Below are 144,179 nucleotides of genomic sequence, written 5' to 3'. Positions count from 1 at the left end.
ACATTGGGAATTAATATACTTATTCCAATCATACTATCATCACGAAAGGCACTGTGAAATTTGTTTTTTGGAATTGCCTTCAGAACAGCTTATGAGCCATGTAAGAAAACTCTCCCTATCTTATGGTCATACCCTCATTTTTGAGTCAAGATGGTATTACTTAGTTTGACCCAACCCACCTTATTTACTAGACTTGGCTTCAAAGGACTTTGACTATTTCCAAAAATTAAATTACCATCAAATGATAAAGATTTGCCACCATTGAAAATACTCAAAAGACTATGTCATGGGCTCTGAAGAAAGTACCAAAAGAGGAAGCCCAAAACATATTTTGAGCAATCATAAATCATTGGAATAAGTATAGTTTCTCCTAATTTGACTCCTTTGAAGGGGAAAATACTCATTTGGATGTACAAATTCTGGTAGGTGTGTTTTTAAAATCATTGATGTTACTTCCTTGTCACAACTTATACACCATAAACTTTAAATTTTTCATGTGAATATAAAGGGTGGGGATATGGATATGGAATAGAAGATAACCACCAAATCTTTTGTACATGACTTTGAAATGTGTCATCATGTTTTTTCTTCAGATTTAGCTTCCTGTTTGTTTTCTTTGGTTAACATTATTTTTATTTCTCTGTATTCTTTTAATATGTACTGGCCAGGCAACAGAATGAGATAGCCCAGGAAAATAATTGATATCAAGTATGAAGATGAGGAGATGGGAATTTAAAATTTTCCAAAGATAACCTGCATATAGATAATCAAAGTTTGGCTGTATAAGGAAGGCATCTATTGGCCAAGTAGAGAGAGTGCAGCATTTGGACTCAGGAGAACCTAAATTTGAATCCCCGCTGGATGACTTATTAGTTTTCTGACCTTGGGCAAGTCTTTCTGCTTAAGTTTCCTCATTTTTCAAATGGGGATAATAATGACACCTACTTCACAGGGTTATTGTTAGGATAAATGGGAGAACATATTTAAAGTGCTGTATAAATGATTGTTATTTTCTTAAGACAGTAGCTTTTCCTACTCCCTTTTGCTTCCTGACTTTTGAAGTTTTCATCAGAAGGAGAACTTGCCAAACAGGAGAAAACACCAAATTAGTCAATCTTGTAAAATATTGTATATTGGGAAAGGGCTCTGATTTGTCAAAGTAAGTTTTTAGGACAATAGAAGATTTCAGTTTTCAAGAATCTTTATGCCTCTCAGCCTTTGCCACAGTTTGAGATTTGACTGTTTAATTGTTAGATATTAATAACTATTTAAAATATAGCATCATGATTATTTTTACGTCTTCTGTTTCTTTTGTCTCATTTTAGTTCACCAATAAGTTACTTTGATGTATTTAAAGAATCAAAAGACCAGAATTTCTTTGAATCACTGGAAGCTATTAAGTCTTTATGTAATTACCTACAAGAGTTAAAAAAAAGGATTGAAAACCTAGATGAAAATCAACTGAAAGATGAGTTTTTTAAACTCTTGCAGGTATATGTTAAAATATTCTCTCTTCTCTCTCTCTCTCTCTGTCTTTTTGTCTTTGTGTGTGTGTGTGTGTGTGTGTGTGTGTGTAATACTATATTTATAAAAAATTAATGATTTTTTACATATATTTCTTTAAATTTGCCAAGTCATTTAAGGCTAATCTTACATATTTGTGGTGTATTTTTTTTTATAATGACATTATTCAAGGAATAAAATTCATTTTATTGCTTGGAAATGAATTTTTAGGTCAACTTAGGTTTTTTTTTTTCATTTAGCTAGAGATCCTTTCTAGTAGCACAGGAAACTATCTGCCTTATTACTTTAAATATAAGTAAATCTTGAGCAGTCAGCCAACTCATTAGATGTTTACTTGACTCTGCGAAGCACTATACCTTTTTTATATTTCTTTGCTTATCTTCTTCCTTTTTCTCACTTAAAACACTCTTAAATATTATTAGTATTGTTATTTTGAGAACTTCTTGGAACTATGTTCTGGTCCATCTGATTAGAGAATGGGTTTAGGGGTCAAGGAATCAAAAAATTGAAAGCTCAGAATATTTGAAGGAGAAACCAGATAATTGGAGGCAAAATATAAAAGACATGAATATGAAGCAGAGGGCTTTTTCAAGTCACAATTTATTGAGTATTTTCCTTGTCCAAGACATTGAAGTAGACATTCTGAGGAGATACACTGAACTGTTGGACTTATCTCAGTCTTATATCTCAATATATTGGACTTATCTCAGTCCTTATGTTAAGGAGCTCATAATCTAGTTTGGGAAAAAAGACATTAGCACATGAAAAGTAAATAAGAGATTAAAGTAACAGTTCAAGATGACAATAGGAAATATTTTGAGGTACTGTCTAATATTGATAAATGAATTTTGTAGGCATTGACTTAAGAATATCAGTCTTGCATCCAAAAAAGGGAAAAGGATCTACTTGTACAAAAATATTTATAGCAGCTCTTTTTGTGGTGGCTAACAATTGGAAATTGAAGGGATGCTCATCAGTTGGGGAATGGCTAAACAAGCTGGGGTATATAATAGTGATGGAATATTATTGTGCTATAAGAAATGACAAGCAGGATGATTTCAGAAAAACCTGGAAAGACTTACATGGACTGATGCAAAGTGAAGCGAACAGAACCAGGAGAACATTGTACATCGTAACAGCAATATTGTTCAGTGAAGAACTGTGAATAACTTAGCTATTCTCAGTAATACAGTGATCCAAGACAATCCCAGAGGACTAATGATTGAAGTGTACTAGCCATCTATAGAGAAAGAACTGATGTTTGAATACAGATTGAAGCATGCAATTTTCTACTTTCATTCTTTTTCTTTTATTTGAGTCTTGTACAAAATGACCAAGATGGAAATGTTTTACATGATTGTGCGTGTGTAACCTATATCTGATTGCTTACTGTCTTGGGGGGAGAGTGGAAAGAGATGGGAGGAAGAGATAGAATATGGAACTCAAAACTTTATAAGAAAAACAAATATTAAAAAAAAATTATTGTAGGGGCAGTTAGGTGGTGCAGTGGATAGAGTAGTGGCCCTGGAGTCAGGAGGACCTGAATTCAAATCCCACCTCAGACATTTGATGCTTATTAGCTGTGTGACCCTGGGCAAGTCACTTAATGCTCATTGCCTTGCCCCTCTCTTCTCCCCCCCCCAATTGTTTTAACATGTATTTGGGGAGGGGGAATAAAATATATATTAAAAAAAAGATTATCAGTCTTGGAAGAATACATTTTACATTTATCATGGAGTTCATTTTCTGTTTCTACCTTCTCAGATTAATGTGCATGTATATATATGTAAATATGTATGTAGATACACAGTTTCTTCAGTGGATCTGTGATCTCAGCATGGGTATTTTTCCATCAGTGCAGATTATAACCTAGCTATATATTGTTATCACATGTAATTCATACTCTTATCTTCCCATAACTCCTCTGTAGAACAGGCTTCTACCCCTTTTCTTATCCTTTTGTATATTTTATCCATACTCTTGTTGTACTTGGGCTTGTTTTTTTATCCTTCACTTTTGTTACATGGATTTTTTTTCCCTTTTGAGTCACTTAAAAATGATTTATTCAAAAGTAAAAAATTCCATCACACTGAAATATTATCTATGGGATAGCGAAGTGATTTTTCACGTAAAGCTTATTTAATATCACCTGTGAGTTGTAAAGGGAAACAGTTTTAAATGGAAATTGCATATGACTTTTGCCACTAAAGATGTAGCCTTTGAAGTATTTCAGTTGTTTATAGATAATGAACAATGTTTATTTTGTACTTTCTTTCAGATTGTATTATGGGGAAATAAGTGTGATCTGGCACTTTCACCTGATGAGAGTATCCCTGAGACATCTAGTCCAGTAGTCACTTTGGAAGACCTGCAGCTTTTCATTTTAGTGGATAATATGGACCACGTTTGGTCACTACTTATAAACAGAAAGAAAATGAGGCAGGAGACATTTCCTGTTACTAGAGTGGATTTTATCATGGATAATGCAGGGTTTGAACTTGTTGCAGATTTGGTAATGGCAGACTTCCTGTTAGCATCTAAATTGGCTACTGAGATCCACTTCCATGGAAAAAGTATTCCCTGGTTTGTTTCAAATACTATTAAAAAGGACATGGATTGGGTGATTGAACAATTAAAAGCTGCTAATACCAAATGTATGTCTGATTGTGGGATTAACTGGGAGCACTATCTTAAACATACATGGATTTACCAAGATCATATGTTTTGGACTCTACCTCATGAATATTGTACTATGTCTCAAGTTTCTCCTGACTTGTATGCTGAACTACAGAAATCGAATTTAATTCTTTTCAAGGGTGATTTGAACTATAGGAAGTTAGTAGGAGACAGAAAATGGAAGCTTACAGTTCCATTTCATCAGGCTTTGAATGGCTTCCATCCTGCACCTCTCTGTAGCATAAGAACAGTAAAAACTGAAGCTCTGGTAGGGCTGGCACATGGGCAAGGGCGACATGTTGCAGGTATTGATCCTCAGTGGAGGACCAGTGGAAAATTTGGTGTATTTCAGTTTGATGGGTCACTTTGATTTGGCTTTTTAAATCTTTAAAGAGAAGCTCTAACATAGCTCATTTCCTCCACAGAAAAGTAATTTTTAAATTTAATTTAATTACTTTGAGGGTTTGGATTACCTTTTGAAAGCCTACCCTTTTATATCAGTTGTCCTTAATCATGTACTGATGTTGCTGATTAAGGGTCATTAGCTTCAGCTGCTTTGGAAGTCTTAAAGACCTTTCGTTTTGAATTATTTATTGAAGTTTTATGTCTATCATCCAACATTTCAAGGTTCAAAGAAGCTGCTCAGATAAGTGTAAAAAGTGTATTTATGATTAATTATACTTATATCTATTTAATTTTTTGCCATTTAAAAGTATAGTAAGCTACATGATATAGTATTTCGGGAAATAATAAAATTATTTTAATTTTGTACTGCTGCAACCCAAATCTTAAGGTGGTATAAATTCTAATTTATCTACCCTTAGGTTGAATTTCTTAAAACTGTGGTATTTGAACCATAGGGAAATAGAAAATTAACTTGATAAGTGTTAACAATTCAGGAATTGCCTTTTGTACTTGAATTTCTTTTCTTAATGATAGTAGCCTGCATTCATAGGCATTCTGCATTCCTGTATATACATTTACTTTTTTGAATGGTTTATTAAATTGCAAAAAGACAAGAAAAATAAACAGAATTGAAGGATTATCGAAGAATGAGATATCTCTTTCATGCTTGTGAATTCTGTCCATATAAAATAAAAGATACTGTGATCAAATTGTCTTTAGAAATGAACAAATTCCTTTTCTGAAATTTTAAGTACTACCTGGTTGAGAGAATTTAGGTTATAATAGACTTTTAGCCCTTGACTGAAAAGCACTTATTTTCATACTTTGAATTTGGAAGTATGTCTTTCCACCATGGATCAGCTTTGAACCTGAGTTGTTTTAGAAAGTGTAACTACTTTGCCACTGTGGTTTGAAAAAATATATATAACTGAATATGTTTTCTGGGGCTTTGCTAAAAAAATAAAGTGTGTTAAACTTCCATTTGGTTTTTGTTTTCCATCCCAGAGTTAAAAATTGACAATTAAAAGACCAGTCAGTACAATTAACTAATGCATCAGTAACACAAAAGCAATTTACAATGAGATTATTTAAGCTTCCTTTCTTCCTACTTAGCTGAAAAAAAGTTCAGTAGTAACAATGTACATGTAAAATACCAGCTAATTTATTTCTATGTATAGTTATATTCATGGGTGATTCTTTGCAAAGATAAATTATTGTGCTATCAAAACAAGTAGGAGGTCATTCACAGCACAGTGTAGTGGGATAAAAGCATTTGTATGGACTGCTCAAGTATAGTGCAGCCTCTTGTGTAGATAGTACATTTTGTTACAGAATAAACAAAACAATAGGTATTAACAGTTCTGTTAAATAAAGTACAACACTCGCAAAGAACTTGAAAACTGTGAAGTTATTTTTTCACTCACAAACTTTTCAGTTCAAGTTTTCTAAGTTTTCCAGTTTTTAAATTATATGTGGTTAAATTACTGTAGTAAAATTTGCATTTGAAAAAAATTTTGAGCATTTTTCTTGTTCCTAAATTACGTAGCATTTGACTCTTAGTTCTTTTTAAAAAATATTTCATTGATGCTCTTTTCCTTTTTTCACAACATTGTCTTTTCCCACTAATTCTTCTACCCTGCTTCAGTTGGCACCTGTTTTTGCCAGTATAGTCTAGCAAAACAAATCAATACATTGGGTATATCTGTATATATACCTTATTCTGTATCTCTCTTTTTATCAGAGGCATGCTTCACCATCAATCTTCTGAAGTCATGATTTGACACTTGTTTTAAAAATGATGTAAAACTTGACAAACATGAGTTTTCGCATTTAAAAAAAAGATTCTATGTCAATCTGTGACTATTAATACAGTTTTGGGTTGTATCAACACTGTCTTGCTTATCTCTTTACCTTCTGAATTTCTTGCTTTTGTGTATGTTTTATTGACAACCTTTCACATCATTATCACCAGCCTTCCCCATATTATCTCTGAAACACCCTTCCTTGCCCCCCCAAAAACCCCTCTCTTAACAAATAAGTTTAATGAAGCAAAACAAATATGTACCTTGGCCAAAGTCTGAAAATTGACATTTTATTCTATGCCACTAGTCCAGCGAAATGTAAAATTTTTGAGCATGTATCCTTGATATGCATATGTTTGCTTAAAAATTATATACATATACCATTATAATAATTGTGTGAACAAATGAGATGATGAAACTATTTGATCTTAACGTAGGCAGCGATAAGTTTATTGAGTAGGGAATGTATTTTAGGAAATTCACCTGCAGCTTAGTGGGGAGTAGATTAGAGTGGGGAAGAATAGAAGACTTGCAGGTGAAAAGTCAGAAGGGGCTAACCTGGAGTAGTGGCTTTTTTGGGGGATTTTCAGAATCCTTTTTGAGCTCTTCCATGGCTTGAGACCAATTCATATTTTTCTTGGGAGCTTTGGATGTAGGAGCCCTGAATTTTTTGTCTTTCTCTAGTTGTATGTCTTGTTCTTCCTTGTCACCAAAGTAAGATTATATGATCTGAGTTTTTACCTCTGTTTGCTAATCTTCCCAGCCAGTCACTTGACTTTTTAACTCTTTGTTAAGGCAGGCTCTGCTTCCAGTGTAAAGGGTGTACTGTCCCAAGCTTCAGGGGTTTTGTGCATCTGTTTTCAGAGATACTTCTAGGGACCTATGACTTCAGTTCTTCCAAGGTGGTTCGATCTAAGATGTTTACTCCTCTCCTAGCCTGTGCTGTGGTCCATGAGTAACCGCAAGAACTCTTTTCTGCTCTGGAAGTGAGAGGATTCCCTCTCCACTGTTGCCACAAGCTCTGCTTTGTCAGTCTCTTCCTCACCCCAGGACTGCCTCCCAGGGATGGGTGGGAAGAGAAATGAGAGTGATGCAAGAAAATTATGAAAAATGAGTCAACAGCTTGCTAAAGGAGACTCAAAAAAATGCTGAAGAAAATAACACCTTAAAAAAAGACTAGACCAAATGGCAAAAGAGGTCCAAAAAGCCAATGAGGAGAAGAATGCCTTAAAAAGCAAAATTGGCCAAATGGAAAAGGAACTCCAAAAGCTTATGGAAGAAAATGCTTCCTTAAAAATTAGAATGGAGTAAATGAAAGCTAGTGACTCTATAAGAAATCAAGAAATTATAAAACAAAACCAAAAGAATGAAAAAATAGAAGACAATATGAAAATCTTATTGGAAAAACAACTGACTTGGAAAATAGATCCAGGAGAGATAACTTAAAAATTATTGGACTACTTGAAAGCCATGATCAAAGAAAGAGCCTAGACATCATCTTTCAAGAAATTATCAGGGAAAACTGCCCTGATATTCTGGAATCAAAGGGTAAAATAAAAATGGAAACAATCTACCAATCACCTCCTGAAAGAGATCCCAAAAAGAAAACTCCCAGGAATATTATAGCCAAATTCCAGAGTTCCCAGGTCAAGGAGAAAATATTGCAAGCAGCCAGAAAGAAACAATTTAAGTATTGTGGAAACACAATCAGGCTAAGACAAGATTGAGCAGCTTCTACATTAAGGGATCAGAGGGCTTGGAATATGATATTCCAAAGGTCAGAGGAGCTAGGATTAAAACCAAGAATCACCTACTGAGCAAAACTGAGTGTAATCAATGAGGGGAAAAAATGATATTTAATGACTTAGAAGAATTTAATGCATTCTTGAGAAGCCAGAGCTAAATAGAAAAATTGACTTTCAAATACAAGACTCAAGAGAAGCATGAAAAGGTAAACAGGAAAGAGAAATCATAAGGAACTTATTAAAGTTGAAGTGTTTACATTCCTACATGGAAAGATGATATTTGTAACTCATGAGACCTTTCTCAGTATTAGGGTAGTTGGAGGGAATATACATAGACAGATGGCACAAGGTGAGCTGAATATGAAGACATGACATCTAAAAAAAAAAGGTGAGATAGGAGTGTACTAGGAGAAGGAGAAAGAGAGGTAGGATGACTAAATTATCTCACATAAAAGAGGCAAGAAAAAGCTTTTACAGTGGAGGAGAAGAGGGGGGAGGTGAGAAGGAATGACTGAACTTGACTGTCATTGGATTTGGCTTAAGGAAGGAATAACATACACACCCAATTGTGTATGGAAATTTATGTTACCCTACAGAAAATTAGAGGGGAAGGGGATAAGAGAGGGAGGGGTGATAGAAGGGAGGGCAGATTGGGGGAGGGGTCAGTCAGAAGCAAACATTTTTGAGGAGGGATAGATCAAAGAAGAGAATAGAATAAATAGGGGCCAGGATACGATGGGGGGAAATATAGTTACTCTAACAACATGACTATTATGGAAGTGTTTTGCATGACTGAGCATGTATAGCCTATGTAGAATTGCTTGCCTTCTCAATGAGGGTGGGTGCGGAGGGAAGAGGGGAGAGGATTTGGAACTCAAAGTTTTAGAAATGAATGTTAGAAATTGTTTTTACATGCAACTGGGAAATAAGAAACACAGGCAAAGGAGTATAGAACTCTATCTGACCCTACAGGAAAATAGAAGGGGAAGAGGATAAGAGAAGGGGGAAGGGGCGGTAATAGAAGGGAAAACAGATTGAGTGAAGGGGGGATCAATGCAGGCCATCATTGGATGCCCATCATGGGATGGGGAGAAATTTTGGTACTGAAAATCTTGTGGAAATGAATGTTGAAAACTAAAAATAAATAAGAAAAAAAATTATTTTCCTTTATAGTGTTATAGTCATTGTCTAAATTGGTCTAGTTGTGTCATTTCACTTTGTATCAGTTCATACAAATCTCAGGTTTTTCTGAAACTATATCTATCATTTTTATGGTATTATTCTACTGTATTAATATACCATAATTTGTAAAGCCATTTTCCAATCAATGAGCAATTAATTCCTCTTTCTTTCCTTTTCTTTGTTACAACAAAAGTATTGTCTTTTGTATGAATGGATCATTTTTGTCTTTGATCTCTTTGAGTTATGTGACTAGTAATGGGGTTGATGGATCAACAAATAATACATATATTTAGTAACTTTTGGGGTACATTTCCAAATTACCTTTTGGAATGGTTGAATCAGTTCACTGCTCCACCAATACTACATTAGTATGCCTATCTTCCTATAGTCTCTCCAACAACTGTCATTTATGTTTTTTATCATCTTCCCCAATTTGGTAAGTTTGAGGTGAACATTGCCTCATACTTCACCGAAAAAATTGTGAGCTCACATTGGTCTGATCAGTCAGAATTGGACAAATTGTGCCTTGACCCTGACATAGTGATGCCATTTTGGTCCTCTTCAAGCATAAAGGACAATAATCACAAAGGACAACAACCAGGCTTATGATCCTGGCTCCATGCCTCCCTGCACAGTGACCTACAGGGGATCATTCTATTTCCTGATGGTACTCTTGTCAGGCCAGGGCCAAGATACCACTGACTTCAGGCCAGAGTTGCCAGAGCTTTAGTTGGTTTCTACCTTTTTTGGTGTGTACTCCCTTAAAAGCAGTATCTTCCATGTCCCCACCTATATGTTTCAGGCCCTTTGAGATCAGAAGGCCCTGGCTTTATGTAGGTTCAGGCCTCCTGACAAATCTCTGCTTAGGGCACCTGCAGGTTTCCTGCAGGTTGCTGGAGCTCATGCCTCCTTTTGCTTCCCCTGCCACATCTGCTGTCCAAGAGATCTTGGTCTTTCAGCAATCATCATCATCATCATCACATCATCATCATCATCATCTCTTCTTCTTCTTCTAGAAATATTTTATTAATTTATTTTTGGTTTTCAACAATCACCTCCATATGCTTCTGAGTTTTACATTTTTCTCCCTTTCTCTTCCCATCTCCCTCCCCAAGATGGCGTGCAATCTGATATAGGTTCTACACATACATTCCTATTAAACATATTTTCACATTAGTCATGTTGTAAAGAATTACAACCAATAGGAGGACCCACAAGAAAGAGGAAACAAAACAAAACAGAGGGGAAAAAAAAGAGCAAAGAGTATGCCTGATCTGCATTCAAACTCCATAGCTCTTTCTCTGGATGTGGATAGCATTTTCCATCATGAGATTTTTGGAGATGTCTAAGATACTTTCATTGCTGAAAAGGGGTAAGTCTATCAAAGTTAGTCATCACATAATGTGACTGTTACTGTATACAACATTCTCCTGGTTCTGCTCACTTCACTCAGCATCAATCCATATGAGTCTTTCCCGGTTTTTGTGGTCTGCTTGCTCATCATTTCTTATAGCACAATAGTATTCTATTACATTCATATACCACAACTTGTTCAGCCATTCTTCAATTGATGGGCATCCCTCAATTTCCATTTCTTTGCCACCACAGAAAGGGCTGCCATAAATATTTTTGTACATGTGGGTCCTTTTCCCATTTTTATGATCTCTTTGGGATACAGACCTAGAAGGGCTATTGCTGGGTCAAAGGGCATACACATTTTTTATAGCCCTTTGGGCATAGTTCCAAATTGCCCTCCAAAATGGTTGAATCATTTCTCAACCCCACTAACAATGCATTAGTGTTCTAATTTTCCTACATCTTCTCCAATATTTATCATTTTCCTGTTTTGTCATGTTAGCCAATCTAATAGGTGTGATGTAGTACCTCAGAGTTGTTTTGATTTACATTTCTCTAATCAATGGTGATTTAGAGCATTTTTTTATATGACTATATAGATGGCTTTAATTCTTCATTTCCAGCAATCTTCTTATGAAATCTTAGACTAGATGGAGGAGCTTCTTGCTGTTTCTCTTTGGTTGTCATGGCCATTTCTTGCCCTTTTCGATATTTAGTGAAGGACTGGGCTCCTTTACAACCTCTGCCATTATTACCTTAACCAGAGTCCCTGATCCTTGATTTTTTATGGCTATGCCGACAGATTATAAATGCTGGTAGATTTTGCTGAGCTGGAAAGACTTTGAATAGTCTCAATATCTTTCTGAACTCTTCACTTTCACTCATCCCATGCATCCAGTCAGATCCAATCACATCGGGTTGTTTCTACCTCCCTAGCATCACTCACATACATCCTTTTGCTCTCCATTCACACCATCACTATGAGTTCAGGCCCTTACCCAGACGATTTCAACATCCTTGTGATTGGTTTTCTTACTGCAAGTGTCTCCCCACTCCAATCCATTTTCTACCAAGCTGCTAAAATGATTTTCCTGAAGTGTGCATCTGATGACAATTTCATTTCCTCTATTCAATACACTCCAGTGACTCCCTATGACATCTAGAATCAAATGTAAACTTCTCTGACTTAAATTTAAAGGTCTTTAAAACCTGTATCTGCTGTCTGGGGACCAGGCTGGTTCAAGTGCAAAGAGACTGGCCAGAAGGTTTGACCTAGGTTACCCATGCAATAAAAACCTATATTTCTACCTGTAAATGTACATTTATAAAGAGTTTCTTCATTTCATGTCTATAATGAATGCTGTTTATAGATTTGGTGTCGTACACTTTTGTAAGATGGATGGATATAATTCTCTCTGCAGAAAGGAAGGGGGCTTGACCATAGGATCATAGATTTAGGGCTAGAAGAGACCTCACCAGTCATCGAATCCAACCCCCTTATTTTGCAGATAAGGAACTTAAGACTCTGACATGGTAAACAACTTGTGGAAGGTCACCCAGATAGTGTCTGAGGCAGGATTTGATTCCAAATTGATCATTCTATCCACAAAACCATGTTCCCTTTTAAAGACAAAAGGAAGAGGTTATGGGAGGGGTAGATGATTTAACACAGTGGCAGTGATGTTATATAGCTGACACTGAAGAAACAGTGCTAAATAGATCAGGTTAATTGAGCTTCAGTTTTTTCCTAGAGTTTTGAATCAATTATTTGGGTCAGATAAAATGCCTTTGTAGATATTTATTTCAGCATCCTTTGTTTTTGTCTTACTTATCATAACTATTCCCTAACTTCTTTTTACTAACTTAACATTCTCACTGTTATTTTCCAAATATTGTCCAAATATGTATTTTCTTTGCCTTTTTTAAAATTAAAAGTAAAAAACAAAAATTGGAGATATTTGTATATATTAGAGGAATGATGTATTAAATAATTAAGTGATATATTTTGTACTAAAGAGCATTGCAATAATATAAAGAATATAATGTTATTGTAATAATCTAAAGAAGTGACAGATTATATTTGTTAAATTCTATGACTTAACATAATAACATTTAGGCATATAGGAAGAGAAATGCTTTAGGAGAAACCTATTTGATGAGTATCTAAAATTAAAATGAGTGCTATATGATGCTAATTACTAAATCATAAAATGAAAGCTTTAGAGCTGGAAAGAATATTAGAGGTCATCTAGTCACCTTCACTTTACAAATGATGAAACTGAGGCCCTGACAAGTTAAATGACTAATGCCACACAGGAAGTAAGCTGTAAGTAGCAGAATATGATTCTTACCCAAATTCTTTGACTCTAAATCTAGTGTGCTTTCTATCATGCTATGCTGTCTTTCTCAGTTGTGGCAGAAGAATAAACAAAGAAAAGTTCTACCTTCAACTTAAGACCTCTGGATTACCTTTCATTTTAATTTTGTAAACCTTTATTCTAGCCTTCTAGTCAGTACCTACTGAAATGTATATTTGGACATGGTTAATTTTTGTTGTTCAATCGTTTCCAACTCTTTGTGACCCCGTTTGGGGTTTTCTTGGTAAAGATACTGGAGTAGTTTGCCATTTCCTTCTCCAGCTCATTGTACAGATGAGGAAACTGAGGCAAACAGGGTTAAGTGACTTGACCAGGATCACACAGCTAGTAAGTGTCAGACTATATTTGAATTCAGGTCTTCCAGATTCCAGACCTGGCACTCTATTCACTGTGCCACCCGACTGCCTTGCATACTTATTCCTATTTCTAGTTCTCTTATTAACTGTGGCTTTATAAGTCCTTTTTTCTTAATTTTACTGGAAATCAGAAAGTTATTTCTGATATACTTGAAAACTATTTGATCCCTCGTCTTGAAAACCCTTGGGAGGCTGGGTTTGTTCCAAAAAGCATTTGACATTCCAGCATCCCTTAGGGGACTCCAGAATATCCTCCTATTTACCCAAATTGTTTAATGATGGGAAAGTATTGAGCTGTTTATATAGGTCTCTCTAGGAATGTGGATTTGAACTGAGTAGGCTTAGGGAAACTGTTCTGGTCTGGATTTAATATGAATATTTTTCCAGAGATGTTCGAAGAGGCACATGAGATCCCAAATGAACCATGTGAGACCACTTCTTGAAGTTCTGTTGAGAAAGTAGTCTCAGAGAAGGACCTATACTATTGAATCAGTCTCCTTTTAGGTCTCTTTTTAACTGGGATCTTTGATAAGGTTCTTTGTCCCCATTTTGGAGTAGGACTCCTAGATCCCGAATTATTTTAGATATTACACTTTCTAGAAGTGAACTAGAGGACTCCTAATCTTTCTGTGATTTGAGGGAAATATAATCTACTACTACCAATGACCATTCCTATCTAGCTGAAAGTAGAATATCATCCATTGCATTTTCCATTTGGTTTGACCATTTTGAAAAAAAAATAGAGCAGTTTTATCAGGGCGTTCTCCTCATGTATCTGTATTCCTCTGAGCTGTTGAGATTGCCTTTTTTGGTTGATTTAATATTGCTTCATCCTATTTTCAGGCACTTGGGGAAACAGCAAAAAGAAAAAGTAGTTGATGTGAAGGAAATGTGTTCAGATTTGTATCCTATTATTTGTAATGTGTCCTTTTATTTTGTATGTTTAAGGCATTATTCTGATTTCACAGAACATCTGGGGAAGAGTATATTGTGAATTAGAGAATGGTGCAAAAGAATACTATAAATTTTTTTTATTATTTATATTGAATTTTGTGTTTACAGAGTCATTAGTAATTAGAGATTGCCCGTGGAGGACGGTAATGGCCTCCGAAATGGCCCATCATGAGTCTTGTCTTCAATGCAACCACATCTAACCTTTACCCATTACTCCTAAAATTCCTCCCTTCCACAATTCCAATCTGTAGCCTACTGCTCTGGGTGTTGGCCCCTCGAGGCAGTTATAACCTAACTCTGACCTGGGCACCCCAGCAGCCGTTATGCATATACCCAATTTGTACCCACTTCTCCCAGATCACCTGGTGACCTGAGCATGTTCCTCTTAGAGAGTGACCTTTATACTCCAAATGAATAACAGTGAGCATGAATTTCATAATCTCTCTTTTCATTTTGGATGGGACAGAGCAAATCACATAGGATGAGCAGGCCTCTATGGGCTGCAATCTGCACCAAAGTTATTGCATTCTCTTTTCTCCCAAACCCACTCCTTTTCCAAACCTCCTCATTTTCGTCCAGGATGCCATCATCCTTCCAATCACCCTCCATGTCATTCTAGACTCCTCACTTTACCTCACTCCACAGATCTAAACAGTTCCCAAATCTTGCCTTTTTTATCTCCACCAAATTTCTTGCATATGTCCTATTCTTCCCACAAAACCACTTTGAACCTAAAACATTTTGGTTCAGGCTCTCATCACAACTTGCCTGGACTACTGCAGTGATCTACTAATGACATCTGCTGAAAAGCTATGCTCACTGACTGTCATGACCTATTATCTGATTGTTGTATTGTGCCTCTTTCAATGCAAAAAGTATCTAAAATAAGAAATTTACCTGCTTGGCTAGGTACATTGCTCAAACTAACTAAATAATTATTGATAATTATTACTTACAAGTCTACTCTACCTCCCAGGATGTAAAATGGTATTTTCCCCATATGATGAAGCATATGCAGCACATTACTCTCAAAAGCAAAAAGGTTTTTTGTACCATTCCAAATTAAAAGTTTAAAATATTACTAATTTCTTCTTTATCTAATCCTTGAATTTTTATGTTTTATAATGTACATAAGAGAATAGTATAATAATGATAATATATACATAATTATAAAAAATATAGATACATTGGAGGTAAAACTAGCTTAAATTTTTTTATTGATAAGGTTGCATGATTAAAAAATTTTTGAAATAGACTAGCATAGGTTGTAGCATTTTAAATTTGAAGTTAGGGAAGCAGTCTAAGTAGTTGAGCTGAAATCTCAAGTCTTTTAGGCCTAAGGGTTATGACATATTTAGAGACCTAATGCCAAGTAAGAGATTCAACTTTTCAGATGTTGATGATAATGCAAATAAGGGATAGAGACTTTGCTAGCCTAAAGTCTCCTGGGTTATCATTTGTGTATTATAGTCATTGAATTTCCAGAATTAAGGGCTTAATTCTCTCAAAAAGTATTCGGGAAACAAACTTATTCTTTTTGTCTTTTTCCTCTTTACCTCTAGGTCCTCTATCATTGTAAAACAAACAAAACAAAACCTTGCTATCCTACTTGGGTTTAATACAGTTAATTGTTTTGTTTTTGTTTTGAGAAAGGAAATATCACATCTACAGCATTATCTTTGGACACTATAGGATAAATTTGGGGCTCAGGAGAGAAAGACTGGAGGTAGAGAAACCAGTTAGGTTATTGCAATAATTCAGGCAAAATTGATAAGGGCTGGAACTAGACTGGTCGCAGTAGGAATAAAAAGAAAGGGACAGATGCATTGAGATATTAATAAAGGAGACTAAAACTCATCGGATGAAAAAATAATAAGGCCTAAAATGTGTTTAAATCGAATTGTGGCTGCTAGACTCATAAGTTATTAGTGGAAACTAAAGATGTTTGGGAGTAATACTCCTAAGATTTTAAAATTGTTATCCAGTAAGACATGAGGTATTGAAATATGGCTTGGATGTATATATGAGGAGGAATGAAGGAGTGGATAATGAATGAACAAGAATATCCATACCTTTCCACAAAATGACTCTTGGATCTGTTGTCAAAAATGGAATATTGGCTTGGGTGGACTACAGGTCTGACCTAATATGGCGGTTTTGTTGTTTAATCCTTGAGGTTCTGTCCTTAAAAGTTCTGTTTAGGATTCACCTCCTCCAAGAAATTTTCAGTGACTAATCCCATTTGGCTTTAATCACCCTGTCTATTTTAGTAATCTTTTATCAATTTTTATACATTTTTATTTTGTTGTAACTGGTTTTGTGTATTTTATGTTGTGATTCCTATGTTCACTTATATTTGTCAATTTCCCTCCATAAATTCTATGCCCTTTGAAGATAAAGACTATGTCTTTTGCCATCTTTTTTTTTTTTAACCAATAAGCATAATTTGAGCAAAAACTCTTCCCAAACTTTCCATGTCTAAAAATGTATGTCCTATTGCATACCTTGAGTCTATCATTTCTCTGTCAGGATGTGGGGACTATATTTATTCTTCAGTCCTCAGAGTCATAGAATGATGGAGCGTAGAAGAGATTTAGAAGTCATGTAGTCCTTCACCTCCTTATTTTACAATTGAGGGAACTGAGGCACAGGGAAGTTAAATTACCTATCCAAGATCATACAACAGATTAGTGAAAAGACTTGTGCTGGACTTGGGACTTTTGATTTGCATGCCAGCTTTCTCTTTGTGCCTCTTACAGCATCTTGCCTAACAAAAGTGCATAATAAGTGCAGAGAGATAAAATAGCTATAAAACCAAACTACAAAGCTAATTTATTCATACATTGTACCATTTCAAAATTTTCAGGAAAGATATCATGAACGACACTTTTCACCATAAAGTGAAGGAAAAGAATGAGCTATTGGTTGCTCTGCTTTCTATTTATTACCTTCTTTGAAAAAAAATGGCAGAGAGTGGGGGAGGAGGGAAACTGTCACTGAATGGTTTTTTGGCCATTAATACAAGCTTATAAACAGTTTATTTTATTTGAGGCCAAATTTGTGAATCACCAGAAGATAAAAATCTCTTTCCCAAAAAAAACCTAATGAGATGAATTTATTTTTATGATGTTGCTAGAAGAATTAGATGGGGATCATTCCTTATATAGTGTTGGATGCACCTCGATTTGTAATAAAATCTACCCTGGTCTGAATTTGAAAAATCATCAAAAGTGTTCTAATGTTTTTTCCCCAAAACCTCAGCAAGATGTTACAATCAACATTAAGATGTCAGAGCAATACATGGGAGGAACAAAAACTTTTCCCTCAACACCTCTTTTAATTTTTTATTAACAAGAATTATTGCTGCCATTTGAAAGGAAGTTGGCATGCTTTTAAAAGAAGCCTAAAGCATGTCTAGGAGAGGGTCAGGCAAATCCCACACTCCCCACTTGTCCTTCTCTGTACTACCCCCTCCAACCCTGAAGGATTGAAAATAAATTAAGAGAATATCTGTTCATTCAAATGGAGTGGGTTTCCTCCCTATTTTAAAAACAGAAATCTCCTTTTGAACATGATGGTAAATTATAATTTTCAAATGAAGATTTTGGCAAATTGTCCTATGTTTTTTGAGAAGTTTTAACATTGGTCCTTGAGGACCTGGGACACAATTACTGATGAAATAATCTGGAAGCAATATTAATTTCTTACAGCTGTTTTTAAATTTAAACCTGCTTTGTGTTGGGATGGTTGAGAAATTGGAATCTTCCATTCTGTAATTCCTTCTTTTCCTGGTTCTTCCTTCTGAAATTTTCTTTTGAGTGGTTAAAGAAATAAATGATCTTCTCTTTTTAGTAATTTAAAATTGATTAGGTGCCTATAATATTTTCTATTTCAGCATAAGGTAAAAACAAAAATGAAGCTAGTTCTTCCAATACTTTTCTCAAGAATATTGATTGATGCTTTGTACTAAGTTTAGCCAATATATTTGCTTCAATTTACATGTAAAGAATACACTTAAGAAAACTTGATAATAGTTGTAAGTATACACATACATACATATTGTAGCTCTTGTAGTGGCAAAGAACTAAAAATTAAGGGGAATGGCTAAACAAATTATGCTATATAAATGTAATGGAACGCTACTATGTTGTAAGAAATAATGAAAGAGGTAGTTTCAGAAAATCCTGGAAATTTTTAAAGATGTGATACAGAGTCAAGTTAGCAGAACCAGAAGAATAATTTATGTGATAAAATATTGTAAAGGCAAACAACTTTGAATTACTGAAGAACTCTGATTAATGTATGTCCAGTCATGATTCCAAAGGGCTGATGATGAACCCACTTCCTGACAAAGAAGAGATGATTCAAGATGCAGAATGAGACATACATTTGTGGACATGACCAATGTAGGAATTTGTTTTGTTTCATTATGCATATTTGTTACAATGGCTTTTTTTCATTTTAAATTAGTAGAGGGGAGGGAAGGAGAAAAAAAATACCTGTAATTGAAAAATAAAAGGAAAGGGGAAAAAAAGAAAGATAAGAAAAAACCAAGTTCCTCATCAACTTGATGGAATTATAGGGCCTTGGCCATTGGGTGAAGTCAGCTGAGTCACATTCAGCACCTCCAATGATAAACTGAGAACGTCAGTCACAGTGTTTGTGGCTTAGAGAAAAAGCAAGCTTACCTTACTGTAAAGTGAGCACTAAGGAAATATTTTATTCTTCACCTTTTCACTTCTGTCCATTGAAGAGTGTAGCCATGAAGGAAAGGATTTCTTCCTTCATTCTTCCTCCCTCCCCAGGATATAGTACAGCAGCCACCCCTGTTGGCATCCAGTGGAGGGGAGTCCAGCTGTGGAGTTGAGTCAAGGTGATTGGAGGAGCTAAGAGTAGGATCCTATACAGTAGATGTCAGGCCCTAGAGCAGAGATTCCTGCTGCTCTTAGCAGGTAAGCTTAAATTCTTTTCACAAGTGTTTAGCAGTGGCCTAAGATAGGATGTCAGCTGAGCCCCAAACTAAAGTCAGGGATGACTAGAGTGAGTGATGACTATGAGGCAGATACTAATAGCGCAGTATGTGGCAAGACTTAGAAAGCAAGGTCAGTGGGAGCAGGGAAGCATGTGCTTCCTCTCACTTTGGCCATGTGTGTTCATCACATGTGTGCTTGCCCACTTCTGAACTCTGTGTCTGCTCTTCTCACTGATACTTTGTGTATTTATGGAAAAATGTACCTCGAGTTTATCAGGGGGATGTTCTTTGCTTCCGTTTTAACTATGCTGTTTCAGGAAGTGAAACAGCCATGAAAATTGAAATGCAAATGAAAAATTTAGAAATTTTCAAATGAAAATTGCTTTCAGCAAATTATATCTTTTGGCTGACTACGGGCAGATTTAACATGCCAGTGGGGGCTTATGACTATAGTTTTACAGAGCACTCTCAAAACTAGATTAATCTTCCCCCAGGTGACTTAGCCTGTATCTTTTATTAGGGGCAAGGTTACCCTGGAAAGGGTTCTGCCAATAATAGTTTCAGGGAGAATAATTTCAAGATATTATATCAGAGCCATATCTGAGAGCTACACTTGTTTTAAAATGTGTGTGTGTGTGTGTGTGTGTGTGTGTGTGTGTGTGTGTGTGTGTGTATAAGATCTCTCATGCAGGAATATGCTTTCTAAGTGGTTTTTCCCTCCCTTTTCTGTATGTTACTCAAAGTATATGACGGTGGAGGTTAGTTTAGATATGGAGTACTCCCCACTTCCCCTTCAGGGAATAGCTCAATCTGGGGCAAGGGTCCCAAGCTCCTTGTGTTATTTTTTCAACAAAGTTAGAAAATTTAAAAATACAGATTATTAATAAAATTTATATAGTTCTGAACCCCTAGTGATTCTTCTGATCATTAAGTTGGAAGGGAGATTTCCCAGCCAGTTGAATTTGTTGTAATTAATTATCTATAGATTTTGCCTCAGTCCCACTCTCTCTCTATGCCAAAACAAATGAACAATTCCTCTCTCCCAGCCCCAACTCAGGATGCATTAAAAAGATCTTATTCATCAAGAATGTTCGAAAGTCTTCTATTTCATTAAATATCCATTTCCCTATCTTGTGGAATTATAGTCAGTTTTGCTGGGTAGGCTATTCTTTTGTTGGTTTGTTTGTTTTTTTTTTTTTGGCTAGGCAGTGGGGTTAAGTGACTTGCCCAGGGTCACACAGCTAGAAAGTGTTATGTGTCTGAGGCCGGATTTGAACTTAAGTCATCCTGACTCCAAGGCTGGTGCTCTATCTACTGTGCCATCTAGCTGCCCCCAGGCTAGGCTATTCTTGATGGTCCATCCTAGCCTTTTTGCTTTCCAGAAGATTATATTCCAAGTCCTCCACTTCTTTTGAGTGGTAGCTGCTAAATCTTGTGTGATCCTGACTGTAGCTCCACAGAGCTAATGCCTTTGTTCTCTCTTCTCCCCCTACTAGCCTGAAAGCAAGGCCTTGTGAGGTTTTATGAGTAAATCGCCTATGAGCTCTGCAAAGTCTTTTTCTTTGAGGGAAACTTCTACTTCTTGAGGTGTTCCCTGACAGTACCTTTGATATTTTCTATATGACACTGGGTAAGTAGCTTCTGAGCCCAAATAGAACAAGTGAACTTATGGGGGGACATTGATTCAGAGTCACCTAGAACAGACAGGTATGTTCAGGTTGGTATCTGCTTCTTTCAAGGAAATGCCCACATGTATGAGATCACAGATTCTTTGAAGAATGAGTATTAAATACTCAAAAAGTTAAAAAAAATCATCGGCATTGTATGAAATAAAATAAGACTATGTCCATTTATAATCTGTGCGAAACCATCTAGGTAGAGGCAGTTAGGTGGTACAGAGGACAAAGCACTGAGCCTGGATTCAGGAAGACCTGAGTTAAAATCTGGCCTCAGACATTTACTAGTTGTGTGAACCTGGACAAGTCACTTAATCCACTGAAAAAGGAAATGGTGAACCACTGTATTATCTTTGCCAAAAACACCTCATGGACAGTATTGGTGTACTATGGTCCACAGGGTCATGAAGAGTGGTACACAACTGAACAAGTAAACAACAACAACAACAACAACAACATGAGATAGTCCTCAAAAAGTAGATGAAGAACAGAAGATATTCCACTGAGTATTCAATTGTGTTATATTAAGTTAACATTTATTAGCTATATCTGTCAAACTTTCCCTTATCCCCCAAAAGAAGGACAAATAAATCAAGTCGTTAATGCATCAAATCCAATACTATTCTTTTCTTTCCACCCAGATTTTTCCATCTAACCAGTCACTTCCTGGTAGTATAGAAAGAAATATTTTCTCAGAGTGTGTTGTGGTACCAAGCAGAATTGCCTTGTGCAAACCTGCTACATTTACATTGTAGGCTGGAGAGTTAGACCAAGGGATCGTTTTTTTTTTTTCCCGTCACCTTCACAGAAAGTAATAAATCACTGTTGAAAGTGTTATTTTCATAATACATCATTTCTAGCTTTACAATATCATACTCTCTCTACCCAACCTCCCAAAATAGGTAGAAGGAGAAGAGCTGGAATCAACAACTCTTTCTCCCCCAAAACATCATGCGGAGATAAATAGATCTTTTCTGTATTGTGACACAAAAGGATGAATGTTGAAGATAACTTACTACAAATTCGTAATTCCAGGCTGGGACCCTGGAGAACATTCTTTTGACATACTGTGCTTGATGACTAATGGACTTATACAGTTGAGGATGGTACATTAAAATGACTCAGAATGCTGGTGCCTTTTTTATTGCTCCAAGAAATTTGCTAGGTTAATCCAGTCATTGACAATGTTGAAGGGGTTTTACTGAGAGTTGCCATCTTGATCAATTAGGCCCCAGAAAGATAATTTCTCCAGTGTATGTAGCTGACTGACTGAGAAAGTGGAACCTGACCCAATATTCCTTGTTGATTCCAGGTCTGTGAACAGATAATTTTTTTTAGAAGAGTTCAATAAAGTTACTATATTGCAATCTAGGTATATCCAGACTTGGCCTTTGGAGGTATTGCAGCCAACTGATTGGTAGGATTTTTACCTTCCTTGAGGGTTGATGGGGATAAGGGACATGGCAGCAATAGGGGGAACTGGCAGAGCAGGTGTGGCAGGCTCCAATTTATTGGAAGCAGTGAGGACAGAGGGCTCTAGGGGTGATGAAGTACCAAATCTGGCTGTGACTTCAGTTACTATGATGACTATGAAGTTCTTATCTGCCCATCAAAAGGGAAGGCCTCACAGACCCTCTTTGATTCAGTCTTTTCCTTTAGCACCTTCACCAGCTCTCTGGGCTCCATATAGACTTCAAATATTTGTTACAATATTTTCAAGGTTGTAGTGATCACTCTGGTGGGGCCCCATGGGCAGCAACAATCCATTCTTCAGTCCTTCCTCTGCGGTGGTCCAGGGCAGTAGACACATGGAAACATGCAACCCAAATTGCTGCCATCTTAGTGTGTTGAGTCATCTATTTCCATCTTTTTATAAGTTAGTCTTAAAGAGTTGAGGTTAAGTGACATGTGGTCCCACAGCTACTATGTGCCGGTGGCAGGTCTTGAGCTGATGTCTTCCTGACTTCAAGAATAGCTCTCTAATTACCGTACCATGTTATAGGCATAGGAACTCACCTTACTATTTCATTGGTGTAGGGAGTTCCCAGTGAGGGACATCTCATACCAATGTACCTACTTTCTCTGCAACTTATAGTCTTAGAGAGTTGACTTGGGTTTATTTGAGAGTAAGTGGCTTGCCTAAGGTCACATAGCCAGTATGTGTCAGAGGTGGCACTTGAACTCAGGTCTTCCTAACTTCAGGGCCAGCTAATCTATTATCATGTAGAAAGTAAAAATTGAATCATGACTCCAACATAGTGGTGAGATCCCATGTCAGCTTACCACTATGGTAGGCTGGGAACCAGAAGGGGAACCCGAAACACTGATGCCTGATGGGTAGCTAAGGTCAAAAAGTTACTTTTCCCTTTTAATCATTTCCCTGACTTACACCTTCTTAGGAGAACTTTAGTGTTGAGGGACCAAATTCTAATTGCTTGAATTTTAGAACAATTTCCAAAGGAGTAGAAGATATTTTAGCTAGGTAGTACAGTGGATAGAGTGGCAGGCCTGGAATCAGAAAGACTCATCTTCATGAGTTCAGATCTGGCCTTACACACTTACTAGTTGTGTGACCTTGGACAAGTCATCTAACCCTGTCTTCCTCAGTTTCCTCATCTATAAAATGAGAATGAAATGGCAAACCACTCCAATATCTTTGCCAAGAAAACCCCAAATGAGGTCATGAAGAGTTGGACATGATTGAAAACAACTGAACAACAAAAACAGACGATATGGTCCTTGCTCTTAAGGCAAGGGTCTTGCCTTATCTATATTTAAAGGTCTTCCTAACATTTTTCCTAGAAAATGTTCTTGCTACATTGTCTATTTTTGAAACTTTGTTTATTTGATTTCAGACTGAACAATACAGATAAAAGCAGTAAATCTGATGCAGAGTTCTATGTTTTCAGATGATATAAACAACAGCTGTTTGGTCGATGAGGTCCTTTCAAAGCTCAAAACTGTTTACATGACTAAAGTATACTGTCATCAGGACTTATTATTTAAAACACTGTCACCCATTTTTATTAGTTAAATGCTATTTGGACAATAAATTAGAAAGAAAATATGCTAGCAAAAATAATCTTAACAGTCATACTGCAAAATTTATATTTTAAGGTTGAAATGATTTTCTTAATTCTTCCCATTGAGTAGAAATGAACCCATATGGATGCAAATAGTTTAATGTAGTTTCATAATTTGGATAAACATTGAGGCCTATAAATTAGTTGGTTTCATAGGTGGCATGAGAGAAAAGAAGCCAAAAACAGGATGTGACTATCACACTGTAATGGAAGGGAGGAGATGAGCTCCATGGAAGCAGATCAAGTCTTGAGAAGAAGTAGCAACAGATACAGTTTTGGGCTGTCTTAGTGGCCATTTGGAAAATTTCTAGTACCTTTGAAAGAGTGAATATTGTTATACGCTCAGCTCTTTTCATATGGAGGCACCATGGCCTTTGTAATCTTCTACACCCTACTTCAAACTTCCCCCCTCCCTATTATTTTCTTTTCTTTTTGGTGAGGCAATTAGAGTTAAATGACTTGCCCAGGGTCACACAGCTAGTAAGTGTCAAGTGTCTGAGGTTGGTTTTGAACTCAGGTCTTCCTGACTCCAGGACAGGTGCTCTATCCACTGTGCCACCTAGCTGCCCCTCCCTATAATTTTTTTCATGAATCATATCAGCATACTGGTATATAGAAACTCACAACGAGGAAGCTACCAATACAGATGTAATTTGCATATGACTTATGGTCCTAGAGCAGTGGTTCTCAAAGTGTGAGTAGGGGACTCCTGGTGGACCCCCAAGAGACCATTTCAGGAAGTCTTCAAAGCCAAAACTATTTTCCTAATAATACTAAGATGCTTTAATTTCTAATACAGCAAAGACTGATAGATACAACCAAGTAAGTATGTGCTGGTAAATGTTTAAGAACCGCTTTCTGGGAAAAAAATGTACATAGGGCACACTGTTAAGTTTAATTTGCATTATTAACATTTTTCTTCCTCATTTTTAAAGTCTAGAAATCAACAAAACAACAAATCAAACCCTGATTTGTGATTTACCTATTTCTGGGGTATGGACGCTCACAATCAAAATTTAACAGCTGGTTAGGAAGCATGTTTGAGCTGGCTCTAATACTCCTGGATATAATCTACATAAATAAAAGCCCTTTGGGAGGAGAATCCTCAATTGTTTGAGTATAAAGAGGTCCTGACACCCAAAAGTTTGAAAATGTTTTAGAGAGTTTCTTAGTGGTAATCAAGACATTAAGTGTTCAGAGTTACATAACCCTTGGGACAGGTAGGTGATTCAGTGGATAGAGTGCAGGGCCTGAAGCCAGGAAAGCCTCAGTTCAAATCCAGCCTCAGATACTTATTAGCTGTGTGACCCTGGACAAGTCCCCTAACCTCTGTTTGCCTCAGTTTCTTCATATGTAAAATGGAGTTAACAATAGCAGGGTTGTTGTGAGGATCAAATGAGATAATAATTCTAAGCTGCTGAGCACAGTACCTCCCTGGCACATATTAAGCTCTATATAAATATTAACTATTTTTATCATAACCAGCATGTGTCAGAGTCAAAGCTTTAACCTGCATCTTCCTGGCTTTGAAGGCTTCTCCCAACCCATCATTCATTCCAAGTCGTCTTTTAACTATATCCTTAAGGATGTTTTGTTTGTTTTTTATCTTTGGGTATTTCTAAAACTCATGAACACAACTCTTTCAGTAAAGCCCCTAGTCATACTTCACTTCTTCCCTTCACTTCCTACTCCTGGTCATCTCTATAGCCTTAACCAACTACACTTGACTATAACTTGCCTCCTCCACTCCCACGCCTTGTTCTCCAGGTCTTCTACCTTGTATCAAATTAACTCTGCCGTTGCTCTTAGAATAAGTATGTCAGTCTGCTTTCTTAAAGCCCCACTCACGGGCTCCATAACTTTCAAGGCTCCTTTCCTGACTAATATTCCCTTATGTGTATTATTTCCTCTATGAAAATGTAGTGCTTTGGAGGTAAGGATTGTCTTTAATTTTTTATTTCTCTCCCAAAAAAGTGAGATTTATTCACTGACTTTAGGGTTGGAGGTAGCCTCCCACCTAGCTAATTTGGTGCCTCCCCCCCTGCCCATATGTTCTTATACTTGGTCATTGTTTGGGCCCTGATTGGCTCAGAATGGATGTAAATAGTAATTGTTTCTGTTTTGGCCAGAAACCTTGGGAGTGTCCCCTCCCAGATTGATTTTTTTTTTTTAGGCAATTGGGGTTAAGTGACTTGCCTAGGGTCACATAGGCAAGAGTTTGGTCCTCCTGACTTCAGGGTCGGTGCTCTATCCACTGTGCCACCAGCTGCCCCTCGGCTTTTTTTTTTTTTGGCTAGGTAAAGAGGCCATTCTCTGACTCGTTTCGTATTAATCCTTAATTACTGAATGGTCATTGCCTCAGTCAAACTGAGACCTGGGAAAGACCTTAATTGGAAAAGGCCAAGATCCCCATTGCATTCTGGGCCATCTCCAGTTGTCCTGATCTATATCTGGCCACTGGACCCAGATGGCTCCAGAGGAGAAAGTGAGGCTGGTGCATGGTTCTCCATCACTTAAATCCAGTTCACTGGCATGTCATGGCATCACCTCTCTGATGTCATGGTCCTCTTTGAGAACCCACAAGCAGCAGCAACAACAATAACAATGTTCTCATTCTAATGGCATGGCATGCTTTGAATAGATGTTTTCTCTTAATTTATTGTTGATGTAAAAGATATAACATGATGTAGGACATTGATTTGGGGCAGCTAGGTGGCACAGTGGATAGTGTGCCAGACCTGAGTTAAAATCTTGCCTCAGATACCTTCTAGCTGTGTGACCTTGGGCAAGTCACTTAACCCTATTTGCCTCAGTTTCCTCATCTGTAAAATGAGCTGGACAAGGAAATGGCAAACTAATCTAGGATCTTTTCCAAAAAACCCGAAATGGGTTCATAAGGAAACAGCTGAATAAGAACACAGCATGGCTTAGTTTGGCTTGTAAAATCATATTGCCTAGTTTATTGTCACTCAGTCTGTCTCAGTTCAGACTTACGCTACTTTTATCTTTACTTACTTTGTCTTTGCTGTGCTAGAATCCTAATAGGTAGATTTTTTTTTAATCATGAAGAGTCACTTGATAAAGTGATTGTTGTTTTTCAGCTGAAAAATATTAACCAATATGGAAAAACATTAATATTGATTGTAAATATCACTAAAATAATTTCCTAAAGAAGGAAGCCATTTTGAAATCATGATTCTATAACTCAAATGGGTAATTTAAGTAAGGAGTGAGAGATACTGTCTTGGTGTGTTCATTGGTGCATCCTAAATGTACGTTGTAACATTATATAACACCCCATTACAATAATTAGTTTATTTTAAGCCTAGGAACACTGTACTATCACCTAGTGTACATGTGGTTTCTTTCCTACTTTCCCCTCCCTCCATTGTGGCTTTAGGGAGTTTATTTTAGATGAGAAGTTACAAGTTCAAGAACAATTGTTGAGTCCCCAGTTCAGAAAGCTCCGAACAGATATGCAGAGGTTGGGTCCTCTGCCTTAATTTAGTTACACGAAACCCTAGTTAACCCCTGGCTTCTTCATGGTTGGGGCAAAATTTAGGTTCCCGGAAACATTTGGTTAACAAGGTAGCAGGAATAAGTCTCCTTTCTTGAGATTTTCTTCAGTCCTTGAGTAGTTGGGTTTTCTGTTCTGACTTGTCGGTAGAGCTGATGGCCCTCCCTCAATATCTCTCTTTTCTGCCACAACTCAACCCCACTTGCTTTTTCTGCTTTCACTGGTTATTCCACGTCTGCTGGTTCTTGGTTCAGTTCTAAATGATAACCTCACACCACTTCCTGTATTCCTCTTACTTCCAGCCTGCAGAATCTCTATATGGTTCCAAGATAGCTTCTTCCTTTTTAATTGATGTTGTAGTTTGTCAAAGGGTTTTTCTTCATCTGCTGAGATAACCTAGTGATTTTGGATGTTTAGGTTTTTAATATGATTAGGTTGATTGTTTCCTAAAATTGAATCATCCTTGCCTCCCTGATACTAATTCCATTTGGTCATAATGAATGATTTCTTAGATAAATTGCTTTAGTCCAACTATTTTATTTAAAAGTTTTGAGTCAATACTTATTAATGATATTGGCTTATATCTTCTATGTTTTATCTTCCCCTGATTTAGGTTTTAGGATTATCTTTGTCTCATAAAAGAATTCTAGTAGGTTACTTTTTTTCTCAATTTTTGAGAATAATTTGTGAAGTATGGGTACCAATTGCTCTCTAAAAGTTTGATAGAATTTTCCTGAGACTCTATCAGGATCAGTAGTTTTATTTCCTTTGACAGCTCCTTTATAGCTAGGTCTATTTCCTTTTCGTAGATTGGGTTATATAAGATCTCTATCTGGTCTTCTGATAAATTGGGTATTTTGTATTTTTGAAGATATTCTTCTCCCTTTGTGTTCTCAGATTTATTAGCATATAACTGTGCATAATATGTTCTGATTATTATTTTTCTTTCTTCTGGTTTTGTTGTGATTTTACCTGTTATTTATTGATTTGGTTTTATGTCCTCTTCTTTTTAATCAGGCTAGCTAAAAGGTTATCCAATTTTGTTAGTCATTTCAAAGAACCGGTTTTTGGTTATCTAATTTCTATTTTTTGTTTCTGACTTACCTATTTTTCCTCTAATTTGTAATATTTTTCTTTTGTGCTTATTTTCAGATTATTTGTTGCCTTTCTAATTTTTTAAATGCCTATTCAGTTCATTAGTCCTCTTTTTCTATTTTGTTAATGTATGTTTGTAAGGATGTGATTTCCCCACTAAGGACTGCTTCACATGCATCCCAGAAATTTTGACATGTTGTTTTACCATTATTATTTTCTTTCATATAATCATTATTCTTTTTTTTTTTTGGCAAGGCAATTGGGGGTAAGTGACTTGCCCAAAGTCATACAGTTAGTGTCAAGTGTCTGGTCTGAGACCGAATTTGAACTCAGGTCCTCCTGACTCCACGGCAGGTGCTCTATCTGCTGCCCCACTTAGCTGCCCCAATAATCATTTCTATGATTTGTTCTTTGACCTACTTGTTATTTACGATTTCATTTAAAAATATCCATTTCAGTAAGAGACTTTTCTTTGTGGTCCCTGAACCAATGACTATTTTTTTTTTGGAAGTAATTGGGGTTAAATGACTTGCCCAGGTTACCAATGAGCATTTTTTATTGCATTATGGTTTATAAAGGCTGTATTAAATATTTCTCTTCTTTACATTTGTTTGGAATATCTCTATGCCCTAATACATGGTCAATTTTCGTTTGTTGTCCCATTTAAAAGATGTCATGTCTTTTAACTGTAGTGTCTCTAGCAATTTGTTGAGTTCCACATTTTCTTTTTCATCTTTCTGTTAGATTTATCCAAAACCGAGACAGATATTGAAGTCTCTTGTTAGTATTGTTACTCCCCATACCTTCTTATAGCTCAATTAATATTTTCTTTATGAATTTAGATACTAAGGAGCATATACATTTATTACTAATATTAGTTTGTTGTCTATGGTCCCTTTCAGCATGATGTTCATGAATTCTGAAATTCCTTCGTCTGATCATAACCTTTTATCATTCCATATTCTATGCCCTCAGTTTCTTTTCCAGGCCATCCTGTGCTCCCTCCTCCCTCCCAACTGTCTCTACTTTCTTCCTTTCCCTATCTTGGCCACTTGGTCACTTCAATTCTAACTGTCCTTTATACTTAAATCCCTTGTCGCCTTCTCACCTTGCCAACCCCTCAACCTTGAATTACTTCCTCCATTCACCTTTTTCAACCCTATACACTGGTTGTTTATTAGAGCCAGAGGAAATAATGAAATCATTATTTGTGATTAACTGAATTTAATACAATTTTATGTTATATCATCTCAATTGGGCCCTCACTGAAGCAAGGCAATCCTTTTACATCTCCCTAATCAATTTGCTATCCTAACTACAGTGACTATCTCTTGTATGGTCTCATCTTTAATCAAGACTTCCAAAGAGGGTACTAGATGGTATATAGTATATAGAGTAATGGGAATGGAGTCAGGAAGACCTGAATTCAAATCTAGCCTTTGATATTTACTAGCTGTGTGACCTTAGGCAAGTCACTTAACCTCTGTTTGTCTCAGTTTCCTCAGCTGTATAATGAGGATCATAATAGCACCTACCTCCCAGAGTTGTGAAGATCAAATGTGATAATATTTGTAAAGCACTTAGCACAGTGCCTGAAACATAGCAGATACTTGATAAATGCTTGTTTCCTTCATTCCCTCTACCTAGGCTCCCATGTATTTGGCTAATTCTGTTTCTTCTTTCCCTGTTGTGTTCATTCTTTTCTGGTTTTAGATGAATGAGTATTGGAGACAAATGGACATGGGTATGACCTTTGAGAGAAATGAGTATTAATAACCAATATCTTGGAGAAATTCAGAGGTCTTTCCTTTTTCTAAATTCCTCATTTTAAAAAGTTCAGTTTTCTTGAAGGACATTACTGATGATGAGATTGCATTGACTCTTCTTGATCTTGACTAGGCTCCACCCAACCTTGAAAGGAATTTAATCTAGAGTGGGGAAGCCCAGTGAGTTCTACTCAAGATTGGGTGGAGACAAATCCTTTTGTCTAGGTAGCCCAAGGCTTTGGTGGTCTGAGTAGAGATAATTTCTCTGTCCAAGGGTGACATGATGTCACTTGGAGCCCCTCATTGCTTCCGAGGGTATGTAAACTGTGAGCCTGCCACCATGTCTTTGGTCTAAAAGAGATGGCCAAATGACCATCCTTTTATTAATAATCTGCTGGTCTTATTAATAAAATGATTAAATTACCCAGAAATTATGTCTCTCAAACTTTTAAAATCATCACACCTTGTACATTTTGAAAATTTAGAAGAAACATCTGAGGTACAGAAACTGGGGTCTGCTGCAGCCATCTGTAAGGAGTGACTGCCTGACCCAGGTGAGTAGTGAACGGGACCTAGCAGCCGACACACTGTGTTCTGCAAGTAAGGGATTGTCTCCTCCGATGTCTATGTAACCATCAAAAGTGAGTGTGGCAATGGGGATGCTTTGTAGCACCCATTTTAAATTTGCATCTACTCTCTTGGGACTCAGGTAATAGAGGAGAATAAGTTCTCAAATTTGGAGGTTTTTGTTCTTACTAAATCATCTGTATATCTTTTCAACAAATATCCTTTTGTGAAAGCTACTTGAGGTAAGTTATCAATGATATAAAGGGGATATCAAGTGATTGATCAATATTGGAGGAATAACGATTGATTTGATGATTTGGAGGAAATATTAACTGATGATTAATATTGGGAGGAATACACCCACTGAGGGCTTATGAATGATAGTAGTAGAGCAATGGGCAGTTAGGTGGTATGGTGGATAGAGCACTAGGCCTGGAGTCAGGAAGATCTGAGTTCAAATCCAGCCTTGGACACTTACTAGCTGTGTGACCCTGGCTTGCCTAAGGTCCTCATCTGTAAAATAGGAACACACTGGAGAAGGAGATGGCAAACCACTCCAGTATCTTTGCTAAGAAAACCTTATGGACAAAGTCCATGAGGTGACGTAGAGTCAGACATGACTAAACAACAATAGAGTAATACTCTACAATTCCTCAGGGGTTACCCCTAGAACCCTGAGAAGAAGAAGTAGCCTTGCTCTGGGGGTCTGACTTGCAAATGGAGCTGGGGTTGGGAGAGTGAGCTCAGAGCTTATAATATGCTACATTTGTATAACTGCATTCCAAATGCTTTATAGGGTGGAAGCCAAGCCTGAGACAAAAGATAGGTAACAGATCTGGAAACCTTACAAAAGTTTCCAAAAAACCTTCCATTTGCTCCTGGTCCTGGCTGCTCTATTCTAGTAAACTGAACTCCCCTTAAGCATAGTCTGTGTACATAAACCATAATCAAATATTTTAAGAAACTTAAAATTTCCCTTGGGAACTATCTGTCAATGTTTTGGTGCATCCAGCTACAGAATAGTAAGAACAGAGTTTATAAGTATCGTATGCCTTCAACTGTTTCATCCTTTTAGACTCACAGGACGTTTCTTAATCACTAATCTTCATGATTTTTATCTTCAGCTAGAATGCTTTATCTGACAGGCTATTTTAGATTTTTGAAAAAAAAATCCCAGGTGGCATTAAAAGATTAAGTGATTATAATAGATCACTAAGTGGTAAATTTTTACCTTTCTCAAGTGCAAATAAGCTTTGATAGAAATCAGTGTCCAAAACAGGCCCTTTTCTTTGATTGGAAGCAGATGTTACTCAATTCCCCTAATTATTGAATCAATATCTGTGGAATTCCTGTGTTAGAACCTACATTGTCTCTTATTTTGCTTTTTGTAGCTAGAACTGCAGAAGTTTCTGTGAGTGACTTTAATTAGTATTCACTCTATACAACTATTTGTGATCAGAAATCATGACTTTTTTTAGCTTCTCATTGGCCAGTGTCCAACAGAGTGTCTTGTATATGACAAGTGTATGTTGAATTTGGTAATGTTTCTTTGTTTCCATTTTTTTTTTTTGGGCTAGGCAATGGGGTTAAGTGACTTGCCCAGGCTCACACAGCTAGTAAGTGTCAAATGTCTGAGGTTGGATTTGAACTCAGGTCCTCCTGACTCCAGGGCAGGTGCTCTACCCACTGTGCCACCTAGCCACTCCAATTTGATAATGTTTCTTGAGCAATATTAATGGAAACAGCCCTAGATTTATGTAGTCAGTGGACTAGAGTTTGAATTCTGGGTTTCTACCTATGTTACCTTGGGTAAGTCACTGAATCTTTCTGGGTTATCTTCCTCATTTATAAAACAAGGGAGTTGTAGACAACTTCTAACGTTCCTTTTAGCTCTAAATATATGAACAAATAATGTTAGACTAGGTTAATTACTGATTGAATCTTAATCCAGTTCATTTGCATATCAAGGCATCACTCCATGACGTCATTGGTCCTCTTCAAAAAACTAAGGACCAACAGCTACCACCTTATAACTTTTAGTTCCTTTTTTGCACTGCTTGTTTAAAAAATTCGGGCTAAAGTTAGACAGTACAGCTAAAACAACACTGATGCTGATTTGTTGTTTTCTGACAACTGGTCTGATAAAATTATCTGAAACATTGGTTATTTTTACATTTAGAATTTTGCTAAATTTGTTTTACTTTTAACCATTTTCTAACATTTGAGATTTGCAATAAACATATAACAGATTTGCAATGCTTAACATTTATTCGAGCATCCATTTATTGCAAAACATTGTGTTGCCATAGCCTCTACCCTCAAGAAGCTTAGGCTATTTAAGCCTGAAACCATGAAAAAACCTACCATTCAATTTAGCTCAAGTGTGTCTTGCCATGTCTCTTAGCCAAAAAGCAATAAAAACTTGACCTTATGATGTATGGCAACTTCGGGATTCATGTGAGGAAGGCTAAAAGAAGTTGAAGAAGGAAGAAGTCATCTAACTCTATTCCCCTCACTTTCCAGTTGAGGAAATGGAAGTCCTGAGAAGTTACATACATTTCTTAAAGTTATACAGCTAATAAGTAGCAGAGCTGGGACTCTAACTCAGGCTTTCTGACTTCAAGTCCAGTATATTCCTGGGTATAGCTGAGCCAATTGTTGAATTCTTAGTGTGAATATTTATACCTGTGAAATTGGCAAATGGTACTAATCAGGAATTCATTTACTGTTTTGTTGATTCTCTAGACAAGTGATGGAGAAAATGTTAATAATGCAGATTAAAATTAAAAGAGTTTATTGAATACATTTTTTTGGAGAACCAGTTATTGTTTAACTATTATTTTGATTTAATTTTTGTGTGTTCCATCACTATCTTGCATTACTCTAACATCACATTTATTTTTAATAGTATTTTATTTTCCAATTACATGTAAAGACAATTTCTAACATTTTTTTTAGTAAAATTTTGAGTGCCAAATTTTCTCCCTCCCTCTCTTCCCTCTTGCCTCCCTAAGACAGCAAGCAATGTGAAAGAAGAAACAGTTTGCAAAAAAATTATAGTCTATACAAGGAAAAAAACACACACAAAAATAAAGTGAAAATAGTATACTTTGATCTGCATTCAGACTCTATCAGTTCTTTCTCTGGAAAACATCACATTTATAAGATTGAAATTCCAGGTCATGGGAAACAATGAACCAGGGTCCCCACAACCTCTTTTCCCCTGGAGAACCAGTTGTTAAACATTTAGCAATGTACCCCTGAATATGTTCCCTCTACCCTACACTGGCAATGATTGTACTATGATTTTAGTACAACCCATATTATCCAAAGCAAATGTTGGAGCAGCAAGGACACAAGTGTTTGAGCAGGGAGCTAATTGTCAACTACTGGCTCTTTTTCTTTCTTTTTCTTTTTTTTTTGTAGGCTGATTTTCTCAGCCTTTGTGAATCACCTTTCTCTTCTCTGAACTCTTATAGAATTTATGGAATATGTCAAGCAAATTTCCACTTGATCCTCTGCTATTTTGTTTCAGTCAGGAAGACCTGACTTCAGATTCGACCTCAGACACTAGATGTTTGAACCTGGGCAAGTCACTTACTCCTATTAGCCTCAGTTTCTTCATCTGTAAAACAAATTGAAGAAGGAAATGACAAACCACTTCAGTATCTTTGCAAAGAAAACCTCAAATAGAGCCATCAAAAGTTGGACATGACTAAATGACTCAACAACAAGATATGTTGTTTCAACTGGGACATCCTGCTCACCAGAAACTTGTAGTATTGTATTTCAATCCGACTTTTGTTACAGTTCACTCACACGACTTTTATTTTTTGCTGATTCTCTAGCGCATTCTGTTACAGCAGATGTTTCACAACTCTGCTCTTTTAAAATCCTCAATCCCAATTTTGTTGCATTTACTACCAAATGATCTCATTTCCTTCTTTAATAAGATGATTGAAGCCATCCAGATTGAGTGCATCCCTCATGCACTTGTCTTTCTAACTAAAATAATATTTCTATAACTATTCTTTCAACTTTCCAGCTTCAGAGGAAGAGGTATCCCTTCTTTTTTTCCCCCTAAAATTAATCTTTTTTACCTGTTCTCTAAATCCCATGTCCTGCCTCTTTTAGGACCTTACTCCCATAATGATAGTATTTGCACACTCACTACCATCTTGAATCTCTTACTCTTCCTTCTCTCTTTCTCCTTGATCTTCAAACATGCAAGTCTCATATTCTGAAGAAACTTTCCTTGTTTCAGAAGAAAGCTTTGACTAGATAAATGCTAAATGTATTTATTTCATGCAAATTCTTCTCTGAGTGTTGCTTTTTTGCTTGTTTATATGCAATTATTTTCTTCCCTGGAATAACTGTCTCTTCATCTTCAATATTTGCAACAATCCTGGAAAATTAATGTTTTATTTTTTAAATGAATAAAGATCTAAAAATGCAAAGATTTTAGATGTCACCCTGGAATAATCTGGCATCTCTACTTTTTGACTAGTCCAACTTATTATAGACTAGGTTCATTGTCCTCCCCACTCCCCAGAAGCACCCTTCCACTTGAGGAGTCTTTGAGGAGCACATCCAGTTGATAGTCCTATTTTTCATCTTGTATGGTCAGTTTTCATGCACTGTTTGCAAATGGCCCTGATGCATTGAAACTTTTAGCCATTCAAAAGGCTGAAAGTGATGCTCCATAGAACCGCTCTCTGAAGTAATTTCACTGTGTGAGTATGTAGGCATTGTCTCTTAGAATAGTTCTTTATTAGTTGTCTTAGTAACTTCTGTTTTTCCCCAGCTGTGTTGGCCCATTAAAAATTCCCATCTTAGTATTATATTTGCAATGAGAAAATAGCCTAAATTTATTTACAATACTATAAAAATCTAATGTTCCTAAGAAACCTTTAGGGAATTTTCAGAGATAGAAGCCCATTTTGAAAGATAAAGCAAATGGGGAGATATTATGATTTTATCTTTTTATGATACATACATGCTCCAAGCTTTGACAGATCTAATTTATAAAGTTCCCAAACAAGTAGTGATTCTATAGAATTCGGAAGAGTCTGCCATACCTCTGAAAAATTTTTTTTCTGGCAGATAGTGAACATATGTTGAGTATATGTCCAATCCAGTTTCTATTTCTTGTGTGGTACATTTATTAAGCACCCACTCTGGGCTCCATGGTGTATGAGAAGGTTGGCTGGATTGGAAGCCAGAAGGCATAGATTGGAGTCCCAGATTTACCGCTTGGAAAGCCACTTTCTCTGGTCCTGTGCTAGGTGGCCTTTAAGGTTCCTTCCAGCTGCAAATCTACAATCCCTCTATGAATTACAGCTGGAAGGCACGGCAGAGATCATCTATTCCAACCCCTTGACTTCACAGAGGAGGAAAGTGAACACCAGAGATGATGACTTCACCAGAGTCACAAAGGAGTAAGTAGCAAGGTTAGAATTTGAACCTGGCTCCTTTAACTCTAAAAAGCATGGTGCTAAGCAGTATCTATGCAAAAATAAATAAATATGATACAGCCTTTGGTTCCAAGCAATTTACAAACCAAGAGGAGAAAGAAGGTAAGGACACAAATAATTACAGTACAAATTAGAATTTGAGAGTAAGGCGCTATGAGACGCTGGAAAGTGTATTTCTGTCTAGGGCAAAAAAAAAAATAATAATGTAAGGCTATGGAAGGGTTGCTGCTGTATGTTAGACCTTTCAGGATAGCAGGGATTTCAACAGATTATGCTGTGAAATCAGAGGGAAGGCATTCCAGTCTAGGAACTGGACCTGTGATTTTGCTGGTATTGGGAACTCCCTGGTGAGAAAGCTGCTTGAGGAAAGGCATGCAGATACGGGAAAGAGCTGAATGACTTCTGGACCAGCAGTTCAGCTTGGCTAGATCTTAAGAACACTTGTTGGGAGCACAGTGGGAGATCACTTTGGAGCCAGTTTGGGAGGGCTCTGAAAGCCAGAAAAGGAATTTGTACTTTATTAGGTAGTCGATTAAAGAAAAACAAAAAGGTTGTTGATTTCGACAGAAAGAGGAGGGATAAGTAAACTGAAATGTGCTTTAGGAAGATTAATCTGAGGTTTGGTTTCTATCGGGGACACCAATTAAGAGGTGAGCAAGAAACTTTGCAGTGGAATCTTAAGATCTCAGCAGCTGATGGTCTGGTATGGTTAGGGAGGAGTCAATGACTGAGGTGAGAGGGGTTGGGTTCTCCTGGCTGGGAGGTCGCTGGAGCCACACCAAGTCTAACTTGCACTTTCTAGATGACATGTGCCTGGAGGATAGGTGATTCTCTTATAACTACCATGGTGGCCATATGATGACATCGAGAGCTCTTGGTCAAAGCCGGGAGGGAGAGTCCTGCTCCTCTATTCTAAGCAGTCTCTTCGGGCTTCCTCCAGGTAAGGAAGTAACATTCTCAAAGCCAGTCCCCTGCCAGTGTCGTGGTCACTCTCCCTGGACCGCCTTAAGACCCCCCCCCCCGCGAGGGATTCGCGGAGTTGTTGACCTTTTTTCACAGTGGCCAAAAATTCAAGGGCACAGGCCTGCAAGCTGATGTTTCCCCACGTTCATTTCCTCCCAGGGATACAGGCACGCTCACTTTTCCCGCGAGAATTGACAGGAGTTCGCACTCCTCCACCCAGATCTCCGCATGTTTACGCGTTGCTAGGGGAGACGGCTCTTAGGTGACACAATCCTCACCCTCAGACGCCTACGTCAGGGCAGACCGCTTGCGGAGCAGCACCCCGGGCAGGAGGTTCGAGTTCGGATACCTGGAGAGGCGCGCTGGCGCCCTGGCCAAGCATGAGCCGAGACAGCTGTAGCGGCAGTGGCGGCAGCGGGGCTAGCTCGCGGCCCACCTCCACCTGCTCTAGGCTCTTTGAGATGACTAGCAACGCAGCCTTCCATGCCTTCTCTCCAGGAGCTGCGCCCGAGGTATCTAATGGTCTCAGGAGGCACTACTGGGTGCAGGTGCTAGTGGAAGAGTCAGGAGGGGCGAATGGATATGCCCAGATTTGCAGATTATCTCCATCGTTCTCCCTATTTGTCTTTCCTCTTCTCCTTTCGTCTCCCCCCCTTTTCCTTTTGCAATTAAAAAAAAATATGTAAGAAAAAAGTGAGAAAGCTGCACGGGGAAATGACTAGAGAGAGGCAGGAACACCTGAGTTCAAGCTTTCTCTTTGACCTACACTGGCTTTATAACTATTATCTCACTTAACCTCGCTGTGTTCTGGGCAACTTCCTAAATTGCAGAGAAAGGTGCCGACCTGCTTTATTAAAGGGAGTTCCCTCACCAGGGGAGTTTGGACCCCAGGAAAATCACAGATCCATTCTCTATTCAATTTGGGACTAAAAAGATAGGAGGAGGTTCAAAAGAAAATAATCTATGAGATGGATGAAATTGGGTGGGTCCCTCAGTAGCCTGAACACCCCAGTTTAAAAAAAAAGTTTGGGTCTAGAAGACTCTAGCCTCTAATAGAGTCTGTCTGAAAATTTAGTGAGACTAGCTTCAATACTGGCCGGTTTCTTTGGTTACAATTATAGTTTATATCTGCTAGTAGACAGTAGTAGTTGAATATTCACTCCAGGGAATGAGTTTGAAATATGCTTAAATTACAAATTGACCCTCTAGGCTTTTCTGCTGAGGTCAGATACCCCACACTAAGAGCCACAAACAAAAACTTTCTTTTATTTCTAGCTCTTACAAGACTTTATTACTAAAGGCATTCTCTCTGGTTTGTTCTGTAATGTTCTCGTGTCAATTTCAAGTAAAATAAGAGAACTATCTTTTTTCTGTTGCACTTTATCTCAGCATGGGAGAACTGTAATGATTTAAGGGGTCAGGAAATATTATTTTTGCATTCAAGCAGAAAATTGTAAATGTAAACTAATAGGAATGATCTAGGCGCTGAAGAGACTCAATTTTAAGGTGTGCTTACATATTTCAGAGCATTCTGAGAAAGAGTATTCTTAGTTATGAATTTCTTATCTGGGAATAAACACTGACTCACTTAAATCATATGCATATCTATTTTTCTATTCCCCCACCCTGAAGTGGGAGAATTTCTTTGTCTGAAGATGAGCACTATTTCAAAATTTATTATTTGTTTCAAAGACCAAGAGTTTGGAGATACTATAGGTGGGGTCAGTAATTCAGGGAGGAATAGTGAAAGAGGGCTGGATTTGGAGTTCAAATCCAACCTCAGACCCTTGATCCTTATTAGCTGTATGTCCCTGGGCTAGTCACTTAACTCCAACTGCCTTGCTAAAAAGCAAACCACCACCACCACCACCACCACCACCACCAAAAACCACAAGAGAACTGTGTGCTATGGAAATCTTATCATTTTGGATGTGAGTGAAATAATCAATTGGGTGAAGTTCTGGAAGGTGGACTATGTTGACAAGAATTGGGCTGGATGAGCTATTAAGTTGTTTTCTTCTTTTGTGCTTTTATTTTACACGGATAATTAGGATGTTTCAATAGTAATGCTATTCATAATACCCCATATCAGACACTTTTGTTGAGCAATTTATTAATTCCCATATCCCTTTGCATTATTGTGGATAAGGTAAGACAAGATAGGTAATGTGGTGTAATGTGTGTATATATAGAGAGGGCTGGCCTTGGAGTTAGGAAGAGTTCAAATCATGCTTATGATACATACAGCTGTGTGATCATGGGCACATCATTCCCCAACCCCACTTATCAGTGACTGCTGCTATCCTGTACAAGTGGAAACAAATCATGTCAGCCCTTTTACTCTATCCTCACCCTTCTCCAAAAAAGATGAAGGATCCAAACAATAGATAGTAAAACAAATTTTTCAATGACCAAAATGAAAACACAGGATCACCAATTTTTGGTTTCTGTAATGAATTTACTGTATTTTTTTTAAAAGCAGCTATAGTGGCTTGCTTCAAAGAATAAAGATTACTGCTCAGCTTAAATTTGAATTGTTACAAAGGTTTACTTCCATAAGTTCAAGGATAAACTTTTTCTTTTAATTGAAAAAGGGAGTAGCTCGATGCACCAGGAATTATTTACAGTATGCTTTGTTATCCAAGGTTCCCTTTTCCTTATTCCTTTGTTTTCCTTCCAATTTTTCCTTTGAAACTGGTAGTTTAGTGATGTTGATCTAAGGCAAAAGAGTTCAAAGACATAGTTTAGAAATCTTCCCTCTTTTCCTTATTCACATCACCAAAGCTAATTGTTATTGTAGTTATCACTCTATAGTTCAGATGTTGCTTACTGAATTTTATCGTGTTACATGCAAAAATCAAGTATTGTCTGTATAAATCACTTACTTAAATACATGGGAGTATCAAAATAAACTTTTAAAGCTTAATTCATCAGGGAAATAAAGTGTTTTTTGAATCATGTCCATCAGTTTTGCTTGTTTTTTTTTTCTCTTAGAAACATGAGATCATAATATTCTAGCTTATGTGAATGTTAACAGCAGGATAACAATTTCTGACTTGAATGTAGGTTCATGTACCTATCCTCCAAGTAATATGTACAACTTAGGAGGTGGGGTTACTATAAGCACAGGTCAGTGAAGGAACCAAAACCCGGGCTTTCCCCCCAATCTGACTCTTTGGGGCTTTGAATTTCTTCAAAGAAATTTGGTTCTTGTCCTTTCAGCACAAAGCCTTAGAGGGCTCCCTAGCAGTGCAGAGAGATGGTACAGATTCCTTGTTGCTTTGGGAAAGGGGAGAGAAGCGTATTTGCTGAACCTTTGAAAACCTTACAGTTAGTTTCTACTGATGGGGCAGGATAGTTGAACAGGAATCACATGACTATATCCAGGCATAGCAAATTTTTTTTTCTTTCTGAGAGCCGTATGAATAAGAGATTGAGGAAAGAAATAAGTAGCAGTTATTAAGGGGTTATCAAAGTAGTTGAGGTGAGAAGCAATAATGGCCTGGAGAATTATAGTGATCATGGGAATAGAGACGCAGGGAGAGATGCAAAAGATGTTGAAGTAGAATGGACAGGACTTGATAACTCTTTGATATTAGAAGAGAGGGAGAAAGGTTAAAGCACTTTCAAACAATAGAGATGAAGCAATAATGGCGGTGACACTGCAGCAACAGAAATAGTGAAATCAGAAGGAAAATTAGGTTTAGGGGGACAGATGTGGGTTCAAATCCCACTTCTGATGATTATTACCTGTGCAACCCTTGGGTAAGCTACTTTGCCTTCTCAGTCTGCTCCTCTGTAAAATGAAGGGATTGTGTTAAATGAGCCCTGAGGTTCCTTTCAGATCCATGGGTCACTGTAGATTTCTGCTTCTGGTCCCCATTATAATACTTGGAAGTGTTTGAACAGGTTGATGAGAGTTACATGCAGTGTGGAAAATCAATATCTCATTAAACCAAGGAAATACTATTTAGCGTTTCTTAAACTGTAGGGGTTGTGAAAAATTTGGCAACAGTAAAAGGTTCCTGGACATGCAACAACCAAAAATTAATTCAAAATCAAACTTGTAATGAATCCAAGGTGTTTCTGACGGTGATTGTCCGTGTTGCATCTTGATCCTGAACACAAAGCATGTGCACTCTGCACTGCGTGTGCCCTCAGGCCAAGTAACACCAAGAAACATTGCCAAAAGGTGAAGAGGAGTAAAAAAGTTTAAGAAGTCCTGCTTCTTAAGATCTATAGCCCTGTAGGGGTATTACACAAACAGGACATGATCTAGTTTTCATACTGTCATGGTTTGGATGTAGCATTTCGAGGGCACCTGTTCTCTCTGGGCAAGGAAAATCCTGCCAGTTTGCAGATGCTCCAAAGTCTCTCTGAGTTGAAATCTACAATATCTAGCGGCTTATAAGTTTAATTTTGAGGATCAGGAACTGGTAGGCTATGAGTACTGATTAGTCTGGGTGTAAGGTGAGGAATGGGAGCTGTTGTAATTCCTTTATGTATGGTGGTGGGCATGCAGGGGTCAGCTGTACTTGGTGTCCTCTTAGTTTCTCTCTTTTTTTCCTCCCTCTCCCCCCCCACAAGTGATTCCCTCTCAGGCTGAAGCTTCTCCATTACTAGACTGCTGGATTGTGTGGTCCCAAAATGGCTTACATTTTAAAATAGAGGCCTTGAGTTGATTCCGATTTTTTTCATCCAATCACAACATTTTTCCTGTGTGGCTTTCAAATTGTTTAGGGACTCATTCACACCTAGCTTATGCCTTTGGGTAATTGATTCAATGAGGGTGTTCAGGCCTACATGATTACATTAATTGAGGTGGGATTGAAGCCTAACCCTAATACAAAGATAATAGCTGACATTTATATAGTGCATTAAGTTAAAAAAATGCACTTTTGCACATATTATCTCTTTTGTTCCTTATAATACCCCTGGGAAGAGTAGGTACTATAATAGATGAGGACACTGAAGCTCACAGAGGTTATGAGTCCTGTTTATGGCCACATAGTGAAGGGCAGGATTTGAATCTATCAGTTAATTAACAAGAATTTATTAAGTGCCTACCGTCAAATGACCTAATATCTATAAAACCTTAGTATAATGCCTGGCATATAGTAGGTGCTCAATAAATGCTTGTCCCGCTCCCCTTGTTCTTCTCTCCCTACTATGGGCTAGGCACTGTACTTGGTACTAGGGAAAAAAAGGCAAAAATGAAGCAGTTTCTGTTTTCACATTACATTATATCAGGAAAGACAACCTGCACTTATATAGGATATACAGAATATATGCAAAATTAATAGGAAATCTTTTGGGAGACAGAGCACTAATCAGTCAGTCAACAAACATTTATTAAGTGTTTTCTATATGCCTGGTACTGTGTTAAGTACTGGGGATACAAAGAAAGATAAAAGACAGTCCCTGCCTATAAGGAGCCCACAATCTAACTTGAGAAACAATTGCAAACAAATATGTACAAATAAGCTTTGTGCCTGATAAACAGGAAATCATTAATGAAAGGAAGGCACAAAAATTAAGATGGATTGAGAAAGGCTTTCTGTAGAAGGTGGGATTTCATTGGGATTTGAAGGACACCAGGGAAGCCAGGAGGCAGAAATGAGGAGGGGAAACATTCTAGGCCTGGGAGACAGCCAGAGAAAATGGAGAGATGGAGTGTCTGTCTCATTTGCGGGACAGCAAGGAGACCAGTGTGGCTGGATGGAAGAGTTAGGGGTGATGGTGTAAAGTATAAGAAAACTGTAAAGGTGGAGGAAGGGCTAGGTTACTAAGGGCTTTGAGTGCCAAACAGGATTTTGTATTTTATCCTGGAGGTGATAATGAAGCCCCTAGAGTTTATTTAGTAGGGAGAGTGGTAGAACATGGTCAGACCTTTGCTTTAAGAAAATCATTTTGTTGACCAAGTGGAGGATGGACCAGACTGGGGAGAAACTCTGTCAGGCAGACCAGTCAGCATGCTATTGTGATATTACAAGCTGAGGTTATAAGGGCCTGTACCAGGGTGGTGGCAGTGTCAGAGGAGAGAAGGGTTACACTGGAGAGCTGGAGTATCCAATGATTTAAAATGCTTACCACAGTCTGGTTAGTCAGGTGCCATTTTCCTAGACACTAAAATTTCCAGTCCAATTCCCTACTTGTTCTCAACTCTGTATTTCTGGCATCCCAGTTCACTAGGTTTTTTCTGGTGTAGGAGGAGAATTATAACTCAGTGCTGTGCTGGACCAGACTGAGGTGCTAGTTGGTATTTTGCCCATTTCTTTATGAATTGCCTGTGCCATGTCCAAGGTCAAAGACTAGCTCCAGCCATTGGCCCCAGGAGAGGGATGTTTTGTCAATCCCCTCTTGTACCAGGATTCTGTTGTGGAACCTCATTAGTCCTGTAGGGTGTGTGGTCAGCTGGGGACACTGTTTCCTTAGCAGAGCCATCCAGCTCAGATCAGGGATCTAGGATGAGAACTGACTGATATAGAGACAGAGATAAGTTGAGACATTACTTTTTATGGGAACACAGTGAATGCTAACCATAGCTGACACTTATTCAGGGCCAGTAAATGTCACAGCAGCTTAGAAAACCATGGCATAATTTCAAACAAAGCCACAGCAAACAGCTTGAAGGTGTGAACAGACTGGTGGTGGAATAGGAGTCAGAAAATCTGGATTCTCATTTTTGCCCTCCTACTAGTAGCTATGTGATCTCGGGGCAACTCACTTAATCTTACTGGCTCTCAGTTTTTTGATCTATCTAATGAATTTGTTGGACTTATAATTGAATAGAGATCATCTAGATTCAGGTCTCTTATAGTTCTATCCTTTTGTAAAACATTCATGATGATTATAATTGAGTTCGAAGAAGTAAGTGATTCTGGTAAGTTGTTCTTTTAATTAATTATTAATAGCATCGGTTAGTGTAGGCCTTTTCCACAGATGTAGACTTTCTTTTTTGGCAAAAGTTGTGCTATAGCCTTAATAACTGGTAAGACATCTAAGATTTTGTCAATGAGATTATTTATGTACTACTGAGTTTAATAGCTAAGAAACTTTTATAGTTGAAAAACAAACACAATTCAGATATTTTGTTGGAAATTTAATGATATCTTTCTCTTTCCTTTTGCTATCCAAGGTCAAAGGTCAGGGTTCTAAGTCACTGCTGCAGCTGTTAAGAATATGACAAACACCACACTTTGAATATACTAGATTCCTGTTAGGATAAAGAGACCAGTACGTGGAAAATGGAAACTACAAAAGTTATCATTCAGTCATTTTTTCAGTTGTAACCCCATTTGAGGTTTTCTTGTCAAAGATATTGGAGTGGTTTGCCATTTCCTTCTCCAGTTCATTTTACAGGTGAGGAATTGAAGCAAACATGGTTAAGTGACTTGTCCAGGGTCACACAGCTAGTAAGCATCTGAGACCAGAATTGAACTCAGGAAGATGAGTCTTCCTGACCCCAGGCACAACACTCGATCCACTGTACCACCTAGCTTGATTAAATATGCTTTCAAACGGTCTTTTAAATTAAATAATCAATCAACAAACATTGAGTAAGCACTGTGTACCAGACACTATACTAAGCACAGGGGATATGAAAACAAAAGTGACATAGTCTTTATTCTCAAGGAGCATATACATATGTGTATGTATATATGTATGTACCCACACACACTTATACACACATGCACATATGTACATAGGCATACACACATGTGTGTTTCACACATATACATACACACATATGTATGTATGTATGTGTATGCATGCATGTATGTATGTTATTCTGATTCTGGTCTAGGTTTGATTTGAAGTGGGACGCTGTTAGTTTCGGACCCTGGAATGAAATAAGACACTTGGAGATCATATAAGAGTTAAGAGAAAGAAATTTACTTAGCCATAGGAGGATAAGGTTACTGATAAGAATGAGCACCGAGGGTACCATGAGGTTGATTTAGCTGAGTGATGCTCCCTTGTCTGAGCTGCTCCTTGTTTTCCACCAGCTAAGCATCAGAAAGAAGGTCTGGAGCTCTTCCTGCCTATCTTTACTTAGGTGACAGCAGCCTAAGCCTTTAGTCCCCTGATCCATTCAAGTCTTGTGGATGGTTTCAATACCTTTTGAGGAAAAATTAACATAACTTGCATAGTAAGTGTCTGAGGCCAGATTTGAACTCAGGTCTTCCTGACTCCAGGCCCAGTGCTCCCTCCACTGGACCACCTAGCCACCCTTACAAGATCCATACAAGATAGACATAGAGGAAAAGCACTAGCAACTGAGGGGAGCAGAAAACTGCAGAAGGTGATGCTTGAGCCATCTTAAAGGAAACCAGAGGTTCTGGGTGGCAGATGTAAGGAAGGAGAGCATTATGGGTATGGAGGACAGGCAATGTGGTGTAGAGGGTAGAGCAATGAACTTGGATTTAGGAAGACCTGGGTTCAAATTATGCCTTACACACTCATTAGCTATGGGAATCACTAATCTGGGCAAATCACTTAACATCTGTGCTTCATCTATAAAAATGAGAGAGTTGGGATCTGTGGTTTCTAGGATCCTTTTCAGCTCTAAATCTCTGCTCTTAAGATCTAAGGCACAGACATGGGAGATGGAGTGTGTAAGGAACAGAAAACAGATCATTATGGCCTCAATCTAGAAGGCTCAGAGGGCAGTAAAATGTAAGATGAGTGGAAAAGTAGGAAGAGTCTAGGTTTTGAATAGCTTTAATGTCAAACAGAAGGGTTTATACATGATCTGAGATGTAATAGGGAGGCACTGGAGCTTATTGAGTAAGGAGTACTCAGGCATCACCAAACTTGTGTTTCGGCAGCTGTCTGGAGGAAAGAGAGGAGTCAGAGAGGCCAATTAGGAGACCATTTTAACAGTCTCGCTGTAGAAGAGACCAGTGCCTAAACCAAAATGGTGGCTGTATAAATGGAGAGAAGGGGCTATTTATAAGACACATTGTAGGGATAAAAGTGACAAGATTTAGCGACTGATTAGATATGTTGGGTCAGTGAGAGTGAGGAGTCTATTTTAAACAACATTGTTAGATAAGATAGGATACAATAAAGTTACTACTTTAAAAAAAATTTTTTTTAAAGGCAATTGGAGTTGAGTAACTTGCCCAGGGTCACACAACTAGTATCAAGTGTGTGGTCTGAGTCTGGATTTGAACTCAGGTCCTCCTGACTTCAGGGCCGGTGCTCTATCCACTGCACCACCTAGCTCCCCCGAGTTACTACTTTTTAGAATCATGTTAAAAGATGTAGATCAGTACAAAGTAACAAATACCTAAGATTAATTTCAGAAAGAAGTATGGTTCCTAAAGATTTTAGCCAGTTGTGTGTATGTATATTCTTCCCTTTTCTGACTTCTATTTGGTCAATTCTAATTCTCAGGGAGTTTGCTGCTTGGGAAACATTTTGTACCTCTTGTGCTGAACTATTAATTCCCTTTCCACTTCTTTTTCCTTTAGCACTCTCATTTTATCTATAAAAATATTTTGTTGTTGTTTAGTGGTGTCTGACCCTTCCTGGCCCCATGGATCGACTGTCCATAGCATTTTCTTGGTAAAGATACTGGAGTGGTTTGCCATTTTCTTCTCCAGTTTTATGAAGGGATTAAGTGGCTTAAGTATCTGAGGTCAGATTTGAATTCTGGTCTTTCTGACTCCAGGCCCAGTGCTCTATCCCCTGCACCACTTAGATGTCCCAGAAAAATATTGTACAGCTCTTTAAAATATTTGTGCTTCATCTATTCCAGGAATTCTTGTTGAATTCAGACCCAGGTTCTATTTTTTCTTTGAAGGTTTACTTGTAGGTGTTTTGTAGCCATTCTCCTGTCTTAGGTTTGTATCTTGAACATCCCTATGTTACAGATTTTTTATCACTGGAATCTTTTTTTTTTTTTGCTCATTCTTCCCAGCCTACTTCTTTATTTTGGACTTTATGTTAGGGCTGAGCTTTGTGCATTTCTGGAGGGGATGTCTGGGAATGGTCCTGTTGCTATTATCTTGGGAGTATTGAGTATTGTGTTATTATAGGATCTCAGGGACATTTCAGTCTGTGGACCTGTAAGCTTTCAGTGTTCCCAAAGTGGTCTGATGCAGGGCTAAGTGTATTCATTCCCTTCCATATCTGGGCTCTTCAAATTCCTGATCTGGGATTGGGTCTCTCTAAGCGATATACCTGTGGACTTTCCCCATTTGGAATTCCAGTAGAATGCTGCTAGACTTAGCTGTTTTTAGCCTACTAGAAAGTTCTACTCCTTCCGAGACATAGAACTGCAGGCTTTGTTTTGGTCTGGGATTCCTGCCAGGTTGTTCTGCTGTATGCCTAAGACTGGGCTGGAAGCTGAAACTTGAGAACCTTCTTTACTCCTGGGGTCTGAGCCACATAGATGCTGTTCGCTTACTAGAGTCCACAACCACTTGTTATGCTGGGTTGCCAACTTTAGGTGCAGACCTTTTTCTCTATCCATCCTTGATCTGTGACCTGAAACTGGGTACTAAGTTATAGAGTTGCCAATTTTCACCTCTTCTTGGCCCCTGCCCAAGTTTACTCCCTTATCTGCTAGATTTGGGACCTCTTCTTGTCCAAGTGGATAGCCTCTCCCTATTCTAGAATGCTTTATGCAGCCATTCTTGGATAGATCCTCTCTGCAGAGTCCACAGACCATTTTGTCTTTCTCCTCATGCTGACTTAGGGTGAGAAAATGACTCACTCTAATTTGTTTCTTGGATTTTCTGATCAGGACTCAGTCTGGTGCATTATTTAGATCTGTTTGAGGGAGCTGTATGGTTGTGGAGTTTGAACTTGGCTATACTTCTTCATGCTACTTCACCATCTTGGCTCTGACCCCAATAATTTTAAATATACATAGGTGTAGTGAATAGAGAGCTGTCCTCCAGCCAGAAAGCTATTGCTTTGGAAGATATGGCCTCTGACACCTTCTGGTTGTATGACCCTAGTCAAGTCACTTAACTTTTAGTGCTGTAGTGAACTCATTAAGAGTTTAAGTTGCAGAGAAGGTGCCAACATTCATTGAGTCACAGGAGTTTCTTTGTCTGGGAGTTGCTTATAGCAATGAAACCACAGGTCAAGTTTCCATCCCTAATCCTAATACCCCTTCCTTCTAAGCTTTGAATGGGATTGATCTCTTTTGATAGAACAGTGTCATTAAAAGGCTTTGTGAGATAACTGACTTTTTAGGAATGGGACTCCCAGCTGAAGCCCCTGCAGTTACCGGCTGAGGTGGCTCAGTGAACAGCATCAGCGCCATGGGACCAAGGATAATAGCACATAGGGAAAGGAACAGAAGCTGGAGCTTAATGGTAGTAAAGAGGTTGGCAGCAGCTCAGCCACAATAGAATCCGAAAGAGTCACAGGCAAAAGGATAAGTCCACAAAGATGAGGAATTGGCTCGTGGAGCTGGGTGGTTGGGGGATCCAGGAGAAGAGAGGAAAATCAGAGTCAAGGGCTAATGCAGAAAATCAACAAGACAGGAAACATGGCAGACCCAGAGGAGGAGTTCTGAACATAGCAAAGAGCCCTGGGCAATTGTTTTTCTTAGTGAGTTGGGAGCACTACAGGCTTTTAAACTAGGGTTTATAGAGATAGCTTCACTTCCCTGATTTTCCTGTTAATCATGATGAATGGGAGACAGCTGTGTTAGAGCTACCATAGACGGAAAGTCAGGAAATGGAGACAACTCTTGATCATTTGCCTTAGTGAGAAATAGGAAGAGCTTGAAAAGTAAAGTTGCAGATAATTTGTAGGAGCCAAATTTATCTCAAAATATTCTCATCTCAAGCCTTTTCCCATAGCTTCTAACAAAGAGCATCACCATTAGACTTAAGCCTCACTCTTTTTTATACTCTAGTAGAGATGCTATTCAGCATAAAAGCACGTGGAAGAAGTAAGAACTTTCAGAAGCCTTCTCTACTCCCCTCCCCCTTAAAATCAGGACTAATTAATCTGTAAATAGAATTAAGAATCTCAAAGTTGGAAGGGACCTCAAAGGTGATGGAGTCTAGATAATAAAAATGAAAAGTAATCCCCTGTACCACATACTCAGTGAGTGATCAACTCTGAAGATCTTATCTGCTCACATAGTATATTCTACTTCTGAACGGCTTCATTCAAATCAAGAAGTTTTTCCTCACATCTAGCTTAAGTCATTCTCTGGAGATTTCTCCCATTGTTCCTACAATAGTTCTGTCTCCTGGGGCCTTGCTTTTCAAATGTTCAAAAATGGTTTTCGTGTCTGCTCTAAATCTTCTCTTTACCAGGCTAATACATTCCTTTCCCCATCAACCAAGTCCTCACTATGTCATGATTTTGAAGCACCCTTAACATCCTGGATATCCTCCTCTGGATATTTCCTGGCTTGTCAATGTCATTGCTAAAATATGATAGCCTCAACTGAATCAATTACTTCACATGGGGTCTGTCCAGGATAGAGTGTATTTCTTCCTAGTCCTAGCTTCTTTTAGTGTGGCCTAAAGTTGTGTTAGCCTTAAAATAATTAAAAGTGAATTCTAGAAGTCCAGGCAAAAATTTGGGTAGGAGAAAAACCATACTGCACACAAGGCGGACATGTAAAAGTTTTAGAATGCAATGGGACTGTGTAGGTGAAATGAAAACCTTGGGTTTGGAGGGGAAAAACAAATTAGAGAGCTGGAGAAGAATTGGTAAATGTAACAAGACTAGAATTTTGAATAGATTGAGGGAGAAAGGAAAAAAAATAGTGAGAGAGAAATTCCATAGAAGGTCTTGCTGTATAGTTGAACCCTGAATAATGCCAGGGAAAAAAGAGCTTAGTTATAGGAAAATGGATCTATGAAGTAGAATTTAAGATCTTTTGTGTTGAAGAGGCAGACATTCATTTTCTTATTTTCTATTCCTGGGATAATAAGACAACTAGATATCATAGAAGTCGAGCTGGGAGCTGGTCCAAGGCATTGCAGGTCCAGGGGCATTGTGCACTCAATTGTGAGCTAGCCTATCTCTATATTTCTAAGCTTTCCGCTATCCTTTTCTTATAGAAGGTTTTGACTGAGCCACCCTATGCAGCAATTTCCACAGTTCCAATAATCAGCCACAGACTCAAATCCTATGTTGTGGTCTTTTGTAAATTAACATTAGATTGCTTTAGGTGGTAACTGTGAAGCATAGCACAGATTGAGTCTCGCTGGTAGTAAGAAAGAAAACACTTGAGTTTTCTACTAAAGCCTTCTGTGTGGAGTTAAACTCTCAAAAAAAAAAACCCCAAACCTAGGATGCCTCCAAATTTCTTAAAGGAAGAGTTAGGGAAATTTTGAAGCATTTGCTCCCCACGAAAGGACTTACTCTAACCTCAGTACCTTCTCTCAAATGACAGAAGTCTGTGTTTTTGGAGTATGTCACAGTGAACATCTGAATGATGATCTGTTATTGTCCATCCTGGACTAAACTAATTATTTAGTTTAAACTAAAAATTATTTCTTTTTATGCTATCCTTAATTAATATGCTGCCTAGGAGTGTTGGTATTTATAGTCCCCATGTTTGTTTGTTTGTTTTTTTGCAATTGGGGTTAAGTGACTTGCCCAGGGTCACACAGATAGTAAATGTCAAGTGTCTAAGGTCAGATTTGAACTCAGGTTTTCCTGACTCCAAGGCCTGAGCTCTATCCACTGCTCCCTAGCTGCTTCCCACTTCCCCAGCTCTTTTAAAGAGTGAATTGCGATTTAGTATGATGACTTCTTCTTCTTCTTCTTCTTCTTCTTCTTCTTCTTCCTCTCCTCCTCCTCCTCCTCTTCTTCTTCTTCCTCCTCCTCTTCTTCTTCTTCCTCCTCCTCTTCTTCTTCCTCCTCCTCTTCTTCTTCCTCCTCCTCTTCTTCTTCCTTCTCCTCTTCTTCTTCCTCTCTTCTTCTTCCTCCTCTTCTTCTTCTTCCTCCTCCTCTTCTTCTTCCTTCTCCTCTTCTTCTTCTTCCTCCTCTTCTTCTTCTTCCTCCTCTTCTTCTTCTTCCTCCTCTTTTTCTTCTTCCTCTCATCTTTTTCCTCCTCCTCTTCCTTCTCTTCCTCCTCTTTCTTCTTCTTCCTTCCTCCTCCTCTTCTTCTTCCTCCTCTTCTTCTTCTTCTTCCTCCTCCTCCTTCTTCTTCCTCTCATCTTTTTCCTCTTCTTCTTCCTTCTCTTCCTCCTCCTCCTTCTTTCTCCTTCTGTTTAAAAGAAATTTGTAGGAAGATTGACAAGATGTGTTTTTGGATATTTTTGTTCTCATATTGCACTAAATCCAAGAATCAAATGATGAAAGGATATTCTGTAAATATAATATTTTACATCTCCTTTTAAAAATGCAAGTTGAAGACTCACTTTGTTAAGAACAAAGGATCATTGATTGAGACCTGGGGGAATCCCATCGCTTCATTTGACAGACAAGGTAATTGAGCTCTAGAATGACTAAGTGGCTTCCCACGGATGCACAGGCTGTAGAGTGCAAAGCCATGATTTTAAACTCAGGTCTTTGGACCCCACATCAGGCGCTTTTGCCAGTGAACTAAGCTCCTACTAGGAAACAACTTAAGATTAGAAAACAATTTGAAATATGGATCAGATGATCTATAGGTCAGTGATTCTCAGGAAAATGCTAACACATTAAATTTTGTTAAAGAACTGAGGCTGAATTTCTTTAAGGAAATTGATCATTTTTTTACATCCTGCACCCGACTGGTTTCTTCTTTGTAAAACTGGCCAAATTGATTTTATTCTTCTCCACAAAACCACAGGAAGCTGTATTGTAGGATAACTTTGACCTCTCAGCTTTTCTATTCTAAAAAGAATCACTGTGGCCACAAAATACATGGTTATAGCTCTTCCACTGATCCAGGAACTAATGGATGACATCATCACTAATGAACAATGCTCCTCTTTTCAGCAAAATACAGAGAGGAAAGTTTTGAATGGAAGTTTCTGTGGTTGTAGTATGAGTGCTTTTACTCATGGGCAGAGACCTTTTTTGTTTAACTTGCTTTATGTGAGTTTGATGGCCATGTCATGTGTGGGAGGTCAGTGAATAGTGTTTGACGGCATGTAATCATTTAATCAACTGATGTTTTAAGATATGTTTACTATCAGTATTACCTGTTTCTTCCAGAAAGTTCCTGGAAGAAATTCAGTTCAGTTCTTCATCTTCTCTATTCTATCCTCTCTCGCTTGGTGACCTCATCGACTTGCATGGGTTTAATTATAAGGGAAGGGAATAAACATTTATTAAGCACTATTAAGCCAGGCACTGATCTAAGTGCTTTACAAATATTATCTCATTTGATCCTTATAATTATCAACTCAATTCAGATGACGACTAGATAGATAAAGAAAACATTTATTAAGCACTTATGTGACAGGTACTACGCTAAACCCCTGGGGTAGAAATACAAACAAGGGATAGTTTCTACCCTCAAGCTTACATTCTAGTGAAGAAAAAGGAGCAAGGAAGAGGGTAAGGGAAGTGTGGTGTGGAGATAGCTGCGAAGTGGCTTTGGAGGCTTGCTTCTAGGAAAGATAAACTCATGTGTTAGAGTCCATTGTTCCAGGAACAGAGTCTTCCCTGTGGAGGAGGATAAAGTTCACTTTATCTTCAGACTTCTCACATTGGAAATAACTCTCATGCCTCATGTGGCCATTTTCTTTTGAATGGGAGCTTCTTCCCAGAACCTTCATTTTAAGGAGAGCACCTAGGCTCACATAGTCACATTTTTATTCTTCTACTACTGACTCAGGCTTTCAACTTTCTCTGCCACTCTCTGAAGATCTCACTTTTCAACTTCCTTTTATGTGTTGTCTTCATCTGTTAAAATGTAAGCCCCTTGAAGATGGTGACTATCTTTCTTTCTGACTTATTTGTATTCCTAGTACTCAGCACAGTGCTTAGTGCTAGTAAGTGCTTAATAAATACTTGTTGATTTTTTGAAAAACTCAGCTTAAATGCCAATTCTCCATGATGCCTTTTCCCCCAGGTTTCTAGTGACAGCACCCATGCCCCACTGTCTTACATTTATTTTGTATATACTTATATAGGAACATGTTCTACCCCATAATTAAAGAGCCTACATTCTACTCATATAGAAAGAAAGGGTTACTTCTGATTTGTACCTCACAATTAGTATCCAGCTAACATAGATGCTGAATTAATAACCCTTTTTTAATCGATGACAATGATGATGAAATATAAGATAGTAGGAAGATGGCTACTATCTTTTTATCTCTAGAAAGTTAAACCTCTAAAGGAAATGTTTGTGGTGTTAAGGAATAGATTTTCCTGATGAATTTTGGCTGGGGCGGGGTGGGGTAAGTTGAGCAAAAAAGACTGCTGTTCAAACCACCCAAAAGAGATCTTCAAATGTAGGCCCTATTTTGGAAAATGTTAGCAGTTAGGGTAGGAATAAAAAGTCCCTTTTTGCCATTAACTGAGTCAACACAGGTTATCTTGTTGAAGAGTCAGTTAAATACTGTATATTTTCTGTGCAAGATTACATACTTATCACCCTTTCTGAATGTCTTTTGAATGACAAATGTAAATAGTTACTAAGCTCATTGAAAGATTTGTTTTGGGGGCTTTGTATATTGAAACATAGTGGCCATGACAACTCCCACTGGAAAGTTGGAGAATTGTCAGGTGACTTTTGCTTTCATGATTCCCAGGTAGAAGTTTCAGCAACTGAATGACCATTCTATCCCAAAGCAGGTTTTACAGGTATTTCCCCTAAATAGCTTGTAGACAGACTACCTTCAGGCAGAGAAAATGAACTGCCCTCTGATGGAACATCTTTCACAAAAGACCAAACTATACTGACCAAACTGTACTTAATGGGTGTGATGTTAAGTGTCTGCCTGAGCAGAGGATTGATTCTTGACAAAAGCAGGAGTTTGAGGGGACCTAATCCAGGGTGCTTTGTACTTGATAGGGGCTTAATAAATATTTATTGAGGTCAATTCAATAGAATGGGAGTGAATAGGTATGAAATTGGTTAGAAAAAGACCTTGGGTGATCTTTGACTTCTAAGTCAGCCACCTGGTCACTTTGATGATAGCAGAAGTACTTTATTCAGGAGTTAGAAAGATGTGTTTATGACCTTATTCTAGTTTTTACCTTATAAAAATTAAAGTATACTTCCTATCACAACACTGTAGCTCTTTTGACTTCCACTTTCTTATCCCTTCCCTTCTTCCCGTCTCAGTCTAGGCAGAGGTTACGATAAGCATTTTAAACTGGGTGGAGGGAGACTCTTAATGTACTATCCCTACTGCAAGGTTTTGTCACGTAAATCTCTACTTCCCCAGAAGACAGTGGAAGGCATTAGAACATGCAAGAGAGTGTTTTGTGGTTGTATTCATATAATTCTTGTATATTTCTTTGTAGGTACACTCCTAGATATTTTATATATTCTGTAGTTGTTTTGAGTGGAATTTTATTTTTCTGACTCAATTCATTTTAAGACCTGAACATTTCATTGTCCTTGTTAACCGTCCCCTACTTTCTCTAATTTCATGCATTGCACTGGGGAGAAGTCAGTTGAGCGGGGGTATAAAATTGTACACTTGGGCTGAAAAATTAACTCACAAATATAAGATGGGAGAGGCATAGTTCATGTGAAGAAGATCAAAGTATTTTAGTTGATCAAAAGCTCAATATGGGGGACAGCTAGGTGGCAAAGTGGAAAGAGCACCATCCCTGAAGTCAGGAGGATCTGAGTTCAAATCCAGCCTCAGACCAAACACTTGACACTTACTAGCTGTGTGACCCTGGGCAAGTCACTTAACTCCAATTGCCTAAAAAAAAAATTTAAAAAAATCTCAATATGAGTTAACAGTGAGATGTGGCAGCTAATAATTATTAATGTTCTCTTAGGCTGCATTGAAAGGTAGAATGAGTGAGATGATAAACCTACTGTGTTCTGTCTTAGTCATTGCAGTCAGTCTGTATCTCAAGTACTGGGCTGCCACACTTTAGGAAAGACATTGAGGAAGCTAGAAAATTTCCAGAAAAGGGTAAGTAGGACAGTGAGGGACCTAAAGATTATAGCATAGGGGCAATGATTGATTCAGATGGGGATGGTTAGCTTGGAGAAGACTTAGGGGCTACATTATTGACTTCTGATATTTGAAAGGTTGTTTCATAAAAGAGAGATTAGACTGTTCTGCTTGACCCAAGTGGGCAGAACCAGGAGCAGAGATTTAGGCTTTATGTAAAAGCATATGGCTTTTGATTGGTCTCTGAAAAGCCTCCATGGAGGAAGGTAGTCTTTAGCAAGGACATAAGGGGCATGGTTAGAAAGAGTAAAGGGGAATGGTCTATATGAAGGCTTAGTGGTGGTAGGTGATAAAAATGAAAACACATTTAATACTAATAATAACAGTTCACATTTATATCAAGATAACAAGCATTTATTGTTCTTACTATGTGCCAGGCACTGTTTATGTGTGATATAGGGAGCTAGCATTTTGCTGGTATAGAGGACTCCTTGGTGAGGAAACTCTCATAACCACTTTAGATTGGCATCTTCGCTGCAACTGATAATCTTAAAGATCACTAAGAGGCTAGCTGTTTTGCCCAGGGTCACCCAGCCAATATGTGTGGAAGCAGGAGTTGAATCCATGTCTTCCTGGCTCCAAGGTTAACTATCTGTTTTATCATACTTCCTTTCAAGGTTTGTCCTTTTGCAAAGCATTTTACATGCTTTATCTAGTTTTGATTTGCTTGGCTAGTATGTAGAGCATGAGGCAGAATAATAGTGAAATAGGATTTCATTTGGGGGTGAGGGAATCACAGAGTAGAAAGGGACCTAAGAATTAATCTGTTGAAGCAATGCCCTAAAAGATATAGCTAGAAGTTTTAATTTGATTTGAAAAGGCCATTAGGATCTCTTTTAGCTTTCAGAAAATGGGAATACCAGAATCTGAACAGCATATGACTGGACACATTTGGAGCACAAAGAATATTTGAAATTTTATTTGGCATTGATTCCCTGGGGAGGAAAGTATTGTGTGGCACACTTCTTGGTTTTATTTTTTTAGGGGAAGACACTCCAGGATCATCTTTTGGATGTCCCTGTCACTCGTGAGCAATTAAACCATTATCGTAAAGCTGCAGAAAATGCCCGTAGTGAACTTGCTGCATCTCTGGTCAAATTTGAATGTGTTCAGTCTGAGGTAAGGTCTCTCTTTTTTGCTCTTAATTTAATTGTGCTGATTCAATTCTTGTGAGTAGCAGTTAACCATACATACTATTGAGAAAGTAGACCCTTACTTCCCCTGTACCATTATCTATGGCTTGGTGAGAGAGTATGTCTTAATGCTACCTCCTAATGGGTAACACCCCCAACATTGTGATTGCAATGAAACATTTCTTAGGAGCTAAGTATTCTTTACATCTAAGAGCATAATGTTTTTGCCTAATAACATAAGCCTCAGGTCAACTCTGGAGAGAATTAAGGATACTATTTTGGGGTTAGAATGGGCTCAAGAAGCCTGAAATCTTTCTACACATATCTTCTTTTGGTCTGAGCTGACTTGTAGACTTAGAAACCCACTCCTGGTTTCTTTTCCCTAATGACTCTGAGTCCTTTAGGTTCTGGAAAAAATTTTGGAAAAGGCCCCGTCTGAAATGACTGGAATCCTTGATTGTGTGTTGGAACCCATCTGTTACCTGGAAATTCGGGGCTCCTGAATCAAGTCTGTAGTGGGTCATAGCATAGAAATACTGTATCATAGATGAAGAGCTGGAAGACCTTTTGTTGTTAGTTCAATCCCCTCATTTTTACAGATGAGGAAATTGAGGTCCAATGAGGATAAGTAAATTATCCAAGCTTATACAGCTAGAGAAATGAGTGTCAGTCCCAAGATTTAAGCCCAAATCCTATTTCTAAACCCAGATACAATCTTTCCACTGTATCATGCCTCACAAATTCTAAAAGAGGTTCAGTTATTTCTGAAGGCCTGTGCTGGTCCCAGACTACTTCTTTGCATAAGAACCAGGGACCCCTTTAATAATAATAATGATGATGATGATGATGATGATACTAACATTTATATAGTGCTTACCATGTGCCAGGTGTGCTAAGTGCTTCATAACCTTTATCTCATTTAGTCCTCACAATAACCCTGGAAAATAGGTGCTATTATTATCCCCATTTTACAGCTGATATATGGGTTGTTGTTGTTGAGTCACTTTTCAGTCTTATTAGGCTCTTTGTGACCCTATTTGGGGCAAAGATATTGGAGTGGTTTGCCATTGACTTGCCCAGCCAGGGTCAAAGAGCTAGTGAGGATCTGAGGCCAGATTTGAACTCTGTCATCTTCACTCCAGGCCCAACACTATCCATTTTTATCACCCAGTTGTCATTAAGTTCATAGGAATGATCTGGGTTAACTCACTATGACTGCAAGCCTGCCAACTGTAAGTTAATTAACTGAAGTTGTAGCCCTGGCGATTGAAAAGAGATATACAAGAAGGGTGGTTCAGAAAGCCCTTTGCGTATTTACTGTGTTCAGAATCCCACTGTCTTAGATTTTCATAGTACTGTAAAATTTGTTCTTAGTATATACTTTGTAGAGACTTTCCTTTGACTCTGGCTGTCCTTTTAAAGCCTGTGCTATTTTTCTCTTTCTCATTTACACTTTTTTCCCCCTAGAAAGTAAACAAAGAGACAGTTTTTGCATGATGAATAATTGTGTGTGTAGATATTTATACCTAGAAAATCACGAACAATATGAATTATTTGTTTGTCATTTCATTTTAAAAAGCAGTATGTAGCAATATTAACAATGCAACACAGATTTTGAAAATGGGTGCACAATTGCAAAACGTACCACAAATATATTTTGAAAGAGAATAAAATAAACTCAAGAAGTTGCTTAAGTGCTTTTAGGAAGGCCTGAATAAATAACATTGTTTTGATATCATTTTCCCCTTTGGTATTTCATATTCAAATATAGAAGATGATTCAGTGCAAAAAGATAATCAACAATAGGAGAGAATAATGTAAATATAGGTAAAATGATGATACTGTAATACTTGTTTCTTAAATTCAATTAGCGAAGTTCCTTAGTTTCTTCTTTTTTACTTCTTTGTTTCTTGGTTAGCTTCTGGATCTCAGGTCTAAGATGTTTTCTAAAGACATCTCATGCCAAGAGTTGAAGGCTGAAATGGAGAGTTATAAAGAAAACAATGCAAGACAGTCCTCTCTTCTCATGTCATTGCGAGACAGGGTTCAGGAGATAGAGAAAGAATCTGCAGCACTAGCCACATCCAAAATGAGAACAGAAATAACAGCTAATGCTGCAACCCAGGAGAATCAGGAATTGAAGAAGAAAATCACGGACTTGGAAGTTAAATTAAAGTAAGCAACTGAAAATAAAATGTCATGTCATTTGATATTAAGCCACCAGACTATACAGTCTGAGGGGACAAAAGCAATGTGATGGGCATCTCACCTTTTTAAAAAATGGCCTTGCAATTCAATTTTCAAAAGTCTTTTGATCTTAAATGTTTTTATAATCTCATAAAAATTTTACAAGTCCTTTCTATCTATATGTCAACAATAACCTCAACAAATTCAATATTCGTCAGTATTCATTCGGAATGGATAAAAACAGAATTAAATATCAGACTCACATTTTGAAACTTCTGCTTGGAGCAATAATTTAAATTGTTGAATCAAAGATGAGAATAGAAGACAACATTCATTTATAAACCCTTTCAGAGAGATGTGTCATGACCCAGGATACTCTGCTATATTTCTTAAGTCATTCCTGTGTAACAGAAGGAAGAATGGATTTACAGTAAGGAGAATTAAGATAAGAGTCTCCCTATGGCCCTATTCCCCTGGTAGTCTTAATTTCCTTACCTATAAAATTTGTCTTTTGATTTCTAGTGCCTAATAGGATGTGGCACATAGTAGGCACTTAATAAATGTTTGTTGGTTGATTTATAGGGACAGCAATTCTTGTCCTACCTGCCTTCTAAACATTGAAAGTACAGAATAATTGTCAGTTACAACTACCATTTTTCTGATATTAACACTGGGGTGCACTCATCATTTTGAACCTATTTGTAAACAGGGTTCATTTAACTTCATTGAATTCTGGCAAAAGCTAGTAACTGACCCCAAACTGGATTTGTGGTTGCCCTGTAAAAGGGAGGAGCTAGCGAAATAAGGATTTGAAACATTTAAACCTTTAAAAAAAACACCATTTGCCCCAAATCGCAGTAAAGACTTTTTGAGGCCACTAGGTGGCGAAGTAGATAGAGACCTGGACTTGGAGTTAGGAAGACAGGAATTTAAATTTGGTCTCAGACCCTAGTTCTGTGACCTTGGGGAAGTCACTTAGCCTCTCTCTTTCTCAGTTTCCTCATCTGCAAAATCGGGATAGTGAGAGTGCCTGCCTGTAAGATTGTGAGGATGAAATGAGATTAGTATGTGTAAAGCACTTTAAAAACCCAAAGTACTATATGAGTGCTAGCCATTATTATTTTTAGTAAATCAACCAAAAATATAGAGAGACAGAGTTTGTAAAAAATAAGATTGAGGTCATAAGATAACAAGTATATCGAGGGGATCAAAGCCTGGAAAGGGTTGAATCTGACCACTTAGATGGTTTCCCATGCAAATGAATGTGAGGGGGAAAGGCAAAGAATTAAACCTAGGAAAAACTACTTCAGAGATGGCTCTCCATCTCAATCAGCTTTGTTTCAGATTCCTGCTTTTATTAAGAATACATAGATGGCCTCAACTCTTTCCAGGCTTTTAACCTCACCCAACATAGTTCTTAGGCATTCTTCTGGTGGAGTAGCTGAGAGGGAAAATAGAATCTGTTGGGGGCCTATCTTGAGTCCCAAATAATGAATACGATTCTTATAGCCTCAAAAAAGGAACAGCTAAATGAGTCACAGCAAAACTAATCTTTTATTGTTGTATATTTTTCTAAGTAGAAATATGATATGCTTTTGAGGACATGTAATTATATGGTTTATTTCATGTGGAGTACAGTGAAAGAGTTTATAGGAAAAAAAATAAACATGGCAAGGAAGGAAAGCAGTAATCATGATTGCCATGTACTGTCTGTAAAAAGTGGTACCAATTATTGTAATGAGTCCATTTTACCATTAAAGTACTTCTTAATGGCCTTTTAGAGTTTTTGAGATGGCCACTGGTATTTCAGAAAGCTCATCTGAAATTCTGAAATGAAAACTCCGTATTGGAGCACAAGCTTATGTAAACTTGAATGATTTTGTTTGGCTGTCCCATCTTTCTGCTTCTTGAGGATTTGTAGTTGATTGGGACTTTGATCTGGCTACTCTCATTTCCAGGGATTAAACTTGATTGTTCTCTTTGCAACGATTAGAAAACATTCCTTTTAGTGAGGAAGTGACCTAAGATGACTTTTCTTCTTGAAACATGGGAATATCGAGATAGGCTTTTCATTGGCCCCATGCCCAGAACGCTCTCCCTCCTTACCTCCCCACCTTCTGGCTTCCTTGGTTTCTCTAAAGACTCAGCTCCAATCCCACTTTCTAGAAGAGGCCTTTCCTGGTCCCCACACTCTGACATTGATGCTTCATTTATGCTTGGATAGCCCTTGTACACACACTTAGTTGTTGCCTGTGGTGTCTCCCGTTATAAGGTGAGCACCTTGAGGGAAGGAACTGTGTTTTCCCTTTTCTGTGTCACTAGCTTCTAGCAGAATGCCTGGCACATAACAAGTGTTTTCTAAATACTTGTCGATTGATTCAATGATAAAGCACTTATTATGTACTTACTATGTCCCAGGTATTCAACTAAGCACTGATACAAGCCAGAAAGGCAATCAATCTTTGCATTTGAAGAGCTTGCATTATGATTGGGAAAGATGATACACATAGGGTGCTGATTACCTCCATGGCAATTGTGTGGACTGGGCCTCAGCAAGATTAAAAACTGTAGGTTTCTGCGCCTGTAAGTGGGTAAGACTTCTTATCAGTTAAAACATTTTCTCCTTTGGTTCTTGTTTTAAAACCTTGCATTCCATGTATTTTATGGGGAAGAGGTATGATTTTGTCTCTATAGGAAAATTTCTTCTCCTAATATAGATCTGTAACTGTCCTGAAACTTAGAATTTTAGAGGCTGTCTCTAGTGCTATGAATTTAAATGACTTGCCCAGAGTCACATTGCCATAGATTATGTTAAAAAATATTTTGATAACTATTTTTTTTTTAAATTTTGAACTGAAATTCAAAAAGACAAAAAGCCGCCCACCCTATTTCAATATCACTGGTTTCCTTTGAAATCCTGTGTGTCTTATTTTATTCATTTAAGAACATTATTCTGAGAATGGGTCTATAGGCCCCACCAGACTGCCCAAGAAGTGCATGACACAAAAAAGATAAACAACATCTTGTTTAGAACAAAGATAAGGAGCCTCTCAGGTAACTAATGATCTCAGGCTTAGTCTTTTCTTTGGACTTTTCTTCCCGAACCAGAGGCTTGGGTTGGCTGTCAGAGATCTCACCTTACTTACTGATGAGTTTTCCATTTGAACTGTGAATGCAAGGCTATATAAATCAGGGATTATTTGTTTTCAAACTATCAAATAGCTCAGGAGTTTCCTAGTTTTCAAATCCTAAATCTTTTCCATTCTCTTATGTAGATGAGAGGGTGGGGAAGGCATGGGAGACAATGCCTAGCACAGTAGGTGAGATAATTGTCTGTCTCCTCAGCTCCATTCCTGATCCTTTTATATTTAGAGGGGCTTTGAGGAATGACCTTACTCAAACATGAGGTGTGCTCTTCACAGGCTATGATGCTACTAGTGGAGGAGGACACAGGCACACACATAGAATGCGAGTGAACAGGTAACACGCCTTGAGGGCATACATCCAGGGAATCTACATGAAGGGACACATGTTAAGAACTTGTATGTTCAGGGAACATTTATGGAAGGTGCACACTTATGGGACTGTTTAGGATAACTACCCTATCTGATAGCTTTAAGGAGATGCTGACGTCCTCTGGTGATCACACTTTCTTCTACTATCTGATGGCTATCCAGTCTCCTCCATTCAGCTAGACATCTCCTCTGGTCTCATAGTCATTAATCTTTCCTCTGCTACTATCTTCTGTGCTATTTCTCAGGGCTGTTGGGAAGAGCAGATTTGCTGTAGAGCACTTTGCTAACCTTAATTGCTACATATGATTATGATTGTTATTCAGTTCCTCAAGGCCATCTCTTAGGTTCTTGGCACCCATGGATTAAAGGGTAGTGACTAGAAAAGTCTCTCCCTGACAAAGACAAGCTAATAGCTCTTTCGCCGGAGCCGAAGTCATGAACCACTGCCCTTACCTAAGGGCAGCCAACAAGTACCAGGCTAAAGGGGTGTGTGTGTGTGTGTGTGTGTGTGTGTGTGTGTGTATGTGTATGTGCGTGCCTATGTTTAGGTCTGATTCAAAGTCTATAGTCCCAGACAAGGGGTAGAAATTCATTGCAACTTCCTTTAAATACCTTGTAGTGATCCACTTCTCTACAACCCAAATCAGGGACTATGCTTCCCTGCTTCCTAACTCATCTTCCCCCCAAATACAACAATCCACAAGATTAGATGGAGGCTGAAGGTACTTGGAAGCCCACTTTACTAGCGGTCTTCTTGTACATGAATGTAAATGAAGTTGGGCAAGAGCAAAAATTAAATATTCTCCGTGCTTTAGTCTTACACTTCTGCCTTTACTATATATTTCTTTCAGCTTGGTGTTGTTCAGTTGTTTCAGTCATTTCCAACTCTTTGTGACTCTGTTTAGGGTTTTCTTGACAACGATACTGGAAGGGTTTGCCATTCCCTTCTACAGCTCATTTCTTACAGATGAGGAACGGAGACAAACAGGGTTAAGTGACTTGCCCAGGGTCATGTAGCTAGTAAGTGTCTGAGGCTAAATTTGACCTCATGAAGATGAGTCTTCCTAACTCTGGGCACTCTATCCACTGTGCTATCTTAGTTGCTCTTTATTTCATTGACAAAGGTCTTAATTTTATATTTTATTCCTACCAGTGAAAAATATCTCTGTCTTCCTATACAAAAAAGCTCTTCCCCCTTGGCTCCCGAAAATATCTGTTGCTACTCCAATGAAAACAAAAAGTGAAAAAAATCAGCAGACAATACTGAAAAATTTAAAATAATTTGTCTTAAACTATCTTAAGAAGAGATGGAATATCTTGGTTCTCATCTTAGTTCTCTGTAATCATGGGCAAGTCACTTTATCTGTTGGGACTTATTTGTAAAATGAGGACGTTAGATTAGGTGGTTTCTGAGGTCTCCTCTAGTGTTAAGTTCTGCAATTCAATAATAAAATAAACATTCGTTAAGTATTTACAACTGTGCCAAGCATGCTAACTTCTGGAGATATAATTAAGAAAGAGAAAGTCCCTGCCCTCAAGGAGCTTACAATCTAATAGCTGAAGTCTGTACACTAAGGAGAGCTGAAAAGGTGGAGAACAGAGGCTACGAGGCCCGGGCTCGATGATGGTAGAGTGAAGCCAAGCAAGGTGACTGATAGAAAATGAAGAGTTGGCTGAACTTCTTGACCCTCTTTAAAGGGAGTGTTTAGGGGGCATTTTATGCTTCTTCCTCTAGCCTTCCTCTAGGAGAAAGACAGAGGCAAATTCTAGGCTGCTAAGTTGAAAAAACATGCATTATTTTAAGGCCTATGATAACTGTTTAATAATGGCCATTTTATTTTAAATATACTTTAAATCTATGGTGCATATCATTGAACTCGAATTCACTACTGATTTTGTGCTTGCTCATAAAGTGTGAGAAACATTTTATAACAAGGCAAGGAAGGAGAATATGCATATCTTTAATTACTTTTGTTCTTCCCAGCTTCACATTGGGTTGTAGCCTCTAGTCAAAACATGTAATTTACTAGCTTGAAAAAAAAAAGGCTTGTCCTTAAGCCTAGCTAACAATTTTTTTTTTTAGTAAAGAGCATTCTTGTTGAAGCCTCTATGAGAACAATAAACTGGCATACGTACAGGAGTGTTTACAATTTTCAGTTTTGCTTGTGGAACATTGCCTTCCAGTATTATCAGTCTTGATGTATTTGTTGTTTGCTGGTTAGAAAGTGTTTAAAAGAAAATGAAGAAAGCAAGAACCAAGCAGCTGAGAACAGCAGGAAACTTGAGGAATTTCTAATCCAACTTTCTGGCTGCTTAGAAATGGATATGAAGAATGAAGAGGAATCTCAGGAGCATTTAATTTCAAAGGTGTTTGTTGAAATTTAACAAAATTTACTTTCTATAGAAATGGTAAAAAAAATTGCGTGGGAAGGAAATTGGACACAAATCAGGAGATTGTCCCTAACAGCTGAATGACCTTGATTAAGTCACTTTATGTCTTTGGGCTCCATTTTCCTTCTATGTTAAATGAGAGAGTTATGATTTTGATCATTATGATTTTTTTTTTGGATGGGCAATGGGGATTAAGTAACTTGCCCAGGATCACACAGCTATAAATATGTGTCTGAGGCTGGATTTAAACTCAGGTCCTCCTGAATCCAGGGCTGGTGCTCTATCCACTGTGCCACCTAGCTGCCCCTGATCAATATGATTTTGAAGGCCTTTTCTGGCTTACTTGATCTTAGTGGGGTTATGCTGACTGCTTAATTGTTTTTAAATATATCTGTAGTTTGGTAAATTAAATCACCAATCCATCAAACAGTGTGCTTTTATTAAGTGCTTGTTATGTCAGGCCCCCGATGTAGTGGGAGACCTTGGCCTTTTTAAGCTAAGGTCTTTCCCAGGTCTCAGTCTGACTGAGGCAAGTCCATTCATTGATTAAGGCTAGGTGAGAAATGAGCCAAAGAATGGCCTCTTTTATCTAGTCAAAAAAAAAAAAGACATCAGTTAGGGAGGGGAAGACTGTCTGGGTCTAGGGCCATCTCCAGGCATCCTGATCTATATCTTGCCACTGGACCCAGATAACTTTGGAGGAGAAAGTGAGGCTGGTGACTTTGCACAGTCCTCCCTCACTTAAATCCAATTCATTTGTAAGTCATGGCATTGAAGGACAAACAGCAATAGCAACAGCAACAACAATTATGCCAGGCACTGTAATAAGCACTCTTGACGCAAATGAAAAATAACAATATTCCTCGTCCTCAAGGAACTTACATTCTAGTGCAGGAGATAACATGTAAATGAATAGATATATACAATCTATCTATCTATAACATACAACGTATGTATACACACATGTATGTGTGTGTGTGTGTGTATTTGACTGTCCACATGTTTTAAAGTTACATTGCCTACCCACCCTTCCAGTTAGAAACAAAATCAAAGGAAAAAGTTGATCTCAATGACATTAGCATTTCACTTTGGAAAAAATTAACATCATGTTGCAGGTATTAAAATGTGATTACTATAATTAAAATGAAAGATTATTTACTTCAAATAAATAACACACATGATCCTTTAGGATTTTTTTTTTTTTTGCTTTTTGGTGAGGCAGTTGGGTTGAGTGACTTGCTGAGGGTCACACAGCTAGTAAATGTCAAGTGTCTGAGGCCGGATTTGAACGCAGGTCCTCCTGACTCCAAGGCCAGAGCTCTATCCACTGTGCCACCTCCTTTAGGGGATTACTTAGAAAACTTAAAATAACTTACCATATACAACAACCCCTGGTAAGAGACTCTAATGTCCACTGGGCCTTGGAGAAGGGACATCTTGTCTCTTTCAAGTTTTCTTTGCCCTTGGTCTCTATCAGAATCTAGGCACTCTCTCTGTCCCAAGTAGAATCGATCACTGGCCCGTTAACCTGAACCTGCTAGTTCTACACCTATACTTCGTTACTTCCACAAAGAAGGGAGGTCTCATTTTCTCATTAGGTCAAGCTCAGTTATTATAACTTCAAGGTCCTGAGTCTTAAAAACCCAGTGCTTTGAACCGTAGTCAAGCAAAACAAATTCCCGTTGGCCATGTTCAAAAATGTATCTCTTATTCTGCATCTTGAGTCAATCACTTTTTTGTTAAGAGGTTGGAGGTTAAGAGCATTCTTTTCATTGGTCCTCAATAGAAATTCTGAAAATCAAGGAAGAGATAAATAGAATTAAATAGAAAAAAAAGAAGAAAAAACCCTTGAATTAATAAATAAAACTAGGAGCTGTTTTTTTAAAAAAAAGATTTTTCAAAAGTACCTCTTAGTGAAATAAGTTGACAAAGTATATTTCATATGGATGGGATTGACGTGGTAGCACAGTGTACAGAGCTCTGAACTTGGAGCAGGAAGGCCTGAGTTCAAATATGACCTCAGACACTTTTTAGCTGTGTGACCCTGGGCAAGTCACTTAACCTCTCTCTCAGTTTTCTGTTCTGTAAAATGGGGTTGTTGTAAGGATAAAGTGAGATAATATTTGTAAAGAACTTTGCAAAACATAAAGTGCTATATAAATGCTAGTGTCTACTACTACTATTACTGCTACTACCACTACTACCACTACTACCACCACTACCACTACTACCACCACTACCACTACTACTACCACTACCACTACTACTACTACTGCCACTACTACCACCACCACCACCACCACCACCACCACCACCACCACCACTATATGATAATTGCATTCAGTACTGTGACATATGCAATTCCCAATTAAAAGTCCTCTTACAAATACTTGACATTCATTCCTACTGCTGTCATCTTTTCTTGCCACATTGCACTAAAATAATTTCTATACCTGTAATACTGCTGTCAGAGACTCGATAAGTATATACTTTATTTTACAATTTGGAAAATGTCAGAGTCCTGCCACTATTTCCTTAAGGCTACTCTTGGATTAATACTAACTTGACTGCTTAGTAGACTTATATCTTCAGAATTTAGAGGTTGCTTTGAAAATGTGATCTTTCAGGCCAATGTAGCATTTGTTCTTTTTGCTACTTGGATCAGTTAGCCCACTGAATTGTGTGGAGATTAGCACTTGCTCATAGAAAGCAGCATAAAAAGTTGTTCATTTTTATTTTTCATTCCCTTCAGGTTAGGGAGCTGCATAAGGAAAACACACTTAAGCAAGAACAGATTGTTACTCTTGAAGAGACTATAAATGTCCATGAGATGGAGGCAAAAGCCAGTAGACAGACCATCATGCGACTGGTTTCAGAAGTAAACAAAGAGCAGAAAAAAACTGCCTCCTGCATTGAAGAGAAAGAAATGCTGAACAAGGTACACTATGTGAAGGGTGTGTGTGTGTGTGTGTGTGTGTGTGTGTGTGTGTGTGTGTCGTGCATGCGTACTTGCAGGACTCACATTTGTAAAGCAGAGTTGGCCAAGAGGAAGCAGGGTCATTGCTCTGAGCAGACTGACTTTAATGAGGGGAAAAAAAAGGCAAGCATCTCCTTAGAAGTAGCTTTGGTGAACTGTATGGCCCTCATGGAAATGAACGTACCGTTTATTTCTTCCTAATGTGTATCATGGAAAAGTGAATGCTTCTGATAAAATATGCCTTTTTTAGTGACATTGTAGAGGAAGAATATTTAGCTCTAAATATTATCCAGGCAAAATAAATCATCTCATCTCTGACTTCTGTTTTGTCTGAAATATTTGAAAATGAGAATTAAATATGTACTGTATTTTAATTTTATATCTGCAGCCTTGAATTTTAAAATCCTGGGACAACAAATTATTCTGTGTAAACCAATAACTGTATACTATTAAAATGATTTGTTTTTACAAAGCAAAAAATAGACTGGGTTGAATCCTTGAAGCAATGAAACCATAAAGAGAGAAGATTAAATTGTTGTTAAAGGAGGCCATGTTCAAATAAAAATGATTATGGGAAACAAGGAGAACTAGAGGCAGTCCTACTTTGTGAAAGAGATTATATTTCAAAAGCTGGGTGAAGGATAAAGATAGAGAGATCCATAGGCAAAATAGGGTAAATGTTAAGGATATTTTCTTTGGTTGTCTCCACTAAGAACATGGTGTTTAGTTGAGACAGGATGATCAGTGATGACCAGAGATTTAGCTATAATAGTTCATCGATAGTTGGATAGATGAAGCCTTTATTGAGAGCTCTCTATATTCCAGGTATTGTGCTAAGTGGGATACAGATACAAGCTATGCAATATAGTGTCTCTGCCATCAAGGAATTTATATTCTAGGAGGGAAGACAAAACCTAAAGGGAACTGGAAGGAGGAAGAAATAGGATACCAACCAATTGGTGTGGTGTGGAGCCAGACAGGAAGTGACAAAGAAGCTGGGAACCTGGCAAGATAAAACAAATGTTTACCTATCAGAGCTGAGGGACCCAGGGACAGAGCCCAAGTTATCAGTGGGGAGGAGGTAGAGTTGATAGTGAAAGTATTACATGGTGTGGAGTAGGCCAGCAAACAATAGTTCTACAACACATTAGCACTTCCTCTTTTCTTATTATTATAAATTTACCGATAAGGGATCCAAGATGACTGAGAACTGATGATATACATGATAACCTCTGAATTGAGCAGGTTATCTTGTCTACTATCCTTGTACTGGTTGCCACAGACTAATGATGTGTATATCAACAAACCCAATAAACATAATGCTGATTATTTGAACTTAGTAATATAATTAATTAATAACAGAAATGTTCTTCTGGTTGTACAGTATATTTATGAATCTCAAAAGATTCAGGTCTGAGTGTGACCCTAAAGTCAATGTGAGGATACCTGGTCCTTACTCCTCATCTTCTCCTCTCAGCTGAAAACTTTGCTTCAATCTTCACCAAAAAAAATTGAGACTATTCATCAAGAGCTCACTCTTCTCTATTCCTTTTCATCTTGGGCTATACAGACATATTTCCCCATTATCTTCTCTATTGTCTCTGTCTCTGCTGAAGAGGTAGCCCTTTTTCTTGCCAAGGCAAACCCCATCCTTGATCCTGTCCCATGTTCCCTCCTATCTTCTCCAGAAGATTTCTCTTTTTATTACCCCTACTCTTTAATCTGTCTCTCCCTATCTACTAGCTTCTTCCTTGCTTCCTGCAAACATGCCTATGTCTCTCCTCAACCTTAAAAAGCCCTCACTTGATCTGATCATTACTGTTAGTTATTGTCCTATACCTTTTCTCCCCTTCTCAGTTAAACTTCTTGAGAAAGCCATCTACACTAGGTGTCTCTTCTTTTTCTTCTTTCACTAGTATCTGAAGCTTCTGTAGTCTTGTTTTTTAATTCATCATGCACTTGAAACTGCTTACTCCAGAGTTACCAGTAGTCTCTTAATTGCCAAACCTAATAATCTTTCCTCAGTCTTCACTTCTTTACATCCTATGAACCTTTACAGCCTTATCACCTGGCTACTCTTTTTAACAAAGGTCCTTTTATGTAAATTATTCTAATTATTACAAATCCTTTGTAGGATTTTTTTTTTAAAGAACAAAAGTGTTGTACTGTGTTGGAGTTTTTTCTGCATCTATTGAGATGCTAATGCGGTTTTGGATGTTTTGGTTTTTAATATGATTAATTATATTGATTGTATTCCTGATATTGAACCATGCTTGAGTTCTTGGTATAAATCCCACTTGGTTATAATGAATAATTTATTAGATAAATCACTGTAGTCTGTTTGACAGTATATTGTTTAAAAATTTTGAATCAATATTCATTAATGATATTGGCTTATAGTTTTCTTTCTGTGTTTTATCTTTTTCAGATTTAGGTAGTAGGACTATATTTGTCTCATAAAAGAATTCTGGTAGGTTACTTTCTCAATTTTTGAGAATAATTTTGAAGTATAGGTAATAACTGTTCTTTAAAAGTTTGATGGAATTCTCCTATAAATCTATCAGGACCAGTAGTTTTTTCCTTTGATAGTTCTTTTTTAGCTAGATGTATTTGATTTTCTGAGATTGGGTTATTTAAGATCTCTCCCTGGTCTTCTGATATTTTGGGTATTTTATATGTTTGAAGGTATTCATTTATTTCTTTTGTGTTCTTAGTTTTCTTTGCGTATAACTATACATGATATGTTGCGTTTATTTTTTTATTTCTTCTGGTTTTGCTGTGATTTTATCTTCCTCACTTGCTACTTTACTGGTCTGATTTTCTGCTCTCTTCTTTTTAATCAGTTTAATAAAAACTTATCAATTTTATTAGTTTTTTCAAAGAAACCAGCTTTTAATTTTATCAATCAATTTCAAGGCTTTTTTGTTCTAATTTACTGATTTCCCTTTTAATTTTTAATATCTCTTCCTTTGTATTTCTTTTAGATTTGTATATTTGTTGGCTTTTTAATTTTTAAAATACGTATTCAATTAATTAATCTCTTTTTGTATTTTCCTTATGTATATTAGTAGTAGATATGTAATTTCCCCTATAAAGTACACTTTAGCTGTATCCCTCTAATTACTTCCTCCCCCTTATTTGCTTCAAAAATCTCTTTCTTGTGTCCATGCTCTACCATTCCCCCATGTTCCAGCTGCCCCCAAGAGTTCCACACTTCCCCTTCTGGGTCGACTTTTCAAGAAGAAAATCCCTTAGGCCACACCCAGCCCAAGAATCCCATCTCCCTTAATAGACCATATCTCTTTGTCCCTAGGAACATTCATCAGTGGAACCTCACCCTCACTCCCACCAAAGCAAGGCCTCCTTCTTCCCCGCACCTTTTTAATCCTTCCTCCCTCCTCCTCACTCACTCCTTCTGTAGGTTCTTTTCTTTCTGAAATCACTTTCCCCTTATAGCTATCCCTTGATTTGAACCCAGCACATAATATACTCCCCTCTATTTCTTTGTTCCTCTTCCCCCATTCACCCTCCTATTTTGTCATATATTCCCACAAAATTATTGATTCATCTGTAGACAGAATGTTGCCATAATCTGTCCACCATATACCCTAGGCCTACATCTTCACTGCTACCTCCACTGAACTTCGCCTTCACCCCATCTTCTTGTGTACCTTTGGAAAGAAGTTTCTTACTGGTCTCTCCATTCCTACTCTGTTGCTGTTGCTGTCCTTAGCTGCTGCATTTATTCACTCCTCCCTCATGCATTTCTGTTGTTTGGATTGTTCAAGAAGCAAATAATCTGTTCAGTTATGGTTTTCTTTCTAGACATTTTTTCAAGCACCTCTTTATTATTGATCATCTTTTTCCGTTTGTAGGTAAGCCAAGATTTCATGGTAGGTCATCCTGAGCTGCATTCTGACTTCCATTGCTCTTTGCAATACATTATTCCATTCCCACCTGCATTTTCTGGTGGGTGCAGAATAGTCTAGCATTACTTGAATTTCATTTCATTGTTGCTTGATGGTCTTTTTTCTGATTGCTTATACAACTTGTTTCTGAATTGAATTGTTAAATTTAACCACTATGTTTCTTGGAGTTTATAGCTTTTTTTTTTTCTGGAGGTGATCTATGAATTCTTTCCATTGATATTTCATTTTCTGTGTCCAGAAATTCTGTTAAAGTTTTTTTGTCCTGTTCTGTTCTTCTAGGGGGCCTATGATCCTTGAATTGTCTCTGTGCATCCTGTCTTTGAGATCAGTATGTTTTGCTTGCATAGTGAGCAGAGTTTCTTTTAATGTTATTGTCTTTTTTTAGATTGTCCTTCATTTCTGTGTATTTGAATTCCTGGTCTATTGTTTTCTCTTTCTCTTTTTTTCCTTTGCTGAGACTTGCCATTGCAGATTTCTCCTTTTCTAGTCTGCTCATTATTTTGGCTATGCAGGCCATAAATTCTGCTCTCATATTTTCCATTTCTCTTTTGAACCACTTGGTAATAGTGTATTGTGGTTCTCTTCTTACATTCCACAGGGTCTTCTGTCTCATCAAATATTGGATTGTTTTCTTTGTTTTGCAACATTTCTTCATAGATATCTGAACTTATTTATTAGATCTGGAGGCTACATATCCTTCCGTTGTTAATGTTTTCCCTGATGATTTGTGTCTTTAACGTTCATGTTTTTTGAGTTTTTTTCTTCTTGAGATCTTTGGTAATTTCAGTCTTTTTTCACCCTTCTAATGGTCCTCTATTTACTTTCTGACTGTGTCTCCTCTGATGGTGGTTTCCTTGGGCCATCTCAGGTTTTTCCCATGCTGGGCAATTCACGGTTCACCAGCTTCTGCCTCAAGTGATTTTTGGGTGGTCAGAACTGGCCCCAGCTGGGTAATGTGCTCTTTTCCTCAGGCTTAGTGCAATGCTTCTCAGCATCTCTCTTCCCCACTGCCCCCACCCCCCATCCCCATACACAATATACTGTCTTGGTGTCTTGCCTGGCTCCCTGTGCTCCTAAGTCCTTTGACTTGCCACCATCAGTTCAGAGAGCACCACACTGATACCATAGGGTTTTCCATTCCAGTACTGGAAGTTTAAAGCTTTGCAGCATTGATGATACAGGGTTGTCTCCCTCCAACCCCTACCTCCCAGAAGTTCAGTGCTTTGCCAGCACTAGTGCCGCAAGATTGTCTGTTGGGGTGCTAGCTTTTTTCCACAGCCTGAGCAAACTTCCATACCCTGGAACTGGGTTCTCTGTGGCACTGAAAAGAGGGAGGGGGGACCAAGATATGGGAGTGGTGGATTTTGTTGCAAGCCTGTGTGTCAGGTACTTGGGTCTGCTAGTGTAACTTCACTGCTGGTAGTATGGAATGTGGAGGAGGAGGGGTGCTGAGTTACCTTAGAGTCAATGAGCATCTGGTCATCTTTTATAAACTTTCTTTTGGGTTTTGGGTGCCCTAGACCATGAAGACAGCTGAAGTCGCTGTATTTTTGGCACATGATTTCTATTTTGGAGAGGCTTAAGAGGTTGTAGGGCTCAGAGAAAATGCCTAGTCCTCCATCTTGTTACTCATGTGACACAGAATTCCTATGATAGTTTTAGAATTGGTCTCAAGTCTCTCCCTACTCCAGTTCATCCTTCACTCAGTTGCTGAAGTGATCCTCGTGAGGTATACGTATACCATTATCCCTCTATTCCCTCAGTAAATGCCAGAGGTTCCCTGTTACTTATGGGATCAGACATCGAGTCCTGTGTTTCGTGTTTAAAGTCCTTCATCGTATACCTCCTTCCCACCTTTCCAGTCTTCTTATATCTGGCTCTCTTCCATGTACTCTGTGATCTGGCTATACTGGTTGACTTGATCTTCCTCACATATGAAACTTCATGTCCGGACTCTGCCTTTCACTGACTGTCCCTCATTGTTTAGAAATCTCTCCGTCTTCACCTCTTCCTCTTTGCTCTCCTGGGTTTCTTCAAAACTTAGCTCAGATCTTATCTTCTGAAGCAGACTGTTCCTTCTCCTCCCCCCTTCCCCCAGTGCCTTTGCTCTGAGATTATCTTCCATCTATTCTGCATATATCTTGTACCTACTTAGTTATTCACATATTATCTCTCCCATTAAAATGTGAACTCCTTAAGGGTAGGAACTATGGTCTTGCTTTTCTTTGCTAAGTGCCTAACACATAGTAACAATAAATATTTGTTGACTGATTGTTCTGATAACAATAAAGTGTGAAAATACTTAGAGGAAAGGCTCTAGCACAATGCTGTCTAGGAGAACATGAAAGGAATCCCATAGGATGTGAAGCTATGAATGGGCTTTGATCTATACCCGTGGAAGGAATACACATGTTGATGAGATCATACATCCATTGAATGAAAGAATGAATGAATGTGTGTATGTATGAAAAAGCATTTATTAAATTCTAGGCACTGTGTTATACACTGGGAACACCAATTCAAAAAGTTTGATAGTTTCTGCCCTCAAGGAGCTTACATTCTAATAAAGTGGGACAACAAATATAAGACGGTATTGAGTGGTACAGGGCAGGAGATGGGTAGGAAAAGGTGCAGAGCCTCAGGAAGATGACAAGATAACTTGTTTGGGTGATTGGATAAGATGAGAAGGTGAATGAAGTGTGGTGTGATTATCTGGAGTTGGACATAGTGGACTAGGTAAACTTATATTCATTCACTCACCAATAAATCCAGCTTGGTCCTGAGGCAGGAGTTAGAAAGATGATGGATTAACTTTTCTAAGGACAGGGGATTTGGATTCTGGGTGTCTTCTGCAGAGGTTGAGACATAGGATGGAGATATCAGACATGTGGCAAAGCCCCCCAGAAGACAGATGGATGGATTCCAAAGGGAAAACTTTGATGTTTTGAGGCCTACGGCTCAAAAAGTTTGTGTTCACTTAGTCACTAAATGTGGTGTCTGGGCCCTAAGGCCCACTGAAGTATTAAGAGAATATTTACATAAATTAATAAAAATTTATGTCACAGTGATTTCTAAGAAGGAATTATAAATAGCTGTAGATTCAAATACTTAGTAGAATGATAGAATTCATTGGTAGTTCTTAGTCCTGCCATGTCACACTGTTTCTACCCTTGCTTTTCTTCCTTTATTCACAAAGCTTACTATGTGCAAAGTGCTGTGCTGTTGTGAAGGTCAGAAAAATAGGACATAACCTTTACCTTCATGGATCTTAAGTCTAGCAGGGAACACAAGACTGCATCAAACACAATTGATGCTCAAGGTACGGGCAGCGTGAGATGCAGTGTGGTACGATGGAAAGAATGCTGGGTTTGAGGTCAGTAGAGCTTGCGCTCTCCTGCCCCTCACATTTACAACTGCCTGTCTGATCCATGTAAGTCACGTAATTTCTCTGAGCCTCAGGTTTCTCATCTGTAAAATGGGGATAATAAAGAATAATAAAGGGAAAAAAAGCAGTTTAGCAAAGTAAGCCAATATATCAATGGAATCTAAAAGTATATATGATATTCCATATCTGTAGCCCCCTAACTCTGCAAAAAAAAAGGAGGCTGGTACATTTTCTTGTCTCTTCTTCAGGGTCATACTCGGTCAATCTAATTACATGGCGTAGTTTTCAGTTATTGTTGTTGTTCTTCCCATTTACATTGTTGTAGTTTTTGTGTCTATCGTTTTGCTGGTTCTGCTTACTTCACTTTGGTCTTTTCTTGCCTTTCTGCCTTCTTCATATTCATTATTTCTTATGGTACAGGAATATTCCATTCATGTATCCTAATTTGTTAAATTATTCCCTAGTCTATGAGCATCTGATTTGTTTCCAATTCTTTGCCAATACAAAAAGTGATGCTATTTATATTTTAGTGTTCATGGGACCTTTCTTTTTAGTTTTAAACTCCTATGGGTATATTGCTGGTGACGGGATCTCTGGGTCAAAGAATGTTGACATTTTAATCATTATCTTAGTGTAATTTCAGATGACTTTCTAGAATGATTGGACAAATTCACAGCTCCACCAATTCACAGCCATTCTAACATTGACTGTTCCTATCTTTTGTCATTATTTCAATCCTTTTAAAAGTAAAAGTTGGTCCCTCTTGACTTAAAGTGAATAAAAGTTATAACCATTGTTGCTATTATTTATCTCAAATCCATCCCTGCACCCCTACCCCATAGGCAATTAATGCTGCTTTTCAAAAATATTTATTTATTTTTAGTTTTCAACATTCACTTCCATAACATTTTGAGTTCCAATTTTTCTCCCCGTCTCTCTCCTCTCCTCCACCCCAAGACGACATGCAATTTGATATGGGCGCTACATATACATTCATATTTAACCTATTTTCACATTATTCATGTTGTAAAGAAGAATTAGAATCAATGGAAGAAACCATGAAAAAGAAGAAACAAACAAAAAAAAAAAGAAAAAAGAGAGAGCAAATAATATGCTTTGATCTGTGTTTATACTCTATAGTTCTTTTTCTGGATATGGAGAGCATTTTACATCATGAGTCCTTTGGAGTTGTCTTGAATACTTGCATTGCTAAGAAGAGATGAGTCTATCAGAGTTAGTCATCATACGTTTAGGCTGTTACTGTATATGATGTTCTCCTAGTTCTGCTCACTTCACTCAGCATCAGTTCATTCAAGTCTTTCCAGGTTTTTCTGAAGTCTGCTTGCTCATTATTTCTTATAGCACAATAGTATTCTATTACATTCATATACCACAACTTGTTCAGCCATTCTGCAATTGATGGGCATCCCCTCAATTTCCAATTCTTTGCCACAGCAAAAAGAGCTGCTATGAATATTTTTGTACATATGTGTCTTTTTCCCATTTGTATGATCTCTCTGGGATACAGACCTGGAAGCAGTATTGCTGGGTCAAAGGGTATGCACATTTTTGTAGCCGTTTGGACACAGTTCTAAATTGCTCTTCAGAATGGTTGGATCAGTTCACAACTCCACCAACAGTGGTTTCTGACAGATGTTTTCAGTAATATCCTTCAATATTCAATTCAAATTCAATGCTTCAATAGATCTTTGATTTCATTAGTGTGTACATTCCTTATGTGATAAGATAGAGACTGCATGGTAGAGACTGCATCTCATTATATCTTCTCATCTTGTCCAACAAGATTTTGTTCATTTTGTTCATGTCTTACTATAAATCTTCCATACAGTATCCTTCCAACATGGTGAGGTTTTTCCTTTGGATCTCTTGACCTTGTGTGGATACCAGTGGATTCCATGGACTGTCCATTGGTTGTCTCACTACATGACCACTTTACCTCCTTTTCCAGTCATACATTTTAATCTGATAGTAGAAACTCTTTATGCTGTTCCAGTGACTCCCAAATGCCTCTAGAAAAAGACACCAATGCTTCTATTTGGCATTTAAAGCCCTTTACAATCTTATTTCTGCCTACTTTTCCAAGCTTATTGCATATTACTTTCTTTCATGTACTCCAATTAAACTGACCTGTTTGCTTCTTGACCATACATAATATTCTGTCTCCAGTCTGTGGAGCATAGGCTGACTCTATGACTGGCATACTTTTCCTGCTCATCTCTGCTTCAGGGAATTTCTATTTTTGTTCAAGGTTCAGCTCATTCCAATCCTCTTTCCTGTGCCTTCTCTATCAGAAATTAATTAATATTGCTTTGTATCTGTTGTCTCCATTGTTTCCCCCAGATAGAAGCTGAAGACCAGAACTGTTTTCTCTGGTACATAGTAGGCACTTAATAAATACCTGTCAAATAAATGAATAGTTGAATATGTCTCCCATGCAATTCTTTATTAGTAACATGTTGCCAATTGTCCATTGCCCTATAGGTGATATGCAACTTTAATTCTTTAGAAACTGTGGTATTTGATGACTCAGTCATAAAGTATCAAATTAAAGACAATCTAGTATATATATATATATATTATATAATATATTAAAGACAACATATTATTAAAGACAATATACATTACTAATGTAAAAACTTCTCTTTCCTATTTTAAAGATAACTTAAAACTGAGGAAATCTTTTACTTTATGGGAGCTATTCACGTGTCTGTGGATTCCAGAGGTCAGAGTCAGTGGGCCAGAAAGTTAGATATATTTGATTTCAAACATGTCCTTGTCAATCATATTATTTTTTAATTCTGTCTAGCTGTTGCCTATCTTCACTGATGATGGACAAAAGAGATTGTGGATGTGAATTACATTTTAAGAGACTAGGTGAGGCATGTGGAGGAATTTTCTGACAATTTTATTTAAGTTAGATAATGGGACTGCCTAGCAAAGGAGGCTTAAGAATTTCTTTCTTTTCTGTCAATGTTTCCTGTAATTTTAAAGTTTTCAAGATCATTATTCCAGAGCTATTGATTTCTGCATAGGGATTTTGCCTGCAATTAAGCTTTACTTACATCAGGTTACTGGTGGTGCCTGAGTTATGGCCTTGCACAGCTATGATTAAAAGAGACATAAGCATGGTTTTCTATTTAGTTATTGTTTTTTTTTTAAAAATAGAACATACTAAAACACATAAGCCCTATAGATCTTTTTCCCATCACCTGTCCTGCCTCCCTGCCTCCCATTCCTTCCCCCCTTCCCCAAGGTGCTCAGGGCTCCATTCTGTAGACATGGCCTTTGCTGCCAAAACTTACCTCCTAACAATTTGCCTAGAGTCTGCTTCTCCCAGGACCTACAAAGGACATCTGGATCTGCATCTTGCCTTGGGAATTTTTGAATGTGCACACAGTCCTATTTGTTGATCTTAACTATGGGGAAAGATGTGGTCAACCGATAGACAATTTTCAAAAAGGTTCCAAAGGCCAAATTCCCTCTAACCTGCCATGTGTAGTCATCATATTTTGGGGACGTAATTCGATCCCATAGCATATCCAAACCTGTGTAATAATGATTTGTGTTGTATTAGGCTTGTACTTGGTTTTTAAAATATTTAAAATGTAACAGGTTTATAAATGAACACCTTATTTCAATGCTTTATTTTGATATAAAGATAACCTAGAGCAGTGGTCTTCAAAGTAGAAGCTGTGACTTTACCCCAAGGGAGGTATGCCCTGACCCTAAGGGGTGCGTCATCATCATCATCATCATCATCGTCATCATATCCATCATCTTCATAGTGCTTTAAGCTTTGCAAAGAGATCCACACATTAGTTCATTTTATCCTCACCACAATTCTGTGAAGTAGGTGCTTACTACTATTGTGTGATCATTTGTAGAGTAGGACGATGTGTTTTATATCACTGTCCCCAGAATATCCACTTGTGGGCTTATCTCCAGTATAACCGTTCCACCCTCTTCATCCATTATAACTTAATTTTGTCTGTGTTTATTATTTTTCTAGTAAAAATTGCTAGTTGATCAAAGTTCTAACTATTGATGAGTTCATAATATACAGTAAACTGGATGCTGGCCTCCTCTGCTTCAGGCATTGGTCCCTCAGGAGGGTGGTTCTAATCTACCGATGACCCAGGGAGATATATCTATATCTATATATGTATGTACATACATACCCCCACACACATATGCATACATGTTACATACATATATACACATGTATAGAAAAGCATTTTTAAGTGCTTACTATATGTCAGCCACTGCCAAGGAAGGTAAGATTTCTCTTTCTCTTAAGAAACATTCTAATCAGAGAAACTAATGTATGTATGCTATATATATATATAATATGTAAATATAAAATGTATAAAAATCATAGTTCTGACCCTGTTACTCCTCGTTGGGGTAGAGGGAGATCAGCACAGCAGGGAAAAAATGTGTGTCCAAGGCACAATGAAGAACTTAAAAATGTTGTGAAAGAACAAATTGAGACTATTTCCTTAATGGATACTCTGAATCATTTGTGACTGTGAAGTCTGGGTTGGAGAGGCTGGCTCCTAGTTACTCTCATTTCCTTTCCTATGAGAAAAGTGAGGCCCACTGGGAGAGGAGATAGAAATGACACTGAGGAAATGTGAACTACTTAGGGTAGTGCTATAAGTTGGAAGGTCTTTAAAGATTTCTTTGGGAAGGAGAGAAATTTTTCTTTTTGCTTTAAATAGTATTTTGTTTTTTTTCCCACAGTTACATATCAAGAAAATTTTTAGCATTCATTTTTACAAGATTTTGAGTTGCAAATTTTTCTCCCTCTCCTTTTTTGAAAATGGTAGGCAATTTGATATAGTTTATACATATGTTATCATGTAAAACATATTTCCATATTCATCACAGTTGTGGAAGAAGAAACAGATCAGAAGGAAAAAAAACCCACGAGAAAGAATAAAGTAAGTAAAAAAAAATACTTTGATCTGCATTCAGAGTCCATTAGTTGAGGGAAGAATTTTTATGACTATAGGTTCTAGTGCATATATAGTCTCAATGTTTTCTTGGCTTGAATAAAACTTGTCCTGTACTAATCCTGAATGCTTAATGGAGAACTAAGAGATATTTTGGTGGGAGCAAAATAATCCAGAAAGTGACGTTTCCAGAATTTTAGCTGGGGGCAAGACCTTGAGAAATTTTGTGAGTGAACTCTCAAATTGTATCTGAATCCACCATGTCTGGGATTGGGGGTCAACTGTAGTGTAGTATGGGTTACAGTAATAACTCATCTCTCTCTCTCTCTCTGTGTCTCTGTGTCTGTCTGTCTGTCTCTCTCAGAGGCAATCTGTGTTAAGTGAGTTGCCCAGGGGTCACACAACTAATAAGTGTTGCGTCTCTAAGGCCAAATTTGAACTCAAGTCCTCCTGACTCCAGTGCTGGTGCTCTATCCACTGTGCTACCTAGCTGCCCCAATAACTCATTTCTATAACACTTTGAAATTTACATGGCACTTCTCACAGCAATCCTGAGAGGTATATATAGTGTTGAACTCATATCTTTTTCATATGCCAAACCAAATACAGGATTTGGTAGGGTTACCTAGGTCATTAAGGCAGTCAAATAACGGCGTGCTGTCTAAGTTGGGGTTTGAAATTTTGTCTGTGTTTATTATTTTTCTAGTAAAAGTTGCTAGTTGATCAAAGTTCTAACTATTGATGAGTTTATAATATACAGTAAACTGGATGCTAAAATATTCTCTGGGATTTTTGTAAAAAGCACAAAGTTATTCTGATGAAAGGCAGTGAGGTATATAGTAGAAAGAACAATGAATTTAGAGTCAGAGGACCTGAGTTTGAGTTGTGCTTTTACCATTTACTAGCTAGATGACCTCAGAATAATTCATTTACCCTTTCTGAACTTCCATTTCCTCATCTGTAAAATAGTGATATTCTTTGTATTACCTAGCTTAGAGAGTTGTTTGATTAAAGTTCTTTGAAAACTATACAGTGCTAGAGAAATGTCTGACACATAGTATATGCTTAATATATATTTATCTATGGTTATTCAAACTTGTTGAATGGGTCACTTGGCTGACTGTGCAAAACTGCCCCTTTTTGTATCTCGGGTGATTTTTTTCTCCTCCATGTAAAAGTCCCTTATTATGTATTGATGTTGTATGTGAAACTCTAGCGTGATTGTATGTGAATTTCTTTTATTAGCCTACCTAATTGGTAATCTCAATATTCTGATCACTCCCCTCCCCCCAATTTTATCTTAGTATATTTAAGCAAATTTATTACTGCTGAGGCTGGGGACTATAATTAACCATCCATCATGTTTCTTGATGAAAGTAAGTCTGCAAACTGTTGAAATATTCCAATTGTGAGAAAGTGTCCTTGGTTTTTTACTTTACTACCCATAATTTAATTAGTAGTCACAGTGGGTCTTTTCTGAGAGGACTGCTTTAGAATGGCAAAGGGGAAATGAAGCCAACTATTGCCAGCAACTTGAAAGGCAAGGCATTTTTAGAAATTGATTCTATAATTAGTTCGGTTATTACCACTGGGATACAGGCATCTTAACTGCTCATCCACTTTTTGAATTTTTTTTTATATCAGCACATAGAAATTAGTTGACTTAAAAATCGGTTTGTGTATTTGAATGTGTGTATGTATGAGAGAGACAGAGAGAGAGAGGAGAAGGGGAAAGAGGAAAAAGGGGGAGAAAAAAAGAGGAGAGAGAGAAAAATATGTATATATATATGTATATGTATATGTCCAATAAATCATCTGATAGTCTATCTTCCATAATATTCAGGACAAATTTTTACGCTTCCCCCACCCCCAAACCTATTTATTTCAAATATCATTTCTCCTTTTTCTAATCTCTTGGTATAGGGAAAGTATTTTTAAAGAGAGGCAATGGGTTGTAGTGGAATAATGCTAGATTTGAGGTTAGGAAGACCTAGGTTTAAAGTGCCTCTGAGTAGCTGTGTGACTATGAATAGGTAAATCAAAAAATCTCTCTGAACCTCAGTTACTCCAACTGTTTAAATGGAGATAATACCTGTAGTAGATGCTCCAAAGGGGATGTTCTGAGGTGCAGAGAAGCTAGTAGAGTACCAGGCAAGCTTTAAAGTACTATGCAAATACCAATTGTCATTAAATCCTCTAGTAGTCACCCACTTTTATAAAGGAGGAGGGCAACTGGTGAAAATTACAGGCTTTGACCCATCAGGCCTTCATAGTCTAGTCATGGGTATTGCCCTCTATTCATGAAGTTCCATTTTGCTTTTAGAACTTGCTTGCCCTAAACCTAACTGGAAGACTTTTTACATGTTGATTAATCAGTCAATGATTTTTACATGCTTTTTATAAACAGAAAACACTTTTTTCTAAAGTATAGCTTTTTGCTTTTTTATTGCTTTTTAAAAACAAGTCTTCTGGATCTTTCCCTTATATTCATGTAGTGGGATAAACAGAAGAGTATATGTGGCTTTTCTCATGATATATGTTATTTTAATTATTATATTAACTCCTCCTTTCTCCCCCTCAAAAAAAAAAGACCCATCATTTCATTGGCATTCTGTGCAACTTAGAGTCTGAGAGGGTTTCCTGGGGTCACTGAGAGAAAGGGTAAGTATCTTGCCCAGGGTCACATAGTACATATCAGAAGCAGCACCTGAGCCCAGGTCTTCCTGAATTCAAGATCAGCTCTCTATTCCATAAGCCATGCTGCCTTTCATTATGCTCATTATAGTCTTTCAATTATTTTTCACAGACCGTCATTTTTTCTCCCATCTCTCTTTATTCCTTCCTCCATCCCTCTCTTTCTTTTTCTTTCTTTCTTTTCTTTCTTTCTTTCTTTTCTTTCTTTCTTTCTTTCTTTCTTTCTTTCTTTCTTTCTTTCTTTCTTTCTTTCTTTCTCTCTCTCTTCTCTCTCTTTCTCTCTTTCTTTCTTTTTCTTTCTTTCTTTCTCTCTTTCTTTCTTTCTTTCTTTCTTTCTTTCTTTCTTTCTTTCTTTCTTTCTTTCTTTCTTTCTTTCTTTCTTTCTTTCTTTCTTTCTTTCTTCCTTTCTCTCTCTTTTTCTTTTTGTTTCCTTCTTTAGCTTTTTTCTGTATTAATTATGAGAAAGGATCACAAATTTAGAGCTGGACCTTAAAAGCCATATAGCCCTACCCCGTCATTTTACAGATGAGAAAACTGAGACTTAGAGAGGTTTGGTGACTTGCCCAGGATCATGCAGCTAATAAATGCCTTAGGCAGTATTCAGACTTGGGTATTCTTGACTACAAGTCCATCACTCTATGCCAGCCTTTGTTCATATAATACTTTTTTTTAAACCAATAGGTTATATTTTTCCTCTAATCATAATCCTTACATCTTATTTGCTTTGCTCTTTACTGCTGTTCATTATTTGTATGAGCCTATAAAAAGAGTCTTCTTTGTAGTGTCTCAGATATCATGAAAGAACTGAGTGTAGATCAGAACAGAGCAGTGAATTGGGAGTGGAGAACTAGTGCAGGTTTCTAGTTTCCCCTCTACCTGGGAGAAAATTGTGGTCTGAGTCAGAGGCATGTTGCCGTTGCAAATGTTTTCACCCCGGTGGTCTGAGAGGAGAGTTCTTGAGTCTTGAATTACAGTCACCGGTGCTGGTAAGGCCATGGTGTAACCTTTTTGCCTGAGAAATGGCAGCTATGAAGAAGGGAAGCATGGAGCCAAGTATTAGGAGTTCCTGAATCCCAGGCTTTTGGAGGGGTATGGGGAGTTTCTGACTAAGTTTGGTTTCAACCTTGTAGTATCCAAGGTCATTCAATCCTTTCCAGTTCTTGGCAGAGAATGAAGAAGCAACATAGCTGATTAATAGTTCTACCTTCTTTTTGTTCGTTATCTAATGCAAATAATTGAGTATATGTTCTATGAGAATCTTCATTTCCTCCTTATGGTTAAAAAAATCCCTTTCATTCCTCATGCTGTACCTTTGTCTTCATCTTTGGTTCCTGTTGCTCCTGTCTTCCATACATGTCTTTTTTTTTTTAAGGCAATTGGGGTTAAGTGACTTGCCCAGGGTCACACAGCTAGTAAGTGTCAAGTGTTTGGTCTGAGGCCGGATTATGAGCTCAGGTCCTCCTGACTTCAGGGCCAGCGCTCTGTCCACTGTGCCACCTAGCTGCCCCCATACATGTCTTTTAAAAGTCTAAATACATTCACATCAGTCTCCTTAGACAACTCCCTCTTCCTACTGATCAGAATTTTTTCACTTTGTGTTTTCAGAATTTCATTCTTTAGAGTTAGAGTTCATAATATTTTAAGATGTATAAAATATAATACAAAAGGAAACCAATCATGTTGAAATACAACTAGCAAAATATTCATAAAAATCCAAATTTATGTACTCTAGGTGAGAATCCCTGTTTTAGAGCTTCTAATCCTCTTGGGTTGACTTTTCCTATGGAATTTTAGGCTATTTGATCTCACTCATTCTTTCCCTGAATAACTTCTAATTTGTTCTCTCACAATCAATCTCCATCCAGTACTTTTTGTTTTTCACTTAAATATCTCTGCAGTTTATAACTGTTGCTTGGTCTCTCTTGGATACTCTCTTTTCATACTTTAGTGGTTCTCCTGCCTCTCTTAATATTTTTTTATTTGTAACCTTTGTTCTCTCTTCTCTCTTTTCCTGATTCATACATGTATTGGTATTATGGTAATGACCTTCCCCTTCAGACCTTATGTAGCATTATATTTTGTAAACTCCTTAATTCAATTATCACGTAAAATTGTGTGTCATAACTATCTATAGTGATGGCTTAGCTCCTTATGAAACTCTAAGCTGCTTGAGGTCAGGGACCATTTTCTATCCAAAACTTTGTTTCTTCCCCAGTGCCCTGCTCATGGTGGTAATAAATGTTTGTTGATTTTGATTTGATTCCTTTTTTTTAAAACTCCTAATTTACCTGGCATATTCTTTGCATCTGGAATACTAACTGGTGCTTTAGGAAGAAAAGGTAGAATAATTAGGATAAAGGATAGAAGAAAACTCTCACCCTAAATTTTTTGTCATTAATAATCAAAGTAAATCAATTGATGAACTTAATACATGCACATCATACCTCCAATCCCTAATTGTTTGCAGGAAACCATGAGTTCAGATGAAACAAATTCCAGGGGGCAGTTAGTTTCATATTTTCAACAAGCAATTAAATTCAGTAAACATTTATTAAGTGCCTACTGTATGACAGGCACCATAATAAGTGTGGAGGATACAAAAAGAGCAGAAGACTGTCCCCACCCTCAAGGAACTTATAGTCTAATGGGGGAGACAATAAGCAAGAAAATATGGACAAACAAGCTATTTACAGAATAAATAGGAAATTATTAAAGGAAGGAAAGCACTGGAATTAAGGGGGATTGGTGAAGGCTTACTATAGAAGGTGAGATTTTATTTGAGCCTTAAAGGAAACCAGGGAGATCTATAGTGAGAGTGGAGGAGAGTGTTCCAGGCGTGGGACCAGCCAGATAAGATGCCTGGAGATGGAGTGTCTTGTTTATGGAGCAGCTAGGAGGCCAGTGTCACTGGATTGAAGAGTATATTATGGAGTAAGATACAAGGTGATTGGAAAGATGGGAAGGGTCTAGGTTCTGATAGGTTTTGAATGCCAAAAAGAACATCTTGTATTTGATCCTAGAGGCAATAGGGAGCTTATTGAGAAGGGGTGTGACATAATTGGACCTGAATTTTAGGAAAATCACTTTAGTTGCTGAATGGAGGATTGATTAGAGTGGGAAGAGACTTGAGATAGACAGGCCCACCTTCAGGCTACTGCAATAGTCCAAGTGATGGGGGACTTTGCCAGGATGATGGCAGTATCAGAGGAGAGAAGAGGGTATATTCAAGAAATGTTGCAAAGGTGAAATTGACAGACTTTGGCAACAGTTTGGATTTGGGGGGTTGAGAGATAATGAGGAATCCAGGATAAATACACCATTGGCTGAATGTTGTTACATCTCAATCTTTGCTTTATAGTGGCATTTAGACATAATATATTAAGACAGTTAATAAGAAATGACATTGTTTAGGGGAATTTTATGTTGGGGTATGCACCTAAAAATATTATCCAATCTTCACTTTCTGCCTTGTCTTTCTGATTCAAAGACATTATTTTCTACCCTACTCCCCTTTATCTTTTTTTAGGACTTGACCAGTGCTATAGAAGCAAAACAGAGTTTTGAGAGAGAAATTAAGATCTTACAAGAAAGACTAGCTATTGGCCAGAGGGCCTGGGATTCCACTAAGAAGGAGCTGAGCCGTCTGAAGAAAAATTCCTGTGAAACTGAGGAGAGTTTGAAGAACAGCATGGAGGAAGCAAAGACCTTTCAGAACCGTTTCTGTTTATTCATGGAGCAAATTGCCGACCTTCTAAGTAGAAACTCGGTGATGGTTAAGCCTTCAAAGGAAGATGTATTGGACAGAATACAGGAAATGAGCAAACAGGAAGAAAACAGGAAACAAGTAAGTGGACAGTTGTTTTTACTTAGTATTCTTTATTATAATTTAATAAAGCTTCACTAATTTGGGCTAATTGGGGTGGGATCTGGCTTGGGCCAATGTTTAAATATGTAACTTTGCTCCTTTCAAATATATCTGGAAGCTTAAACTAGGATAGCATCAAATAATATATTCTTTATTAGGTCCATTTCATGTATTGGAGTTTTACAAATGACCACATCAATGATATATAGATATATACCATTTCAGAATGTCTCAAGAAAGCTTAAAGGCCTTTGAAAATTACTTTTGCATATTTTTGCATGCTTTTGTTTTTGCATATTTTAACAATAACTATTTATTAATTGAGAACAGATAGACATTCATTCCAGGTAAAATGCTTTTTCCTCAGGGTTTCCTGCGAACTTCTGATTTTATTTTGTGACCAGCTCTTGTCCAGGTGTCTTTAGTTTCTTTGCCAGCATCAAACTAAGAAGGCACGGGACATAAAACAATTTTGTTATGCACCATAGAATCCAAAGTTAATGCATACCAGAGTTCATAGAGGGTCAAGAAAACTTTTTCTTCTGTTGAGTCCCACCTTCCCCAAGAATCTAATGTGGTTAACCTAGCCTTAGCTCTACTTTAGGTTTGACTGTTCTTCCAAGGAATGGATTTCTGAGGTGTAAATACTCATATTGAAAATTTAACATCTGGTTCTTAACATCCCTGGAGAATGTTTATATTTAAAGTATCCCCAACACTTAGTAGAGTACTTTGCACATAGTAAGTGTTTAATAATTGCTCTTTCTTTCTTTCTTTCCTTCTTTCTTTCTTTCTTTCTTTCTCTTTCTTTCTTTCTTTCTTTCTTTCTTTCATTCATTCATTCCACTACTGTGGATACTATACTTCTCTTAATACCACTTAAGTCTGTGTTAGGTTTTTTTGGGTTGCCATATTGTATTGATTCACTTTAAACTTAAAGTACACTAAAACCCCTAGATCTTTTCAAATGAGCTTTTGTCTGTGATGAATATTCACCTTCCTGTACTAGAACAGTTGATTCTTTGTACCCAAATGTTGGATTTTACAATAATCCTTATTAAATTTTTTTTTGGCTAGGCAATAGAGTTAAGTGACTTGCCCAGGGCCACACAGCTAGCAAGTGTTATGTGTCTGAGGCGGATTTAAACTCGGGTCCTCCTGAATCCAGGGCTGGAGCTCTAGCTACTGTGCCACCTAGCTGCCTCTAATTCTTCTTAAATTTTATCTACATTTAGCCCATTTTCCAGTATGAATTATATCTGTATGCAGATTTTGTCATTCAGTATAACAGTTCTCAAACTTTTTAGTCTCAAGACTCCTTTAAACTCTTTTAAAAAAAATAGTATTAGTATTAGTGTATGTATTAGTAAGACTCTCTTAAACTCTTAAAACTCTCTTCTCTACCAAAGAGCTTTTGTTTATGAGGGCATATCTATTTACTGTATTAGAGATTAAATATCTTAATATTATTATGAAAATAGTTTTGACCTTGCTGATCCCATGAAAGGGTCTTGGAGACCCCCAGGGATCCCTGGATGATACCTTGAGAATTGCTGACCTAATATGTTAACCATTCCTACAATCTTCATAACATCCACAAATTTCACAAACATACAATTTCTGCCTTCATCCAAGTCCTTGATAAAAATGTTAAGAAGAATTTAGCCAAGGATAGAGAACTGGTGGTACTCTATTAGACATTTCATTTCAAATTCAACTGAAGAAACATTTACCAAGTTTCTACTATATTTAAGACACTGTAGTAGGTTCTGGGCATTGAAAGACAAAAATAAAACAATACCTTCAAAGAGCTTACTTTTAACTTGGAAGATAAGACACACAAAAGTAAGCAACTACAAGGTTAATTTGAAGAGGGAGAGAGCAGTGACAACTTGGAAAGGAAATGCAATCAAGGACACAAGTGGAGGGTTTGGCCTTGGGAAAGAGAAGCACCTCTTTTTCCTTAGAAGTTAGGGCCAAGGAAGTTAGGATGGATGAAGACCTAGAGGAGTTTTGATTGTAGAGAAGAAAAGGAGATCATGATGGATGATCTCAATTGTGTCGTCTGCTAAGAAAGAAGAAGGGTGGCACAGAGAACTTAAGAATAGAAGAGTGTGTCTCTTCTTCCTGACCTTCCACAAGTTTGCCACAGGAAGTCCCACCCAAGGTGCTGGAGGTCTTCCTCACTTTCTCCTCACATCACAAGGTTTCTGGTAGAACACTTGGGCTGTTACTTGTCATCTCTTACTCTTGACTCTCTTCTTTTCTTGCTTTCATATTCTTTGGTGATGTTCTTTGGTACTGTTTGGAGTTCCTGACTGGTCAGACATTGTAGCCTACTTACACCTATGATGTGCCTCTCTTTTGTCCTCTGTAGGCAAATCCTCCTTAGAAAGGTATTTGGAGCCAGTATTTGGGCTCCATATGTCAACACCGCATGTCAAAATCAACAAAATGTTAAGATTGAAAGACGGATCTTTCTTTTCATAGTAAGCTTGAGCTCGATAAAAGAACTTTGCAATTTCCTGAAGGAAATCTGCCCACTCTTCCCCTCCTTTCCAACTCTGGACCCAGCTTATTGTCCCTTTATATCGCCTGTTCCAGATGTATGTACTGTTGGATAAACTCTATGGGATAGCCGTCCCAGTGCATATAGAAATCTGAGCAGTAGACATTCACAGGATTGTAAGATCATAGATTTAGGGATAGAAAGGACTGGTCAGGCCATTCCCCTAACTTCATAGATGAGGAAACAGCCTGAAGAAGGTTAAATAACTTGCCCAGGGTCACACAGCTAGTAAGTTTCTGAGGCAGGATTTGAACTCAGTTTTCCCTGATTCCAAGTCCAGCACTCTACCCTCTGTATAACCTAGCCACATCTTCATCCACTTTGTCTTTCTTATGTGGATGGACGGAGCAAACTCCTTTGAGTAAGTACAGATATATTCCAGGAGGCTCAGAAATGTCCTGGGACTTGCTGCAATCAGTTCAATTTAATCTACAAACAGGTGTGTCTGGAGGACTTCATCAGGCACAGGGAATCCCTTCTTGATCTGGATTCTATGCTGGATTTTCTCCAGCAGTGTCAAATATCTTTGGCAAGCATATATCTCCCTGTTTTATGCCTTTCCTGATGTTTATCGAATAGCATTATTTCTTTCATTATATTTTCTAAGGAATCCTGAAAAATCTTGATATGTGGATGGGAGACACTGAAGGGAGCATTTTGTTCTGCTGAATTAAATACTTTTTTTTGGCTTTTTTTCTCTTCTTTTTTGTAATTCATAAATAACAAACACCATAGGATCTCATAGACCCCTATAGCTTTCAATTAACTATGAGATTTTAAAGATATGACCAATGTTGTATATAATTTTCAAAAGCCTATTTATTTCTCTTCTAATACTTTAATTAAGGATGCTCTTAATTTGTGTGTGACTCATAAAGATTTTGTTATATACTTGTTATATAACACTTGTATATTATTATATATTATATATAATTATGTAGCTTGTTATATAATACTTGAATTGTTTCTTTCTGGATGCTTGCAATATTTTCTCCTTGACCTGGAAACTCTTGAATTTGGCTACAGTATTCCTAGGAATTTTCCTTTGGGGATTCTTTCAGGAGGCAGTCAGTGGAATCCTTCAATTTCTATTTTAACCTCTGGTTCTTCTCTGATATTCTTCAGGGCAGTTTTCCTTGATAATTTCTTGAAAGATGATGTCTAGACTCTTTTTTTGGTCATGGCTTTCAGATAGTCCAACAATTTTAAAACTCTCTCTCCTGGATCTATTTTCCAGGTCAGTTGTTTTTCCACTGAGATATTTTACATTGTCTTTTATTTTTTCATTCTTTTGGTTTTGTTTTACAATGTCTTGATTTCTCATAAAGTCACTAGCTTCCATTTGCTCCACTCTAATTTTTAAGGAAGTATTTTCTTCAGTGAGCTTTTGGACTTCCCTTTCCATTTGGCCAGTTCTGCTTTTGAAGGCATTCTTCTCCTCATTGCTTTTTGGACCTTTTTTGCCATTTGGGTTAGGCTATTTTTTTATTTTCATTTTTTTTTAATTTTAATTTTTTAATTTTTTCCATATGCTTTTGAGTTGAAAATTTTTCTCCCTTTTCCTCCCCCTCCCCCTCCCCAAGACAGCACACAATCTGATATAGGCCTTACATTTACATACCCATTAAACATATTTTCACATTAGTGAAGTTGTAAGTAAAAATTAAAACCAATAGGAGGAACCATCAGAAAGATGAAACAAAACTCAACAGAAGGTAAAAATAAGTGATAGCAATTTGACTTCCATAGTTCTTTCTTTGGATGTGGACAGCATTTTCCATCCCGAGGCCTCTGAAGATGTCTTAGATCCTTGTAATGCTGAGAAGGGTTCAGTTTAACAATCTTAGTCATTGCATAACGTGGCTGTTATTGTGTACAAATCCTCTTGGTTCTGCTCACTTCACTCAGCATCACACCATATAAGTCTTTCCCGGTTTTTCTGAAGTCAGCCTGTTCATCATTTCTTATAGCACAATAGTATTCCATTATATTAATATACCACAACTTGCTCAGCCATTCCCCAATTAATGGCCATCCTCTCAATTTCCAATTCTTTGCCACCACAAAAAGAGCTGCTATGAATATTTTTATACATGTGGGTCCTTTTCCCATTTGTTTGATCTCTTTGGGATATAGCCCTAGAAGCACTATTGCTGGATCAAAGGGTATGCACATTTTTGTAGCCCTTTGGGCATAGTTCCAAATTGTTCTCCAAAATGGTTGGATTATTTCACAACTCCACCAGCAATGTTTTAGCATTCCAATTTTCCCACATCCTCTCCAACATTTATCATTTTCCTGTTTTGTCATGTTGGCCAATCTGATAGGTGTGATGTGGTACCTCAGAGTTGTTTTGATTTGCATTTCTCTAATCAATGATGATGTAGAGCATCTTTTCATATGCCTATAGATGGCTTTAATTTCTTCATCTGAGAACTGTCTGTTCATATCCTTTGACCATTTATCAATTGGGGAATGGCTCGTGTTCTTAGGCTATTTTTAAGGTGTTATTTTCTTCCGTATTTTTTTGGGTCTCCTTTAGCAAGCTGTTGACTTGCTTTTTGTGATTTTCTTGCAGAACTCTCACTTCTCTTCCCAGTTTTTCCTCTACTTCTCTTACTTGCTTCTCAAAATCCTTTTTGAGCTCTTCCATGGCCTGGGACTGATTCATATTTTTCTTGGAGGCTTTGGATGTAGGACCTTTGACTTGTTGTCTTCTTCTGGTTATATGTTTTGATCTTCTTTGTCAACAAAGAAAGAGACTCTGGTCTGACTTTTTTTTTTTTGCACAGCTTGCTCATGTTCCCAGCCAATTATTTGAGTTTTAAACTCTTTGATAAGGTAGAGGTCTGCTTCCAGTGTGGAGAATGTACTGTCCCAAGCTTCAGGAGTTTTATGCAGCTGTTTTCAAAGATACTTCTAGGGACCTGTAAATTTTCAGTTCCTCCAAGGTGGTACAATCAAAGGTGAAATGTTTACTCCTTTCCTGGCCTGTGCTCTGGTCTATGAGTGACCACAAGCACTCTTTTATGCCTTGGAACTGTGAGGGAGTTTCCTCTTCACTGTCGCCACAAGTTCCACCATGTCAGCATTCCTCCTTGCCCCAGGATCACCACCTGGAACTGTGACCCAGATCTGAGCACGGACAAAGCAAGAGAATCCTGCCTCATCACCGGCAGAGAGATCCCTGCAATCCCCCTCTGATCAGTCACTCGATTTCCCCATCAGTCTGCAGGCTTAGAGCTCTGGAAGTAGCCGTAGCCTCAGGACTGTGCTGGGACTGGGGCTGGGTCTGAGCTTTGCTCTCACAGACTTTTCCTATTGACCTTCTAAGCTGTCTTTGGTGTTTGTGGGTTGAGAAATCTGGAAACTGCTACAGCTGCCCATGATTCAGTCCTCTGAAGCCTGCTGCAGGTTTGTTGAGGCCTGGTCTTTCTTTGCCGGTGCGCCCATGTTGAACTGCGCTCCTCTCCCAGCCCAGTGCGATAGACCTTTCCAATCAACCATCCAGGTTGTCTTTGGCTGGAAATTTGTTTCACTCTGTCTCTTTGTGGGTTCTGCTGCTCTAGAATTTGTTTAGAGCCATTTTTTACAGGTATTTGGAGGGCTCTGGGGAAGAGCTCAAGCAAGTCATTGCTTTTACTCCACCATCTTGCCTCCATCCCCAGATGGCCAAGGAAGTTATTTTTAAGAAAGGCTTATGCTAATAACTTAACCTTTCTTTTTAAAATATATATTTATTGTGAAAGATGATTTAATTCTTTTCCTTAAGTGGAAGTGGATGGCCTTCAATAGCTAATGGCTTGTTCCTACATCCATGTTATTGTTTCCCTTCCCTATTTCCTTCTAAATGCTTTGCCCGAAACTGTTTTAATTGTAGCATGTGAAACAACATAAAATTGTCAGCATGATATATTTGTTTATTTTCTAAAGCAAATGATGTAAATTGGTTAAGCTGGTTCTGCCCTCCCTACCCCCATAAAAATGAGAATGACTCAGTCTTTTTCATGCCTTTATCTGACTTTCCTACCCAGTAATCTTTTTCAATAGTTTCTTTTCCTTTCTAAAAACCAAAATCAAGCATATAGTTGCTGCTTTCTTGTGTGACTCATACTTAGGCAACATTGGAAGAAAATAGGTCTCCTGTGTTGTTTTAAAAGTATTTCTGGAAAATTGGTACTTTTACAACTCGATAAATCTGTTTGTGGAAGAGACAATGTGCTGATTTCCAGCTGATGTGGCAAAACGTACTGTAAATAGTTGAGTCATAGCAGTTTGAAGGCCGAAAGGCAGTCAGACTTGGCTTGGCGAAATCAACTTAGGTGTGTTTCCATTTGCAGAACATTGCCTTTTATTTATCTTTTGCAGCATATTAGTCATCCTTCTTACTCTCCTACCATAAGAATTCATTGTAGAAGCTAGGAGAGCCTCACTTTTCCCATCAATTACTTCTGCGTATTCATTCTCTTCCTGCACATGGCACATTTTCTTTTCTTTTCCGTTTTTAATCACTGCTAGGTGACCATGAATTTGAATTGGGTCCTGGGCGTTGTTTAACCTTGAAAATTCAGGACACCTGTAGCAGATGTTTTTGAAATTATGGCTTCTTGTACAATGAGACATGAGATGTTAAGTTGCAAGACCTTCAGAAATAACTGTAGATTATCTAGAGAAAATACTTCCTTCTTTTTTGGTTGTTTTTTTAAAATGGCTAATCAACCAGGCTGAAAATGGTTTATGCTATTGAGAAACCATGGATAATTATTTCTTTGTCATCTCTGATGTTAAAAACAAATCTATAAAACTTGCATTGGGTGGTGTTTCAATGGAGTTGTTTTCATGAAGTTACTTTCTTCTTTCCCATTGAATGATGAATGGGTGGGTCTGAATTCTACCACTCATTTCTTCTTTTTTTAAGGTTTTATTGATTACTTTTATTTCTATACCATAGTGATTTCCCAACAAATCTCTGCCCATCTCTCCTTTGACCCCTCACTTATAATAATGAAAATGTTGACAGCATCACCTTGCTTGATCTGAGGTGGGAACATGCATGCTGTCAGATTTTTCACCACTCTGCTCATGTCCCTGAATGACTGCAAAAGTGCCTCAAGTATTAATTTTGGGGTTACCAATAGAGGTTAATGAGTAGGCAAGTTTGCAAATATGGAATCTGTGAATAATGAGGATTTACTGTAAGTCTACTATATGGGAGAAAGATCAGGGCTAGTGATGTAGATTTGGTAGCCATTACATAGTAGAAATAGGTAAATACTGGTATGTATTTAACAATCGGCTCTCTAAAAAAAGTGTATATGACACATTTAACTTTAATCTTATTCTATAGTATTAACATTTTCATCACTTTTTATTGTTCACAATCAATAAAGCAATAAATCAAGCCCTGATTTGCAGTATTTGCTAATTTCTGAGTAAAAATGCTCATATTGAAAGTTTAACAATTGACTCTCTCCACCCAATTGGAGTTGGTTCTAGTATAATTTTTTCAGCCTTCTTTTCAGTTCCTAAATAAATTATCTCCAAGGCTGTAATGGCCTAGCCTAACTACCAGTCATGTGGGAAGGTATTTACAGATAGGAGGAGGAACTGGGCTTGATTTCATTGTTTTGTAGCAGAGATATCTAACATGTGGTCCACAGGCTACACACTCCTTGAGTGGAGCCTGAACCAGATTAAAATGTAATTGAGAAATATTTAAGAAAATACATTAAAACATGGAATACAGATAATGTGTTCTCTGTGGTTTTCTAAATTAATAGGTTGGCAGGGATGTTTATGTATAGTTTACTGGCTCTGTTTCGTTTTGAGTTTGATGCTACTGTTTTATAGACTATCTTAATTAAAAAAAAACTCTCTACCATTGAATTCAGTCTATACTTTCTCTACAGGTTAAAGTCCCAGATTTACCTAGAGCACTGAGACATTAAGTGACTTGCCTAGGGTCACACAACAAGTATGTCAGAGGAAGGACCTGGCTTCAAAGTTAGCTTCTTATCCCCTGTGCTATGCCATGTGAAATTACTTACGGTTTACTGGAAAAAACTCCTGGCACTTATTATTTTCATCCCTTACATTTTCTTTCCTTAATACTTAAAGGCTGAGCATTCTTTATATAATAGTATTTTCCCAAAGGAGTTCTGGATTCCTTTTCTGGATTTGTCATTGAATCAAATAAATATATAGGAGAAAAATGAAGCACTGTATTTCTAATGTGCAAAATAAAGATGGTGATTTGGCACTTCTTAAATGAATATTCATTGAGTGCCTGTATAAATATATAGTGCAATGTTAGGCACTGTGGGGAGATGCAGAGAAACACAAGACATGGTTTATGGGAGAGCTTTCTGCTACAGGGCAAAGCATATAGAGAAAAAGGTAAGCATCAAAGGAAGTTCTACTTTTGAGTGAACTAAATTTAAAAATAAGTAAGATTTAAACAGAGTAAATTAAAATTGTTTAAGAGTTATTGCTAGAAGAGCTGATGTTCTTACTAGAAATTGCAGGATGCCCAGAAGCTTTTGAGTAGCATACATGAATATGAGAGGAAATAGATCATTTGTCTTTGGGGAAACCCCTGATTACCTTTAATGAAACTCTTTAATAAGACCACAAAGAGACCATTAGGTTGGCCTTAAAACCTGATTTTCTTTCTGTAAATCTCAGGTGGCAGGGCTCACTGGGTGGGAAAGAATCTCATCTTCTTTTCTTAGAATCCTAGTGGAGAGTTTCTGTTTCCTGTTCTTATTGTGTTCACTTTGGGATTTGGTCTTCCAAACTTGTAATTATGTTGAAGTGTGAACTCTTTTTTTTGGGGAGTGGGGGTGAGGAAGAGGGAGGATGAACAGAAGTGGATTTATTTCTCATATGTTATGGTCTCCCACAAAGCCCTGCTTTGAAGCCTCATTGTGGCTTGCAGGTGAACCTGGATCTGTCCATCTTTCTTCCTGCCAAGAGCAACTGCAACATGACCTCCTTCAGTGAGCTTTACTGAGAGCCTGCATGCAAGTGAAAGACATCTGCAAGTGCTTCAACACTTTAAGGGTCCATGATTTCATTTATCTGTGTACCACCTCCACTGATGGCAGATTATAGCCCTTCCACACCTTGGTCAGCTGTTTACTGAGTTGCTGTAGGAAAAACAGTTTATTACCTAGAAGCAGGCTGAGTCTGGAGTACAGAAGATCTGAGTTCAAATCTAGCCTTAGATACTAATGAGCTGTGTGACTCTAGGCAAGTCACTTAACCTCTATGTCTGCCTCAGTTCCTCAACTATAAATTGAGGATAATAATAGCCCCGACCTCCCAGCATTGTTGTGAGGATCAAATGAGATAATATTTATAAAGCACTTAGCACAGTGCCTGGCACACAGTAGTTACTTCATAAATGCTTATTTCCTTCCTTTCAGCTAACCCTTTGGTGATGAGCTCTTTCAGTTTATATAACTGGGTCCTAGGATGACAGATCTTGAGTCAATCACCAGATCTGTGTTTGAGGTTTTGCCTTTACTGGGGGAAGATAACAATAGGACCTGTCAGAGCCTGGACTCTTCTAGCATAGCCTTTGGAGCCAGAGGCCCTGGGTGTGAATTCTGTGATCTTGGGCAAGTCATACCTTAGTATCCTCATCTGCAAAATAAGAGGATTGTGTTAGACCACAGATCTAGGACTTGAAGAATCATTAGAGGCCAGACAGTTCAAACCCCTCATTTTCTAGATGAGGAAACATAGGCTCAGAGAGATTTAGTAACTTGTGCAAAGTCAAACAGGTAGTAAAAAATTAAGGGCAGGATTTGAATTCAGGTCCTCTGACTCCAGAGCTGATGAACTTTCTACCATACTGCATTCTCTCTTGATCTTTAAGATCCCACACAGTTCTACATCTTGTGATTCTTTGAGAATCCAGGTTATCTCCATACAACAGCACTTACCATGGTGGACACCCAATTGATCAGCCTTAGCTCCTGTAGCACAGAATTCCTAAACTCAAGTGATCCATCAGCGTCAGCCTCTCTTAGTGGTAGGCATTATAGGCGTGGGCCTGATTCATTGATTACTGGCTGTGTGACCCCAGTCAACTCACTTAACCGACTCAGTGTCTCAGGCAAATGTCAGGTTATATTAGATAATGTATGGGGCAGGTAGGTGGCACAGTGGATAGAGCACTGGCCCTGGAGTCAGGAGGATCTGAGTTTAAATCTGGCCTCAGACACTTGACACTTTCTAGCTGTGTGACTCTGGGCAAGTCACTTAACCCCATTGCCTAGCCCCCCCCCCAATAATGTAAATAGATTTCATTAGATAGTGAGAATAGAGTTTGTATCTGCATCAGAGGTGTATGATTAGTATTTTGTTTTAGATTTTGTATGGCGATTTTTTTCCCTCTAAAGAAATCAAGTGATTTGAATCTGTAAGGTGATAATATAAACAGGTTTGCTGGAGCAGTTTAGCACTCTTTTTTTCTTTTTCTTTTTTTTTTTTTTAACACTTTCTTGCATTTCAAATGAAGCTCAGTCCTATTCTGTTTCTTTCTTTCCAGATGGTTTCCCAGCTTGAAGCCCAAATAGCTAAACTGGCTGAGCAATTGGAGAATGAGAATGGACTTCACCAGAAAGCTCTGCAAAGGGCCCAGAAAGCCGAAAAGCATTTTGAAGATCTTCAGGGTCAATTGACGCACCTGGAGGGCGAGCTGGTATCTGGAGATGTTCTGCTAGACAGTTTGAGCCTGGAGAAACAAAAAGTAATAATCTAAGGCTATTTTACTTAATGGAAACATCTGTTATAAGATAAAAATGTGTCTGAAAAATCATCCAGCATACTTAGAGATTGAGTCCTAAATTCTAGCTCACCCGAAAAATCTCAAGTAGTAGGTGGCATGGCTGGAGAATGGGGCAGTTCTGGGTTTCAGGACTCCTTGGAGCTGAATTTTTTTTGGGGGGGGTTTGGCAATGAGATAAAGTGGCTTGCTAGTAAGTGTCAAGTGTCTGAAGTTGGATTTGAACTCAGGTCTTCCTGACTCCAGGGCCGGTGCTCTATCCACTGCACCACCTAGCTGCCCCCGATCTTAATTTCTAGTAAAAAATGGAGCAAGAAAAAAATAGCTCTAGAATTTTGTCTTGCAGAAATGGGAAACTTTCCCTTCAGGTGGTTATTTTACTTCTGAAAGGTCAAATAAATTATTATAAAGTATATGTGTTATTGTTGAATTAAATGAAAAGGAAAGAACATTGTGGAATTTTCGTCCAGATTGCTGGGTTAGGGCAAGAGGAGATTCAGTTGGTGATAGAATAGAGGTGGAGGGGAGATTCCACAGGGCTTTCAGATTTAATCCTAGTTTTGTAGTTAGGTCAACCCCATTATTTTACAGGTAGGGAAACTGAGAGGTTTTGGTGGGAAATGCCTTGCTCAGGGTCACTCAGATTATAAGTAGCAAAGCTGAGATTTGAACCCAGGCTCTTTTAACTGTACCAGGTTGTCTTTACAGTGATGCTTTGGAAGGGGCATAAATGGAAAGCACAGCACATTTGAAGATTGCATTGTTAACCATTGAGCAATCAGTACATAGAATCATTTCTGAATTTCTGCACAGCTAGTATAGTTAGTCAGCTACAAGGTAAAGAATTATTTTACCACATCCACTCTCTCTGGATATCTGAGAGCAAAACAGGCATCACTGGCAAGAACAAAGTAACAACCAGTTTTGCATCCTTGTTCCATTCCCACCATAACCTCTCTGAGGCTGAGAACCTTATTCTCCTCTTCCTCCTCTTTTTCATCTTTTTCAGTCTGGAAGAAAAGCAGGTTCACCCTATGATTTTAGTCATAGACTTTGAAGAATACTCTTATGAGTGGCAAACATTTAGCCACTCTGCCGAATTTCCATTCGGCACCCTAGGAGACGGGTAGCTGGGTGGTGCAGTGGATAGAGTGTTAGGCCTCGACTTAGGAAGACGCAGCCAAAAACTACTGAGCAACAACATCTGAGGAGATACGATGTTTGTGCCATCCTGAACGTGCTGGAGAGAAATGGATTCAGTGCTTAATGGGATAAAGTGGTCTGCAGAGGTTTATCCTGCAATTTTGTAAAGTTGTTAGCTATTTCTATTATGTTTTTATAAGTTTTCTGTGGTTCTCTGAGTATAACATATCATTCGCAGAAAATAATAATTGTGTTTCTTCTTTGGCTATTATTGTTTTTGCAATTTTTTTGTAATCTTATTACTTATATATATATAATATATAAAATATTTATATATAGCAATATAATTATATATCAATTATATATATATCAATTTTATATAGATATATATCAATTATATACATACATATATATATATATATATATATATATATATATATATATATGTATGTGTATATATGTCTGACTGTTTGTGAGCCCGTTTATGTTTTCTTGGTAAAGATACTGGAGTGGTTTGCATTTCATTCTCCAGGTCATTTTACAGATGAGGAAACTGAGGCAAACAGGGTGAAGTAACCTGCCCAGGGTCACATAGCTAGTAAATGTCTGAGGTCAGATTTGAACTCAGAAAGATGATTCTTCCTGGCTCTACGTCTGACCCCTTATCTGCTGTGCACCTAGTTGCCCATAAATGTATATATATATATATATGTATATTATATATTTATATACATATAGCAATTATATCTTTAAATCTATCTATCTATCTGTCTGTATGTCTGTCTGTCTGCATTTATGGTACTACGTCAAATAGTAGTGGTGACAATGGGCATACTTTATCCCTGATCTCAATGGAAAGTCCACTAGTTTATCCCAATTACATATAATACTGGCTCTTGGTTTTAGGTTTATATTACTTACTATTGACAGAATAAAGTAGCAAAAAAAAAAAAGGTTTAGAGGAAAGGATTTCATTGGGATTGTTTTAATTTTTCCTGTTGGGTATTGCAGCAATAGAGTAAGTTAAAAAATACTTTTTTAGTTAATACTCTATCCAAGTGGTTCTCAAAATTATATATATTCTCAAATAATATGCAGTGGGAGCAGTGAAATTGGAGTTACCAGACTTGAGTTCAAATCCAAATTCAGTTACTTAACTCGAGTGAGTCATTTTATATGTGGTTCTCAGTTTCCTCATCAATAAAATAAGTAGGTTGGACTAAATAACTTCTAAAATTCCTTCTAGTTCTATATCTTTGGTTCTAGGCTACCCATGAAACCTGTGATCTAAGGAGCATAGAATTGCCTATGAAAATATGAAGAAAAGTTGTACCTTATTTTGGTGCTAAACGTAAATGCTTATGCTACCTTTAATGGCTAAATAAACACTTTTAGTTAAAATTTAAGCTGAATTTTCTTCCCCCCACCCCAAAAGATAACTGACTGGAATTTTCTAGAATTATGCTCCATTCCCTAGTATTGAAGAGAGCAGTTTACTTTCTGTGGGTATGTGGGAGGTCCCCAGACTGCATATCTAAATAGAGATACTGTCGTTGAGCTATTTTTAAAAAATGATCATGTAATGAAATAGTGAAGTGCTGTGGGAAGAATGTTGCCTTTGAAGTTATAGTATTGGGGTGCAGTTACCAGTTCTGCTGCTTAATATCTTTGTGACCTTAGGCAAATCTAATCAATCCCTTGGGGCCTCAGTTTCTTTCTTTCTTTCTTTCTTTCTTTCTTTCTTTCTTTCTTTCTTTCTTTCTTTCTTTCTTTCTTGCTTCTTTCTTGCTTTCTTTCTAGCAGATATATTTCCTCTCTATTATTCCATGCTGCCTATTATTTATTTTAAAAATAATTTTTTGACATCTTTTTCTAACATCACCTACATTTTCCAATTTATCCTTCTCTCCTGCTCTCAGAAAGTCCTTCTTATAACAAAGAATAAAAGAGAAGGAAAAAAAAACCTAATTCAGCAAAATTAACCAACATATTGAAAAATTGTGACATTTACCCATAATGTTTCATAACCCTGGAGCCCCTACTTCTGCAAAGAGGAAAGGAGGTGGCTTCTCATATCCTTTCTTTGGCACCGCACTTAGTCACCATAATTTCATAGCATTCATTTTCAGTTGTCGCTGGACTTCCCATGTACATTGTCATAGTCATTATCTATACTGGCAGCTAGATGACTACCAGTGTCCTGTCCAAGTTCTATGTCTATTGATCTTCTGAGCCACATGTTGGATCTTATGATCCAACCTGTAAACAAAGTAGTTTATACAGTAATGCTCCATTTATCCAGGGGTGAGGTTTCCTTCCAGTTACAGCACCTTTTTAGAATAACCAAGACCTAGAAATAAGCATAAAAAGGCACTAAAGTGACCGAAATAGCTATTACAAAATCCATGCATTAAAATCAATATCCCTGGTGCCTTCACTTAAGAACTATTGGCTCTATTTTACATATGTATACATGCATTTGGTCCAGATCTAAGATTTCATCATATAAGAAATTCCCATTTGGAAACTCCCTTAGGACTCTTCAGTTGATGCAGATTGACTACTGCTTTGTAACTTATGGTTTTAGAGACTAGAATTGCCTGAGGACGATGAAAGGCTTAATGAGTTGTCCTGATTACGTGGCTAGTGGCTGGATTTGAGCCCCAGGTCTCCTTGACTCCAACTCTGTCCCTCTAGCTAGTTATCTCAGTCATCTCAGTCTGTCACTGTTTCTGTCTCTGTCTCTCTGTTTTCTGTTTTTCCCTCTCAGTCTCTGTCTCTCTCCCTCTTTCCCTCTCCTCTCTCTCTCTTTTTCCCTCCTTCCTCTCTCTCCCCCATCTGTATATTGTGTATATATTTATATACGTATGTATGATATAACACACATATGTGTGCACTTGACTGTTCATATGTTTTTCCCATCCTTATTACATAGTTGATCTACTCTGATATTACTAAAAGAAAAACTGCAAATATATATTTACTGTAGCTGTCTCAGCTTTTAAAATAACATGTAATTATTATGTTTCCATCCTGTTTGTTTCTTGTTGAAAATATTAATATTAGAATGTTCTGCTTAGTCTAAGCATTGAGAAGTAACTTTTCTCTGCTTGAGAGAAAGACGAAAGCCTGACAAATTCCCCTGTTAACTGTTTTCTATATCAATTTCATTTTTGTTTTGGGGGGCTCAGTATCTTAAATTTGTAGATCAGCTTTCGGAGAAGATGAAGCTAGACCAGATGGCTGCTGAACTTGGCTTTGACATGCGGTTGGATGCAGTTTTAGCTCGTGCAGAGCAGCTGGTCCGTCTTGAGAGCAATGCAGTTATTGAAAACAAGACCATGGCCCATAGCTTACAGAGAAAGGTAAGAAGGTGGCCTATCTCAGCCTTGTTGAAAAAAAAATCAATTTCTGAGGGATCCCAAATGTTATAAGAAAAAATATTAACTCCACATTTATCAATAATTATTGCTAGTTTTGGCTGAGATATACCTCTTTGCTACTTCCAGATATCTGTCATCTGTATAAATACTACCTCCATTGATAGACTGGAAATCCTTCACATCTCTATAAAAGTGGTGCATTCTGGCTTAGCTTCAGTGTGCTTCACTTGCCTTTTGTAGTGCCCAAGGGATGACAGAAATTTGGATATAATGAATGAATGCAGTTACCTAATCCCTTGTACCTAGCTGGCTTCCGGTCATGCTTTACATACTATCCATCCATCCATTCATCCATTCATCCACATATCCATCTATTTGTTCATCCACATCTGGCATCTTACCATCTTCCCTTCGACCACACACATTGATAGGTCTCCCTTACTTTCCTACCACTTCTTATTTTGGAAACAGTATCAAATTAATACTACCATTGTTTCTGGAAAAGGTAAGGTAGTTATAGCTCTGTTCACCCTTCCTGTGACGTCCCAGACCAAAACTCCTTTCCTGGCCACCACTCCCTTAAATTTTGTCTCCTCCATTAGAATGTAGGCCTCTAGATAATAGGGAATGCCTCACTTTTGCATTTGTATCCCAATGTTCAGCATAGTGCCTGGCAAATGGGCACTTGATAAATGCTTTTTTCATTCATTCAATCAAATATGGCTTTACACTTCGATGTAAAACCATTTTTTTTATGCTTTTTACTTTGTGGCTTGTTAGGCGCACTTCATCCTGGGCCAAGAACCCATCAGTCGTATACTTTAAGCCATGGGTCAGAAATCCAAACCCTGTTCTCAGATACAATCTTCTTAACCAGCTGTTAATTTCTCAAATCTGCCTTTCTCATCTGAAGCCCTTGCCTTTGATCAGCAACACTAATGAAAACACCACCCATGTTCCTAAAGCTTTCCTCAGTGCCATCCTGGACTTGAAGTCTTACTCAAGAATTCATAATCCAGAGTAATACTTTGTAGATTCCTGCTAGCACTCTCATTTGCTCTTGCATGGAACATAGAAGTGGGTAGTAGTTATCAGGTGGTCTTCATACGTTGCTGTGGAAAAAGAAAACATTATCATCTGCTGCCCAGTATGCTGGTGATGAGCCTGTCCCCAATCAGTGAAGCTAATTCATGGATGGCAGACACTTAGTCTGGTAAGAGGCGTGGAAATCTTCCCAGCTTTGTAGGGTCTGTCAGAATTTGTTTTCCCTTTGAGAAGCCAGGGTGGCTTCCTTACCATGATGAAACATTAGAGAAGGAATTTAGTGGGATTGCTAGTTTTGTTTTAATTAATTAAATTAATTCTAAAATGTAATTTCTCATCTTAAATTTAGAAAGTTGGCGATCATGGTAGTATAGAATGAAAAAAAAAAGCTGCCCTCTCATTCAGACAAAGAAGAAAGGGAGGAAAACATGGTGGTTATTTTTTAGAAAGAAATAGGGAAATATGGGCAAGTCTACCAGGAAACTATGTAGTAGCACCTTTTCTATACAACAGTCATAACGTTAGGGATATTTTATACAACAATATCACTGCTATTGAGAAAGGAAAATTGGATTACATTTTCTTCCCAGGTTCTACCCAGAGAATAAGTCTTTCTCTGTACTCAGCATCCATTCCTTTTCACTTGGATCTCAATTAAGGAGATGAGGACCATTAACTATAATGACAATAATAATAACAATAATCTCTTTCTTCAGTCTTCTCAGTTTCTTTCTTCCTAATGATTACACTTTCTTTAGAAGTAACCAAAATTTCATTAATTCAAGTTAACAAATTAAACATTCATTAATTTTAGTTGCAAATGATGAATGGTTTATGATCATTTTTTATGGGAGGAGAGAGGACAGTCTGTAGATATTATAAGCCAACAAATTATGTACACCTTGAAGCCCCTTCCAGCTCTATAAGTAATGTTCTCATAAACCTTTAAGACTAGTGTCAAGAAAGATAAAGTGCAGAATGAACTGAGGATGGTAAAAAAAAATAGGGAAAACAAAAAAGACTTTTGCAGCTATTTTTAGAGTAAGAAGAGGAAGAAGAAAGGACAGGCCCCTTGGGTAGGTTTGACATTGCAGAAAGAGGAACTAAATAAATGCTATTTTGCTTCTTTCTCTGTCAAGGAGAATGAGCTTCAGCTAGAAAGGGTAGAACAAAACAAGTTTTAGAGCCAAAGATGGGCAAGAAGTAGTGAATGTCTAGTTATTGACTCTAATTAAGTTTTAGATCTCTTGACTTGTATGAATTATACTACAGGGTACTGAAAAAGATTGGAGGTGTTATTGTTGAACCATCTATCAGAGGTTTCTCAAAGAATCCCTATCTTTGAGGAGTCATGGGAAATAGAAGATGTTCTAGAAGACAGGACAGTGGAAAGGAGTAGTTTTTGAAAGGAAAAGATATACGGACTAGTGAGCTTTATGTTGATCATAGCAAAATTCTGATATAAATTGTTAATTAAGTGGATCATATGCTTTTAGGAAAGGAAGTGATGATGACTGGGAGTCATCATTTTTTATGCCAAACCTACCCACCTTCCGAATTTCCTAATTTCTGTTGTAGATACCATTATTAATCAAATTCACAGCCTCAGAGTTCTTGACTCTTTATAGCTACAACAGTAGATAGAGGAGCAGTTGATAGAGCTCCAGGTTGGGAAAAACCTGAGTTCAGTATCTGATCTCAGACACTTAATAGCTATGTGACCCTGGGAAAATCATTTAACCTCTGCTTCAGCTTCCTTATTTGTAAAATGGGGATAATAATAGCATCTACTTCCCAAGGTTGTTGTGAGGATCAAATGAGATAATAATTGTTAAGTGCTTAACACAGTGCTTTGCACATAGTAAGCACTATATAAATGTTAGCTATTATTAACCAATTAATTGCTATTAGCTATTATATCCAATAAATGCCAGTCCTGTTGATTTTACTTCCATAATATCTCTTGTATATGAACCTGTCTTTCTACTCACAGGGCCAATACCATAATTCAGGCCCTCATCATCTCTTGCCTGGACTATTGAATGGCTTCCTAATTAGGCTCCCTGCCTTGTCTCTCCCCTCATACTCAGCTGCCAAAATGACTTTTTCAAAGCATGGTTTGGCCATGTTACTTCCTTGCTCAAAAAGCATCAGTGGCTCTACCTTGCTACTAGGATAAAACATATACTATTTGACTTTTAAAGTCCCTTGAAACCTGGCTCCAGCCTACAGTTCCAGAATTATTATATGACACTCCCCATTCACACCTCCAATGGTCCAGTCAAACTGATCTTGCTGTTTCTTATATTGAACACTCCATCTTCCATGTCCTTGCATTTCCACAGCCCATCGCTATGCCTGGAAGGCACTCTCTCCTCACCTATGCTTCAAAGAAACCTTAATTTCATTCATATCTTAGCTCAAACATTGCCCCCTAATTGAGGTCTTCTTTGATATCTCTGGTTACTAATGCCTCTTCCTCAATACTACCTTGTATTTATTTTTTAATGGATTTTGTATGTAGATATTTATATGCACATAAAACTTGTAGGCATACACATGTGTATGTAGACACACATGGACGTTCATGAGAAACACATGTACCTATACAATGCACAATATATACATGTACATGGACATACGTGCACAATGCACACACATACAAATACACACATATACACAATGTATACATATGTATAAAAGATACACATAGGGGTACGTATAGATACATACATGTTTGTAAGAAATGCATCTAGCCACACAATGCATAATATGTGTGTGTATATGGACACATACCCACAATGTATGAATATATACATACACACAGATATGTATACACACATGTTGCCTCCCCTTGTTGGGGGCAGGGAAAAAGCTGAGACTATATCATTTCTGTTTTATTCTCATTGCCTAGTACAGTGTTTGGTATGTGGTAGGTGCTTTATAAATACAATGATAAATATAAAATAAAATAATAAATAATAAATCGTTCCATTCTATTCTCTTGGTTTTATTTATGCCACAGTCTCTTAGTTCTCCTCTTATGTCTCCAACCATTCCTAACAAGTCTTCTTTCTTGGTTCCTCATCCTTTTCTCTAATCCATAAGTTAGCTGCTCCCCAAGATTCCGTCCTTGGCTCTGTCCTTTTCTATATTTTTTGTTCTTTTATTTCCTAGCACCAAGTAGAGTGCCTAGTATGTAGTAGATAAGTAATAAATACTTGTCTATTGGTTGATGTTCCTTGGCAAACTTATCAATTTTTAAGTCTTCAACTATCACCTCTATTCAGATGATGATCAAATCTGTACCTTCATCCTCCCTTCTCTCAAATTTCGGGCCCTTAACTCCCATTGGACATCTTTACCTGTACGTCTCATTGTTATCTCAAATTCAACATGTCCAAAATCGAGTGACTTTCTTTCCTCTTAAACATTCTGCCCCCTTTTTGACTTGATTTTCTGTCAGTGGCACTGTCACTCACCTACTTTGAAATTGTGACTTTTTTGCCTCTTCCCTCTTCCTCACCTCCTATATCTAAGCAGTCATCAAGTCTGGGTTGATTCCCTCAGAAAACATGTCTAAAATGATTCTTCCCTCTTTATTTACATGACCAGCACCTTTGTGTGGATCTTCTTTTCCCTATGCACTTGGACTATTACAATAGCTTTCTAATGGATTTTCTCATATCTGCCTTCTGCTAAACTTTCTTATGTATATAGATCTGGTCATGTCACTTCCCAGTCTAACAATCTTCAGTGGTTCCATACAAGTTGTGTTCAGACTGTTTTACCCATTTTTCAAAGCCCTTCACAATCTGGTGCCACCTTTCCTTCCAGTATTATCTTTATCCTTCATGCATTATATGCTGTAGACAGTCTGGACTGCCACTTAGTCTGCTGAACAACTCTTGAACTTTTCAACCTCTGTGCTTTTGCTCGTGCTATTGCCTATACCTGGAATGTCCTCCTATCATTCTTGTTGAATTCCTATTCATCCTTCAAAGCCCAATTCAAGTTCTATTTCCCCTATGAAGTCTTCTGTGATCTTCCCTTGTTTGCAATAACTTTCGCTCTCAGGCAATGTTAGCATCCTAGAATTTCAGTGTTGAAAAAGACATTAGTGGCAATCTGGTACAAGCCATAACTGAACAAGCATCTTCTTTTCAACATATACGATTAAGTGGTCATCTGCCTTTTGCATTTTGCAGAGTCCTAATTCTTGAGAATTTGTTTTTTCCTTTTAGCATGCCCAGTGTTTCTCTTTGCAATTCTCCCCCATTGCCTTTAGGGCCAAGTTGGTCAAGTCTTTTCCCAAGTGAGAGTGCGGTTAAGATATGGGCCTGACCTGTGATTTCATTGAGAGTGTTCTGACTCTCAGCTTACTATTATTTCCATTACATCATGCTGGATATTTAAAAGAAGAAAGGATTTAGAGGGACCTGATAACTTCATCAAACATTTGAAGGCCTGTCTTGTGGGAGAGGGCTAAGAGTTATTCCTTCTGGCTCCACACAGAGCAAAACCAGGTGAAGGAGAAGTTAGAGGGAGCCAGATTTCAGCTCAAAATAAAGAAGAACTTCCCAATATTTAGAGCTGCTTGGAAATGGAATAGGTTGCCCGTAAAGGTAACAAGTGAGCCTTCTGTTGCTTTTCAATGAGACGGGAATGATCAAGCTTTGTAGAGGGATTAACCCATCTGGTGGGAGTGGGATTAAATGACTCCTCTGGTTCTTTTCAATTCTTAGGCTTGATTCTTTGATTAAATGAAACCCAAGGCTTCATAAAATAATTTCCCTGGCATTTCAAGTAAGAACAAGGTGATTGAAAAAAAGTAATTTAAAAACATAATAACTCTAATCTTTTTTAGCCAACTAAACCCAACACTTTGTGATTGAGATTAATCAGTACAGGGTTGGCTGCCAGTGAGTTTGCGGAGGATTGAGTCTCTCTGCTTCTTGTTATAGTCTGGCCTTGATGAATCCATTTTCGTAGTCTTAAATGCAATTTCACTTTTTTATTATGATGCACCTAATGCTAGGGAGAATCAGAGTTGAAAGCCTGCCTCCTCTGCACATTTTCTGTGGTTCTTTTGTCTAGGGCTTCGTAGCTCATGAAATTAATTCCTGGAAAAAATGAATAAAAAATGCAATCAGGGAAAAGAAGTCCAATAACCTTTTTGGTTGGTACAAATGAGTCTTATTGAAATATAAAGATCATTGTGATAGCAGTAATTCACTTATATTTCCCGAGTGTTCAGTTATAAAGAAAATTCCCTGTTCTCTTAAACTAGCTAAAGGCTCAGAAAGAAAGGCTGGAGAGCCGAGAGCTGCACATGAACCTTCTTCGGCAGAAGGTAATTCACCTGGAAGAAGAGAGGCAGGTTTGCACAGCCTTGGCTGTGGAGAAGGACGAGGCCAACCTTACCATCAGGAAACTGCAGAAGATGGTGGAAAGATTACAGAAGGATCTGAGAGTGGCCCGGGAATCTAACACTGAGCTCAAAGCCAAACTCTCAGATACTAATGAGCTCAAGGCAAGTGCCAAACATATATCTCTTTGTTGATATTTTGCTGACCACAGGAAAAGTATGTATCAGTCCAAAGCTCACATGAGATACCAGGTGGCAAAGTGGATAATCGTCATTATCATCATCATAATATCAATAGCTGTCATTTATATAACACTTGAAGGTTTTAAAGCACCTTACAAATATTATCTTTGATCCTCACAACAACCCTGGGAAGGTGGGTATCATTATTATCCCCATTTTACAGATAAAAACACTGAGACAGAAGTTAAGTGATTATTTCAGGATTACACATCTAGTAAGTATCTGTGACAGAATTTGAACTCAAGCCTTCATAACCCCTTAGCCAGCATTCTGTTCACTCTGCCAGTACAATTTATAGTCTTATGAGAATTGAAAAGGGCACTGAGAGGTTAAGGGACTTGCCCAGGGTCACATAGCCAGGATATGTCAGGACTTCCTGGCTTAAACATCAGTTGTTTTCCCCCAATACCATTCTGGTATGTACACATAGGCAATATACAATTCGGCAAAAAACAAAGTGCTTGCAATGGTGCTGAGGACAAAAATCACTACTGACTGGATAAATCACTGAAGGCAAGTCTGAGAAAATGAAGACAGTTCTTCACTGAGAAGGGTCAGTCACTGTAATAACATCTACTGAAATCCCTTTGAATGTATGGAATTATGCAGGTATACTGCTTCCTATCCCCATCATTGTAAATTAGTTCCATTAAAAATGGCATTAGGTGAAACAATGTTACAGAGGGCTGATGGTTCAATAGGAATAGAGTTGAGGGAAGTGATATGCTAGCCTTCCAGGTAGGGAAAGTCCTTAGTTCGAGAGTCAGATGGGAGCTGGGCTGAGCTGGCCTGATGTCACATGATTGGCCTAATGATGTCATAGTATGACTTGTTACATACAGGGGTTCTATTGTAAAAATTTAATGATGCTTTTATGAGATAATGTCTTAATGTTATGCCTACAATGGGTATAGTTAGGTATCTGAAGGGAATTGAAAATGTGTTCACTATATTCAAGGTCTTTACAATATAAGGAAAAAGAAACAAAAATATACATGGACATAACCAAAATATTTAAAATATCATACACATTTGTGCCACTGTGATTGGTATATATTATAGTAAACATATAAGGTATACAGCTCAAATATATATTATTCAGCTGTATAAAGTGTCAAGTGCTTACTATGTGCTAGGCATTGTGCTAAGCACTAGGGATATAAATAAAACAAGCAAGACAGTCCCTGAATTCAAGAAGCTTACATTTTAATGTGGAAAGGCGATACATAGATGGGAGCTGGGGAACTGAAAAATGGGAGTTGGAATTATATATGAGGTAGTATAACTAGTGATGTTGGAGAAGTGTTTGTGGTATAGGCCTGGAACCAAGTAAAATGAGGTTACAATTAGACTACCAAAACCCAGGGTGGCTCTATGGACAGATCCCATCTTCAGGTGGGGAAGGATTAAAGAAGATGCAGTCAACATGGTTGGAGATGTTCTGGAAGTAATTATTTACCTATAATATGCAATATGCCATGGTTATAATGAGACCAGTTTTCAGGAATTCTGACAGCCTTGGAATAGCTATGAAAATATCTGATATTTTTGTAATATTTGATATATTTGTATATATTTGTAATTTGATATATTTGTAATATCTGATATATTTGTAATATTTTTAAAAATTCCCCAAATTAAACAAAAATATCAGATATTTTTAACTGATTAAGCAAACACCGCCCCTCTGAACTGAGACAAACAGGGTTAAGTGACTTACCCAGGAACACATAGCTTCTCAGTGTCTGAGACCAGATTTAAACTCAGGAAGATGAGTTTTCCTGACTCTAAGCCCAGCACTCCATCCATTGTACCATCTAGATGCCCAAATTTTTCATCTATGTCACTCTAATTTGTTGTTGATTCCTAACACATGGTCTAAGTAGTAGATGTTCTCATTGCATAGAGGCACCCAATTCAGAAATAACTCCCCCACAGAAACCAATCATTTTCTGTCTGTTAATATGTAGTCAATTTCATTTTTTGTGATGTCATTCAGTGTTCTCCATATTTAACTCTTTCTGACTTGAAGAAAGTATTTGTAATATACAGGAGTAGGCTTTTTGAGTGGTCTACTATCCTTGGGATCTATTTTCCAAATTATTTTTTGCCATTTTCCATTGTGCTCAACTTCCCATTGAAGTCCCTGAATAGAAAAATGTTACTGGGTTTGCATGATTTCATTAAGTTCTTTATAGAAGTCATCTTTTGTGACAATTACATATAAGCCTTAGTTTTTGCCATGGTGATCTTTTTGTTCATGTTCATCATAAGCCCTGCAAGGTTAGATAATCAGGTATACAATGAGATGATGTTTATGTGGGTAGCTAGGTGGCTCAGTGGATAGTGTGGTAGACTTGGGAGTCAAGATAGAACTGAGTTCAAATCTTTCCCTAGACATTTACTAGCTGTTTGTTCTATGGCAAGTCATTTAACCTCTTTCAGTCTCATTTTCCTCATCTGTAAAATGAGGATAATAGTAGCACCTATCTCCCAAAGTTATCAGGAAGATAAAATGAGATAATTTTTGTCAAGTAATTTACAGACCTTAAAACATTATATAAATATTAGCTATTATGTTTCTTATTGTTTTGTATACATTTTGGAACCACCTCTGCCACTTCCTGTATTTGTTTTTCTGAAGAGAACTTGTAAGTTGCCCTTTTACTTCACTGCATATGAAATGAACCAGGAATTAGAGTCATAGGAGTAAAGAGAGGTAGGTTTCTCACATTGCTCAAAGCATAACAAGTGGAAATGCCAAAGAGATGAAAAATGGCTAAAAAACAAAAGAGAAAAAAATTTTGAATTAACCATTTAGTTCCATGGTTTCATTTTTAGCGAGAATGTCATTGTTGATATCATTCATTTTCTCTAGTAGTAGTACCAATATTTAAATTGATGTTTGTAGATTGTCTAAAATTTATATGAACTGAGGCCACTTTTTATATTGTTCTTTAACATGTTGTCATGGCCAAAATATTCCTGTGGCTAATCTGTCTTTGATAAGTCTCTTTTGTACTTGGCTAGATTCATCCTTAAGGCCTCAGGTACACTCTGACATAAAGACAGTATTTGAAGTCTTTCTAACATGGCAGAAACCTACCAAAGCATATGCTCTAGCTGGCATATAATTCAAGAACCCATGGCGACCTCCATACCACAATGAGGCACTGGGATAGTAGTGTTGTGGAGGAATACTTGTTTTGTTATGTGATGAAGTGGAAATGTTATTGAAGGAGAAAACTGGAAGAACAAGTGTACCATGTCGAGGACACATAGAAGAAATCATACTGGAAGTAACAGTCTTGAAGGCACTCTAGGATTAATTTTCAAGATGTTTCAAAGGGAAAGATATCCAGAAAAAGGAAAAAAAGTAACCAGTGAATGGAATTATTAACAAAAGAAGGAAACAAATCAACAAGCATTAGCTCATTTGCCTACCTTTACACCTCAATAAGATATGAGAATACTCAATCTGTTTTTTAAATGTACACTTGATTAAAAATGCTTGATGGGAACAGGTAGGATTTCAGAGGTGATTTCTAGTCTAGTGATTTCAGTTATACAATTGACTGAAAAGTGAATACAAGGTCCCATTTTAGTATTGTGTGTTGACTAAATTAAAAAGTCCCACAACTTCTGCAAGAACTTACTCTGATGCTTTATGGCACAGAGGTGATCTGGGCTCTTGAAGGTTATACCAATAGTGTGTAAGCTCTGCTGGGAAGTTTTCAAGCATGATTATGGCAATAAATTAAGTTGGTTTATAAAGTAAGTACAAAGAGGAGCATCATCAAGAGATTGGCTACTTGGTGAGGAATTCTTTGGCTATGGAAGCTCCCTTTTCTGTCACCATCTCTGCTACTTGAGCTTCTAATTCTTGCTCATCTAGACTTTCCTATTGTTGTCCTTTCCTATTTTTAAAAAGTACTAAATTATTTTTGATAATTACTGTTTGATAATGCAGTTTAAGACCCGGTAATGCTAGGTCCTCTTCATCCACATATTCTTCATTATTTCCCTTAACATTCTTGACCTTTTGTTCCACCATATGAATTGTACTATTATTTTATCTAATTCTATAAAGTATTTCCTTAGTAATTTGATAATTTTAGTGCTAAATCTGCAAATTAATTTAGGTGATAAAATAATTTTTATTATTTTGTCATGGTCTAGCTGTGAATACATAATATCTTTCCAATTATTTAGTCTATTTTTTCTCTAAACATTGTTTTGTAGTTTTGTAGCATTTATATTTAAATCTTATATGTGTCGTGGTAAGTTAATTCCCAGATTTTATGTAGTTTGTAATTATATTAAGTGGAATTTCTCTTTGCTTTTTGCCTAGGATTTTGTTAGTATATAGAAATGTTGATGCTTTTTGTGGAAGTAGTTTGTGCCCTAATACTTTACTGAAGTTATTGTCTTAATAATTTGCATTAATTCTGTAAGATTTTCTGAGTAAATTGTCATCCTTTCTGAAAAGAGGGATAATTTTGCTTCCTTTTTGCCAATGCACATTTTCTTTCTTTCTTTCTTTCTTTCTTTCTTTCTTTCTTTCTTTCTTTCTTTCTTTCTTTCTTTCTTTCTTTCTTTCTTTCTTTCTTTCTTTCTTTCTTTCTTTCTTTCTTTCTTTCTTTCTTTTTTTCTTCTTCTTCCTTCCTTCCTTCCTTCCTTCCTTCCTTCCTTCCTTCCTTCCTTCCTTCCTTCCTTCCTTCCTTCCTTCTTCCTTCCTTCCTTCCTTCCTTCCTTTTCTTCCTTCCTTCCTTTCCTTCCTTCCTTCCTTCTTCCTTCCTTCCTTCCTTCCTTCCTTCCTTCCTTCCTTCCTTCCTTCCTTCCTTCCTTCCTTCCTTCCTTCCTTCCTTCCTTCCTTCCTTCCTTCCTTCCTTCCTTTTTACTCTAGCTACCTTTTTTAGGACAGGTTAAATAGCAGTGTGAACTAGGCCAGTCTTGCTTTTTTTCGAAAAACTTCCCAGGTTTCTACATTAACAGTAACATTAACTCTTGGTGTTAGATGATTGCTTTTTCATATTGAAAAAAAAGTTCTTTCATTCGTGTTTTTTAGAGATATTTAACCTAAATGAATGCTATATTTTTCAAAAGTTGTTTTCAGCATTTATTGATATGTGATTTTTTATTGTTTGCTTTATTAATATTAAGTAGGTTAATAATTTTTCTATCATTGAATTGTCCTTGTATCTTTGGCATAAATCCAATTTAGTAATGAATAATTTTTGGATGTATTGTTGTAGTCTCTTTGCTAATATTTCTTTTAAAATTTCTGCACCAATATTCCAAAGTGATATTGAGATATAGTTCTTTACCTGCCTTTCCCTCTCTGATTTGGGAAGTGTAACCATACCAGTCTGATTAAAGGAATTTTGATAAAAGTGCTTTTATTTTCTCTATATTTGAGAACCATTTATTTACATATATAGGGATAAATTGAACTTTAAAGGACCATGCATAAAGAGAAATGGAAGGATATATGTAGATAGAGCAAGTTTCTAGTTTTGGAGTATAGGGGGGTATGGAATCAAGGGTATGAGCAGAAGGCCTGGCCTTGACAAAGAGAAGGGATGCTTCTTTCTTGGTGCAAAGGAAAAGAAAATGGAGGGTGATTCTGAGGATTTTTGAATTGCAAAATTGGGGAGAAGAAGGTGCTACTGTTTTCTAGGTAAAGTTTAGAAGCAAGGTCTTCTGCTACAAGAGGTGGGGAGAAGGGGAAGAAGCTGATGTGATTGGAGAGTAGAGGGCAGAAAAGCTTTATAACAGCCACAGTGGGACAACACAGTTGAGATTAGCTAACATAAATTTGTAGACTTACCTGGACCCGCATGTCACAGTTGTGAGATTTCATCTACCAGTGGTCAATGCCAGGTAACTACAGTGGAAAAGGCGGATGGTGGGTATAATCCAGGGTTGGGGTTTAGCAAAGATAAAAAGGCAAGGCATTATATTCTTATATCTTTCCAGGCTGTAGCTCTTCATCCTGAAGCCTAATTCCAGCCCTGGAATTCAAACATTGGAAATACCTTCTGCTATGATCACTTCTTTTGATTGATTGGATGGATCCGTTTAGAACCTTCATATAGAGAGGCTGTACTCCAAACTGGTTGAGGATAATGTGTAATTAAACTGGTTGACTATAGATAGGATTGAAGTTGTGAAAGGAGGAAAGTGAATCTCAAGTTAGGAAGGGTATAAATGACTGGAGGTCATGGCGAGTATGAAGAATAGATTTGGTAGGAGTTGGGTAGAGGGGGATGGGAGGTTGTGGTCAGATACAATGTTTATTTCTCCTTCTGTTTTTAAATTTTGTTTTTTTTTGGATTATTAATTTGTTGATTTTTGTAATTTTAAAAATCATGTGCCTAGATCATTAGGCTTCTCTTTCTCTTTTGTGAATATATGTTTTCAGATATATACATTTTCCTCTAAGGACTGATATACCTTTTATGCCACAAATTTTGGTAGTTATATCATTGGTTTTTTTTTCCGCTAGGCAATGGGGTTAAGTGACTTGCCCAGGGTCACATAGCTAGTAAGTGTCAAATGTCTGAAATTGGCTTTGAACTCAGGTCTTCCTGACTCTACGGGCAGAGCTCTATCCACTGCACCACCTGGCTGCCCTGCATTGTTGTTCTTTTTTTTTAGTGCAATTATTTTTCAGTTCTAAGATTAGTTCTGTGAGCAGTTCTTAATTTAGGATGCTCTGTCAATCAGTCAATAAATATTTATTAAATGCTTATTATGTGCCAGGCACTTTGTTAACTACTGCTGATACAAAGAAAGACAACAACAATCCTTGTTCCTAAGAAGCTTGATTTCTAATAAGGGAGACAGGTCAGTGCTTTTGTTTGATTTCTTCTGTAAGAACCAGAAAAGATACCCACTTCCACCAATTTTTTTCTCAGAAAAGCTAGTAGATAATATTCCATATTTCTCTGTATTAATCTATATGCCGTAGGATTATTTTGTTCTTGAAAATTTTAAAAAGATTTTGCAGCTGGGCATTTAGGTGGTACTGTGGACAGAGCGCTGGGCCTGGGGTCAGGAAGACCTGAATTTAAATCTGGCCTCAGATACTTACTAGCTGTGTGACCTTTGGTAAGTCACTTAATTTCTGTTCCCTCAATTTCCTCAACTCTAAAATGAAGAGAATAACAGCACCAATCTCCCAGCATTGTTGTGAGGATCAAATGAGATAATATTGTTTTTAGCAAAGTGCCTGGTATGTAATAGGTGCTATATAAATGATAATTATCATAATCATGATCTTCATTATTTTTATTGTGAAACTATCTGGCCCAAAAGTTTGTTAATGACTCTGTGTGTGTGTGTGTGTGTGTGTGTGTGTAATTCTTTGATGGGTTTTATCCTCCTTCTAAGATTGATCTATTTAAATTATTCAGATACAAAATTCTCTGACTTGTTAGAATATAGTTGTATGTAACATTCCCTAATAATGTTCTTAATTTCTTTTGTTTTTAATGACCTCCCCCTTTTACATTTGTGGCTTTGTTGTTTTTAATTTTTTCTCTCCTTCTTTTAAAATGAAATTTATTAATGGTCCATCAGTTTTATTGGCTTTTTCAAAGAGCCAACTCCTGGTTTTATTTACCAATTCAATTGTTCAGCATTATTTTCTTGTATATTTATTTTGGCTCCTAGGTTAATAATCTTTCTCTCTCTTCTAAACTTTCTTTTGAATTCCTGATTTGTTTCATCATTGGATTTTAGAGTTGGAAGGGACTTCAGCATTATTCAACAAGTCTAACATATCAAAAATTTATCCCTATCATATTTCCAATAAGTGGTCAAGCTTCTGCTTGAAAACCACTTCTAATTTTTTTTAGGTCTAATCTTAATTTACTTATTTTATTTTTTTCTTTTCATTAATATAGCTGCCAAATAATACAAATTTGCCTATAAAAAACTGCTTGGCTATAAACCAGAGATTTGGCTATATGGCATTATTATTGTCATTGACTTTTAAATGATCTATCATTTTCTGATTTCTACTATCCAACCATTATTTAAGAAACTGTTATTCATTATCTATGTAGTTTTATAATTTTTGTTGATATTATTTATTATTAGTATTATGTAATTCTGTTGATTACATTATGGTCTGAAAATAGAGTATTGGTAATTTCTGCCTTTTTGAATTTATGTGGCGTTCCTCTTTTTAAATTTTAAAAAATTTGATTTTTAATTTATGAAATGAAACAAGCATTTCTATAACATAGTAGAATAAAAAGATGATTGCACATAAAACTACAAATCTATTATGTACAACTTGCTATTCCTTTTAAATATATAATAAAGTTCTCATTAAATTTCTTTTTTCCCCCTTTTTTCTCCCCCATCCTCAGAGATGGCCACCATTCTGCACAAATATGTACATATGTGTCAAATCATTCTATACATACTTCTATTTATCATTTCTATAGTGTCTTCATATGTCCTTTGTAGTTAATTTAGGTATTTATAATAGTCAAAATGACTTAATTGCTCAAAGTTGTTCTTAAAACAATATTGCTGTTACTGTATACAACGTTCTCTATGACCTATAACATGATAGGTTTTTGTGAGCATTCTGTGTATGCTTGAAAAGACTATTATCTATTTCTCCTATTTACTTCTTTGCATATAAGTATTAAGTAACATATTAAGTAATCAAATAAATGATTTCTTTATTATGAATATTTTTATTTGTTCTGTCACATTCTGAAGTGTTGGGATTCCTTAATATTACTACATTGTAAAATGTTTTTTCTTTTCATACAGCTATTAAAAACTTAACTGTCAAATTGTTTTGCACATGGAAATTGAGAGTTTTATGTATTTGTTATTTTTTCCTTTCACTATTAAATAATGTCTTTTTCTCTTTCGATCTTTTCCAAATTGAATTCCACTTTATCAGGTATCATTACTACCAGTCTTTTTTTTTTTTTTTTGGAATTGCTTTTAATTTTAGACCAACCTCTTAATTTTAGGCTAGCTATGTTTTTTTTTTTACGGCATATAAGCAACTTAATGCTGGGTTTTAGAACTTGATTCATTCTATAATTCTTTTTTTAAAATAGGAGAATTTATGCCACTTGTGTATCATGTTATGAATAATAAATTTGGTATGTCTTTTGTCATTTTCTTCTTGGAATGGTCTAGAAGTATGGAATCTATCTTAATCTAATTATTTCAAGTATTAAGACTAGCAAATAAAGCAAATTGTATTTGTGGGTTTTAAAAATTATTAAAATACTTACTTCAGGATGAATAAGTATATTTTTGGATTAGGGAAGGCAGAACTAGCTGTCTTGACTTCTCTACTCTGCCATCTCCCAGGACATCCTTTAAAGAGATACTTCTTCAAGGATGTTCTTGGAATGGTTTAGAATTATGGAGGTAGGTAGTATCAATACTCTTCTAGACATATTCTACATCTTAGACATGTGAGGAATGTATTCTAGACCTAATGATGTTCTTTCCATTCCTTAGGCACCAGGAACTCTCCAAAATCCAGCCTCTCAGGATTTCACAATGATATTAATGTCTTAGGTTGCAGTCCTGGAGTACTGGCTTGGAGAAGAAATCTGGGTAGCTTTCCAAGACTGTGTTCTATTGCCTCAACATAAAACATAGAATCTTGGCATTTAAAATCCTGAACAACTTGATTGCTTTCCAGTCTTGTTTCATACTGCTTCATTTCACACATATCCTGCTCCAATCAGACTGTTCTTCTGGCTGTCCCCTGTACATGTCATTTCATGATCTACCCTTATGTTTTTTCACAGGTAGTTCTCCATTTCTGGAATTCCCTTCCTCCTCACCTCTGCCTCTTAAAGTACCTAACTTTCTTCAAGGCTCAGCCTTGGTGATAACCTTCTCCACAAAGTCCAATATCTCCACTTGTTAGTACTGTCTCCCAAGGTGGCAAAGGGTATAGAGTATGGGGCTAAAAGAGTCAAGAAGCCCTAAGTTCAAATCTGGCCTCAGACACTTACCCTTGGCAAGTCATTTAACTTCTGTTTGCCTCAGTTTCCTCATCTGTAAAATGGGGGTAATAATAACGTCTACCTTGTAGAGTTTTTGTGGGGATCAATGTGATAATAGTTGTAAAGAGCTAGACATAGTAAGCTCTATATAAATATTAGCTATTATCAAAATTACCTTGCAAATATTTTGTAATTATTTATTTTTGCACATATAATATCTTCCCAGCAGATTATAAGCTCCATGAGGGCAGGGGCTGTTTCAGTTTTGACTTTGTATTCTCCATTACTCTTTAGAGGCCTAGTCCTCTCAGAGGGTATAAAAAGTATAGGCCTCAAAGTTCTCTGATACAATGACTCAAAAGTGAAAATAATCACTTGAGAAACACTGTCAGGTACAGCTAAAAAAACGTATCCTTGTGGTCTTTACCTTTAGTTTGCTCATGGTCCTATGAGGCCTGGAGCAATGGCTCCAGGGAAAATTACTGCCCAAATGATTAATTCTGAAAGAATAGGTAAACTATAACAGCACATTCAACTCCAAAGGCACAATGCACAATACACTATCACATTATCCAACTTAAATTAGCTATTGATGTGGTCTTGCTTCTTGCTCAAAGGAATTGTTGTTGGCAGAGAGTGTGAGACATTTTATAATAAGGTCAAGGGAAGAAGAATTTATAATTGTACTTGTTGAGGCACTCATACCTCCTTATTTCAGTTTGGTTTTAGTCTCAAGGCTGAGACATACAATGGGTCACTTGTACCATTTTGTTGATCTGTATAGACTACTTTTTAGTATGTTTTGCAGAGTCTACTCACTGGGAAAAACAACAACACTATATACATATTTTTTGCGTAATGACTTCGACTGTTCTTGGTACCATAGGTATGTTGGGAAGTTTACAGATGAAAAAGTTGAAGTATAGTGATTTTCATTGACATCTAACATTTTACAAGAAGGCATTGGCAGAATTTCCGTTTTATTACCCAATCTCTGAACAAAGTTGTCTCCTAATCTTATCTCATTGACTCTGTAACAACAGTACTGTAACATGCTTTTTAAATGAGGTATTAATTCTACTAAAATGTGGTTGTTTAGCAGGCATACTTTGCAAAGTATGTATAAAAAAGTTTGACAATTATATTCTTGTTTCTGGTTATTGTTATATGTTTGGGTCTCTTAAAACATTTTACTAAGTGGGCTCTGATAAGTTCTGGATTGTTTTTGCAGTTTTAATGACTTAAATGGTCTATTTCTCTGACTAAAATATTTGATTTCATAGATTAAAACCCTGGAACAGACCAAAACCATTGAAAACCTAAACAAATCCAGGGGTAAACTGGAGAAGATGAAGGAGAAGGTGGAGAAACAGTTGATGTCTGTTAAGTCAGAGCTGGATATAACTGAACATGAAGCAAAGGAAGATAAAGAGAGAGCTAGAAACATGCTAGATGTCGTCACCAGTGAAATGAAGACACTGAAGAGCACATTGGAAGAAACAACCAAAAGAGAGAAGCAGGTATGTAAGCATTTGTTGGCTAGGCGATCCACAGAGAATGCCTCCTAGAAAGCAAAAGCTTCATAATATTAATTAGCTCTTTAATCTGCCATACTTCTCATATTTATCATTATCTGTTTTTTTTGCATTAACATTTTTACTTTGCTAAGAGTTTTTATCAAATCTTAATGGGATGAGGTTCTGGGAGTACTAATTTAAAATGCATTTTCCTAACTTCTAAAGGTTTACAAGTGCTTGATTGACAGCCCTATGATATAGGAAATATAACTCAAATTTAAAACTTGAAGAGTCACAAAGTACTTTCTGAAAGGTAATGAATTCCCTGTAAAAGTTAAGTAGAACCTTTGGCCAAACTTAAATATTGTCTGCAACTATCTTCACCATTTGCATCACTCTTGGGATTGCTTAGTATTTAAAAGAGTCAACCAGTACCCCAGCATTGAGAGGGGAGACTTATCTCTGACAGGGAGGGCTCTATTGAAGGAAACTACCACAAAATCTCAAACAGTGGCACAGAAAATTGATGGAAGACCAAGCACATATGTAAACCATAAAAAAAGGACTCATTCACTTGTTAGTTGTAAGTAGGAGTTTATCTGGCAGCTACATCAGAAGGTCAGTCTCATAAAGAAACATGTCCCGGGCAGCCTGACCCCCATTGTTTTTGGCTTTCATCTCTCCATCTTTCTAGAGCTCCAAAGGGCATAGACTGGACACTGAGCCTAGTGCTTTTCTCCCCTCTCTTAGTTGGCTCTGCTCACACTTGTGTTTGGTAAAATTCACTTGTAAGTCCCTCCGGTCCTGGAGGTTTTTTTTTGGGGGTGTGGAGGGATGGAGGGGGTTTATGGATTGTTCGATTTCTTTTTCTGATATTGAGAGCCTAGATTATCTGCTCTGAGAAGAAAGGAAACAACAGAAATAGAGCCTTGTCTACATTAAGAAGAAAAAAGAAGAATCTGAGGGAAGATTTTTCCTCCCTGAGACAAAGTACTAAGGAAGAGTCTGTATTTTTGAAACTTTAAGCTCAGCGCTTAAGAGCAAGTTACAGGAAATACGAAATGATGGGTAGAAAATCTCACTTTCTTTTCAACAAACAAGCACAAAAGACAACCAAGAGAATAGCAGTAATTGCCAGTCCCTATTCTTACTTTTCTTCATGTATAAAAGTTTTATTAAAAAAATCTGTACATACGTTGAGGACATCTAAGTGATATTTGAAAGGAAGAGGCAGGATTTGGTAAGTGATATTATATAATAGAAACAACTTTACCATAATATGAGTAGCTGAAACATGTAGAGAATACAAGATCCCTCTATGTTTATTGTTTGACTATTAAAAAAAGAACTGCTATGATAGAGCAAAACTCTGCTTTAAAGGCTTTTCTTCAGTAAGGTATGTCCCAAGCATATGTCAAAATTAAACAGGATTTCTTGAAATAAATAGCAGAGAATAGCTTTGTTCTGATTATTAATGTCAAGCAAGATAGAATTGAGGAGACATATATTTGCCAAAGACTGGAGAAGTTCCAAGAGAATCCAAGTTTAAGAGGGATTCTTTATAGTCATTGAACTTTTCCAGAAACTCCTGTGTGGGGTAACATTGTGATTATTAAATCAAGTCCAGGAAGATTGCAGAGCCTCTTAAATGAGATCCATACTCATCTAAAAAACTAACTTAACTATCCACATGGGACAAACTAAGTGGATGAAGATTGTCTATAATACAGCATTGGCTTTAAGTTTTATGTAAAATCCGACTAAAACATTGAACACTTAGGCTCCAAAGGACCATCGCTAGTTATCTTTCCAGATTGACATCTGTCCATTAATCATTTTCCTCATATTCAAGCAACCGTTTGAATACACTTATTTGAACATGTAGTCCATATTTCTTCATATTATCTACAAGATATCATGAGAAATTTTATCAAATGTTTTGGTGAAATCTAGATATGCTATACTGATGGCATTTTCATCAGTATAGTAATCCAGTCAAAAAAGGAAATGAAGTAAGTCTGGTATGAACTGTTATTGATGAAAGCATATTGGCTTAGTTATCATTGTTTCCCTATGAGTTCATCTGCTTATGGTTTGAAATGACTTTTGTTTTTTTTTTTCTTTTTGAAAATAAGGTCAACATTTTCAGTCTTGTGGCACCTCTTTCAGCAGTCACATTAATCTATTCTTTCAGTACCTTCAGGTATAATTTATTTAGACCTGATGACTTGAAGGCAACTAGGTACTGTCTTACATATCTCTTGACTTATCTTGGCTTTTAACACCTTGTTAATTGTTTTTGCTATTCTCCCAGTTTTAATATTGTTTTCTTTTGTATGGAAAATAGAAACACAATAGGAGATGAGTAGTTCAGCCTTTTTTCCAATGTCACTGTAATTATTCTATCTACTTTGTTAAGTATTCTTATCATTTTTTGATCTTTTTTTAAAATAGAAATTTATTTATTTTTAGCTTTCAACATTCACTCCCATAAGTTTTTGAATTCCAAATTTATACCCCATTATCATTTTTTGATCTTCATCTTGAAGATCAAACATAGATATGAAAAGCCCCTTTTCTTATTTTTGACATTCTTCAATATCCTCAAATTATTCTGAGCCTTATTTTTCTTGACAGGATTCTTACAGTACCATGCTAATGTTTTGTATTTATCTTTAGCTACCTGCCCTATTTCTATATTCTGTATGTATCTTTAAAATATTCTAAATTGGTTGCTATATCCCATACAGATTCCCATTGATCTCTTTAGACAAGTCCCTCTTTTATTCCTCATCAGATTTAGTTGTGTCATCACAGACACACAAGTCTTTGGTTCCTCCACCCTTCATTCCCAGCAAGCATGGGCTGTGGTGCGGGCATATGATGAGATGTGAACCCCAATCAACAGTGTGGAACTCTGGGTCTCTGATATTGCATGTTTATGGTTGCTGGGCTGATTCTTGGGGACCCAAGTAGGAGGGGGGCCCTTAGAAACAGTCAATCAGTAGGAAGCCTGACTTGCAACCTTCCTTCCCCTTATTGATCAAAAGGGCATCAAAAAGGAAACTTTGCTAACCTTTCATACACTGATTAGATGAAGTTTGCTAAACTGATTATAACCAAGAGAGCCCAATATTCCTTGTCTAAATGAAGCTGACTAAACCACTTATTGGATACATAGACACTTTCTGATGCATAAGCTGGTCAATAAGTGGTCAAACATAGACTCACTTCTGTCTGCTAAGACCTAGCAATAGGCCAGTCTTCACAGTTTGCCATAATCTTTATGTTATTAAAATATTGATTAATGGTTAAGTTGTGTATATGAGTGCTTTGGATAAAGTGTTGAGAGGACAAATTGGAAAAGATCCAGATGGAAAAGAGATTTAAGACCGTAATATCTTCCAGAATAAGATTTCTGGAGGAGGCCTCATATTTAAAGGAGAAAAGTTATCAACTTATTTGAACAACTTCCAAGAGCAGAGAGAATGAATCCCTTAGGGTTTCTCTGTGCATCAAAATGAGCTAATAACAGTGTGGGTGTAGTAGCTGGAGAAGCTATTACCTGCTTGCCACATGGCTAGTTTAAAAAGAAACCAGAAAGGAAGGATCTGAGGAAAGGCTATGAAGGAAGTCACATCATAAGGAGGGAAAGTGGCCCAGATAGCCAAAATACATATAGAGATACACATACATAATATACTACATAATATATACATGTACATATATACATACGTAGTATACAAGGGACAGCTAGGTGGCACAGTGGATAGAGTACTGTGCCTGAAGTCAGGAAGACTCATCTCCCTGAGTTCAAATCTGGCCTCAGACACTTACTGGCTGTGTGACCCTGGGTGCTAGTTATGTGACCTACCATTTAGCCTCTCACTGTGTGACTTGCCGAGGGTCACACAGCTAGTAGGTGTCAAGTGTCTGTTTTGAGACCAAATTTGAACTCAGATCCTCCTGACTCTAAGGCCGGTGCTCTATCCACTGTGTCACTTAACTCTGTTTGCCTCAGTTCCTCATCTAAAATGAGCTGAAAACAGAAATGGCAAACTACTGCAGTATCTTTCAAATGGGGTCATGAAGAGTTGCACATGACTGAAACAACTGAACAACAATATACATATACATTATACACATATACATTATATATGTATACACACAATATTTCTATACATGTGCATACACATACGCACACATGTATATACATGTACCTGTAAATTATATGTGTGAATGTATATGTATACATATAAATATACATGTATACAAATTTACATGTGTATATATGTATATAAACCCCAGAATGTCATTTTTTTAGGAGAAGGCATCAGTAGCTGGGGAAGTATGTAGATCACGAATGGTTTCATGTTGAAGGTGGGACTCGAACTTGGATTTGATAGAAACAGAGGATTTTGTGAAGAAGAGGGGAGGAAGGAATGCCTTCCGGACATAGGGGGCAGCCAGGACAAAGGCTCAGAAATGGAATATGGAAGGAAAGTCATGCATGAAGAATAGCAAGAAGATCACTTTGGCCGGATTGTAGAGTGTGTGAAAGGAAATACTGCGTAATAATTAGTCTGGAAAGGAGGGTTGGAGGAGTTTGCACTTGATCTTAGCAGTAATTGAGAGCCACTGGAGTTTATTGGAGGGAGTGCTCTGGGGTTCAATTCGTGCTTTAGAAAAATATCACTTAGGCAGCTGAATGGAAGATGAATTGGAGATGGAAGCAAATTAAAGCAGGAAATCATATTAGGAGGCTAGTCCAAAAGTCCAGATGAGTGGTGATTAGGGCTTGAATGAGGGTGGTAGTCACACAGAGAAGGGGACAGATACAAGAGATGTGGAAGAAGAGTCAACAAGACTTGGCAACTTGGAAGCCTCTTACGGTCTCTTTGGTGGCTAGTGGCCTGCTCCTGGAAACTTGAAAAAATTAGGGTGTATGGGTGTTCAAGGAGCACTAGCACCTCTGGTGTGAGTGGTGTGAGGGCTTGCTGAGCCCTTTTTTTAGGGCTACTTATCCATCTTTGGTGTGCACCTGGCACTCAACTCTCACCTGTGCCTCCAAGGAGCAGCCAGGCTAACCAGGGTGAGGGTAACCAACGGGCCACAGACCCATCAATGAGTTAGTAGTGTGTCTACCCCAAGCATCTGAAGGCTTTCCCCCAGCTGAGCAGTCAGATGAGAACACTTTGTTCCAACAGCCATGATGGCAGCTGAAGCAGGTACTGTGGAGTACTTAGAGCTTGGTCAGACTGCACCCTGGACCATCTCCAGTCATCCTGACTTGTGTCTTGCCACTGGACTTCAGTGACTCTGTGCAGCTCTGCCTCACTTAAATCCAATTCATGTATGAGTTAAGACCATCACCTGTGCTGTCTTTGGTCTTCTTTGTAAACGAAGGACAAACAATGACTCCTGGAAATGAGTTTCTATCACTTTATGTGTATTTTACCTTTTATTTTTTTGGTACATGTTTCCCCCCCAACAGAATCAAGTTAAGTCATCAAGCATTTATTAAATGCTCAATATATGTCAGTCACTGACATGTTTTAATCTTTGTATTCTTGGTGCCTGCAACAGTAGGCACTTAATAAATGCTTATTGAATAAATAAATATTGAACAGAATCAGACTATGACAGAGCTCTGAGGTATTGTAATAGAGACCTTTAAGTTGATATCAATCCATTATTCACTCATTTTTTAATTAGCCTAGTAACCATCTTAAAAAGAAAATGAGGTTAGTTTAGCATGACTTGCTCTTAATGAATCTATGTTGCCTTGTAGCAATCACCTCTGGATTTGAAACTATTTACTTCTATGGAAGCTTTGGAAAATCACTTAACCACTCTACAAACCAGCTTCCTCACTTGTAAATTGAAGACATGGCACTAGATGATCTCTAAGGTTCTTTCCAGGCCCAATTCCATGACCGCTTCCCTTTCTAAGTGCTCAGATATTTTCCCTTTAATTTTCTTTTCTAGAATTTACTAGGCACTAGAACATAATAATTTTATTCGGTTTCATCTAACAAGACCTTAAGAGTCAGCATGGCATAATCAATAGAGAGCTAGCCTCAGATTTAGGAAGGCCTGGGTTCACCTTTCACCTTTGACCCATGCTAGCTATATGACCTAAGTTTCAGAGCAGTTGCCAACCTACTTTGATAGAAGGCTTTTCCTCACTGGCAGTTCCCCAGGAGTCCTTCCTCTCACTCATACCCCACACCTTCCCACAAAGACATTGATATAACACTAAGAAAAATCTGAAGTTCAGCGTGTTTACCAGGAGAGAAATCTGAGCAGCCAATGGTAAGTCAAAGACCTGACAATTAGGAGGTGAGGGGAAATGTCAGTGAAAAAGGGAATAAAACAACTTAAAAAGACAATAACTCTGATCACTGGAGTAATGAACCATCAGAGGACCAATGATGAAACATGGTACCTACCTCCTGCCAGAGAGGTGATGGACTCATAGCGCAAAATGAAACACATTTTTGGACACAGACAATCTGGGGATTTGTTTTGCTTGGCTATGTGTCTTTGTTTCTGTTTTTCATTTGGGGTTGTGGTGTGGTGGTTGGGAGGGAGTATTGGGCTAGTGATGAGTTTGTTAAAAAAAAAAAGAAAATAGAAAAAAGGAAAAAATGATAGAGATGTTCTAAGAACAAATTTTATCTTCATCAATTTTTAAAGGATAAATTTATTTAGTGAATTTATTTTGTTAATTTTGCACAATCCTTGAGCAGAGCTTATTATTCTCTTTGGCTTTTTAGTGGTTCTCTTTTACCACATATGATATTTTGATTCTTTTTGTTATTTCAGCTGGTAGACTTCAGGGAAGTGGTTTCACGGATGTTGGGCCTAAATATTACCAGCCTTGCTGTCCCTGACTATGAAATCATCAAATGTCTTGAAAGACTCATCCATTCTCATCAGCATCACTTTGTTCCCTGTGCCTGCCTTAAAGATGTGACTACTGGACAAGATAGATCCTTGCAGGACCAGTTAAAACCTTTGCACTGACCTCTGCCTCACTTGAGGGAAGCCTTGCTGAAGGTCTTACAATGAAGCAACCAGATTGAATGGTTTCCAGACCTCGATTCAAATTTTAGTTATGGGAACAATCCACTATTATTTCTTGTGCCATCATTTGGGGGTACAGCCAATGGAGGCAGATCTCTTTCATCATACCTGGGTTTAAATTGTGTAATTTTCCCACTAATATTGATTAGGATTTAATGAAGGCAAGTTCTCAGATCCCAAATCTTTTCTGTGAGAAAAAGGATGAGCTGAAAACATTCCTTTCTCTTCAGATTGAATCTCTTGAATCTCTTATAAATAAGTGCTTCTACTTGGGAATGAATGAATGCAAAACATTTATTAAGCACTTATTATCTGCCTGGCACTGTGCAAAGGGAAAGACTCAGTACAAGTTTGTAGCTGAAGTCTTTGAGTTCCATTTTTAAATTTCCTTTACAAAGTAATCAAGTCAAGTTTGTTAAGAAACTGGTTTTCTCCCTTTCCCCTTCCTCTTTCATTGGTCTAAGACAAAAATTCATATTTACTTCTGACCACTCTCCATCTTCCTTCTTCGAGATCCTTTCCTGTTTTCTCATTGCATGCATATTTTTGCTGGGAATCAGATTCTTAACATTACTGAGAAAAGTGTTGAAAATTTCTTTAACATAGCATTTATCTGTCTGTTTTAAAGAAGTATCCCCTAGCTTCGCTGTAATGCTTTTGGTGAAACATCAAGGTACCCCGAGGGAGAAATAGGAGGTGGCGTGTGTCAGGCAAGCCAAACCACCACTACCTTCCCTCTGACCCATATAGAGACAGCCCAGGCCTCTGAATCCAATAGCAGCACTCCCTGCCTTATACTAGGAGCCCTTCTTTGACCTGGGCCTCACAGCTATCATGGATGGGAGCAATCACTATGGAGAAGGGGCCTGCTTTTTTCAGTATCCCCACACCAAACACTTACCAACTGTTACCAGCTGTCATCAACTGGCAAATAAGCCCAAGAGCTTGGAAATGACAGCACTCTCTTCACCCTTCTGCTATCATCCTGTCCCTATAGCTCTCTTCCCCGTAAAGCAACCCTGCTGAAGATGCAGCCTTGAACTACTTCTGTGCAAGCTGCAGTCACAGATACTGAAGATCTTGGGAGAAAAGAAAAGGTGTATAAGTTGTTGTTGTTGTTGTTGTTGTTTTTTACTATCTGAGCCTCAGCTCTGTCAAATAGGTCAGCATCTGAAAATGATATGATTTTTCAGTGGAAATGACATTAAAAAGGATGCATTGCCATTGGTTTTGCTATGATACTCTAAGGATCATGGGACTTTTCCATCTGAATTGTAGCTGAAACCTGCTCTATGTGTTGTTTCCCCAATTAGTATGTGAGCTCTTTCCAGAGCAGGGACTTATTTTACTTTTTTATTTGATTCCCAATTCCCAAAGGCACAGTTTTGATTAATGATGTTCCTTGGTATGTGTGTGTGTGTGTGTGTGTGTGTGTGTGTGTGTGTGTAGGGAAGGAGATGTAGCTGACTCTTCTCCCAGGTGCTCAGTCAGCTGCAGCCTCTGTTTGCCTCCTCACATTTCCCCCAAGCAACTTTTAGCTGTTTCACAAGCTATGGTATCTGGTGGATATACCGATGCCAAAGGAGCCCAGGAAACAACTCAGCTCAAACTAGGCGCTGGAATGGAATGTGATTCTTTGTCTGATCCACAGTCCCAATCTTTAACACAGGACGTAATTAGGTGTTTAGCAAATATTTGCTAAATAAAAGAATGATCTTTTTTTTACCGTTATCTTCTCAGTTTGAAATTTCTGTCTGCTTTTGAAATTTAGTTAAATAAATTGGCTTTGATTTGTCTTAGCTATTTTCTAAAAATAGATTTAGCATGTTCTCAGTTAATGTTATTTTCATTTTAAAATACAAAATATCAGTTTTTTCTTTTCTATTTAGAGATTTAAGGTAACTATATGTTCAAGTTCATATAAAAGATCAAAATGGACAAATAATAGATACTACATGAGATATCCATTTGAAAACATTTCTATTATGTCTCAAAATATATATACAACATATATCCATGTGTATTATATGGACATGTTATATAATATGTCTGTAGTTTATATAATATAATGTCTATATAACATAATACTATATAGACATAGAAATTTAAAATAAGGAAATCGTTCAGAATTTCTAGTAGAAAAGGAATGTGAGATAAAATGATCATATCTACCTACACTTGTTTCCTCTGACATAATCTTCTACTCCATATAATACACACACACATACACATTTCCACCCCCCCCATATAGATATTAGTTGGTTTATAATTTTGAAAATGTCAAATTGGAAATGTTTTAATAAAACTTTTTTAAGTGAAAAATTTTTGGTTTGACAATTGATGAATGAATGCCACAGGGTGTAAGTCTATAATTAATTTGCACTTTTAATTAGGAAGTGATTGTATTCCATAATAAAGTCCATATATGTTGCATAATAAAATACATTAGATTGATCCAATGTCCTGGATAATGTTCTTTTTAAAAAAAATTCATACTCTTTGTTTGAGAAATTGTCTTGACAAGTCTTGTTGTCATCTATTGAGCCTAATTTCTGAGAAATTGTATTTAGCCAGAGCGCCTTTGAGATATGCGTTGAACACTTTCCCCCTTTTCTCTAAATTTCAAGTTTTTCTGAATACATTTGCCTTAGATTAAGTAGTGAGTGTTTGAAGAATATGTGATGTTGCCTGTAACTCTATTAAGGAAGTAGACTTCTTGGAGATGTCCAGTGTCTGGCCCATCTCAAAATGATCTCTTACTCCTTTATTTCTCATAGTACTTGGTCTTGGCCTCTCTTTTGCACTTACCTCATTTCCTTTAGGCTCATGGATTATCTGTCTACATGTCTCTTCCTCCTGTCCTGACCTTTCCACTTTAGATTATAAGCCCTTTGAGAGCAGGCATAGCTATGCTTTTCTTTTTATTTGGAGAGCCTAGCACACAGTAAGGACTTAATAAATCTTTGCTGAATATGAATTTATTGACTCCTACCTACTGTAGTGCTAGAAAAGCTGTATAGACTGGCTCATTTTCACTTTCAGTAATATAATTTTTGATCAGAAAGACCTGCTACTATGGAACTATGGAGCAGTTGTATTAATCACTTTGGAAACATATTGATCTCTTTTGTTGGGATACATTATGAACACTAAGACCCTAAGATGTGTTGTTTCGTTTTGAATGTATCAGGATTTTCAGCTGCGTCCATACAGATTCACCTTATTGGCTTGGTGGGCGGCTTATAAAATTGCGTATGAATCAGAAAATGCTTTCATATGCATTGTATCATGATAGCAGCCTTGTAGGTGGGTATGCATATTCCCAGAAAATACAGCAGAAAAAAGAGGCGGCTTGCTTAGTGTGCCAGTTATTAACAGAAGCAGAAACTTTTAACAAGGTATCTTGGCTTCTAGTTCAGTGATCCTTGCATTGCACTAAAATTCTGCCCACATATAATTGTCAGTGAACTTCTTGAGCAAAGAGACTATATGGTAAAGGGTGCTGCTGTCTATGAGGAAAAGATGGAGGGTTTGAACTACACAGCTGCTTGATGCTAACTGCTATTAGTTCTCTAGGGAAGAGGTTGAATCCAGTAGTTTTCTGGGAATGGTAAGTAATGAAAGGCTGTGTTCCTACCTTCAAAGTATGAGGATGAAGATACTTTGTTCTAAAATCCTGTTTAATGGAAAGTTTTCCCATTATATTGGCAGCTGTCAATATTTTGGTTGCAATATCTCTTTTTGGTTGCTGCCAGAAAATCCTACCTACCATTGGTGGAAAGTCAGTTAACTATTTGGTGTTGCTTTTTTGAAAATTTCAGCTTTTCTAGTGGTATAACAACCTCCTTTAAATATTTAAGAAAAAAAATCAGGGACGAAGGGAGCTTTTTCACTGGTGTTTCCTCTTTGCAAGCCCTTTTAAAGCTTTGCAAAGCCTTTTCAAGGCTGAGTAGAAAAGAGAAACTACTCTCTTCTTCTTCCTCCTCCTCTTTCTCCTCCTCCTTCTTCTTCTTCCTCTTCCTTCCTTCTGCTTCTTTTTCTTCTTCTATCTGGATTTTTAAGCAAAGGCTTTATTTTGGCTTATATTATTCTACTACTATAATCATTTCCATTAACCAAAAGTACTACAAATATAGGCTCCATATTATTTTTTTTTCAAAAAAGTGTCATACATACTTTGACATAAGAGCATCAGTAATTTTTTTCTACTATGTTTTAAAGTCTTTCTACTAATGAAAATGCAGGTGTATTTTATAAAGTAACTAGGAGTTTCTTAATGCCTAAAAAGGCAATTAATATTAATATTAGTTCTGAGAAAATTACCTACATTCATCATTATGAACAGAATATTCTCTTCCTGGAAAGATGTATTATTTATATTGCTTTCATTTTGATCACTTATTTCTGATTATGTATTTTATACTTTTTTCAAATATGCTATATACTATCAACCTCCAGAATTCAGTCCAAGAAAGATGAATAGAATTAGGTTGTATCCATGTTTATTTCTCTCAAAGTGGGCAGCGTGCATGGGAGACAGTCTAGAACTGGTCTCATTTTAGGGTTAAGGTGCACAGTTTATATATCCTTTCAACTAGGGCTGATGTCATCCCATCATCATTTCACCTCTGCACAGAGCAAATATCTCTATGCCAGACTACTTCCAGCCATACCAGACCACTCCCAACCACACCAGACTACTCCCAGCCTTGGGCTATCTAGATAAAAGAATCTGTCTCCACCCAAGGTTGAGTAGAACCTTAAGAATATGCCATGATCCTCCCTCCTTAAGAATATGCCATGATCCTAGTTTGTTAGTAAATTATTCCTTCCTTCATTCAACAAATATTTATTGAGCAAGAAACAGTTCAAGGACTACAAGAAATACAAGGCAGACTCCTGCCCTCATGGAGCATTTAATATAAATGTCTGTAATGCAAGGTAAAATACCAAAGGGCAATAAGAGAGGGACAAAGAGCTATGGTGACTCAAAGGAGCTGTGAGATTACTGAAATCTGAAATATCAAGGAAAGCTTCACGGAAGATGTGGAATTTGATTTGGGATATCAAGGATCAATCAACTATTTACTATGTACCAGGACCATCAACAGATTGAGCTGGGGGTGCCCTAGGTGATCTTTTTCATTAGTGAGTTGTATTATTTTGATGGTTGTGACCCATCTCATGGTTCAAGTAGGAAATTCTGTCTATAGAATTGAGGCTGAGTGATAGATTGCATTGTTATTATAACTTATTGTAGACTGGAGTATCAAATGCAGCCCTCATTCCTTCATTTTAAGAGACTCCTTTCCTAAGTATGGTTTATTTTAATTTCCCCCCCCCTTTTTTTGCTTATGTGTTAGGAGTTAATAGTTTTCTCTGAGGTCTAGCTACAGGTAATCTCATCAATTTGCATGTCAAAAACTGAACAAGTTTTTTTCCTTCTAATTTCTGCAAAAAAGTTCTGTTTCCCACCTCCCTCTCACATATACATAGAACCCATACTCCACAAGATAACAGTAATTTCTTTCAAGGTCACTCAGGATATGTATTAGCTGAGCAGATTACGTAGTCTGGGATAATTACCACTTCCCAAGTGTACTCCTTGTGTATCGTCCTTAGTTTAATGAGGAGAACTAGCCTGTTGTAGTTTTTCCCCCAGTCAGGAGGTGCCAACAGTTGAGGCTACAGAAGGTCCTGAATGTGTTTTGAGGCCAAGTTGACTCAAAGACTAGTCTATAATAAGTTACAATAACTTGATCTATCACTTAGCCTCAATTCTATAGACAGAATTTCCTACTTCAGTAGAACCTTGAACCATGAGGTGGGGCATGGCCATCAAAATAAGACAACTGACTAATGAAAATGACTACCTAGGATACCCCCAGCTCAACTTGTTGATAGGCCTGGCATATAGTATGTCTCCATAAGCTCAGGAATGGGCAGCCTGACCAATTAGTGATCTTAAATTTTTAAGAACACTTGAAAAGTAGGGTATTATTGATTTAAAAAAAACAACTACTGTGTCAGAAACAGAACTTTTTCTTGAGTATGGAGAACCATGTAGCCTCTAATTGCATTGCTGCTTCTATTCTGAAATTTACACAAATATACTGGTGCTCATATTGACATGAAAAAAGGAGGTGGAGAATCAGGACCTCTACAAGCTTAGAGGAGAATTCTTATCTGGAAGTACCCAATGGTATGTTGGTAACTTTCTCACACTTTCACTTCACTATTCATCTGAGCTCTAGTCAGCTGTAATTTATAGCCTATAATAAACACTGCTGGAATATTCATGAGTTGTGCTTTTTTTTTTTCATCTTTTAGTGGCACTCAATGAACATTTACAACTTGGCCATCTATTTAGAGAGCATTTGCTGCTAAATGTTAGGGAACAGCAGGTGAGCCTGATTCCTTTTCTGACCCTGGAAGTAGTTCCACAAACACTAGGAGAGAGGTTGATACAAAGGAGAAGAGAAGACGCCAGTTAGCCTGCAGTTCTCTGTTGAGTCCTTTCACGTGCCCAGCCTTGCAGAGTTTAAAAGAACTGTCTATGATTTTGTAGTTCCTGATTTTTCCCCTGAGAATTTTCCGTGAAACTTTTATGCAATACTTTGCTCAGAGCAGGGCTTTGATGTGTAGTAGAAAGAGGCAGAACAAGGGCCCCTGAGTTCTAGTCCTGTCTCCGATTTATCTTGTTGCATGACTTTAGACTTTGCCTCCTTCTGCCTCTTTTTTCTCTCCTATAAAACCAAAAGGCTTTCACTAGATGAATAGTCCATAATGTGCCTTCCAACTGTGTGATCATGTGACCCTCTCTTGGGAACAGACTAAGTGAGCAAGTACATAATACCTTAGCATTTTGCATGGAAAGAGGGTTTAAAGTTGACAAATGAAGTCTGATATATACATGGCAAGTTGTTCTGTGAAATAACTCTCAATGACCAAAATAGACTTCTTGATCAAAATATGCTGTGCATTTAGATTTACAGAGAATGATAAAAATATATTTTAAAAACTAAGAAGATTATCAATAAATATTTACAACTCATTTAAAAAAAGAATTTTGCAAACTCCTTTAAATGTTTTTTGTTGTAGTAATTAAGAAATAGTGGTAAGTTGTCATTCTTAGAAAGAAAGTGACCTTAAGGGGGGAAAAAAACATCACCAAAGTTTCCTTCTTCGGACTCAACTTCTTAGTGGCAGCCTGAATTAGACAGAGTGTGTGTCTATAGGCACAAACTCATTTGTAAGCCTGTATGCATGACACAGACATATGCCATGGTACCATTGCCCATGCCTGGAGTCTATGATCAGCACCACAACCTCCCATTTTAGATGGCAATTTGTCATTTCAAAGTTAAAGTTGGCAAGGGAATTAATGACTTTATGTAGAGCTTTCTGTAGCTGTTTGTATTTTGCCAAGACTTAGGTGATGTTTTAGGTTTGGATCATTTTCTGATATGGGTAAAGACTTTGATAGATTAGTGGAATAAAAACAAATCTCACTGCTTTTTATGATTTTACAATAAGGTTGACATATTTAAGTTACTTTAGAAGCCTTACACTTTCATCTTACATGTAAATGATTCTTATTACTACTTAATGTATACATTTCATTTAAAATGCTTCTTAAACACAGTACAAATAACAGTGGAGAACAGTGCAGCTGGTGGTGCAGTGGGTAGAGCCCTGGGCCTAGAGTCAAGAAGACCTGAATTTGAATGCGACCTCAGACACTTACAAGCTTCAGTGGCAAGACAAAAGTCAGGACAACTGCTGATGGCTTGGGGTGCAGTGGATGGCCTTGGCATCTTTGATGTGTGAGCAAACGCTAAGCTCTCCACAGTCCCTGCTTCAGTCACATTCATGGCCATTGGAACAGATTGTTCTCATGCACCCATTCTGCTGGGGAAAGTCTTCCCATGCTCTGGGGTAGACATCCCCGTAACTCACCAACGGGTGTGAAGACTGTTGGTTACTCTCAACCAGGTTTAGCCCGTCTGCCAAGATGGTTTACTGGGGTGTGGCAGCTGCACAAGAAGCTGTAGCAATAGCTTCTTGGAGCCACAGGTGATTTGGGTGAATCAGGTGGACACCAACGGTGGATGATCAACTCTGAAAAGGGCTCAGCAAGCCTTCATACCAGAGGTGCTAGTCCTCCTGAGTACCCCATACATTACATGGGGCATAGTAGGTACTATGTAAATCCTTAAAAAAAGTCCCCAAGGATATTGAATTGTGGACATAATTATGAAGGGGTGGTTATAGTTTAGAGTCCTGATCTTCAAATAGCCTGAATTCGTGTTCCCTCCTAAGAGAACTGGAAGAACTTGTAAGTCAAGTCTTTAACCATTATAGACTTGCTCACTGTGTCAACAGAATACAATGGTCTGTCAAGAGTAGGACTTTGTTTCTACATAGTAGATATTAAGTAGTTTTAAAATGTGTAAAGCAGTGCTTATTTTTTAAAACAAAAGTTGATTATTAATATCAGATCTATTCTCAACTTTTCCTCATTTAGCCAAAGTAAATATAAATAAATACAATATAGAATTAAGAAAGCCAACGTCTAGACTTCCTCCCCCCCCACCCCATTATTTTGTTTTATTAACTCTATACCAAAGGTTGAACTGACACATAAACTGACAGGACATATAAAATATGACTCGTAGAGCTTTGTTTCACATAATTTTGAGAGGCTAGGCTGATGGGTTTTTTTTTTCTGCTGCAACAATTGATTTATTTTAAATCCCTCTTTGACTTTTGTGATGTATAGACAAACCAACACTTTATTCAGCTTCAGATTCTCAGTCATTGAACCTTCACAAAACAGAGAGGAGACCCTGTTTCTCTTCTTCTATCAGAGTTGCTCAGCTAGAGTTACTATTAGTCTTGTAAGAGGGAATTGGTTTATAAGCATACCTGAGAAGTATTTATATATAGTGACCTTACCGTAGCATAGCTACCCCTGGAGTTTTCAGAGACTTATACACTTGGCCCCTTGATGCTGCAATTGTATTCAGAAAACTAGTATTGGAGGCACCACTTGCTAGTGGTGTGACCTTGGACTTCACCTCTTTTTTGAGCCTCAGTTTCCTTATCTGTATAATGGGCATTATAATATTTATACTGCACCTCACATTATGGGGATTAAATGGGATAACCTCTTCTTCTCTCTGGTCCTCAGCTTCCTCATCTGTAAAGTCCTGAGCATGATTTAGATACCCTCTAAAGTTCTTGGTTCCCAGTTCTATAATCCCATAGTATTTATACAAAGCTTTTGCTGTGTGCAACATGAGTGTAAATAGCTATTATTCTCTCTCTTATTGTTATGCCCTCTTAACTCCCCTACTCTACTGGGGCTGCAGGACTACACTTGTTCAAACCACGTTCCTTAGGAGCCTGGGGGAGAGGAACACAGAGGAAACCAACCCTCTTCTGCAAAAACCTGAGAACTTCTTGGAGCCTGCTTTCTGGCCAATGGATCAGAGCATCAGGCTCATTGGTATTTAAATGTAAATGTATCAAAGATATTCATCCGTCAAATACCTAAGAAAGATGCCCTCCATAAGGTCCCCACTCCCCCATCATCACTGCAAATTTTGATTTCTGATCAGGTTCATCAGTTGCACAACGCTGAGACTAATCCAATGATGAGTCAATGCAAACAAAATACTGTTTATCTTCTCTTTGCCCAAAGACATAAATCTTATGTATGTGAGATGTCTATAGAGTACTGGGAGATGTAATCTTACGTGAAACTGGTGTTAAAAAAAATAAATGGGGCCCTTACATAGAGCTTAATGGAAACTTCTAGGCCATCTGGCCTAACCTCCTCAGGGACTGAATCCAAGTCCTCTGAATCCAGATCTGATATACTCTTGTAAGGAGGGCCAAGAATTTTTTAAAATGTTGGGGGTAGTGCTTTTATATTATAGACTTTTTGGGGTAAAGATTTCTATCAGAAAGCAACCAGAGTCCTTTGAGATCTTCCTCAGCGATGGCATGGCCAACAACTAGTGGCGGTTGGTCTGTGGAAATATTTGAAAACCCATGGGCATCTTAACTGCCCCACCGCAAGCATCGAAGCCTCCATTTTCATTTGCCATCAAAACCAATGTTTACAAGCAAAACATGGGAAAATGTATGTTTACTGAAACAAATATTTTATTTGGAAAGTGCTTACCAATGCAGTCTAATGGTGCTTTTTTCAAAACATGCGGTTGCTTTGGGAAGAGTATGGCATAATTATTTTAAGAAACCTGGAAGGTTCTGACTCAGTAAGATCTAAAGTCATTGCAATGAAAGATATGTTCCTTTTTCTGTCGGCAGCTGAATGAATATGGCTTGGCACACAATATACTTTTAATTGTTTTTTTCCCCTTGTGGATCAGCAATTGTATTTTAATTAGCTCAGGCCCTTACTTAATGGCAAAAAATAAAAACCATTTGTAGTAAATGAGTTGACAAAAACCGTCAGAACATTTTTGTACCTTAGTTTGATATATCACTTGAAAATTACTTTCATTTTCATGAAAGCTTTAGTGTAGTTTATTCCTCAACTGTACTACCTCCAGGTTATTCTCCACCTTTATTATTTCTATCTGACTTACAGCCTTTCTTCCCACCAAAATCCACACCCTTATATTTAGGGATATCAATATACATGTTGATGCCTTCTCAGAGCTCCTGTCCCAGTTCATTAACTTCCTCAAACCTCATGACCCACTTCAGCCACCCACAGGAATGCTCATACCTTAGATTTCACCGTCACCCACAGCTGTACTACCTCTAAAGTCTTATATCCTGAGATTTCTCCTTCTGATCATAACCGTGTATCCTTCTAGAATGGGAACAAGGTGTGGGGGTGGGAGTCAGGAAGACCTGAATTAAATCTTGCCTCAGATATTGACTAGCTGGGTGACCTTGGGCAAGTCACTTAATATCTCTTAGTCTTACTTTCCTTAAATGTAAAATGGTGTTAATAATAACACCTACCTCCGAGGTGGTTTTTGAGGATCAAGTGAGAGAATATTTGTCAATGTGGTTGGCACATAGTAGGTGCTAAATAAATGATGATTTCTTTTCCTTCCTTCCTCATCTATAAAATGGGGATAATAATAATAATAATAATATCTACTTCATAGATTGTTGTGAGGATGAAGTGAGGTAGCATATATAAATCACTTTGCAAACCTTAAAATGCTCTATAAATGCTAGATTTTATTATTCTAGCTCAGCTTCTGCTTCACTTTTCTGAAACCTATTCTTTTTGGTCACCATTATCACTTCTTTAAGTCTTGCTTTGGTTTTATTTTCCTCCATTTAGTTTTGACCTTGAACACTCCTTGCAGGTGGATTCTAAAGCTTCTCCTCAAACGTGCTGTATTACTCTTTCCCACCCCTCTCTCAGATGACATTGCCTCTTGTCTTGCTGAGAAACTTGAGATTATCTGCTGTGTACTTTTCTCTGTTACTCCGTATATCAAAACTCAACATTCTGCCATTATCTCCTCCTTTACTCTACTATCTGAGATATTCTGTTATCTTGACAAGGCTAACCTTTTTAACTTGTTCCCTCAATCCCATCCCTTCCCATTTCTTCTGAAAGTTTGTCCCTTTAACCATTCTCTCTCTCTGTGTCTGTCTGTCTCTGTGTCTGTCTTTCTGACTCTGTCTTTGTCTCTCTTTGTCTCTCTTTCTCTCCTTGCTCTGTTTCTTTTTCTGTCTCTCTGAGAATGCATATGCTTTTTTTTTTGTTTACCATGTTATAGCATTCACTGTAGTGGTTTGTAGTCCACTAAAACACCACTCTTTGAGCCTAGCCATTCAACTAGATTTGTATCCGGTTGATTGTATTGTGGTTCAGCCCATATCTCTGTCTTTCCCACAAAAATGTCATGAGATACTTTATCAAATCCTTTGCTATAAGCCATTGCTTCTATTTCCTCACTCCCTACTTATTTACCAAAATTCTTGCCCTCCCTTCAAGAATTCATTTTCAGCATAGTTAGAACATTGCAGTCTGACTTCATATCCCACCACTTGCCTTCAACTTGTTTCTCCAATATTACCAGTGATCTCTTAACTGCTAACATTTTCTTCAATCCTCTTGACATCTACTTGACATCAACCTACTTGACATCTCTTTAGCTTTTGACCCTTGTCCTTCCACTATAACATTACTCTGTCCTGGATCTCCTTTCTGCCTGAATGCTGCTTCTCAGTCCCCTTTGTTGAACCATCATCCATTTTATGTCCACTAAGTAAGGCTGCTCCCTAAGGCTTTGTCTTGGGCCCCCTTTTTCTCTCTCTTCATACTGTCTCTGATTTTATCAGCTCCCATGGGTTCACATATCATTTTTATACAGATAACTCCTAATTCTATGTATATAGGCCAATTCTCTCTCTTCAACAGACCAGCCTCACCAATTACCTGTCAGACATCTCCACCTGTATGGCATCTCAAACTCAATGTATTCAAAACAGAATTCATTGTCTTCTTCCCTAAACCCACCCCTCCTTAAAACTTCCACATTTCTGTTGAGGCCACCATCAACATTCTAGTCACCCTGGTTTGCAACCTCAGATTCATCCTTCATTCTTCTCTTACCCTCACCCCACTCCCCTCAACATTTTATTAATGATCTAATTTTGTTGATTCCAAATCCAGAATGTCTTTCTTATCTGTACCATTCTTCCCACTCAATAACAATAGCTAGCATTTATAGAGCACTTTAAGATTTGCAAAGCACTTTACAAATATTATCTCATTCACCCTCACAATAACCTGGGAAGTAGACACAATTATTTTCCTATTTTGTAGATGAGGAAACTGAGGCAGATAGAGGTTAAGTGACTTGCTCAGGGTCACATAGCTAGTAGATGTCTAAGGCTAGATTTGAATTCAGGTTCAAATTTGTGCTTCATTCCTCTCTAGGCTGCACTGCTGACTCATCTCCACAGGGCTTTCTCTACTATACCATAGAAACCTGTTTTTGCTGGAAGTTCATTCCACTTCCAAACTACTCACTTTGAAAGTACTCTCCGCTCCTGAAGCCTCATCTTCTGATTGGCTGATTCCTCCCAGAACCTCCAATTTAAGGGAGAGGCCCATGTCAAAGATGTCTTCCTCTCTCCCCAGGATGCACTGCTGATTCATCTACAATGACTTTCACTATCAGACCTCCATCTAGTACCTTCTTTCTCTACCTCCTTTTCATCTCCCTTTCTATGCTATCTTCCTCCATCAGAACATAAGTTTTTCGAGGGCAGTAGGCTTTCTTTCTGCTTCTATTTGTATTCCCATCACTTAGTACAGCACCTGGTGAGTGCTTTATAAATGCTTCTTGACTGACTGACTCTGGTCTTCCTGACTTCAGGTCCAGGGCTTTATCTACCGCACCACTGGCTGCATGGGTGCTCACATGGCCAATACTCTAGTCCAGGTCATCATTGGTTGCTTGGATCATTATAATTGCTTCCTAATTGGTCCTGCCTGTCTGTTTCTAATCACTTCTCTCTCTGATCTGTCTTATTAGAACTTCTAGAATAACCTTCTTAAATAACATTTCTGACTACATCATTCCCTTACTCAAAAATTTTCAATGGCTCCCTATTGCCTTTAGGATAATTTATGAATTCCTTAGCCTGGCTCTCTATAATCTGGATCCAACATACTTTTCTTGACTTATTTCCTGACTTATTGCTAAAGACTTGGCATTACATTTCCTTCCTGCATGATGTAGCCCAGGCTGGTCTCCCATGTCTGGAATGTACTTTCTCCTCCTGCCTTTTAGAATGCTTAGCTTCCTTCAAGGTTCAGCTAGGTGCTACCTACTATGTGAAGCCTTTCCTGATCCCCCTAGTTATTGATTGGTATTCCTCCCTTCCTCAAATGACCTTTATTTACTTATCTGTGTATATGTTGTGGTCTCTCCTCCCCACCACTCAGTAGAATTTAAGCTCCTTAAGGTCAGCCACTGATTGGGTTTTCATCTATGTATCCTCTGTGTCCTAGCACTGTGCCTTTCAATCAATCAGTAAATCTATCAATCAATCAATCATTTAACAAGCATGTAAGCCCCTTCCAGGGGCTTGAGATTGAGATTGAGATAAGCACAAGGGATTCGAAGACAAAAGTAAAGCAATTCCTGCCTTCAAGGAGTTTACATTCTAATAGTCAACATGTACGCACACAGACATGTGTACATGCATACATATATACATATATTAATGTGCATGTTGACTTCTATTAGAATGTATATAAATATATAAATAAATATACACACACAAAATATACACAAGGTGTTTTTGGGATGGAGGGGTCTAACAAATGGTGTGTGGGGGGGAGTAGGAATCAGGGAAAGTTCATTTTGGAAGATGGTGCTTGAATGGAGGCTTGAAGGAAACCAAGATGGCAAGAAGGTGAAGGTGAGGAGAGAAGACATTCCAGGCAGGGGGAAAGTTGATGATAAGGGAGATAAAGGGTCATGCATGAGGAACAGTGTAGTTGGATTATAGAGTCTGAGAAGGCGAGTGATGTATAAGAAGACCAGAAAGGTAAGAAGGGGCCATATTTTATTGGGAAGAGCTTTAAATATCAGACAGAAGAGTTTACATTTGATTCTAGAGGTAACAGGAAACATGCAGTAGTTAGCTATTTCATAAATGTTTGTTAAATTGAACTGAATTAAAATTCAATTGTAATCTTTGCAATGCTAATACCATTGGGATTTCTTTGGATTTCCCTTAGAACATAAAATACACATTCAGATGTTTATCTAAGCATCAAAAGAACAAATGTTTCGTTATACTCTTCATTAAAAATATCCAACATTCCTTAGCTGAATTTTCCCCAGAAGTTATTTCATTCTCTTTATAAATCCCACAATTTGGCCAGGTACACAAAATAGTCACATTGAGACTAGATAAAATAAATCGATGGTAGCTGAAATTGCATCCAAAGGGTACATAAAATTATTATTTTTTGAAATGAATTCATTATTTTGGATCTATTAACATTATACAATGTACTTTTCATATGCTATTGGATGCACATGATTCCATTTTGTGTGTTTTTTTTTAGCCCCCATTAACTTTGCTAATAGTAGAACATGATAATCTACTGAGACATCTCTTTTATTTGATCTTTGAATAATAGGACTTCATAGTGGGAAGGAACTGAAGCTTTTTCATTTGCCATAAGAAGAAATTTAGGGACAGGGAGATGAACTGCATTTCCTAAAGACCCATAGAGCTAGTGGGCAACAAAATTGATGTTAGAACCTATAGCCTTGTGCAGTGCCTTATATATAATCAACAGGTCAATTTTAAATCAGTAACTTTTATTTCTGGTAAAAAGAAAAGAAAGATATTAATGAAATTTAAATTAAGCTCATTAAAGAGTGGAATCCAAACACTGACTAGTTTTTTCCCTTCTTCTTTAGAATACCATGCAATGGAAGTAAGAAACTTGTTAATAATCATGTTCTCATTTCAGAAATAAGGCAGCTAGGTGGCACAGTGGATAGAGCACCAGCCCTGGATTCAGGAGGACCTGAGTTCAAATCTGGCCTCAGACACATAACACTTACTAGCTGTGTGACCCTGGGCAAGTCACTTAACCCCAATTGTCATCACCAAGAAAAAAAAAAGGAAATACTAATTTCAGAAATAGCATTTAATTTTTTTTGCCATTTCTTTATGAAATCAGATTAATTCTGTGAAAGGGAAGGATCTGATGAAATTTCCTCATGGATTTCAGTAAAAGATACTATTGGTGGTCAAGAAGTAGATAAGAGTTGGTAATATAACAAATGCTCAAAAGTAGGGAATAGATCTATTAGGAAAATCAGCGCTTTTACCCAGTTTCACTGTGGACTGATGGGGAAAAATGATTACAAATTAAAATGGAATTTAAATAAACAAATCTATAAAAGATAGCAGGTTTATATGACTTATGTCTTTGTAAAAATGATGCAAAAAAACCTGTCAGTTGTGTTAACACATGCTAAATGCAGAATAAAAGAAAATACAACCAGTTATTTGGGCCTGAATTGTTTTAGGTGAGTAAACTGGAAAATGCCTTCTACCTTCCTTTTCATTTTATATGTGTAGAAATAGGATATAGTCAGCAAAAGTCAATAGCTTGAAGAATGCTTCAATATGATCATCTTGACTGACAAGAAGAAAGACAGTCCTGAGAATTCCCGATACGCTGAGATCTTTTGATTCTTACTAGAATTGCGTAAGGGAGGGATTAGGAGTGTGGTCCCATCCCCCAACTCAGGTGACTTAAAACAGGCTTTAATCATAGATAATGAGGTATTAATTAACAAAGTATTAAATTAACAGTACAATTGAGATTATATTAGGTGATTTCTCTTTATCAAGTGTGAAA

At 37.4% G+C, this 144,179-nt stretch overlaps 2 protein-coding genes across 4 annotated transcripts in view; both read left to right on the top strand.

The window, feature by feature from the left end:
• The window catches only part of LOC110208551 (damage-control phosphatase ARMT1-like), a 23,670-nt gene extending 18,086 nt beyond the window's left edge, over positions 1-5,584 (top strand). The window contains exons 4-5 of one of the 2 annotated variants that reach the window (XM_020986613.2): positions 1,326-1,491; positions 3,803-5,584. In XM_020986613.2, the coding sequence (XP_020842272.1) occupies positions 1,326-1,491; positions 3,803-4,570 (934 nt within the window). In that variant the 3' untranslated portion in view covers positions 4,571-5,584. The remainder of the gene's footprint in view (positions 1-1,325; positions 1,492-3,802) is intronic. The other variant, XM_020986614.2, reaches the window with a different exon arrangement.
• Positions 5,585-37,600: 32,016 nt separating this feature from the next.
• Positions 37,601-129,500, top strand: CCDC170 (coiled-coil domain containing 170). Of its 2 annotated transcripts, XM_020986616.2 has the most exons (11): positions 37,601-38,003; positions 56,550-56,684; positions 58,617-58,873; positions 64,623-64,767; positions 67,544-67,729; positions 86,279-86,596; positions 97,744-97,944; positions 102,315-102,488; positions 108,841-109,083; positions 120,449-120,685; positions 127,511-129,500. In XM_020986616.2, the coding sequence occupies exons 1-11, from the start codon at positions 37,872-37,874 to the stop codon at positions 127,709-127,711; spliced, it is 2,229 nt and encodes a 742-aa protein (XP_020842275.1). In that variant the 5' UTR covers positions 37,601-37,871; the 3' UTR covers positions 127,712-129,500. The 2 variants fall into 2 exon arrangements, with proteins under 2 accessions (XP_020842275.1, XP_020842277.1); XM_020986618.2 differs by lacking the exons at positions 58,617-58,873; positions 64,623-64,767 and having other exon boundaries at positions 37,602-38,003.
• The last annotated feature ends 14,679 nt before the right edge of the window (positions 129,501-144,179 follow it).

This window comes from Phascolarctos cinereus, unplaced genomic scaffold (assembly GCF_003287225.1).
Source record: "Phascolarctos cinereus isolate Bilbo 61053 unplaced genomic scaffold, phaCin_HiC Scaffold_5;HRSCAF=322, whole genome shotgun sequence".
In the NCBI taxonomy this organism is placed as follows: Eukaryota; Metazoa; Chordata; class Mammalia; order Diprotodontia; family Phascolarctidae; genus Phascolarctos; species Phascolarctos cinereus.
The sequence above is the reverse complement of the archived record's forward strand: the minus strand, read 5'-3'. Positions and strand labels throughout refer to the sequence as shown.

Excerpts from the sequence above, each read along its gene's own strand:
- CCDC170 (XM_020986616.2), top strand. The coding sequence starts at position 37,872 with ATGAGCCGAGACAGCTGTAGCGGCAGTGGCGGCAGCGGGGCTAGCTCG. Across the intron at positions 102,489-108,840 it reads CCCATAGCTTACAGAGAAAG|CTAAAGGCTCAGAAAGAAAG; the intron begins GTAAGAAGGTGG and ends CTCTTAAACTAG. Across the intron at positions 109,084-120,448 it reads CAGATACTAATGAGCTCAAG|ATTAAAACCCTGGAACAGAC; the intron begins GCAAGTGCCAAA and ends TTGATTTCATAG.